Here is a 144179-nt window from a genome sequence, read left to right as displayed (position 1 = left end):
TCCATTTTGTGCACACCAGGTATCATTCCCCTTTCCCTATTTTTTCTTTTTCATCAGTCTTTATTGTTTATGTTCTTTCTTGGTCTCATGTTTTTCTTTTTCCTCTCTTTATTCACTCCTTCCTATCCCATTCTGTCTCCTTATTTCCACGTTTGTTACTACATCACTCCTTTTTTTCTCACACTTACACATCAACACACATCACTATGATCTGTTTCATCTAGGTTTCCCACATGGATGTCCCCATCCTACACTCATTGCACCCACCAGCAATGGTTTTGCCTATGGCCGTTGTTCTCATTCCCGCAGATCATCCTGGCATCCGGCGGCTTTGCTTTGCAGCTCTCTGCAATTCTGGATGCTGTTTCACTGGATCGCTGATGCAGACGTGAGTTTGGACGCACAACCTTTAATTCATTCTGTACAACTAAAATTGTGTATACAAAACCTTTTTTCATTTCCTGCTTATTTACTGAAAATATTTTTTTTTTGTTATATTAAAAAATATTTTTTAGAATCATTCCATGACGTATGCTCCTGCTGAGCGGCTGCTATACTGCGAAATGTGTAGAGCTTTGATTATTACCAATCTTCCCATATCATGGAATACCAAGATTTCAATGATTCCACTTACCTCCATAAGAATATGTCATGGCATTAAATCTCTTTTATCATTTTTATTTTTTGTTAGAGAAAATTGAGTATTTTTTGTCGTAATTTTCATGGATCTTTTTGGGTCTAATCGCAGTAACAAATGTACACATGCATATTGATTGTTATCTTTGCTCTCTCTGTGACAATGGATCATGACTTACTGTGTAATTTACGTGTATTTTATGTATAATCAATCCATGGTTTATTATATAGCATTTTAGAGGTTGGATGCCCAAAATGTTTTTTTTTTATACCATGGATTATACCTAATAAATGAATTTTGGTCACTTGACCTTCGTTTGTGCTGCTGTGTGCTTCATTTAAAGTCCCACTTCTCTCTTTCTTTTTAACCAATGACCGGGATGGAGGCAAGCATCTTTTTGGTGCTAGCCTCATTTAAAGTCCCAAATTTACTTTTTCTTTTTTGAAGACAATTCATTAATAGCCGGTGTCTTGCTGAGAAAGTTCCCCCGGTGGATAAGGACCCTCTTGTACTACGCATGCGATGCGCTTGCGCAGTACAAACGACTACGGAGCTGCCGAAAGTCTCCAAAGTTGAACAGCTGATCGTCAGCTCTACACGGCGCCTGCGCACTACATTCTGCCCTGAGTCCAGGTTCAAGCCCCACCATCCAAGTAGACATAGAGTTAGAATAAAAATATGCCGAACGAAGCAGGCTGTGCCCGAAGTGTGGCGAGCCCACAATGGGCCCTGTTACAGACGCTGTGTACAGCTGACTCACAGGTGTTCAGCTTTGGCTATTTTCGGCGGCTCGTACTGCGCAAGCGCTGCGCCTGCACAGTACAGGGGAGTCCTTATCTGCCAGGGGGAACTTTCTCGGCAGAAAACCGGCACTTGCGCTAGCACTTTTAAATGACTTTTTTCTTCCTTTAGAAATGTCATTTTGCTGTCAGACTGTTCTAAACACGGGAAACACGCGCCACTTTACAGGCATACTATGGACACCCCCCAGGTATGAAATTTAAAGGACTATTACACTTTTATTGTTTCACTTTAAGCATGATTAAAATCACTGCTCCCGAAAAAATGGCCGTTTTTAAAACTTTTTTTGCATTGATACATGTCCCCTGGGGTAGGACCCAGGTCCCCAAACTTTTTATGACAATAACTTGCATATTAACCTTTAAAATTAGCACTTTTGATTAATCATGTTCGTGTCCCATAGACTTTAACGGTGTTCGCGTGTTCGACTTAATTTTTTGTCTGTTCGCATGTTCTGCTGCGAACCGAACCGGGGCGTGTTCAGCCCATCCCTAGTTATCATTGAGAATCATGGAGTACAACCAGTGGCGTAACTAGAACCTTCAGGGCCCCGATGTAAGAAACCATGAAGGGCCCCCCTGACCCCCGGACAGGGCTCTTTTCTCCGAGTCCGATGGCGGAACACCAGGGCCCGGTCACAAGTGGGTGGCTGTATATAAAGGAACCGATTTCTCCATTTCCCCCTGCTTCTCCTCCTCTCCCTCCCACAGACATTCAGTGGCTGCAGGAGGAAAATGGAGAGATGGGTTCCTCTAGGTGTTTCTCAATCATTTTCCAGTCAGGGTACCCTTGAAGTACACCCCTAGGTGAATGGGGCTGCACTGCAACCACCCTGCAACTGTGTGCATTGCATGCAGTTGCGGGATAGTGATGATACATTTGAGGGGTTAAAACAGGCGGTCAGTGGGCAACATATTGCCTTTTTACCGGCTGTCAAATGCCTCTGAAAAGCGAACTGAGCGTGGATCGGAGGAACAGCATTTTTTTGCTGGTACTATGAACAAGCAAAAAAAATTTAAAAATCGGATCTGATTGTACACATATAGGGGGTCAGGATTAAAAGCATGCATACATACATGTAAACACACACACATATAAAAAAACACACACACACACACACACACACATTATATATATATATATATATATATATATATATATATATATAAATGCACGCACATATAAACCAGTGGCGGCTGGTGCCCAAAATTTTTAGGGAGGCGCAAGCAAACTGAGAAATTTAGAAAAAGAAACATCAATTGCAGCCACTGTGCCATCAAATGCCACCACTGTGCCATCAAACACCGCCACTGTGCCCCTCAAATGTTGCCACTGTGCCCATCAAATGCTGCCACTGTGCCTATCAAACTCTGCCGCTGTGCCATCAAATGCTGCCAGTGTGCCCATCAAATGCCACCACTGTGCCCATCAAATGCCGCCACTGTGCCCATCAAATGCCGCCACTGTGCCCATCAAATGTTGCAACTGTGCCATTGAATGCTGCCACTGTGCCCATTAAATACTGCCAGGGTGCCATCAAATGCTGCAACTGTGCCATTGAATGCTGCCACTGTGAACCCCCCCGCCCGCTCGCCATCTGACCTGCACTTAGCCTATCTCAGTGGGGCAGCAGGTGACGGCCACGAGCGGGGTCCTCCATGCGTCTCCTGCCGTCCTCATCTCCCGTCCTCTCCTACTGATAGGCATCCAATAGCCGCACCTATCGTTTCAGCCAATCAGGTGACAGGTAACAGACCCGCACACCTGATTGGAGGAAAGACAGTTCAGTGTTAGGAAAGTGAATATTAATTCGCTTTTCTAACACACCTGGGTGGACTGTGAGCGCCAAGCATGGCACTCACAGTTCACCTACTTTGAAGCCTATTAGAGCCGATGGCTCTAATCAGGCACTTAAAAAATATCCCCCGTCGCTGTAATTCAGGCGCCTCATGCCCGAAAAGGGGCCGGACACCTAAATATGGGGTTGGCAGCGGTGGTCATGGATAGATTAATGCTATGCATGAATCTATCTATTGGTCATAGAGGGAGGGGGTGGCTGGAGAAAGGGGGCGGTGCCTGTGCACCCTTATGGATGCACCGCCACTGATAAACACATACACACTCACATACATACATACATACATACATGCACACTCACATACATACACACACATACATATAAACACACATACAGTAGATAGATAGTCTTATAAAAAAACCATCAGACCTTTACCTTAGCTCTTCCTGCCGGGTACTGCACTGTAGGGGGAGACAAAGAGCACAGCACACACTGTGCTTTCACTTTGATGTGCTCCCTGCTCAGTCAGTGTCGATTACAGTTCGGCTGATGAGCTTGTCTCAGCCTCCCCTGCCGTTCCTCCTATCGAAGAGTACGGGGGGCCCTCAATGGCCCCTTGCAGCAAGGGGCCCAGTCGCCATGGCGATCTCAGCGACCCCTATAATTCTGCCACTGGGTACAACTTGTCAAGCAACTCGGAGGTTCAAAGTCGCCCAACTGTGAAACAAGTCATATATATTTTAATAGAAAGGAGCTCTCATTTATACTTGCATTTACATCAGCAGAACAAATGCAGGAAGTGATGTGTGCACATGGGCCAGAAGCAAATGTGTGGGGATGCCAAACAAATCAATGAACCCCACCCACACCAAATCTAACTACCACATCCACCCCACTTTGATTAAGCACAAGTACATATCATACCCTTATCCGGAAAATGAGCTGCACCTCCTCTTTGCTAAAGAGGGACCTCGCCATGTCCACCTAGATGGAGATCCTGACCAGCACAGGAACTTCCGGGTGATTACAATGACTTATTTCTGGGTCAGAAGGTGAAACCACACTCTTTTGATCGTTGCTGCGAATATTTGATCACAACCATGATTAGAATTTTATTATTTTTGTTTATTTGCAGATATGCAAATTTGTATTTCTACTTATGATATTTAAAGGTGTTCGATAAGAAATGGTGTCCCTGGGTTAGCAGCAGGTGAATGACAAAAACAAAAGGCCCAGTTTGAGCCCTGGTTCACACTGACAGAGGGAGGAAATCGTTCAGCTGAAATTACACAATTTCATTCCCACATGTCAGTCCTGACTGCAGGGGGAATTTCAGAGACATTGTGATATCAATACAAATTGCACCCCAAAGTTGCAACCAATTAAAACGGTGCAATTGCCACCACTTTGACGTGTCAAATCGCACCAATGTGAACTAAAGCTGACACATACAACACTGCCTATCCACCAGCTGAATTCATTACCTGCAATTCTCCACAGCTGTTATATATAAAGATTCCACCTTTATCATTTACTTGCAGGTGTGCAGAAGCCTAGGTTTACATTGGAGCGATTAGACTACTGGCAGCAATGGCACTGTTCCAATCGATGCAACACCGATTTTGTGGCGCCGCACCAATTTGCTAAAGTAGTTCCTGTACTACTTTTGCCGATTTCAGGTGCGACTTCAATAGACATCTGTGTATGAAGCCACACGGATGTCTATCAAGTAGCACCTGAAATCACGCTGACCTTGCTGCTTTGAAATCGTGCTACTTCAAGTGCAGTAGCGCGATTTCAAAGTAGCATCAATGTGAACCAGGGCAAAGAGATTAGCTTTTTGGTGCACAAATACATATTGAAATAAGATATAAGAGATATTGCACTTTCCCAAAACCACCACCCACAAACACTAAAGAGAAAAAAAAGTAGAAGAAAGAACAAAACACCACAACAAAGCTCAATAATGTACTTTTATTTTACCAGCAGAAAAAAAAATTATATATATACACATTCATTTACTAGCTTCAAAAAAAATTTGGACAGGATATATGGTGCTACATTTAGCAATGGGATTTTAAGGGCCCTGCTCATAGGAGCTTACAATCTAAAAATTTGACAAAACCTTAGCGTGGACACAGCTTTAATTTCAGTGTATAACGGGCAACACATCACATTTTTATCTGCAAGATTATAGAAACATACTTAATCATTCTTAAAAAGCATTCCAACATATTATTAAAAAAGACTTATTCAAAACACCCACCACCAGCCCACAATCCACACATACATACACTGGTGACCATGTTCTGCTGGAAGCTGCATTTCAGTGTACACGATTAAACAACGAGATCAAAAAGGGTAGAAGGTCAGCAGATGCTTCCAAACGATGTTTTCATGTTTAGACAGGAACAATACACACACAACATTGACAGCATGGCCACATAAACCCACTTTTGATTGAAAAAATGCACAAGAATTTCAGCAAATATCCCTAATTGTGCATTTGCCAATATGCACAATATCATTTTTTTTTTTTTTTTTAATTCAGTAAATGGACAACACACATATACTGTCAGTACTTAATGACTGTGTCCTTCACATCATATGACAAAACAAATTAATAATACAGAGCACATCTTAATAATCATGCAAATATATCAAAAGACATTCCACTTATCCCTCTTCCAATATCTCCCAGCTTCTTCCTCCCCCATCCCTTTCACATCAAAAAGATAAACAATATACATCCTAGCCAAAAATATCCTCACCGCATCTTCTACAGAAATTAACCTCTTCCTTCCTACCCATATATTCCGAACATCCCACATTACTTCCTTATAGACAGCAGAAAAGCACCATGCCTTCCTGGCTGCATTTTTCTCCAATCTCCACAAGCCCAGAACCACCATTTCCTCCCTTACAAAAACCACCCCCACCACCTCCCTCAGGAAGCTCTTAAACTTTCCCAGCACTTCTTTAGTGAAGACACAGTTCCAAAACAAGTGGAACATGTCCTCCACTCCCCCACAGCCCTCCCTTGGACACAACTCCGATCTTACCAAATCCCTACTTTTCAGAAAACTCATGGTCGTCAGACACCCGATAAAGGTCATCCAGGATATGTCCCTTTGGCGGTTAGTCACTCCTCTTGTGCTCATACTCTTCCAGATTTGCACACTTTGCTTCTCTCTTAAGTACTGTATCCCATTAGGAAAAATCTCCCCAGCAATCCAAGCTTTAAGTTTTTTTTATCACCAACCTCCCTCCCCAGACCCCCCCAACCTCCATCCTTCCCAGATCTTGGTTAGGACCAAAAAATACTGAGGAACGACCCATGCCTGTGGCTTTTCCAGGGCCCGCCTGTAGAGTCCCCATCTTGTAAACAATCTTCCTCCAAGGTACTGCATCATCTCCTTCCCGATTCCGTTACCTCTTAGGGTCCTTATCAACGTCACCCAGTAATGCAGCATCAAAAAGTCCCCGATCTTTGGAAGTCCGAAGCCACCTTTGGCCCTTGGTTTAGTAATCTTCTCCCTTGCACACTTCTCCATCCTCCCTCCCCAAAAGAACAAGAACAGTAACCTCGTCATCTTCCTCACCCACTCATCAGGAGGCGGGAATATAATAGAGACATACAACATAATCGGAAGGATCACTGACTTGATGATCAGAACTTTCCCGGTGCAGGACAATTCATGCATCCGCCACATAGACAACTTTTCCTCCACTCGCTCAGTCACCTTCTGAAAACTGCGACTTCCCCTCAACTCCCTGTCAAAACACACACCCAGCACCTGCATCCTCTCCACCTTCTGACTGTGTCCCTCATTCACCTCCACCTCACGGCCCACACTACACACTTGACACTTACTCCAATTCACACTCATCCCAGACACACTGCAGAACAGACTCACCTGCAATCTTCCATGCCGCACATCAGCCATTCCACCAGCCACCAACACAACATCGTCCATGTATGTTGGATAGCAACATGGTTTAATATCTAACTTCTGGTATTTCACTTCCTGTTTGACACAGCCAGGTAGGAATGAAACACATCAAAGCTTTGTGATCAGAAGAACAATGCCTTGGCTCAAGCCCACCTGCTGTGACATGTGTGAGTACAAGTTTCAAAGAGACCACTGCTGCAAAGATGTCTATTGAAGATCTGACACAGGGCTAATAGAGACGCTGGCCCTGGTGGACAATATAGCATGCTTCCTGGAGAATGGGCAGACATTTGGGAGGGATACCTCTCGGCAATGTATATTGGATAAAAGGCAAATGGGGGTGGCTACGAGTGGGCGTGTATGTTTGAATGAAAGGAACACACAGGCTTTTGTTCTTTCTCTTGGTTGCTGAGAAGCCTGCTGTAAGGGTGTCCCTCTGCTATCTTAAGACCTTGCTCTGACCGAGGGCTTGGGCCTATATTCAATGAGGCCCAGACCCCTTTTATCATCCAGAACCCGCAGAGGAAACCATGTGTGATAAGTATCTTTGATATCTCATTGTTGTTATATGTTGTAGAGATGTGCTGTTAGTAAAGTGTGTTCTGATTGTAAGCTATGTAACATTGTAATACCCTTTTAGAACTTTTATGATAGTTTCCTAACTCCTTGGGAAATAAAATAAGATATTGTTTTACTAGCAGCACCGTGTGTTTGGTTTCATAGCTAACCTGGTATTATTGTGATGTTAACAATAGCATGTGCTCAGAGTTTAATAGACCAACTAATTATAGGGACTAGATAAATTAATACACAGATATAATATTAATAATTATATCGGTTATTACAATTGGCACCCAGAGAGAGTGAATTTTATTTTTACACAGAATCCACAAAAACCTAATGTATTTTTGTCTTCAGTCCCTGTAAGCATTAATCCTAAACTACACCCAGAACTCAAAATCATCTCTAGTGTGAATAAGATTGGCGCTGGCTTGCGAATTCTGAAACCACGCTTGGATGGTCATGAAGATTCTGTGAAATATTTCATCAGGAAAACGTAGAACCTGGTGAGATCTTTCGCTGATATATGTATATATGTTAAACGTTTGTATCATTAATATGCTTTAGGCCTGTAACCAGCCAAAGGTGCTGGTGAGTAAAAGGGCTGATCACCCTTGGTTAGAGATTGACAGGAATTACCATACATCTTTGAGGAAAAAGTGGGAGAAATATAGATTGCTATTTTAAATTTTTAATTTTTTACATTTTTTTTTTTTACCCACGTGAGAGTGAAATAGCTTGGTTCCAATAGGAGATCAATGTGGCCTGCAACCTAACGGGAAAACATTGATTGAGAGTCTGCCTTGTGTCTTATAATGTGCCTTGCGTCTGGTAGGCTGTAGAACTACAAGTCACTGTTAGGTTTAAATGGCTTTGGATCAGTTTTTTTTTTTGTTTGTTTATCTTTGCATGGTAAGCAACTCTGGTAAAAGCAGGTCAGAGGAGCTTCAGTGGGGTTAGGCTAATTAGCATATCAATGGATATTCCCCAGTTAGCATGTGGTAATCCTAAAAGCCACATAGAACCTACAGGACAGAAGTGCTCATATACAAGGCAGCCGATAATGCCACAGTAAGTGTGGTGGGTCTTTTCTATGGATTTTCTATGCAAAAGTTTAATGGTTTTGAATGATATCAGGTAAAAGTGGTAATGAATGAAGAATATTGAATGCTAGAAGAGCAATTCAGTTTTTTTTTTTCCGTGAGTTGTAAGAGCTAACAATAATTAAGTTTGGTTTATTACTCAGTGCAATGTTGGAACATTAGTACAAATAGAAGTGTGGATTGTGTGGATTGTATGGTTGTGAAATGGAACTGGTGTATACATATGTTAAAAAGTACGCTTCTGCCAATTATCATTCATGTGCAGATGAACCTCTTAAAAGCCAGTGTAAGGTTCTATTGTCACAGTGTCAGCAACATAATAGCAGATTGGGTAAACAGCTAAAAAAGAAAGTTAAAAAAGAAAGGTTGGCAAATGAAATTGCAGTGTTGCTCAGAATTAAATTTATATCTGAGCAAATGGAGGGGAAGTGGGAAGCAGAGAGGAGACGTCTCGGGGAGGACATAGAGAAAATCAGTGAAAACCTTCTAAAGATTGCAACAGCCTCCAGTAGTGAGATGGATGAATTGCGGACAAAAGCAGGCAGTTTGTCAGGAAGAAACAGTGAGCTACAAGAACAGCTTCAGAGGTGCAGCATGGACTGTGATATGAAGAGCAAACTTTTATGCCGCGTACACACGGTCGGACTTTTCGTCTACAAAAGTCCAACGGACGCTGACGGACTAAAGCTGGCTGGTAATCCGATCGTGTGTGGGCTTCTCCGGACTTTCAACGGACTTTTTTAGCCTCAAATCCGACGGACTTTAGATTTGAAGCATGCTTCAAATCTTTACGTCGTAACTACGACGGACCCCGAAGTCCGCTCGTCTGTATGCTAGTCCGACGGACAAAAAAATGACGCATGCTCATAAGCAAAAACTAAACGGAAGCACTCGGTCTAGTAAAACTAGTGTTCGTATTGTAGGTAGCACATTCATCACGCTGCAAAATCTGTGATCGTTGAATGCAGCGCATTTTATTTCTTCTTTACGAAGGCTCTAAAGAACGAAGGTGTTTTGCTGTTCCTAATCAGAGTTCTCCCAAACTGATTTCTGGATTCTTTTTCTCTTTGATCTCATGAATGATATAGTATGCATTTTAAAAACAATGTTTCCATACTAATAATACTTTTTCCCCTTTTTTTTTTTTTAGGTTTGTAAAGTTAACACAAAGAACCCATTATTATTTTTTTTTTTATAGTGATTATTTTTTAGTTTTTAGATAAAGTTAACCCAAAGCACCGTTTTTGGTTACGTAAATTTTTGGATTTTCAAGACTTACCACTTGAACATTATTAACATTAGTAATGTATTTTTGGTGTGTTTTTTTTCAAACTCAATGAGATTGTTGTCCCTTGTTAATTTAACATTGTGTGTAAAATCAATGATTTCAAAGAAAAAACATAAAGTATTTTGCTAAACTCAAAAAATGATCCATTTATTCATGGTCAAAATAAAATAAAGAGGAAGTCAACGCTGGAAAAAGTCGGTGTACCAGAAAATTGGGATCTTGCGGAGTCCATATAAGAGGGAGCACAATCTGGTCCAAGAATCCCAGAGATCAACAGCACCAGCAGATGATCTAGATGTCCCCAGACTGTGGTCCTACAACAGCCTGCGTCTTCTGTCAGACCAGACTGAACCCAGGTCATCATTTTCTTCTCTTCCCTGCAGCCTTTCCTCCACGCTGCCCTGCAGCCTTCCCTGTAGCCTTCTTTTGAGGCTGTGGCTCTGGTGTTTCAGTTGTGGCAGGAGGAGGAGGAGGAGGAGGAGGAGGGGGGGCTGCCTCATGTAGTTGGGTGTTTTGTGTTAGCGTGCCCTGCAGCCCCTTATGGATTGTTTCCCCAAATAGGCGCTCACAAATGAGGCGCTGCTCCCTATTCATCTGAAGAAGCCTGCTGGCTAAGTAGCAGCCATAGGATTCTTCCGCTTCGGGGGGCTCCTTAAAAAACGGGTGGCCTCTTGCATGAGGCGCAGGGATGCGTCCTGTGTGACCATCCCCTTCCTGGCCCTTTTTTTGGGAAGGTGGAGGGGAGGCACTTGGGATTCGGTCAGGCTCCTACTGGGCCCAGCCACCTCACTTGGCCCAGCCACCTCACTTGGCCCAGCCACCTCACTGGGAGCAGCCACCTCACTGGGAGCAGCCACCTCCTGCCTGACACTGGGCCCAGCCTCCTCCAGGATGATGGTGAATCCGGCCTCCTCCAGGCTGTCCATGGGCCTGGTCTCCTCCTGCCTGCCACTTTCCCCACATTCCTCCTGGATGGACTCATCCTGTGTATAAAAAAAGGACAATAGTTTGAGTATATTTTTTGGGGTTCATCAATGACACACAGTTTGCTTCTCATGAATAGCAAATTCAATGTGAATACTTCTCTTTAATAAAAGAGTCTAATCAGACACCCTAATTATTTCAAGCAGGTGCCAAACATATTTAGCCACTACTGTCAATTGATATGTATACACAATTTGGAGTGCCAAATTATTTTCCACAATTATAACATCCAGTTAACATCATTAATATTAGTACAGTAAATATTTGTTAAAATAATTTACCTGACTCCAGATGGTCATATCTGGTTCATCCAGGATGGAAGACCCAGCTTGCTCCTCATCAGCCTCTGCTGGGGTGGAGGGAAGGGTGGAGGGAAGGGTTGAAAGTGATGGCCTGGCTTCATTCTGGTCATCCAGAAAACGTAGTTGATTATAGTACCACAGCCTGGGTACATAAACATCATCTGCTGATGCTCCTGATCTCCTTGATTCCTGGATCTTCTTATGCTCCCTCTTATACATGTTCCTCAAGCCCCCAATTTTCTTGAGCAATGTCTCCATTGTTGCTTCCGGGATGGTCGCCTGGACAAAGGCCAGAAGTCTCTCCAGCGTTGACCTCCTCACATGCTTAGCATAATACTGAGGGTGTTTCACCTCCCACAAATTCCTCATCTCTCGATATTTGGAAATAAAAGATGTAAGGAACTCTGGATCCTTAAATAGGGGATTCATTATATCTGGAAAAGATGAAGTCACAAGACAAAAAACACTTTTATTATAGGTTTCGGCTAACCCCTCATCATCTTCTCCCTATGTAGGCCTCATCAATCTATCAAGCCATATAGGCCGCTTGCTACAAAGTCATGACCATAAAACCCAAAAAAAAAATCTTTAAAATTACCTTCGTTTTGTAACGTCCTGGTCCACTATCACCTACGCACAGAACGTACGTACGACACGTGCGCAAGGGCCCTCTTCATACACTACGCATGTGTGAAACTCCGCCTGCGTCGCCCGCCCCTGACGTTCGAAATTAACTCATATTCTCCGCCCCCTAATTCGACGCACAGAACGTACGTACGACACGTGCGCAAGGGCCCTCTTTATACACTACGCATGTGTGAAACTCCGCCTGCGTCGCCCGCCCCTGACGTTCGAAATTAACTCATATTCTCCGCCCCCTAATTCGACGCACAGAACGTACGTACGACACGTGCGCAAGGCCCCTCTTTATACACTACGCATGTGTGAAACTCCGCCTGCGTCGCCCGCCCCTGACGTTCGAAATTAACTCATATTCTCCGCCCCCTAATTCGACGCACAGAACGTACGTACGACACGTGCGCAAGGCCCCTCTTTATACACTACGCATGTGTGAAACTCCGCCTGCGTCGCCCGCCCCTGACGTTCGATTTTAACTCATGTTCTCCGCCCATTTTTTGTTACGGCGCGTAGTGGAGTTAAAGAATGGCGGAGACACCTGAAATGTTGACGACCTCAGGTAGTGGAGACAGCCCGGAGGCTGGAACGTCAGCGAAATCTATGAGGCCTAGATTTAAGGCCTCTAATATGAGTTTTAAAGAGATGGTGGAGATGGTGGCCATTCTTCACAAAGACGACTATGATGGCAATTATGGGCCGTACGCACGGCCAAATTTGCGCAAGGCCAAAATAATGGCGAAGGTCGTGGACACTTTGCAGGCATCTTTTGGGGTCCAGCGCTCCAAAGATCAACTGCGAAAAAGATGGTCTGACCTGAAACTCAGGGAGCCGGATCAATACCGACGTATCCGGAAAGTTCTTAAAAAAAGTAAGTACTTGTCGTGTTTTTCTCTTGTGTTTATTACCTTGTATACTGATCCATGTGCTTTTCCTTCCTCTCCGATTTTTTTGTTCATCGTTTTAAACGATCTTTTAATAAACCTCGTTACATATCTATAGATATATCTATATCTATATCTATATCTATATCTATATACACACACACACACATATATATATATATATATATATATATATATATATACACACACACACATATATATATATATATATATATTTTATACATATATATATATACATATATACATATATATACATATATATATATATATATAACTATAGAGAGAGAGAGAGAGAGAGAGAGAGAGAGAGAGAGAGAGAGAGAGATATATATATATATATATATATATATATATATATATATATATATATATATATATATATATATATATATATATATATATATATATATATGATATAGAGATATAGAGAGAGATATAGAGAGAGAGAGAGAGAGAGAGAGAAATATATAGAGAGAGAGAAATATAGAGATAGGTAGATAGATAGATATAGAAATGTAAAACATTCTTTTGAAGATTTGAAGTTATCTTAATTTTTTGGCTTTACATTTAGTTAGATATTTAGAGATTTTGTTCCAGATATAGAGAGAGATCAAAAGATTATTAACTATATTTTGAGATATTGATATCTATCTATCCGATATGTCTTTCTAATTTTAAATATTGAGGTAAAATAGGAACTCTACACAAACCACTTCATTACAAATGTTGGAAAATTACTATGTACTAAAATATCTGTGTGCTAATTAGATTAATAATTTTTTGTTTCACATAGGGGAAAAATCACTCAGCCAACAACCAGAAGACAGTCCACCCCAAGCAAAACATGATTAGGAAATAAGCCCAAGTCCCATTGAGGATGTGGAGGAAGGAGAGGTGGGCGACATGGGCACCCCACCAGGTGAGTGTCTGACACACCAGCTTACGTTAATCTATGCATGGCTGCCTTTTGTTTAATGTAATTTGTCTACTCTATTTTAGGGGATCTGGTTGTGCTTCATTCAAGCAATAGTGCCACCCCCGAGGATGTGGAGGAATTAGGCTACATGGGCACCCCACCAGGTCAGTGTCTGAGACAACAGCTTGATTTATGGTAAGGTAAACTATGTATGTGTGCATATTTCTCAAGACATTTTTTGGTTTCATTCCACTTTAGGTACAAGAAGTGACTATTTCACCTCTGAAAGTGCCCAACGGCTAATTGGTCAAATAATGGCCTGGAATAAGGACATCGATGAAATGCGGAATCGGCTGGATCGTATGCAGCAGGAAATGAAGGACATGATTGATGTTTTGGGTCGAATCTAAATGCCCTTTTTTAAACCCCAAAACATCAATCATGTCCTTCATTTCCTGTTTTGCTGACCCCATTCTGGGCCTTCTCTTTTTTTTTTTTGGCAGAACATAAAGTTGTTTACAGTGGCAATGGAGCTTATTTAGACATTTAAAATTACAATACAGTTGGCACTACAACTGCTCTACCATAACCTAGGAGACAGCCCAAAAGAAAGGCAAGCAATAAATATAATGCAAGATTTCATCAATAATTTTTTTATTGTCAAAAATTATATATCCTGGCCCATTGCAATGGCCCCCCTACCCATAAAATAATTAACATATTGCTGTCTAACTTGACGGGCACTTTGGGGGGCCAAGCCAGTACGGACAGTATCCAGGCCTGTAAGGTTGGCTTCTATTTGTCCGGCCTCAGGCCCAACTGTGCCTATATAATTTGGAGAATGCTTATTTAAAAAAAGTTGTGCAGAATGCAGCACGATAAAATGATAAAATTAAGTTTGTATTCCGCCAAATTAATGGCTGTTTGAAACAGGCGGAACCGGCTGGCCAGAATTCCAAACGCATTCTCAACCACTCTTCTAGCTCTGGCCAGCCGGTAATTAAAAACCCTCCTCTCCGGGGTGAGGGTTCTTTGGGGGAATGGCCTCATGAGGTGCTTGCTGAGAGCAAAGGCTTCATCGGCAATGAAGACAAAGGGGAGTCCTTCCACGTTATCCTCATCAGGTGGCAATCCCAGGCCACCACTCTGGAGACGCTGGCAGAACTCCGTCTGGGCAAATACTCCTCCATCCGACATCCGGCCATTCTTCCCCACGTCCACATATAAAAAATCATAGTGTGCCGACACCACCGCCATTAAAACAATACTGTGGAACCCCTTATAATTAAAATAATATGACCCCGAATGGGGTGGTGGCACAATGTGGACATGTTTCCCATCTATAGCCCCTCCACAATTGGGAAAGTCCCAACGGCTGGCAAAATGGGATGCCACAGTCTGCCATTCCTGTGGCGTTGAAGGAAACTGGGAAATCAAACAAGAAAACCAAAATCAATTAATTTGGAAGCTAACATTGCAAGAAAATTAGACAATTAAAAACATTATTCCCCAGCATCAGTATAACATTCAATAATTTAATTGTTCTGGAATAACTAATATGGAAAGGCACACTTATCAGATTGCTCACCCCCTCTGATGGAACATTGATTACATTTTAGGGGGTTGTGAAATCCCTAAAAAAGATTACTTTTAGGACACGCAGGAATTTAGGGACTAAAAAGGCTACAAGACTGCAGTTGTCGCACTCTGCAGGTGCAGTTGCTAACCAGCTTACAGTAAATGAGGTAATGTAAAAAGGCATTCATGTTGCAAGGAGTACACAATCACAGGCAAGGGCAATTAATGAAAACACTTTGAGGCTTGCATATGATTTGATGATGGAAATCAGCAGAGCTTCTGCTCATTTACTAAAGCACTGGAACAAATGCACTTGTAGAGTGCACATGCATTTTGCAAAGTGCAACATATATTTGCTTTAGACAAATCAACACCACAGAACATTCCAGCAAATTTTAACGAGGGTGGGGGTGGGGGGGTTGTGAAATCTAGATAATTGCTCATTAGCAGCACACTATTTGGAGTGAGTTTAGGTGGGGGGGGGGGTGGGGGGGTTGTGAAATCTAGATAATTGCTCATTAGCAGCACACTATTTGGAGTGAGTTTAGGTGGGGGGGGTGGGGGGGTTGGGAAATCTAGATAATTGCTCATTAGCAGCACACTAAATACACTCAAACAAAATACATTCCAAATGAGTAGACTAGGTGGATATGTTCCCATCACTTCATGCTGGGAAGGTTATTGAAGGAAAATATACATGCATGACAAAAAATAACAGGAAAAAATTCCAGCATGTGTGAGGATAAAAAGGGGACATTCACACTATATTGCAATGATGGTAAGTAGTGTTTGAAGCAAGAAATACATCACATTATCAAAGATTACATAAAAGAACATGTGATGCTAATAAAAGAAAAATATCTTACCTTAATATAGTCCTTCTGCAGGACCTGTATGATGGCAGAACAGGTCTCTGGGATAATGATCCCCAGAGCCTGGGGGGAGATGCCTGTCGAGAACTTAAGGTCCTGCAGGCTTCTCCCTGTGGCCAAATACCGCAAGGTAGCGACCAGCCTCTGCTCCGGAGTGATGGCTTGCCTCATGCAGGTATCCTGCCTGCTGATATAGGGGGTCAGCAAAGCCAACAAACGGTCAAAAACGGGGTCCGTCATCCGGAGAAAGTTCCTGAAATCCTCAGGATTATTCTCACGGATCTCACGGAGCAAAGGCATGTGACAGAACTGGTCACGCTGAAGCAACCAATTCTTGGTCCATGAACTCCTCCTCGCCCTGTTCATGGACTGGACTTGGGCTGCAGAATAAACTACAGCACCAAGCACATACAATGCACGAGCTCTACGACGAGTACGTACAGGTAACATGGCTTCAAAACGGTCGGCTGGTCAGAACGCACTAAACAGAACGCACTGAAGAACAGCAAGGCCTGTGAAGAACGACCTGAAAATCAGGAACGAGCGGGCAATAAAACAAAGATTTCTCAATGCCAACTGACCAAACGCACTGAAAAGCAGATACAAACCTCACAAGCACAGACTGAACAACAGTTAAAACGAACTGAAAAATACGAGTCTCACAAGCGCGAATCGTCTCTCACCAAACTTCTACTAACACGAGATAAACACGAGATTAGCAGAAGGAGCCCAAAGGGTGTCGTACGGGCTATTGAACTTCCGTTTTATAGTCTCGTCGGACTTGGTGTACGTCACCGCGTACTAGGCTGTCGTACTTTTGTGTGGTCGTGTGTGTGTAAGTCCGTTCGTAAGAAAGTCTGCCGCAAGTCCGCTGAAGGTACGTCGGAAGTATGTCGGACAGGCTGTCGGACTTTTGTAGACGAAAAGTCCGACCGTGTGTACGCGGCATTAGAGTCATTGCGAATAAAGTTGTCAGAGATGGAAGAGTTGATTATGTCTTTAGAAAGAAAGTTAGCAAATGCACACTCCCAGCTTCTTACTAAAGAGCAATGTATAGTATTGCTCAGTGAGCACAAAGGAACATGCCAATTGGCCAATATCTGCACAGTCAATGAGGAGAAGGGCGAAGGGCTGTGATGAAACACAGTCTGCTATTGCACCCGTAGCTTCGAAGCAGGATAACAGTTTGATTACAGTCAAAGAGAGACTTACTTTGTGCCAGATTCTGGGTGAATTTAATGCCCTGGAATCACCAGTGAGTCTGTTCAATAAATTTGAGGCTCTAGTCCTTAAATTTCATTTTGACTAATGAGGATGCATGTTCTCTTCTGAGAGCATGGCTACCAGGACCTTTGGCAGGCCAGTTATTTGCACAGATTAATGATAACTTAGCAGATGCAGAGGTGCGGAGGAAAGAGTTGCAGCATATTGTGGACAGTCGTGATAATGGTATGAGTGATTTACAACGAATGAGATTTAGGAGAGGACATGACCCAATTTTGTTCTGCAGTGAGTATCTTGCATTGTATACGAAAGTGTTCAACTGTCCTGACTTATTGGAGGATGATACAAGTTTCATATACTCAATGGCAATAAGTGTTATGTAAGCTATCCCATTAGAATGGCTCTGAGGAATGCTAGATCCTACCAAAATTTTGTCAATATCCTGTCAAGAGTCCAGTGATAGGGAATATGGGTCAAAGGCAGGTGTATCCGTAATAAGCAGAGGTACAGGAAGGCAGAGAGAGTTCAGACATTCTAAACGGAATAGGCATGGACATAGATTTTGTAAAGCCCTTAACATTGCTAGCATGGAGCAGGAAACCCCAGAATTACAGGGTGCACAGGCAGCCATAATGGAGTTATCCTCCAAACATGCAAAAGCTGAATGTGCAATGGTGAAGGTACCCACCGCATATGCGCAGTGCTCAGCAAAAATAGAAGTGGAGCATGCAGAAAAAACAGACGCTCTTATTGCTGCAAGTGATGTTGCTATGACAGAAATCAATGGTGGAGATGTAAATAAAAGTGCGATAACTGTGCTTGAAAGTGATTCAGGAGTTGAAACTTCTGATGACTTCTCAAACGATGAAAGTGTAAAGTCTGCTTATTCCAAGCATAGTAATCGTAGTAATAATGTCCAGCAATGTGAGTTTCCACTGTCGTATGCTCAAGGAAGGGCCTATACAGAGAGACCAGCCCTCAAATGTTTTTTGTGTAAAAGGGGGGGTCACATCGCTACATATTGTTGGGCGGCGAATAATGGTATCAAAAGAAGATCGCAGTACCCCAAAACGACCCCAAGCATTATGAAGTGTATTCTGCCCAATGGGGTAGCAGCCCAAAGCATGGAGGCCATAGTAATCAAACCCATTTCCCTTTAAAGACCCAAATGCGGAGACTACAGACTGAGAATCGTCAGTATGGAGAACAGTTACGTAAAGTCAAAATGGAGGTAGCCGCATGGTTATTCAAATGTAGCACTGGGGAAAACAATGTTAGCAGCACTTAGTGAGCTGCATGGTTGCTAAGAATTTTATGGTCAATGTTTCCTTGCCATATTTTATTTAAATATGACGCTCATATCTAAACCGTATTCATAACAATTGTTCCCCTGGCATTGCAATTAATGGGAAAAGGCTTGGGGGACTCAAAAAGTCAATTGTCATGATAATTGTGTGTAATCACTGTCTTTGTGTTCCATTTTCAGAGACCTTGGAAGAAGATAAAACTGGTTTGGATACTAATGTCTGTGTTTGGTTGCAGGTTCTTCAAAGAGAGAACAACAGTGGGCACATTTAGCAAAACCGGGGTTAGGTTATGGTAAAGGCATAATCGATTATCAAATGGTACCATGAGCTCATTGATTAGTAATTGTTTGCAAACAATGAAAAAATAAGATAAAACAATGGTCAGGCATTAAGGGTTTCAAGTGTTACAAGTGAAGTTACAAATGTTGTGATAAAGGTACAGATATTTTGTTTTTCCCATTAACTAATTGTCTTTCAGCTGGAAATGAGCACTTACTCTTCTCAGGAGGAAAATCCATGGAAGTCTTTAGTTAAAAGTTGAGTGTTTGTCATTGTCTTATGGTGGTTGTCTTGTCATGTTGTTTTTGTGTAATAATTGTCAGAATTTTAATTTTTTTTGTTAAGTTTTTTAATTTTTTAAATATTTTTGGTATTTGTTTAGTCATCCATTTTATTTTTGTTTGTTCAAGTGGAGAAATTATTGTTTAGTCCACCTGAAAGGGGGGTAATTGGCCATTCCGTCAATTAGCAGCTGAATAGATGGTCATGGGATATGTCCTGCAGCTGAATACATTTTGTTGATTTAAGACAAGAGTTGTTGGTAGGAGGCCATAGCTTCTAGAGTTCGTTTTTTTTTCTCTTTGTTTTATGTTCATTCAGGTGGGAAAAGTTACAAGGTGTACGCTTTGTCCACCTGAAAGGGGGGTTGGTGCATAGGTCTGAAAGTATACAGATAATGCATTGTCTTTTTAATGCTTAAAATTTTTAATTTTTGAGAAGCAACGTTCAAGTTCATGTTTTTTAAATTTTTTATCATACCATGGGGATCCATTTTAGAGTGGGTTCAGCCTAAAGAGGTCATGGTTGTTTTGATAGGTTGGTCAGAGTTGCAGAAACCAGGAATACTAAGTTCCTGGGTTCCAAGGAAGGAACTATAAGTAAACGTAGTAAGCAAGCAGATATTATGGATAAGAATTTGATTCTGCTCTTGTTTTTTTCACTTCCAGAGTCCTGGTGGAGCGAGATTGAAGGGGTCTCTGGAACATGGATGACAGATGTTCATCTGGTTGGCAGTTTGTCTGTGCCATACTACACCGCAAATTTGTTCTTAAAGACATCAGGAGAGAAGGGACAGATGAAAAGATTCAGTTTAATACATGTTTTTGCTTATGGACAATTTAGGGCTAATACTAAATCTGAAGGACTGTGCCCATCAACAGGACTTGTGAAACATTTTTGCCGGAGTCTCTCCTGAAGAATGAAAACATGCTTTTAATACATGTGCAATGGGTTGGAGGTTGGGGAAGGAATATACACATCCAATCCGTCAGAACATGAAATGTGAAATATATGTTTTTTGTTGAAGGGAGGAATTGAAAGAAGAAAAGGTTTTTAATGTATGACATGTATTGACATAACGGAAGTAATATGGTGCAGGTGCCCAGGTGACTGGCGCTTATACATAAGGTGTTGGTTGGCCAGACTAGAGGTTGGCCAGGTGACACATCAATGGGGTGAAAATTTCCATGTATGGGGGGATACGCCTGGTTGATGTCTCACCGGAAAGGTTGAAACCCTGCACAGGTAATGCCAGTGAATACACACAGGAGCACGCTCCGTTAGATAAAGGGAACAAACGCTGGCTACCAGGGTACAATATGCCTTCACCACATGGCGCTGCAACATCTCACAGTGGTTGATAAAAACCTATTACCCTATATGTGCTGAGTATACACTGAATCAAGTGCAATCATTGTACCAGTGACTTGCTCCCAGAGATGTGTGGACACAGAATGAGGTTCATTCAGGGCGCGTATGTCTGAGGAGTAACCGGAAGAGGAGGGATGTATTCAGCCCTATATTGGGGGAATAGGAGCTGGGATGGATGTTGTTAATGGGGTGGACATTGGCCTCCTGAGGAACAAACTCGCAGCCATAGCTTCAGAACTTAAGCGGGGCTTTGGTACTCAGAGAGATTGGTGGCATCCATGATAGCATTCAACAAAGTCACATAAATACCCAGGTTAAAGTGGCTCAAGATTTTGTCAACCATGTTGAGAGGTTGGTAGAGAATGTGATGGTATAGGACAGGAATCTGTCATTGGCTCTTGCGTGCATGAAGTGGCAGGTGGAAGTGTCAACCAGCATTGAGCTGATTGTACAGTCTCCATATGAGGGACAGAGGCCTTATGAGTTAGCATCACCGCTCAGTAAGACTTTGCCAAACACGTCGCTTACACTGATTCAAAGTGGTGGTCGATTGCCTGGATGGGCTGTACCAGTTTGGATTGTGAAAGGTGTTATGCTGTATGATCTCAAATACAGAAGTGCAGACTCGGTCTGTATATTTGGTGGCATTAATGGGCTTACTGACTGGGGATTCTATCTTCTTGTGTTTGAGACTAATTGCCCACATATGATCAAAGAAGCTGGAAGATGGAGGCAGGTTGATACTTCCCTTGGTCAGAAGCATGACCATGATGTCCTTTGTATGCCAGGTCAATACATGGTGGTGAACAAAAAAATGTTGGGAAGATATTTCATTCTGTATTCGGGATGGAAGGATCATTGCTGGGAAGGAAGCACCTGGGTATTATTTGGGACATAGACGAGTTTGTTTCCTTGTCCTAAAGAATGCCGATGTTAATTCCGATGTTAATGCCGATGCTAATTCCGTTAGTCATGGAACTAGATGGTTCTTTGAACCTAACAATAGGTAGGGGTGCATGGTATACCCTGGGCATGGTCTCTTAAATCCAGGCACAGGGATGGAATCATGTGGGTTTTGTCATTGTTGCAGATTTATATGTGTTGTTGGACTTGATATTTATATAGAAGGGTCACCCAGTTATCTATGCAAGCTGGGGAACGAAGTGACGGTAGGGTCTCTGCGTACAAGTTAGAGACTTTGCTGCCAAGTCAGAGCCCTGCAATACCACTGACATGCCCGAAATCTGATGGGTCATAGGTATATATGTATATATTATGGTAATGGGTGATTTATGTCATGGTATAGTGTGATAAAGGTATATTTTAAGCTAGTAACATGGGCAAAAGGCCCTCCTCGAGACTCTATATCTGAAAGCTGGTTAAGATGCTGCTCTGGATGTGTGCTGGTGAATAATGAGTGTATGGACACCCCTTGCCTGTTTTATACCCCTTCATGAAGATGTTAGAAAGAAGAAGATACAGAATGGTGACATGGGAGCTGTCACGGAAGAATGATGTTGGTGTGTCACACAGTAGCCAAGCGGCACATGTTGGGAAACACAGCACGTTAGGACCGTTATGGACTGTTCCACAGGAGCTGGTTCTGAGGCCTATGTTGAGAGGCGCAACATGCGTTAAGACATTTATGGACTGTTCCATAGGGGCTGTTTCTGCACATGTCGAAAACACAACACGTTAAGACAGTTAAAGACTGTTCTATAGGTACTGGCTTGGAAACACATGTTGGGGAGGAAACAGTTATGGACTGTTCAATAGGAGCCGTGTCTGAAGAAGGGTGGTATGCGCCCTTTAGGCGCAAAGCGGAATATGTTGGATAGCAACATGGTTTAATATCTTACTTCTGGTATTTCACTTCCTGTTTGACACAGCCAGGTAGGAATGAAACACATCAAAGCTTTGTGATCAGAAGAACAATGCCTTGGCTCAAGCCCACCTGCTGTGACATGTGTGAGTACAAGTTTCAAAGAGACCACTGCTGCCAAGATGTCTATTGAAGATCTGACACAGGGCTAATAGAGACGCTGGCCCTGGTGGACAATATAGCATGCTTCCTGGAGAATGGGCAGACATTTGGGAGGGATACCTCTCGGCAATGTATATTGGATAAAAGGCAAATGGGGGTGGCTACGAGTGGGCGTGTATGTTTGAATGAAAGGAACACACAGGCTTTTGTTCTTTCTCTTGGTTGCTGAAAAGCCTGCTGTAAGGGTGTCCCTCTGCTATCTTGGGACCTTGCTCTGACCGAGGGCTTGGGCCTATATTCAATGAGGCCCAGACCCCTTTTATCATCCAGAACCCACAGAGGAAACCATGTGTGATAAGTATCTTTGATATTTCATTGTTGTTATATGTTGTAGAGATGTGCTGTTAGTAAAGTGTGTTCTGATTGTAAGCTATGTAACATTGTAATACCCTTTTAGTACTTTTATGATAGTTTCCTAACTCCTTGGGAAATAAAATAAGATATTGTTTTACTAGCAGCACCGTGTGTTTGGTTTCATAGCTAACCTGGTATTATTGTGATGTTAACAATAGCATGTGCTCAGAGTTTAATAGACCAACTAATTATAGGAACTAGATAAATTAATACACAGATATAATAGTAATAATTATATCGGTTATTACAATGTACCCCATCACTTTCACACTCCTTCCACCACTGCCAGGCACAAACACGCCCTTGAATGCCTTGTCCTTCTTCACTGCACTCAGTAATGGCTCCATCACGCAGATGAACATCAAAGGCGATAGGGGGCACCCCTGCCTAACACCAGACATCACAGGGATACTCCCCCTAGGGTACCGTTGACCAAAACCTGACTTGAGACACCTTTGTATAGTCCTCTGATAACCTTCATCAGCTGGTCCAGGAAACCCTAGGACCTCCAGAATCTGAAACAGAAACTGATGGGAGAATTTGTCATACGCCTTTTCAAGGTCAATCGACTCTAGAAGGCGCGGCAAGTTGTTAGATTGCGCGTAGTATACGACATCCCTCAGTAACGATAGATTGTCGGAAATTCGTCGACCAGGAACAGCACACACCTGCTGCTCCCCAATCACTTCACCAATCACAAGCTTGACTCGATCGGCAATCAATCTTGCCACAATCTTGTAGTCAACATTCAACAGTGTAATTGGCCGCCAATTCCGAATGTCTCTCTTGTCGCCCTTTATATAGATGAGGGTAATCACCCCCTCCCTTAAGGACTTTGGCATCTCCCCCACTTCAAACACCAGCCTTACCAACTCACACAGCTCATTCTTCATCACCTCCCACGCTTTACAAAAGAACTCAACAGTCAACCCATCCTTCCCAGGTGTCTTATTCCGGTTCATCACTTCTATCACTCGCCTCACTTCCTCCTCAGACACAACCACACACATACCAAACCTATCCTCCTCAGACAATCTTGCATCCACTTTCTCGCAATACTCTCGCATCTCCTCAGCACTTACTCCACGTCCGCCTGCAAACAAATCCGTACAAAACTCATCACCTTCTCACCATTCACTTCCTGTCCCTGCACCATCACCGATTTCATCACATTGCGTCCCCTCAAGAGTTTCTTGAAGAAGAACCGCGAAAATGTCTCCCCTTCCTCCATGTCCTTCACTTTAGCTTGGAAGATTAGCTTCTTCCCTCTCATCACCCAAGCTTTCTTTATCTCCTCCCGTAGTTTTCCAATCTCCTCTTCTAACTCCCAGCCTCCCTGCCTTAATTTAAGCAGGAGTCTCAACCTATGCTGGAGAGCCCTCCCTTCTTGTTTCTCTTTCCTTGCCTTCTTTACACCTGCTTGAAGAAAGAAGAGCTTGATTCGCTCCTTCTGCCAGTCCCACCACTCAAAAAAGGATTCAAAATCTCCCTTCCTTCCCAACCACACTTTATATTGCAGAGCAAACTTATCAAAAATCCCTTGGTCTTCCAATAACAGATTATTTAATTCCCAGATTCCTCTCCCAGTCTTGACATCTTGATTAAAAATAAACTTTCCCACCAAAACCTGGTGGTCGGAGAAAGACACCTCCCATTGCTTCCACTCTGCGACCTTCAGTGCCCTGGAACCTAAAATAAAGTCAATTCGGGATTTCACACTTCCCTTATCTGAAAAAAAGGTTGCTGGGGCTTTACCATTTCCATAGTAGCAAACCGCTCCATCCTGCAAACAAAAATCCTGCAAAATTGCATTAAAAGCTGTGCTTGTGACATCGGTCTGGCTTTCACCTTGGCCTACTCTATCTTCAGCAGTCCTAATAAGATTAAAGTCTCCAGCAACAATGGTCTTTCCTCTCCCCACAAGGTGGAGCCTCAAAATTTCCAACAAATCCATCCTGGCATTTTTTCGCACTGGTGCATATACACATACCAACTTAAAGGATTCTTCCAGGTAGGTAAACATTACACTCAGAACTCTTCCTATCACCACTTCCTCCCATGATTCAACTTTAATTTCTGGGTTTTTAAAGAGCACCCCCACCCCTTCACTTCTATTTTCCACAGCACAAGACCAAATCGCTGGTCCTGCAGACCAGTCCCCATGGCCTGGAGCATACCACAAACCACACTCTTGCAAACACAAGACATCACACTCAATCTTAGCCAACTCAGACAAAACAGCTGCACGACGATAGAGAGATCCAATCGAATGCACATTCACACTACATATAGACAAAGCCATGAGAAGGATCAAAAAAATCCTGCAGAACACACTAAACCCCTCCATCAGGAAGCTGTTTTCCACTTCTGTTCCCTGTACCTTTTACAAGAGGATCAACTGATTCACTCTCCAAATATTGCATGGCAGGAGAACCTACCAAGCCCAATGGTGATGTTGCTCCACTTGAACCATCTGACACTTGTGAAACCATACTTAAACTTGGCAGTACACACCCACCACCACCTGGGCTCGAACCCAGAGACAAGTTCCATTTAGGCTTCTTTCTCCGTGCCTCACTCTCCTGCTCCACCTCAGGCCCTGGTCTTTGAGTAGCCATTAAAAGGTCTTTTGATCCTGATCCCTCCTTCCTCCTCACCTCCAGCACCTCCATATCCTCAGCCCACTCACCAAGCTCCTCATCTACATATTGACTCTCCTGTTCTGCCTCCACCTGTTTTATCAAAGCGATCAGTTCTTCACACACTCCACTAACCCCCCCCCCCCCCCCATGCCTTCATCCGCCACAGCTTCTTCCGCCTCACCAACCTGCATCTCATTATCCCCCCTCTGTCAGATTAATATTCACCTCACTTTTACCCATACCCACTTGCAGTTCCTGTCCGACACCTTCCTTGGAGCTACTACCGGGGTTTTCAGCATCTGGGGGGGGTCGGCGCCTTTCCACCTTCCGTGCTGGCCACCTGCTCACCCCCATCATCCGCCCGCTCAGTCACCTGCTCCTCCAGTTCTCGGCTCACATTCTGCCCTGTAAACCGCCATCTCTGCATAGCCTCCGCATACGAGAACATCTTCCTCCCCACTATTTTCGGACAGTTTCTGACCATATGCTCCCCTGAACCACACAGATCACATTTCTTTTCCTTGCACTCCACTGCATTGTGTCCCGGCTTCAAGCACACTCTACAGCAAAGCTTAGAAGGGCAGTCTTCATGAATATGTCCATACTGAAAGCACCCCCCTGCAGTAACGGGATTGCCCAGAATAGAAAACAGTACACCGCTCCCCAGCAATGGTAACTGTCGGGGGAGGGTGACACACTCCACAAAAACCTGATGCATCCCTCTTCATGCATACTTTAAAACGCAGTTTACCTCTATACATGCCATACTGGTTATAAAGCTTCCATTGGTCCAGCTTGGACCAATGTAAATTGGCATGTGCCATACCTGTCCCTGTGGAAGCTGGACCAGTGTAACTATTCAAAAATTAGCTATACCTGTAATTCGGCTTTAAAAAGTGCTAAAGGACCTGTCACTGCATGTACCTTTAGGGCTTCTTAAGCAGGGTATACACGTTCTGCTTTTTTTTCTTGTGGAACCAGTGGGTTTAAAAAAAACAAAAAAAACTGACAGATCAATGCATAAACACAAACAATGTAAATGCTTTGATACTAAAAGGGGGATTCCTCCCTCCCCTACACCAGAATACACTGGTCATTGTCATTGGCTACAAGCACTGATCAAATGCTGTTTTTTCCAGCATTACCACTTGTCAGAAGCCAGTTAGATCGGCTTCTGTTGAACAGTCAGCGGTACACACGGACCGAAAGTCATCCACTTCCTAGTGATCTGGCTAATTTTTGGCCCATGTTTCCCGGGGTTTAGGTTGATGTAAGTAAATAATCTAACGTTTTCTATGAAAAGAAGAAATAGGAATTAGAATAAAAGTGTAAAAGATGCCCTGTGAAGGTGAACTGGGGTGAAAAATCCAGCATCGCCTCCCACCAGCACAACTAATAGGAAGTAGGGTATAGAATAAGACAAAAAATGCAATTATGGAAAAATGACACCAGTCCACACCTCCACCCCCCCCCCCCCCCCCCACACACACACACTTTCCAGGGGACCCAGACTCCCCCCAAGCTGTTAAAAAAAATTACAAAATATATTTAGTTCAGGGTTCCCAGAACTTGTTTGTCATTATCTGTGCCAACCAATTTTTCATGGATTAAGATAACTTCGTTTTCAAAAAACGTATGTTCTCGCCATTAGTTTTTAATGCCTTAGTGATTGGTGGTTACACAGCTAGAAACAAAAAATAATATATGAGTCTGAGAGGACTTTGGGATCTCCGAAAAAATTTATTCATTAAAGCCATCCAAGCAACTTTTTGGAGCCTTCCAGTTACCACATGCATAAGGGTATTAGTTTTGGTCCAAAATTGTTTCCCATTTGGACATTATCACCAAATCTGAAACATATACCCAGGGAAACCAAACCCCAAAAGCAATGGGACCCTCACTATTTCTAAAACTACAGCTGCTTTCATAATGAGCATTTAACATTACAGATCTGCTGAGCCTCAACAGAACTCCACTGGGAGAATTTTAATTTTACATTATGTAATAGCAAGCTATTAAATGCCACATAGCATCAACTATTTAATGCAGCATGTCCCCTGAAAGAAGCCTGTTCTCAAGTAATCACTGGATCTCTGGTCCCTTACCTGCTAGTGGAATCCAATCCAGATTCCATTTTAATGACATAAGGACTGGGCTCGGGCGTGTTTGGGATCCCACCTAGCCAATCCTGCCAGGAAGCCGACACTGCACACCGCAAATCCCAGGCAGTGAAACATTTTGCAGTCCGCAGCTGTACAGATCAGGAAATGTCTCACTGCCTGTGATTAGCGGTGTGCAATTTCAGCTTCCTGGTGGGATCGGGTAGGTGTATGGTTGCCACCTCATCCCTTTAAACCCGAACACATATTAATCACACAAGTTCTGTGGCTGATTAAGGTGGCAATTAAACTCACTTGGTGCCTTTCCTGCATTTAATTAGCCTCAGAACCTGTGTAATTCAAAGGTGTTCGGGTTTAAAGGGATGAGGTGGAAACTCTAGGTAGGTGGGATCCTGAACACACCCAAGTCCATCTCTAATAGAGAGTTTACGAGACTCCCAAGAATCCCAAATACACTGACAACATTGGCCTAATAAAGAGGTACCTTAATTTCTTGTTAGGACTGTGTTGTTACATCCATGTTATCAATACATTTAGCAATTAATTTGGCTGGAATAACAAATCTGACACTGGTAAAAAAAAGAAAGCATTTGTTACCCCAACACTTCATATTCCTGATATGTGCCTGCTGTAGGGTTGCCATCTTTGCTTCAAGCCAAACCCAAACACTATCACAGCGGTAATTGTGATAGTGTCGGGCAATGTGGCGCTAACAGACCCTCGCTGGAAGGTACACTAGCGGACTGACACTGACATCACTAGTGACACTAATACAGTGCAAACACTGTACACTGCGTAAAGCGTCTGCATCTACTTTCTCACTCTAATTCAAGTAGTTCCACTTCAATAACCTCTAGCACACCTTTGGCGATATTGCTGAGATCACAATTTGGATACCTGACTGCCAGGTTGTATACTGATGGTATGGACTTCGGGCTAATGTGGACGAATCAAAGTGTTCCTTGTCAACTACTGATCAGCTCCTAGTTTGACATAGAGCCTGCTTATCACCGTGAGTCGGTAAGCACAATCTACAGCCACGGTGGTGGGGTTTTTTTTCACTTCCCTCCCCTTTTTTTTTTGGTTGTTCCTGTGTGCTCACCAGGGTGTTTGGTATGTTTGTTTGTCCATGCTAAGCATCTGATATACTACACTATGGCCAGTTTTTTTCTGTTTGTTTCTTCTCCTGCATCCATTGAGGGGACTTTAATCTGAAAACGGAAGGTGCTGACTGGTTTATTATCCCTAAGGCCCTGGCAGGGTTTTATGCCATCCGCTCATTATCACTGAAGTTCTGGTAAGGGCAATCATAGCTTATTTTGGACTGTTACCTACAATTAAGCTGAACATCCTACTATCTTTGAAGATTTGGACTTTTTCTGTGTTTATTATTGCTTCTCATAATTCTATCAATATTTGCTGGTGGTAGGCAACACTTCCACCTTACCTAATATTTTTTGTTTAGCGCAGTTATAATTTTTCTTTATTCTGATTGGTGTTGTCGCACTGTTTACTGCTGCTCATTTATATGTGTTTCTAGCGCGGAATTTTTTTTATATATACTGTACACTGTCACTGTACTAATGACACTGGCTGGGAAGGGGTTAACATTTAGGGGCAATCAAGAGGTTAAATGTGTGCCTAACAACTGTAATTTTTGTAACAAGTGCTGCTTTTACTAATGGATCTGGCTGTTTTTTCTTTGTGGAGAGAAGAAAAATCCAGATCGCTGACCTGTGTACAGAGTCCTGTGTATTTGTAAACACACAGGATTTTGTGCTGTGATTGGCCACAGCCGATCAGCAGGTCTCAGCCATAAATCATTGGCCGGGACTTGCTGTCAGTGCTGAGTAGCAGGGAGGGCGCACATGCACACCCCTAAACCCGGAACAGGGTGGATGATGTACATGCAATAGCGGCTGGCACTACCACCACTACCACACTCCCTCCCCAGCAGCGTGCCTCTACCACCCCCCAGCCCCTTTGTCCACCATGCGGTCCGGCACTTACCCCATCAAGGCGACGGGTGACAGGCAGCGGCTCCTCTGCTCCCGCTCTGTCCTCTCCTCCATCTTCCGTGCGTCTCCTCCTCTTAGGTGATAGGCGTCCAATAGGATCGCCTGTCCTTTCAGCCAATCAGGTGACAGCTCTAAGACCCGCTTCCTGATTGTTCAGAAGGAGGATCAGTGTTAGAATAATGAATATTCATTCACTATTCTAACAAACCTGGGTGGGCTGAGAGCGCACTCTTTGTGCCCTGAGCCCACCCAATTTTAAAGTCTATTAGAGCGAGGGTTCTGGGTGTAGTACATACAGAGTGCAGGGTTCAGGGTGCAGTACATACAGAGAGCAGAATTCAGGGTGCAGTACATACAGAATGCAGGGTTCAGGGTGCAGTATATACAGAGAGCAGGGTTCAGGGTGTAGTACATACAGAGAGCAGGGTTCAGGGTGCAGTACATACAGAATGCAGGGTTCAAGGTGCAGAACATACAGAGTGCAGGGTTCAGGGCACAGTAAATACAGAGTGCAGGGTTCAGGGCACAGTATACACAGAGTTCAGGGTTCAGGGCACCATATATACAGAGTGTAGGGTTTAGAGTACAGTATATACAAAGTGCAGGGTTTAGGGCACGGTACATACAGAGTGCAGGGTTTAGGGCACATTATATACAGGGTGTAGGGTACAGTATATACAGAGTGCAGGGTTCAGGGCACAGTTTATACAGAGTGCAGGGTTTAGGGCACCGTACATACAGAGTGCAGGGTTCAGGGTGCAGTATACACAGAGTGCAGTATACACAGAGTGCAGGATTCACGGCGCAGAATTTTCAGAGTGCAGGGTTCAGGGCACACTACATACAGAGCGCAGGGTTGAGGGCACACTACATACAGAGCGCAGGGTTCAGGGCACAGTATATACAGAGTGCAGGGTTTAGGGAGCAGTACATACAGAGTACAGGGTTCAGGGCACAGTATATACAGAGTACAGGGTTCAGGCCACAGTATATACAGAGTGCAGGATTCAGGGCACAGTATATAGAGTGCAGGGTTCAGGGCACAGTGTATGCAGAGTGCAGGGTTCAGGGCACAGTGTATGCAGGGTGCAGAGTTCAGGGCACAGTGTATGCAGGGTGCAGGGCACAGTGTATACAGAGTGCAGGGTTCAGGGCACAGTGTATACAGAGTGCAAGGCACAGTATATACAGAGTGCAGAGTTCAGGGCACATTATATAAAGGGTGCAGAGTTTAGGGCACAATATATACAGATTGCAGTGTTTAGGGCACAGTACATACAGAGTGCAGGGTTCAGTATACACAGAGTGCAGGGTTCAGGGCGCAGTACACACAGTTATACAGTTAGTAAGGTTTAATAAAGACACCAGTCCATCCAGTTCATCCTGAGTGAGTGTGCGTGTCTACAATTATCCCTATCCCTGTACATTGCATCTCACTAAGATGCTCACCAATTTTATTATTATTTTATTTAAGGTACCCATGTAGTGCCGTCAATTTACACATACATCGCACACTCACATCGGTCCCTACCCTCAAGGAGCCCACAATCCAAAGTCCCCAACTCGCATTCATATACTAGGGCCATTTTTGGACAGAAGCCAATTAACCTACCAGCATGTCTTTGGAGTGCGGGAGGAAACCGGAGTACTCGGAGGAAACCCACGCAGGCACAGGGAGAACATGCAAACTCCAGGCAGGTAGTGTTGTGGCTGGGATACGAACCAGTGACCCTTTTTACTGCTAGGTGAGAGTGCTACCCACTACACCACTGTGCCGCAGTATACACAGAGTGCAGGGTTCAGGGCGCAGTACATACAGTACAGGGTTCAGGGCACAGTATATACAGAGTTCAGGGCACAGTAAATGCAGAGTGCAGGGTTCAGGGCACAGTATCAGGGGAGGATTAATGCACAGGCTGGTCTAGGCTGCAGCCTAGGACCCCACGTGTGCAAGAGCCCCCGATTGGCCATGATATTTTTATTAATTTATATATATTTATATATATGTAGAATAAAAACCATGCCTGCATGTTATACGAATACACTGAGATCAGGGTGCACTATATACAGAGTGCAGGGTTCAGGGCACATTATATACAGAGTCCAGAGTTTAGGGCACAGTATATACAGAGTGCAGGGCTCAGGGCGCAGTTTACAGAGAGTGCAGGGTTCAGGGCGCAGTACATACAGTACAGGGTTCAAGGCACAGTATATACAGAGTGCAGGGTTCAGGGTGCAGTACATACAGAGTGCAGGGTTTAGGGCACATTATATACAGAGTGCAGGGTTCAGGGCACATTATATACAGGGTGCAGGGTTTAGGGCACAGTATATATAGAGTGCAGGTTTTAGGGCACAATATATACAGAGTGCAGGATTCCCGGCGCAGTACATTCGGAGTGCAGGGTTCAGGGTGCACTACATACAGAGCGCAGGATTTAAGGCATACTACATACAGAGTGCAGGGTTTAGGGTGCAGTATATACAGAGTGCAGGATTCAGGGCACATTATATACAGGGTGCAGGGTTTAGGGCACAGTATTTATAGAGTGCAGGGTTTAGGGTACAGAATATACAGATTGCAGTGTTTAGGGCACAGTACATACAGAGTCCAGGATTCCCGGATCAGTATATTCAGAGTGCAGGGTTCAGGGTACAGTATATACAGAGTGCAGGGTTCAGGGCACACTACATACATAGCGCAGGGTTTAGGGCACAGTACATACAGAGTGCAGGGTTTAGGGCCAGTATATACAGAGTGCAGGGTTTAGGGCACAGTATATACAGAGTGCAGGGTTTAGGGCGCAGTATATACAGAGTGCCGGGTTTGGGGCACAGTACCTACAGAGTGCAGGGTTCAGGGTGCAGTATACACAGAGTGCAAGGTTCAGGGCGCAGTATATACAGATTGCAGGATTCATGGCACAGTATATTCAGAGTGCAGGGTTCAGGGTGCAGTATATACAGAGTGCAGGGTTCAGGGCGCATTACATACATAGCGCAGGTTTTAGGGCACAGTACATACAGAGTGCAGGGTTTAGGGCACAATACATACAGATTGTAGTGTTTAGGGCACCGTACATACAGAGTGCAGGGTTCAGGGCACAGTATACACAGAGTGCAGGATTCACGGCACAGTATTTTCAGAGAGCAGAGTTCAGGGCACACTACGTACAGAGTGCAGGGTTTAGGGGGCAGTACATACAGAGTGCAGGGTTCAGGGTGCAGTATACACAGAGTGTAGGGTTCAGGGCACAGTATATAGAGAGTGCAGGGTTCATGGCCTAGTTTATACGGAGTGCAGGGTTCAGGGCACAGTGTTTACAGAGTGCAGAGTTCAGGGCACATTATATACAGGGTGCAGGGTTTAGGACACAATATATACAGGGTGCAGGGTTTAGGACACAATATATACAGAGGGAAGGGTTTAGGGCACAGTATGTACAGGGTTCAGGGCACAGTATATTCAGAGTGCAGGGTGCAGTATATACAGGGTTCAGGGCGCACTACATACAGATTGCAAGGTTCAGGGTACATTATATACAGGGTGCAGAGTTTAGGGCACAGTTTATACAGAGTGCAGGGTTTAGGGCACAATATATACAGATCGCAGTGTTTAGGGCACAGTACATACAGAGTGCATGGCTCAGGGCACAGTACATACAGAGTGCAGGGTTCAGGGCACAGTATATACAGAGTGCAGGGTTCAGGGCGCAGTATACACAGAGTGCAGGGTTCAGGGTGCAGTACATACAGTACAGGGTTCAGGGCGCAGTATACAGAGTGCAGGGTTCAGGGCGCAGTACATACAGTACAGGATTCAGGGCACAGTATATACAGAATGCAGGGATCAGGGTGCACTATATACAGAGTGCAGGGTTCAGGGCACATTATATACAGGGTCCAGGGTTTAGGGCACAGTATATACAGAGTGCAGGGTTCAGGGCACAGTATATACAGAGAGTGCAGGGTTCAGGGCGCAGTTTACAGAGAGTGCAGGGTTCAGGGCGCAGTACATACAGTACAGGGTTCAGGGCACAGTATTTACAGAGTTCAGGGTGCAATATTTACAGAGTGCAGGGTTTAGGGCACATTATATACAGGGTGCAGGTTTTAGGGCACAATATATACAGATTGCAGTGTTTAGGGCGCAGTATATACAGAGTGTAGGATTCCCGGAGCAGTACATTCAGAGTGCAGGGTTCAGGGTGCACTACATACAGAGCACAGGGTTTAGGGCACACCACATACAGAGTGCAGGGTTTAGGGTGCAGTATATACAGAGTGCAGGATTCAGGGCACATTATATACAGGGTGCAGGGTTTAGGGCACAGTATTTATAGAGTGCAGGGTTTAGGGCACAGAATATACAGATTGAAGTGTTTAGGGCACAGTACATACAGAGTCCAGGATTCCCGGAGCAGTATATTCAGAGTGCAGGGTTCAGGGTACAGAATATACAGAGTGCAGGGTTTAGGGCACAATATATACAGATTGTAGTGTTTAGGGCATCGTACATACAGAGTGCAGGGTTCAGGGCGCAGTATACACAGAGTGCAGGATTCACGGCGCAGTATTTTCAGAGAGCAGAATTCAGGGCACACTACTTAAAGAGTGCAGGGTTTAGGGCGCAGTACAGAGTGCAGGGTTTAGGGGGCAGTACATACAGAGTGCAGGGTTCAGGGCACATTATATATAGATTGCAGTGTTTAGGGCACAGTACATACAGAGTGCAGGGTCCAGGGTGCAGTATTTTCAGAGTGCAGAGTTCAGGGCGCACTACATACAGAGTGCAGGGTTCAAGGAGCACTACATACAGAGCGCAGGGTTTAGGGTGCAGTACATACAGAGTGCAGGGTTCAGGGCACAGTATACACAGAGTGCAGGGTTCAGGGCGCAGTATATACCGATTGCAGGATTCATGGCACAGTATATTCAGAGTGCAGGGTTCAGGGCGCAGTATATACAGAGTGCAGGGTTCAGGGTGCAGGGTTCAGGGTGCAGTATATACAGAGCGCAGGGTTCAGGGCGCACTACATACAGAGCGCAGGGTTTAGGGCGCACTACATACAGAGCGCAGGGTTTAGGGCGCAATACATACAGAGCGCAGGGTTTAGGGCACAGTATGTATAGAGTGCAGGGTTCAGGGCACAGTATATACAGAGTGCAGGGTTCAGGGCACAGTATATGCAGAGTTCAGGGTTTAGGACACAATATATACAGAGGGCAGGATTCAGGGCGCAGTATACACAGAGTTCAGGGTTCAGGGCGCAGTACATACAGTACAGGGTTCAGGGCACAGTATATACAGAGTACAGGGTTCAGGGTGCAGTATATACAGAGTGCAGGGTTCAGGGTGCAGTACATACAGTACAGGGTTCAGGGCACAGTATATACAGAGTGCAGGGTTCAGGACGCACTACATACAGAGTGCAGGGTTCAGGGCACATAATATACAGGGTGCAGGGTTTAGGACACAGTATATACAGAGTGCAGGGTTTAGGGCACGATATATACAGATTGCAGTGTTTAGGGCACAGTATATACAGGGTGCAGGGTTTAGGGCACAGTATATACAGAATGCAGGGTTCAGGGCAAATTACATACAGGGTGCAGGGTTTAGGGCACACTATATACAGATTGCAGTGTTTAGGACACAGTACATACAGAGTGCAGGGTTCAGGGCTCAGTATACACAGAATGCAGGGTTCAGGGCGCAGTATATACAGAGTGCAGGATTCCTGGTGCAGTATATTCAGAGTGCATGGTTCAGGTTGCAGTACATACAGAGTGCATGGTTTAGGGCACTGTATATACAGAGTGCAGGGTTCAGTATATACAGAGTGCAGGGTTCAGGGCGCACTAAATACAAAGCACAGGGTTTAGGACGTAGTACATACAGAGTGCAGGGTTTAGCGCGCAGTACATACAGAGTGCAGGGTACAGTATATACAGAGTGCAGAGTTCAGGGCGCAGTACATACATTACACGGTTCAGGGCACAGTATATACAGAGTGCAGGGTTCAGGGCACCATGTAAACAGAGTGCAGGGTTTAGAGTACAGTATATACAAAATACAGGCTTCAGGGCACAGTAAATACAGAGTGCAGAGTGCAGGGTTCAGGGCACAGTAAATGCAGAGTGCAGGGTTCAGGGCACAGTATCAGGGGAGGAATAATGCACAGGCTGGTCTAGGCTGCAGCCTAGGACCCCACGTGTGCAAGAGCCCCCGATTGGCCATGATATTTTTATTAATTTATATATATTTATGTATATGTAGAATAAAAACCATGCCTGCATGTTATACGAATACACTGATAAATGTTTTTTTACCAACAGGGGGCGGGGATCAGGCGGTCCTCCCCGGCAGCCACCCATTGGGGGGGTGTCAGGCCAGCTGTACCGCCTCTCCTGGCCCTGGGACAGCACTGCCAGCATACTTTAAAGTTGAGAAAACATTACTGCCAGCCCTTTCTCAAGCACAGCTCCTCGTGTGTCACTCTCAATGTAAATTGAAGTCTCTTAATACCTCAATTAAAGCCACTCTGTCTGGCCGCTCTCCTCCTCCACTTCCTTCCCGAGTTTAGTCTTTGATTGCAGGAGGAGAGTGGTCATGTGACCGTCAATGAAACAGCAGAGGAAAGCAGTCACATGACCGGGTCACGAAGAACGCCGTTAATTGAGGTATTTAGAAGCTTTGATTTACAATAAGTGACACAGGAGGAGCGGTGTATGAGAAAGGGCTGGCAGTGATGTTTTCTCAACTTTAGAGTATTCTTTCCCAGGAGTGCAGAGGGGCTTTATAATGAAAGAGGCCTGTGTGATATGCAGGCAAAGGGGTCTGTGTACTATGCAGATGTGAGATGTCTGTGTACTGTGCAGGGAAAGGGGGCTGTGTTATGTGCAGGGGGTCTGTGTACTGTGCAGAGGGTTGTGTATTGTGCAGGGAAAGGGGTCTGTGTACTGTGCCTGTAACCAATGCCAGCGGGGAGAGCTCTTTTTCAAAACTGGGACTAGTTACAAGATGGACTGAGATCTACTAAGGGCCAAAACAGATTGAATCACCTATCTTTGATGTCAATTGAAATTGACATTCTGCGCAAATTGGATTTTACCGGCCTCATTAACCACTTGCCAACCGCCCCATAGCCAAATGACGGCTGCAGGGCGGCTGGATAACTCTGGGATCACGTCATATGACGTGATTCCAGAAAACTGCCCCCACGCGCCCCCTGGGGCGCGCACACGGGAACATTCGTGACATGTCATGACGCCAGTTCCTCCCTCCCCTCTCTGTACCGATCGGTACAGAGGGGGAGAGATCGGATGGGAGCCGCGCTGTGGGCTGGATGTGTAGTGCCCACAGCGCAGCTCAGTGACATGTACAGTCACATCCATCCATCCATGCTCAGCCATCCCCCCCATGCTCTGCAATGACCCTGTGCAATACTCTGCAATGACCCTGTGCAACCCTGTACAATACTCTGCAACCCTGTGCAATACTCTGCAATGATCCTGTGCAACCCTGTGCAATACTCTGCAATGATCCTGTGCAACCCTGTGCAATACTCTGCAACCCTGCGTAATACTCTGCAATGATCCTGTGCAATACTCTGCAATGATCCTGTGCAATACTCTGCAATGATCCTGTGCAACCCTGTGCAATACTCTGCAACCCTGTGCAATACTCTGTAATGATCCTGTGCAACCCTGTGCAATACTCTGCAACCCTGTGCAATACTCTGCAATGATCCTGTGCAACCCTGTGCAATACTCTGCAATGATCCTGTGCAACCCTGTGCAATACTCCGCCATACTCTGCCATGCTCCGCCATGCCCTGCCATACTCTGCCATACCCCGCCATACTCCGCCATGCCCCGCCATACTCCTCCATACTCCTCCATACTCCTCCATACTCCGCCATGCCCCGCAATACCCCGCCATACTCCGCTATACCCCGCCATACTCCGCCATGCCCCGCCATACTCCGCCATGCCCCGCCATACTCCGCCATGCCCGGCCATACTCCGCCATACCCCGCCATACTCCGCCATACCCCGCCATACCCTGCGATACCCAGCCATACTTTGCCATGCTCAGCCATACTCAGCCATGCTCGGCTGTACTCGGCCTCTGTATGTGGCCAGGCTGTGGAAGTCTCACACATGTGGTATCGCCGTACTCAGGAGGAGCAGGAGAATCTATTTTGGGGTGTCATTTTTGGTATGTACATGCTATGTGTTAGAAATATTGTATAAATGGACAAATTTGTGTTAAAAAAAATGTGTTTTAACCACTTCCTGCCCGCCGGTCGTCATACGACGTACTTGACTTTGTGGGGGGATATCTGAATGATGGGTGCAGCTACAGGCATCATTCAGATATCATCTTTTTCAGCCGGCGATTCCCTACACCATAAGAATGATTATAGTGGCTGTTCCACTGCTTGATCATTCTTACGGGAGGCGAGAGGGGACGCCCCCCCTCTCGCCGCCCTCAGGTGCTTCTACCGACTCACCGCTATGATCGAAGCCAGGATCTTTTTTTTTTTTTTTTTTTATTTCAGGCTTCCCAGCCTAGAGGTGAGATGTGAGGTCTTATTGACCCCATATCTCACTGTAAAGAGGACCTGTCATGCCATATTCCTATTAAAGGGGATGTTTACATTCCTTGTAATAGAAATAAAAGTGATCAAAAAATTTATTTTTTGGAAAAAAGCCTCAAACTAAAATAAATAAAGTAAAATTAACAATAAAAAAAAAAAAAAATGTCCCCGTGTGCTCGCAGTCAGAAGCGAACGCATACGTAAGTTGCGCCCACATATGAAAATGGTGTTCAAACCACACATGTGAGGTATCGCTGCGATCGGTAGAGCAAGAGCAATAATTTTGGCCCTAGACCTCCTCTGTAACTCACAACATGTAACCAGTAAAATTTTTGTAATGCGTCTCCTATGAGGGATTTTTAAGTAGCGAAGTTTGGCGCCATTCCACGAGCGTGTGCAGTTTTGAAGGGTGACATGTTAGGTATCTATTTACTCGGCATAACTTCATTATTCACATTATGTAAAAACATTGGGCTAACTTTACTGTTTTGTTTTTTTTGAAAGCACAAAACTGTTTTTTTTTTCAAACAAAACGTGTTCGAAAAATTGCTGCGCAAATACCGTGCGAGATAAAAAGTTGCAACGACCGCCATTGTATTCTCTAGGGTCTTTGCTAAAAAATATATATATATAATGTTTTGGGGTTCTATGTAATTTTCTAGCAAATAAATTATGATTTTTACATGTAGGAGAGAAATGTCAGAATTGGCCTGGGCACTCCAGAACGCCTGAAGGTGTTCTGTGCATGTTGGGCCTCTGTATGTGGCCACGCTGTGTAAAAGTCTCACACATGTGGTATCGCCATACTCGGGAGTAATAGCAGAATGTGTTTTGGGGTGTAATTTGTGGTATGCATATGCTGTGTGTGAGAAATAACCTGCTAATATGACAATTTTGTGGAAAAAAAAAAAAAAAGAAAAAAAAAATCTTGATTTTGCAAAGAATTGTGGGAAAAAATGACAACTTCAAAAAACTCATCATGCATCTTTCTAAATACCTTGGAATGTCTTCTTTCCAAAAAGGGGTCATTTGGGGCGTATTTGTACTTTTCTGGCATGTTAGGGCCTCAAGAAATGAGATAGGCCGTCAGTACTTCAGGTGTGATCAATTTTCAGAGATTGGCACCATAGCTTGTGGACTCTATAACTTTCACAAAGACCAAATAATATACACTGATTTGGGTTATTTTTACCAAAGATATGTAGCGGTATACATTTTGGCCAAAATATATGAAGAAAAAATTACTAATTTGCAAAATCTTATAACAGAAACAAAGAAAAATGCATTTTTTTACAGAATTTTCGGTCTTTTTTCTTTTATAGCGCAAAAAATAAAGAACCCAGCGGTGATTAAATACCACCAAAAGAAAGCTCTATTTGTGTGAAAAAAAGGACAAAAAATTCATTTGGGTACAGTGTTGCATGACTGAGTAATTGTCATTCAAAGTGTGAGAGCACCGAAAGCTGAAAATTGGTCTGGTTATTAAGGGGGTTTAAGTGCCCAGTGGTCAAGTGGTTAAGGACTTCTCTGTTAGAAAAACAAGGAAGAAAAACTTCTACAGGTAGGAATATGTATGATTGTTCTGCTGTTGATTATTGCTTGCTTTTATGTGCTGCTGCTACTGTTTATGGTATTTGTATGGCTTTTATTTTATTGGAATATTACACAACGTTTCGATTGGTCTCTGTCAGGATGTTGTGATTTTGCCTCAGTTAATACGTTTTTGGCCTAACTGTTGGTTTAGAAAGGTAAAATCTGTTACCAGCTTGCAGGTGTATTTTGAATGCTTTTTTTCTATGGCATTGCTGTTTATTGTAGGCTCATGTCTGAATGTGTTTGGGCTGTAGACCTGAGAGTTGCACTTGAGGCGTGTAATATAGGTCTACCCTTTTACACATGGCACTAAATAATTTATTTTCTGGTAAAGGATGCTTAGGAGGGGGCCACACAAAAAGGTGCCTAGGGGCCCATGACCACCTTAATCCTCCACTGCACAGGGTTCAGGGCGCACTACATACAGTGCAGGGTTTAGGGCACAGTATATATAAATGTAGGGTTCAGTTCTCTCCCACTACTCCTTTCCATTGCATTCTCATCCACATGTTCCCCCATCCACCCCTTTTCAGCTCTGGGCCATGTTTACACACCCCCTCTACTGCCTTCATCTTCTCCCCCCTCCCTTAAAAGCTTCACCATCCTTCACATGCCCTACCATTGCTGTACTAATGTGAAGTTCCTGGTTGGCACATTCCCCACACTGCCTCTCTACAGCCAGATCATCCGGGGGCATCAGCATCCAGGCACCAGGATCAGAGAAGGTGCAGCCTACCTCACCAATCAACAATAGCCTGCTGTACCATGTACTTGTATAAGAAAGTATCCTGTTCTCTTTCTATTGTTTCCATCGTATGAAATCCCTGGTGTTCCTGCCAGTCCCCTTGCTTTCCTATTAAAACCTGACCACATTAAGCAGGAGAGCACACCGTGGTCAGTTCACTAGCTATGCTGGGAACTCAGGCTGCTCTCCTCCAATGATCAGACTTTTCCTGACATGCCCCCACTGTACAGCCATTCACTGGGAAGCTCAGCGTGCTGCTGCTGCTGCTTCTCCTCCCCCAGCTCCTCTGCAGCTTAGAACAGAGGGAATGTGATCACTTATAAAAAAGGGGGAAAAAAGGTATTTATCCTTTTTTTTTTTTTTTTCAGGACAAGTCTGATCATTGGAGGAGAGCAGGCTGTGCTCCTAGCATAGCTAGAGAACTGACCATGGTGTGCCCTCCTGCTTAGTGTGGTCAGTTTTTAAAGCAGGAACATCAGGGATTTCACAAAAAGGAAGCAATACAAAGATAACAGGAAACTTTTTCATACCAGTACATGGTACAGCAGGCACATATCAGGAATTTGAAATGTTGGGGTAACAAACACTTTAAGAATACTATGAACTTATAGACCTTTTTACATGCATATACAAAGTAAATTTTACAAAATAGACATCTTGTAACCTGTACATATTCCCTGCTGTACACAGTTTACATTATCTCAACAAATAAATTAGAACGCTTTCTCTCTGTCACTATTTACAACATTGTATACAAATTAATATTCCATATACTATGTTTTTCTTATATTGGCTATGTTATTGATTCAGTCCTAGGATAAAATAAAATCAAAGGCTTGAATTGAGCAAATCTGGGCCACAAGTTATGACACACGCTGACCTGTTAATGCATTCTAAGAAATGTGAATCTGCTAAAGTCAGAACATCCACTTTGTTTACCTTAATGCTGAACTCCAGTTACCCCCTTCCTTGTATTCTTCCCCTAACTTCCCTTTGGAGCACACCCTAAAAACATTTGAATACATAGTTTTTTTCCCCTGTGTCTCTAACCAGTTGCATAAGGTTATTGGTCCTTTTCCTCCAGCAGTAGGCAGTTTTTTGAATGCTGTAGAGTACAGCAGCACATAATGTGTTCTGCAGTGTTCTCCTGTGAGCCAAGGGTACCTGATGATGTTCCCCCAGAGATTGTGTTCTTGATGCCCTAGGCTTACCTGAAATTGATTCAATGACACTATTCAGGATCGCAGAGCAGTGAGTCTGTTGGGGACCCTATCGGAGGAAAGGGGAATATTGTAGCAAGAGCTGCTTTTATTATTTTATCTAGAGTTGAGAAATAATCTTTTACATTCCCTAATGAAGATGAGGTTGGGTTGTAGTTTCAGTTCTATAGCATTTCCTAAAACCAAAGCAGCAAACTTCAGGGTAGTGGAATCGTTCTCCTGATCAGTCCTTATGGGTGTGTAATGCTGTGGATTATTAATTTCCTTAAAAATAATCCGGGGGAGGTTTGGAACAAAAAAAAAATGGGAAAGAATGGTTGTACTTATTTATCTTATGTATAGAATGTGTTTTATTCTATTTATGATCTGCAGAACTAAAAGCCCAATTAAATATATACACTGTATACTTTTTTAACAGGAAATTATTGCATATGAATACTTCTGAGCCTCATTTCCACCCAGCAGGTGGAACTCTATGCTCATTATATTACTAAGTTTATTGCGCTCCTAAAAAATCTTCTTGTTTATACAGCCTAAAAGTTCCAGTTGAAATGAATACACATGGCTTAATGACTCAGAGGAGTGATTTATCCCACCCTCCACGTGCTTGCTTTTTTTTATAGTGATTCAGTTATATTGGAATAGTCTGCAAACAGTTTCTGCTCCACATGTTCAGTATCTTGGTTGAACCCAGTATTCATTTACTTTTAAAATAAAGATTTAATATAATTTTTTTTTTAAAAGATATCATAGATTGACAAGATGCCTGTAACCTAAAAAAGTGACCAAAAAATAAAAAAGTTCCCCTTTAAATGTATGCCTTGTGTATTTTTTTTTTTTCCAGAACAATACAAGAAATAAATATTATTTACAAAGATAAATATCTCATGGCATTACAGTTTGTATACAGTATCAGCAAGGGTGATCTGAAATTTTAAATTCTATTGGGAAATGTAAAATGTAATGTAAAATTACCACCTAATCATGAAATCATCTCCACCACTTTAGCTGCAGATGTCCAGATTTTTTTTTTCACTTGTTAGCAATGTAACATATACATCCATGTATTTTTTGGCTATCAAGGTTCAAGTTTCTTTGTCCTCCTAAACAAGGTTTCCATTTCTCTGTCCTCCTAAACAAAGTTTCAGTTTCTTTGTCTTGTTAAACAACCGTGGTGCACTTCCTTGTATCTCCCATGTCCACCATATTTATCGAGGAGAACTTCACATACTTTAATTGTATGTGTCTTTATTTTCACCTGTTAAAACCTTATATAGTGGTTAGCACTTCAGGTTCTTGATTCCTGGTAATGTCGCCTTCCCATACCTGTGAATGGTGTTCATATCTCCCTGGTTAAGCTTCATCACTAAATTCTTCTCGTACATTAGAGGATGGTATCCCCCAACTGTGCAAGCACGGTCATAGTATCTTTCATAATAGTAGCACAGGTCACTTTGCCGAGTGGATGGGAGAAACTCATAAACATTGACTTCATCGCAGAGGTTCATCATCAGCAATATTCCTGAGAAAAGGGACATAGTAACAGCGCTTATAGCTCACCAAATAACACAAATGTGCTGTAATATTCCTTATCTTCCTATAGCATTTGTCAGCTAAGCAACATAAAATGAACAGGAAACTTTTCATTTGTTTATATTGGTAAGAAACAAGTGTCTGAAACCAAATGGTTTGCCTGTACAAAGCAAAAATATTCTCTTCTTTTGCAGGGAATACTCATCATTAGGGATAAGCCGAACACCCTCCTGTTTGGTTCGCAGCAGAACATGCGAACAGGCAAAAAATTTGGCAGAACACACAATTTTAAAGTCTATGGGAGACAAAAATAAATAATCAAAAGTGCTCATTTTAAAGGCTTATATGCAAGTTATTGTCATAAAAAGTGTTTGGGAACCTGGGTCCTGCCCCAGGGGACATGTATCAATGCAAACATTTTTTTTTTAAACGGATGTTTTTTCGGGAGCAGTGATTTTTTTTTTTAATGCTTAAAGTGAAACAATAAAAATTAAATATTCCTTTAAATATTGTGCCTAAATATCGTTCCTTTAGAAATGATATTTCTAAAGGAAAAATTGTCATTTAAAACAGATCGCGGCTGTAATGAATTGTCGCGTCTCTGCAATATGGATAAAACTCATTGAAAAAAAGAGCATGGGATCCGCCCCAGTCCATTACCTTAATTTCCATATCAGACCCAAAGGGCCTGGTATGGATTTTAGGGGGACAACAAGGCAATTTTTTTTTTTAAATTTTGGTTTGGGGTTCCCCTTAATATTCATACCAGACCCAAAGGGCCTGGTAATGGACTGGGGGGGAGGATCCCATGCTCTTTTTTTCAATAAGTTTTATCTGTATTGCTGAGACCAGACAATTCATTACAGCTGCGATCAGTTTTAAATGAGTTTTCCCTCCCTGCACCATTATCTTGGGTTATTTCAATTACTTGACATTGGCACACCCCCCCCCCCCCCCTTTGATATCACAGGATGGTGATATTTATAATCGACTAATCAAATATTTATTTATCAGAGGCTGTCTGTCATCCCCTGTGTCCGCCACAGGGGGATTTATATGGGGTCCTGCATGCCCACAGAAATCTCCTGAATGGGTGAGCTTGTCCTTATTTTTTATGTTCTGTATGGAGTGTTCTGATATTTTGTTAACAATTCTGCTGCAATAATCCTATATGCACGTATCCATATGTTTGTATATGTTAAAACTATTTTATGTCATATTGTAGATATGGTTCTCCTGAAGAAGCGGTGCTAACCGCGAAACCGGTCGAGAAATAAAGTTGCACACATATTTGCCATCTAAAATTATGCGGAATCCACTGGTTCAGACTATGTGGTATCTCCCTTTTTATGGTTATATGTAGTGTTGTTGTTTTTGTTGTTTATAATTGCAATTGGATGTGGTATTGCATTTTTATGAACGTTGTTTCTATTAAAAGTGAATTTTTATAAAAATATTTTATATTTCTTTCTATTCCATACCCTTTTTGTATACCTACACTGAGCACCGGAATAGTCCCCTTTTTCCCCCTATGGGGGGTGAAGACGCTGGCTGACAGTAGCAGCAACTGCGGCTACCGCCCTACCCTCCTTTTTTCCTTGATCTTGACATTTTGGGATGATGGTACTTGTACTTATTGAAATCTTTATGGTAATATAGGCCTCCTTTTGCAGTTTTAAATGACAATTTTTCCTTTAGAAATGTAATTTTGCTGTGGTAGTGTTCTAAACACGGGAAAAATGTGCCACTTTACATGCATACTATAGACACCCCCTAGGCACAATATTTAACTATTTAAAGGAATATTTCATTTTTTTTTGTTTCACTTTAAGCATTGAAAAAAAACAAAAAACAATTTTTTTTGCATTGGTACATGTCCGCTGGGGCAGGACCCAGGTCCCCAAACACTTTTTTTAACAATAACTTGCATATAAGCCTTTAAAATGAGCACTTTTGATTTCTCATGTTAGTGTCCCATAGACTTTAACGGTGTTCCGGCGGCTTTCGAATTTGCCCCGAACGCCGCATATTGTTCGGTGTTCGCAGAACATGCGAACAACCCAAGTTCGGCCCGAGCATAAGTTAACACTATCCCTACTCACCATTCCCTCACTGCATTGCTGCTTATTTAGTCTCCGGAATTAAGAAATAGAAGCCCTGTGTAAGCTCTGAGAAGCTCTACTCAAAGCTTACATATGGATGAATGAGAGCAAATCTCCCCAAAGTCAAGTCCCAAAATAATTTTTAGTTTTCCCCTTACTTCCTATTTAGCAACAGCTTCAGAATGGTACTATTCCCTTTATTTTAACTCCATCAAAATGTTTACCAGGAAAGAGCAAGAGTGAATCTTCCCAATGAGGTGACAGTCAGAGTTACAAAAGGTTTGGCTGAAGAATACCTTCATTTTTTGTTCTTGTTACATAAGGGTACATTTATTTAATTTCTGTGTGTTGCGTAAATTTTCAGCCATGAATTGATACTAGTAATCCATGGCTGAGAGCAAATTACAATGGGGAAAATAATTATTCGATCCCACTTACAAAATGAAGGGTCTATCATTTTTATCATAGGTGTATTTTAAATTATAGAGACAGAATATTAACTAAAAATCCAGAAAAAACACATGATACAAATGTTATAAATTGAGTTGCAGTTCAGTGAGTAAAAAAAGTATTTGATCCCCAAGCAAAACATGACTTAGTACTTAGAAACTCTTGTTGGCAAGCACAGAGGTAAGACGTTTCTTGTAGTTAGTGACCACCTTTGCACACATCTCAGGAGGGATTTTGGTCCACTCTTTTATACAGATCTTTTCTAAATCCTTAAGGTTTCTTGACTGTCGCTTGGCAACTCGAAGTTTCAGCTTCCTCCATAAATTTTCTAAAGGGTTAAGATCTGGAGACTGGCTAGGCCACTCCATGACCTTAATGAGCTTCTTCTTGAGCCACTTCTTTGTTGCTTTGGCGATATGTTTTGGGTCATTGTCATGCTGAAAGACCCATCCATGACCCATCTTCAGTGTTCTGGCTGAGGGAAGAAGGCTCTCATCCAAGATTTTACAATACATGGCCCTGTCCATTGGCCCTCAATGTGGCAAAGTTGTTCTGTACCTTTAGTAGAGAAACAGCCCCAAAGCATAATGTTTTCACCTCAGTGCTTGACTGTAGGGATGGTATTCTTAGGGTCACAGTCAGCATTTTTCTTCCTTCAAACACGGCGAGTCCCCCTCCTCAAGAAGGCACATGTACAGTCATGTGAAATAGTATATTAATTTGCAATAGTGCCAAAAAATTAATATAAGTGGCGCTGAAATAACACTTCAAACGTGATAAGGGAATGCCTGTTTGCACAGACCTACAGTACAACATAAACAAACTGAAATTATATCACATAGACCACCCTGTGCTAATAATGAAAAAATCTATATATTATAATGAAGGTGTGTAAATATTAAAGTCTATAAAACTTGATGAAAACATTGATTATGTGCAGAATTCCTCCAGAATTATCCACCATACCCGAGTGTCAGTGATTCCTCTCCCATCAGATAAAACATTCACCAACTAGATATGCCTCGCACTCTCGTGCTCGGCAAATAGATGTGATAAACCTCACAGAAAGATTATAACAAATACTCCACTTTCCATCCGTGTAAATACAAGATCATTCCACATGTAAATAAAAAAATGCACTAATAGTGTGATAACGTAAAAGCAAATTTAATAACCATTGTGTACACTTCAATCATTGCACTCACACGAATCTCTTTAAAAACGAGCAGTAAATATCACAGCAATATCACAGCAAATCTTCCAGTATGTGCCCAAAACCAGTGCAATATGGTCACGGCGGACCCGAGGTGTGTGGATGAAATCTCACCACCACTCACTACTCGAGCTTGGATCTCTGCTTCCCGAATCGGCTCAGCACGTCATACGTCACACGCTAGGTCAGATGGATGCCATACAGCCACACCCCACATGTACAGTCATGCCAATAGAAGATCTAAATGATTCAGAGAAGGTTTGGGAGAAAGTGCTGTGGTCAGATGAGACCAAAATTAAAGTGTTTGAAGGAAGAAACATGCTGACTATGACCCTAAGCACACCATCCCTACAGTCAAGCATGGAGGTAGAAACATGATGCTTTGGGGCTGTTTCTCTGCTGAAGGTACAGGCTGACTTTGCCACATTGAGGGGCCAATGGACAGGGCCATGTATTGTAAAATCTTGGATGAGAACCTTCTTCCCTCAGCCAGAACACTGAAGATGGGTCATGGATGGGTATTCCAGCATGACAATGACCCAAAACATACTGCAAAGGCAACAAAGGAGTGGCTCAAGAACAAGCACATTAAGGTCATGGAGTGGCCTAGTCAATTCAAGAAAATGAATGGAGGGAGCTGAAACTTCAAGTTGCCAAGTGACAGCCAAGAACCTTAAGGATTTGGTGATCTGTAAAGAAGAGTGGACCAAAATCCCTCCTGAGATGTGTGCAAACCTGGTCACCAAATACAAGAAACGTCATACCTGTGTGCTTGCCAACAAGGGTTTCTCCACCAAGTACTAAGTCATGTTTTGCTTGGGGATCAAATACTTATTTTTCTCACTGAACTGCAACTTAATTTATAACATTTGTTTTGTTTTATGTGTTTTTTCTGGATTTTTTGTTGATATTCTGTCTCTATCATTTAAAATACACCCATGAAACAATTATAGACACTTAATTTCTTAATAAGTGGGCAAACTTACAAAATCTGCAGGGGATCAAATAATTATTTGCCCCACTGTATGTAGCATCCAATTTGCATAGCAAGAGAATGTGCCTGGCTCTTTATGGAGCCTATTCACATATCTCTGGGGCGGCTGCAGAGTGCACTGCACAGAAACGCTGTGCGTCTTTGGCTCAGTTTTCAGGGCAGAATTCAGGCACAGATTCTGCCCTAAGTTGTCCCTGAAACGTAGAACGGGGATGCACAGGTGTGAACCGAGCCAGAGTCAGTGACAGTACCCTGATGCACAGCCTTTGCTGCTCCAGTTCCCTCTCTGTTGCTGCTAGTTTCCTGATCCCAGTAATGTCCATCCAGTCATTCTTCAGTTATTGTCTGCTTCACTCAGTAACTACTGTCCAGATTGCTACAAACCAATCAACCCAGGTACAGTCTGCTACAGTCCAGTCCGCTACAAACCAGTCCACCACAGTCCACTCTGCAACAGTCCAGTCTGCTACAATCCAGTCTGCCACAGTCCAGTCTGCTGCAAACCAGTCCACCACAGTCCAGTCAGCTACAAACCAGCCTGCCCGCCACAGTCCAGTCTGCCACAAACCAGTCCACCACAGTCCAGTCTGCTGCAAACCAGTTCACCATTTTCCAGTCTACTACAAGCCAGTCTGCCACAGTATAGTCTGCAATAGTTCAGTCTGCCACAGTCCAGTCTGCTGCAAACCAGTCCACCACAGTCCAGTCTGCTACAAACCAGTCCACCACAGTCCAGTCTGCTACAAACCAGTCCACCACAGTCCAGTCTGCTGCAAACCAGTCCACCATTGTCCAGTCTACTACAAGCCAGTCTTCCACAGTATAGTCTGCAATAGTTCAGTCTGCCACAGTCCAGTCTGCTGCAAACCAGTCCACCACAGTCCAGTCTGCTACAAACCAGTCCACCACAGTCCAGTCTTCTACAAACCAGTCCACCACAGTCCAGTCTGCTGCAAACCAGTCCACCATTGTCCAGTCTACTACAAGACAGTCTGCCACAGTATAGTCTGCAATAGTTCAGTCTGCCACAGTCCAGTCTGTTGCAAACCAGTCCACCACAGTCCACTCTGCTACAAACCAGTCCACCACAGTACAATCTGCAACAGTCCAGTCTGCTGCAAACAATTCCATCACTGTCCAGTCTGCCACAAACCAGTCCACTACAGTCCAGTCTGCTGAAAACCAGTCCACCACAGTCCAATTTGCATCAGTTCAGTCTGCCACAGTCCAGTCTGCTGCAAACCAGTCCACCACAGTCCAGTCTGCTGCAAACCAGTCCACCATTTTCCAGTCTACTACAAGCCAGTCTGCCACAGTATAGTCTGCAATAGTTCAGTCTGCCACGGTCCAGTCTGCTGCAAACCAGTCCACCACAGTCCAGTCTGCTGCAAACCAGTCCACCACAGTCCAGTCTGCTGCAAACCAGTCCACCACAGTCCAGTCTGCTACAAACCAGTCCACCACAGTCCAGTCTGCTGCAAACCAGTCCACCATTGTCCAGTCTACTACAAGCCAGTCTTCCACAGTATAGTCTGCAATAGTTCAGTCTGCCACAGTCCAGTCTGCTACAAACCAGTCCACCACAGTCCAGTCTGCTACAAACCAGTCCACCACAGTCCAGTCTGCTACAAACCAGTCCACCACAGTCCAGTCTGCTGCAAACCAGTCCACCATTGTCCAGTCTACTACAAGACAGTCTGCCACAGTATAGTCTGCTGCAAACCAGTCCACCATTGTCCAGTCTACTACAAGACAGTCTGCCACAGTATAGTCTGCAATAGTTCAGTCTGCCACAGTCCAGTCTGCTGCAAACCAGTCCACCACAGTCCAGTCTGCTGCAAACCAGTCCACCACAGTCCAGTCTGCTACAAACCAGTCCACCACAGTACAGTCTGCAACAGTCCAGTCTGCTGCAAACAAGTCCATCACTGTCCAGTCTGCCACAAACCAGTCCACTACAGTCCAGTCTGCTGCAAACCAGTCCACCACAGTCCAGTCTGCTGCAAACCAGTCCACCACAGTCCAGTCTGCTGCAAACCAGTCCACCATTGTCCAGTCTGCTACAAACCAGTCTGCCACAGTACAGTATGCAATAGTTCAGTCTGCCACAGCCCAGTCTGCTGCAAACTAGTGCACCACAGTCCAGTCTGCTACAAACCAATCCACCACAGTCAGGTCTGCTGCAAACCAGTCCACCGCTGTCCAGTCTACTACAAACCAGTCCACCACAGTACAGTCTGCAACAGTTCAGTTTGCAACAGTCCAGCCTGCTGCAAACTACTCCACCACTGTCCAGTCTGCCACAAACCAGTCCATCACAGTCCAGTCTGCTGCAAACCAGTCCACCACAGTCCAGTTTGCAACAGTTCAGTCTGCCACAGTCCAGTCTGCTGCAAACCAGTCCACCACAGTCCAGTCTGCTGCAAGCCAGTCCACCATAATCCATTCTGCTAAAAACCAGTCCGCCACAGTGCAGTCTGCCACAGTCTAGTTTGTTACAAACGAGTCCGCCACAGTCCATTCTGCTGCAAACCAGTCAACCACAGTCCAGTCTGTTACATATCAGTCTGCGACAGTCATAGGCGTGTGCCAGGTGTGCCTGGGCACACCCTAATCACCCTGTGTGGTGCATATATACAATGTTTAGACCCCTGATATTTTACAAATTTTTTTTTGCCTACAAAATTTAAAAAAAATAATTAAAATAATATTGTAACTGCCCTACTGACACCACCAATATCTGCCCTTATGACACGATTCACTGCTCTACTGACACCTTCCGTATATATACACATGCGCACACACACACACATATGTGTTAGAGCTTTTGGGGTGCACATCCTAATGCAATAGGCTGCGCACACCTATGGCCACAGTACAGTCTGCAACAGTCCAGTCTGCTGCAAACCAGTCCACCCCAGTCTAGTCTGTCACAAACCAGTCCACCACAGTCCAGTCTGCTATAAACCAGTCCGCCACAGTGCAGTCTGCTGCAAACCAGTCCACCACAGTCCAGTCTGCTATAAACCAGTCCGCCACAGTGCAGTCTGCTGCAAACCAGTCCACCACTGTCCAGTCTCCTACAAACAACTCCACCACAGTACAGTCTCCAACAGTTCAGTCTGCCACAGTCCAGTCTGCTGCAAACCAGTCCACCACAGTCCAGTCCACTGCAAACCAGTCCACCACAGTCCAGTCTGCTGCAAACCAGCCCACCACTGTATAGATTACAACATTCCAGTCCACCACAGTCCAGTCTGCTACATTTTTAGTCCACTAATCCACAGTCTGCTACAGTACAGCCCACTACAGTCCAGTCTGCTACAGTACAACCTGCAGCTGTCCGTTCTGCTATCAGTCCTGTGTCCAGTACAGTTCTGCTTGCAGTCCTACTCCTACTATCAGCACTATGAAGTCCCTGCTTGCTCTTCAGCTTTCCAGACAGTAATCCACCTACCTATGTGTCTGTAGGTATTATAACTGTGGTAAGGAATTTATGCTATAAGCTACTCTAGGGAGGGGGTGTGACCTAAATCATTGTATGTTCCCTGGAAAATGCAGTGGAGTTTATCAGTTTTATATAACTACAGTGGATATAAGAAGTCTACACACCCCTGTTAAAATGTCAGGTTTCTGTGATGTAAAAAAATGAGACAAAGATGAATCATTTCAGAACTTTTCCCACCTTTAATGTGACTTATAAACCATACAACTCAGGTGAACAACAAACTGAAATCTTTTAGCTTGAGGTAAGTAAAAATAAAAAAACTAAAATAATATGGTTGCAAAAATGTGCACTACCTTAAAGCGGAGTTCCACCCAAAAGTGGAACTTCCGCTCATCTGATTCCTCCCCCTTCCAGTGCCACAATTGGCACCTTTCGGGGGGGGGAGGGGGAACAGGATACCTGTCTTTGACGGGTATCCTTTCCCACTTCCGGGAGCCTCAGCCGCGGCTATTGACGTCACGGCTGGGGATACCTTCTCTGAGCCAGTAGGAGAGAGGAGTGGGCCTCGCGCATGCGCAGTAGGGTTCCTGGCATGAAGCCAAAAGGCTACACTGCCAGGTACCCTTACCCGGAATGGCGACAGCGGCACCCGACAGCTGATGGAAACATGAGCTGCGGTGCCGACATCGCTGGACTCCAGGACAGGTAAGTGTCCTATTAATAAAAGCTAGCAGCTGCAGTATGTTTTTTTTGGGGCAGACCTCCGCTTTAAATTAATACTTTGTTGAAGCACCTTTTGATTTTATTACAGCACTCAGTCTTTTTGGGTATGAGTCTATCAGTGTGGCACATCTTGACTTGGCAATATTGGCCCACTCTTCTTTGCAAAAACACTCCAAATCTGTCAGATTGCAAGGGCATCTCCTGTGCACAGCCCTCCTCAGATCACCCCACAGATTTTCAATCGGATTCAAGTCTGGGCTCTAGCTGGGCCATTCCAAACCTTTAATCTTCTTCTGGTGAAGCCGTTCCTTTGTTGATTTTGATGTATTCTTTGGGTCATTGTCATGCTGAAAGATGACGTTCCTCTTCATGTTCAGCTTTTTAGCAGAAGCCTTAAGGTTTTGTGCCAATATTGACTGGTATTTGGAACTGTCCATAATTCCCTCTACCTTGACTAAGGCCCCTGTTCCAACTGAAGAAAAACAGCCCCAAAGCATGATGCTACCACCACCATGCTTCACTGCGGGTATGGTGTTCTTTTGGGTTATGTGTAGTGTTGTTTTTGTGCCAAACATATCTTTTGGAATTATGGCCAAAAAGTTCAACCTTGGTTTCATCAGACCATAACACATTTTCACACATGCTTTTAGGAGACTTCAGATGTGTTTTTGCAAAATGTACCCAGGCTTGGATGTTTTTCTTTGTAAGAAAAGGCTTCTGTCATGCCACTCTATATCATAGCTCAGACAAATGAAGAATACAGGAGATTGTTGTCACATGTACCACACAGCCAGTACTTGCCAGATATCCCTGCAGCTCCTTTATTCTTGCTGTAGGCCTCTTGGTAGGCTACCTGACCAGTTTTCTTCTAATATTTTCATCAATTTTGGAGGGACGTTCTTAGTAATGTCACTGTTGTGCCATATTTTCTCCACTTGATGATGACTGTCTTTACTGTGTCCCATGGTATACCTAATGCCTTGGAAATTTTTTTGTACCCTTCTCCTGACTGATGTCTATTAACAATGAGATCCCTCTGATGCTTTGGAAGCTCTCTGCGGACCATGGCTTTTGCTGTAGGATGCGACTAAGAAAATGTCAGGAAAGACCTACTAGAACAGCTGAACTTCATTTGGGGTTAATCAGAGGCACTTTAAATGATGGTAGATGTGTACTGACTCCTATTTAACATGAGTTTGAATGTGATTGCTTAATTCTGAACACAGCTATATCCCCAGTTATAAGAGGGTGTGCACACTTATGCAACCACATTATTTTGTTTTTTTATTTTTATTTCCCACCCCTAAAAGATTTCAGTTAGTTTTTTAATTGAGTTGTACAGTTTATAGGTCACATTAAAGGTGGAACAAAGTTCTGAAATGATTTATCTTTGTCTCATTTTTTTACATCACAGAAACCTGACATTTTAACAGGGGTGTGTCGACTTTTTATATCCACTGTAAATACAATAATTATGTTATATATAGGGATGGGCCGAACACCCCCCCCCCCCCCGGTTCGGTTCGCACCAGAACATACCAAACAGGCAAAAAATTTGTCAGAACACATGAACACCGTTAAAGTCTATGGGACACAACCATGAATAATCAAAAGTGCTAATTTTAAAGGCTAATATGCAAGTTATTGTCATAAAAAGTGTTTGGGGACCCGGATCCTGCCCCAGGGGACATGTATCAATGCAAAAAAATTTTTTTAAAACGGTTGTTTTTTCGGGAGCAGTGATTTTTTTTTTTTTTTTAATGCCTAGAGTGAAACAATAAAAATGAAATATTCCTTTAAATATCGTACCTGGGGGGTGTCTATAGTATGCCTGTAAAGTGGCGCATTTTTCCCGTGTTTAGAACAGTATCACAGCAAAATTACATTTCTAAAGGAAAAATTGTCATTTAAAACTAATCGCGGTTGTAATGAATTGTCAGATCTCGGCAATATAGATAAAAATCATTGAAAAAAAGAGTATGGGATCCCCCCCAGTCCATTACCAGGCCCTTTGGGTCTGGTATGAATATTAAGGGGAACCCCGAACCAAAATTTAAAAGAAAATTGCGTGGGGGGTCCCCCTAAAGTCTATACCAGGCCCTTCGGATCTGATATGGAAATGAAGGGGAACCCTGCGCCAAATTTAAAAAAAAAATGGCGTAGGGGTCCCCCTTAAAATCCATACCAGACCTGTCTTCTTCTTTCCCCCCGCTTCTTCCTCCATCTTCTTCTGGTCTTCCTTCTGTTTTCTCCTTCTTCCTCCATCTTCTTCTTCCCCCGCTTCTTCCTCCATCTTCCTCTGCTTCTTCCTCCGGTCTTCTCCATCTTGCTCCGGCTTCTTCTTCCCTGCTTCGTCCTCCGCCTCAATTATGTAAATGGGTGACCCGCCCCCCTCTGACGCCACGAGAAAGCCATAGGGAAGTCCCTGTGTCGTTAGAGGGGGCGGGGTCACTGGGTGGCCCCGCCCTCAGTTATATAAGAACTGTCACAAGCACAGAAGCGTCACACAGCGGGAGCCTCCCACTGAGGTGAAGGACACTTTTTTTGTGAAATGGTAGGGGTACATCATACCCCATTACCAATTCACACAGGGGGAGAGGCCAGGATCTGGGGTTCCCCTTGTTAAAGGGGGCTTTCAGATTCCAATAAGCCCCCCGCCGCATACCCCCATAACCACTTTAACCACCAGGCAAGGGTTGTGGGGATGAGGCCCTTGTCCCCATCAACATGGGGACAAGGTGCTTTGGGGGGCTACCCCAAAGCACCGTCCCTATGTTGAGTGCATGTGGCCTGGTACAGTTCAGGAGGAGGGCGCTCTCTCTCATCCCCCCTCTTTTCCTGCGGCCTGCCAGGTTGTGTGCTCGAATAAGGGTCTGGTATGGATTTTAGGGGGACCCCCACGCAATTTTTTTTTTTTTTTAAATTTTAGTTCGGGGTTCCCCTTAATATTCATACCAGACCCAAAGGGCCTGGTAATGGACTGGGGAGAGGGATCCCATGCTCTTTTTTTCAATGATTTTTATCTATATTGCCGAGACCTGACAATTCATTACAGCCGCGATCAGTTTTAAATGACAATTTTTCCTTTATAAATGTCATTTTGCTGTGGTACTGTTATAAACATGGGAAAAATGCGGCACTTACTATAGACACCCCCCAGGCACGATATTTGAAGGAATATTTCACTTTTATTGTTTCACTTTAAGCATTAAAAAAATCACTGCTCCTGAAAAAACTGCCCTTTTAAAAAAAATGTTTTTCATTGATTCATGTCCCCTGGGGCAGGACCCGGGTCCCCGAACACTTTTTATGACAATAACTTGCATACAAGCCTTTAAAATGAACACTTTTGATTTCTCATGTTAATGTCCCATAGACTTTAACGGTGTTCTGGCGGCTTTCAAATTTGCCCCGGACACCGCATATTGTTCGATGTTCGCAGAAGATCCGAACAACCAACGTTCGGCCCAAACTTAAGCTTGGGCCGAACCGTTCGCCCATCCCTAGTTATATACAGTTGGGAAAGCCTTATTTTCAAAATGAACTCCAAACATAGCTATAAAGAAGGGTACATCACTTCTAATTAGCTATATAAATGAGCAATCATCTGTTAGGCTGTTCACTTTACAAGGCAAAGCTTAGCAAATGTGGTGAAAAAAAATCACTTTGCAAAAAAATATCCAGGTACTGGATATTCAGTACCTGGATAATCGGTATTTTTGGCTGCAAATGATCGAATGATTGAATGATAGAAGTTATCAGAGTTTTACCTCATTCACTAAGCTAAGGGAAAAATCCTTTGCAAAATGAATGGCCTATTTACCCTTAGTAAATCAACATCATTGAGTGCGGCTGCTAACAATTCTCATGTAAGATGTTTGTTTTTTCTGGACCTGGAGTTCAGTAAATTAAGTGTAACTATTTTTTTACAGAGTGCAATGGATCTGATCTGGATCCTTAATGTTTTCTCTATATTTGCTATAGGGTCGTATTTTTTTCACTAGGGTTTTTCCAAAATTTCCTAAGGGTTCTTTAAGCAGAGAGAAACCATAAATATTGATCTCCTACCTACACTGACCATCAGGAGGCAATCTCCAAGGGTCACATCTACAAGGACCAGCAAAGTAAGGAGGTACTTTGAGCTTCTTGTTCGAGTTGAACCCATGTTCAACTCGGACATCATATGTTTGCCTGTTCGTCGAATTACAACCAAATTCGAGTGGCGCGTCACGGCCCATAATTCACTGCGGCATCGCAGTGCATTGCTGGCTGATGATTGGCCAAGCATGCACTATGACCCGCATGCTTGGCCAATCACAGTGCCGTCTGTACATAGAGCCATAATTAGCCAAAGCTAATATATATATATATATATATATATATATATATATATATATATATATATATATATATATATATATATATATATGTATTTTGTATTCAGTTTAGCTAGATCCGTTCCTGTTATTCTCTTCTTACTGACAGGCAGGCAGGTGTTTTTACAGTATTTACAGCTACCTGAAGAAAATTGCTGGTGTTATTCTGATTCTATTAGTCCTATTAGCTACAGTATTTACAGTTAGTGTAGTGCGTCCTCTGCACAGTGTGCACCTAAAGCTACCTGAAAAAAATTGGTGGTGTTCTTCTGATGCTATTAGTACCGCAGGCAGCTGTAGTATTTAAAGTTAGTGTAGTGCGTCCTCTGCACAGTGTGCACCTAAAGCTACCTGAAGAACATTGGTGGTGTTCTTCTGATCCTATTAGTACCGCAGGCAGCTGTAGTATTTACAAGTTAGTGTAGTGCGTCCTCTGCACAGTGTGCACCTAAAGCTACCTGAAGAAAATTGGTGGTGTTCTTCTGATCCTATTAGTACAGTACCGCAGGCAGCTACAGTATTTACAGTTAGTGTACTGTGTCCTCTGCATAGTGTGCACCTAAATCTACCTGAATAAAATTGGTGGTGTTCTTCTGATCCTATTAATACCACAGGCAGGCAGCTACAGTATTTACAGTTAATGTAGTGCTTCCTCTGCACAGTGTGCACCTAAAGCTACCTGGAGACAATTGCTGTTGTTCTGCTCCTATTAATACCACAGGCAGCTACAGTATTTACAGTTAGTGTACTGTGTCCTCTGCAGAGTGTGCACCTAAAGCTACCTTAATAAAATTGGTGGTGTTCTGATGCTATATTAATATCACAGGCAGGCAGCTACAGTATTCATAGTCTGTGTACTGTGTCCTCTGCACAGTGTGCACCTAAAGCTAACTGAAGACAATTGCTGTTGTTCTGCTCCTATTAATACCACAGACAGGCAGCTACAGTATTTACAGTTAGTGTACTGTGTCCTCTGCACCTAAAGCTACCTGAAGAAAATTGGTGGTGTTCTGATCCTATATTAATACCACAGGCAGGCAGCTACAGTATTTACAGTTAGTGTACTGTGTCCTCTGCACAGTGTGCACCTAAAGCTACCTGAAGACAATTGCTGGTGTTCTCATACTAATAATACTACAGGCAGTTGATTCTGTTAGCTGCAGTATCAGTATATACATACATCCCAGCTTTGTGCAGCTTCATCTCACTGCAAGCCATTAGTATGTCTGGAAGGCCAACTTGGAGAGGTAGACAGTCACAAACCAATAAAAGAGGGCAATCAGGCTCTGTGTCTAGAGGCAATAGTACTGGCCGTGGAGACGGTGCACCCTCATCAGCACGTGGCAATGGGACACGCTTGTCCTTTTTTTTTTGGCAGCTGGCCGTGTTGAGCCGCAACATGCGGAAGACTTGGTAGAGTGGATGACCAAGCCGTCCTCATCCTCCTCATCCTCTCTCACCCAGGCTCAGGGTATTGTCTGGCAAAGCAGCTGCCAACGCTGCCTCTTCCCTCGGCTCAATGGCATCATTTACTCCTTCCCTAGCCCCACCATGTCCTCCTGAGGAGTCCCCCAAACTGTTTGACCACAGTGTTAGGTATATGCTCCAGGAGGATGCCCAGTATTTTGAATGCTCCGATGAAGGTACCCAGCTAGAGGAAGGCAGTAACGTGAGCCCAGAGAGAGGGGGTGCCCAAGAAGGACAGCAATCTGGCAGTCATTTTCCCCCAGCTGCAGCATACTGCCAGCTTTGCTCCAGTGATGAGGTCACTGACTCCACGTGGGTGCCTGATAGGAGAGAGGAGGAGGAGGCACATCACCAATGAGGCAGGATGCCCTCCAGGGGCCAGCTTAAGGGCAGCACACCGAATGCATCAAACCGCAGAGCTCCGCATGTGCAGGGCGCTGCTGTCTCTGCGCGTTATTCCAAAAGTTCTTTGGTGTGGGCTTTTTTGAGACAAGTGCATCAGATCCCACCGCTGCTATTTGTAACATATGTCTCAAGCGTATCTCGCATGGCCAAAACATCACCCGCTTGGGCACCACATGCTTGACCAGACATATGTTGACCTGCCATGCAGTTCGTTGGCAAGCGCACCTAAAAGACCCACACCAAAAAACAAAGAGGACCTCTCCTTGCTCCTCATCAGCTGGGATCTCCAACCCCACTATACCTTCAGTCCTCTCTGAGACCTGCACTGAGAGGAATGAAGGTGTAGAATTAGAATTAGGTGTGTCACAGCCAAGTACTTGGGGGCAATCTGCTATCGGTACACCAACGTCTGATTGAACCAGACAAATTTCCCTGCCCCAGCTGCTGCACCGCTGAAAGAAGTTCACTCCCAGCCATCCACATGCCCAGTGGTTGAATGCTAGCTTGGCTAAATTGCTAGCACTTCAACTGCTGCCTTTTCAGTTGGTAGACTCTGCCCCCTTTCCGTGAGTTTGTGGAATGGCAGGTTCCCAAATGCCACTTTTTCTCACGGAAGGCAATTCCGGCTCTCTACCGGCATGTGGAAGGCAATGTCTTGGCCTCGCTGGACAGGGCGGTCAGCGGTAAGGTGCATACAGTATTACTGCTGACTCATGGTCCAGCAGGCATGGACAGGGATGTTACTAGGGTTGTCCCGATACCACTTTTTTAGGACCGAGTACAAGTACCGATACTTTTTTTCAAGTACTCGCCGATACCGATTACCGATACTTTTTTTTTAATGTCACGTGACAGTTTTTTTGTTTTTTTTTTTTGTTTTTTTTTTGTTTTGTTTTTTTTTAACAGTGCTTGCTTTTTTTGGGGGGGGGGGGGGGGGGAGGGGGTGAACGTTGTATGTGTGTGTTATTTTTTTTTTTTTACAATTTTTTTTTTTTTTACAATAATATTTTTTTTATTCTTTATTGTTTTTTTTTAATTTTTTTAATCAGCCCTTTTGGGGGGCTTTGGTGAGATATCAGGGGTCTTAACAGACCTCTGATATCTCCCCCTTGAGACAGAGAAAGAGACAGAGGATAGAGATTCCCCAGTCCCTTTCTCTGCAGCGTCAGCTGCACTGAGAATGAATGGAGAGAAGACAGCGGCTCCTCTCCATTCATAAACTGACACATCGTAATCACAGGTGATTACAATGTTTCAGTTATGTGAATGGACAGAGTCAGCTGACTCTCTCCATAAACAAAGGAAGGAGGAGGAGGACGGAGGAACGGAGGGGGAGAACGGAGGGGACAGATAAGGAGAGAGGAACGGAGGGGACAGATAAGAAGAGCAGAACGGAGGGGACAGCTGAGAGGGACAGATAAGGAGAGAGGAATGCAGGGGACAGCGGAGAGGCACAGAGGAAAGGAGGGGGCACGGAGGAAGATGCAGTGACAGTCAGCTGTGAGCGATCACAGCTGTATGTCACTAAAGCAGCTGAAAGCCGCTGGGGGAGAATCTTTGTAACTCCCCCACGCGCCGATCACAGCTGACTTCCAGGTATCGGGGAAGCATCGGGAGCATTTGCCCGAGTACAAGTACTTGGGCAAATGCTCGGTATCGGTGCCGATACCGATACTAGTATCGGTATCGGGACATCCCTAGATGTTACCTATCTTTCACCGCGCACTGGGTGACTCTTCTGGCAGCTGCGAAGGATGCAGGACATGGTGCAGTAGTGTTGGAGGTTGTTCCGCCACCATGCCTCCAAAATACTACTAGTGGCGATTCTGCCACACCTCTCTCCTCCACCCCCTCCTCTTCTTCTTCCTCCATGGCCTCTTCCTGTGTCTGGGAAGGTTGCAGGACAGGGTGCAGTAGTGTTGGAGGTTGTTCCGCCACCACACCTCCAAAATACTACTAGTGGTGATTCTGCCACACCTCTCTCTCCTCCACCCCCTCCTCTTCTTCTTCCTCCATGGCTTCTTCCTGTGCTGATTTGTCTTCTTTGTCTTCTTCAGCTTAAGGCAGGTGTGGTGATTTATGACAATGGCACCAACCTCCTCTCTGCCCTCTGACAGGGACAACTGACCGGGACAACTGACCCATGTGCCCTGTTTGGCTCACGTCCTTAACTTGGTGGTGCAGCGATTCTTGGGCAGGTACCTGGGCTTACAGGATGTCCTGAGGCAGGCTAGGAAAGTCTGTGTGCATTTCCGCAGGTCATGTAATGCCAGTGCTCGGCTGGCTGACCTCCAAAAGGAATTTAACCTGCCCAAGAACCGCCTAATCTGTGACATGCCCACCAGGTGGAACTCAACGTCGGCCATGCTGCAGCAGCTGCACACGCAGCAGAGGGCCATCAATGAGTACCTGTGCGACTATGGCACCAGGACCGGGTCAGGGGAGCTTGTTTTTTTCCCCACGTCAGTGGGCCATGACCAGGGATGCATGCACTGTCCTGTCACCATTTGAGGAGGCCACAAGGATGGTGAGCAGTGACAGTGCATGCATCAGTGACACTGTTCCCCTTGTCCACCTGTTGGAGCACACGCTGCATAGAATAATGAACAGGGCATTTGAGGCAGAGCAGAGGCAGGAAGAGGAGGACTTCCTTAGCGCTCAAGGCCCCCTTTATCCAGACAGTGTTCCTGCGTGCCCACTGATCACATAGGAAGAGGACGAAGAGGAGGAGGAAGAGGAGGATTATGTCTGCATGGAGGTGGAGCCTGGCACTCAGCATCAGCAGCAGTCTTTAAGGGATCATTTACAGTCCCAAGAAACCCATGGACTTGTACGTGGCTGGGAGGAGGTGGCTGCGGATCATATCATCCTTAGTGACCCAGAGGACTCCGGACCGAATGCCTCAGTAAACCTACGCTGCATGGCCTCCCTGATCCTGCAAAGCCTGCGGAAGGATCCTCGTATTCGTGGTATCAAGGAGAGGGCTCAATACTTCCTGGCAACCCTCCTTGATCCACGTTACAAGGGTAAGGTTGCAGACCTTATCTTGCCGTTGCAGAGGGAGCAGAGGATGAAACATGTTTGGGAACGCATTGCACAGACCTTTCTGCAAGGCCTCCCGGAGACTGGGAGGTTACAAACTCCTTTTCCTGGACAACGTGCTGCTGAGGCTTCGGTCAGTTAAAGAAGGAGCGGTGGAGAAGGTGGCCATCTAACCGATGCGTTCAGACAATCTTTTAGTCCGCAACCCCAAGGTTCCAGCAACTATCGCCAGCGTCTGTTTTACATGGTGCAGGAATACCTAGGGGCAAGATCTGACTTGGACACCTTTCCCACTGAAAATCCTCTGGGTTACTGGGTCTTGAGGATGGATCACTGGCCAGAGCTTGCACAGTATGCAATTGAGCTACTGGCCTGTCCTGCATCCAGCATTCTTTCGGAACGCACATTCAGTGCTGCTGGAGGCTTTGTAACCGATCACAGGGTGCGCCTGTCCACCTTCATAAAAATGAATCAGTCTTGGATCACCACCAGCTACCAAGCACCTGATGCTGATGTAACTTCAAGACTGCCTATGCTAATGCTGAGTAAATATCCTGTTATGCTGAGTGACTATCCTCTTCCTCCTCAATGATCATGCTGATAGCTTGTAAGAATATTTTTGGTTCTGGGCGCCACCACCAGTGGCTAAGGCCCAATTTTTCTGCCCCTGTTCAACAGGTGCATGTAATTACAATTCTTGATCTAATATTTCACAGCAGGGCCCGTTCCAGCTCACACCAAGAGTAACTATGAGGACTTACAGTGTTGTAGCACCACCACCACCAAAGGCCCAATTTTTCTGACCCTGTACAACAGGGGCATGTAATTACAATTCTTGATCTAATATTTCACAGCAGAGCCTGTTCCTACGCCCACCAAGAGTAACTGTGAGGGCTTACAGTGTTGTGGCAACACCAACACCTAAGGCCCCAATTTCTGAAGAGTATATAGGGCAGGCCCCTACTTTCAAACATCCAACTTACAAACGACTCCTACTTGCAAACGGAAGGAGATAACAGGAAGTGAGATGAAATCTACCCCTAGGAAGGGAAATTCTCTCCTGTAGGAGTTAATATGGGAAAAACGTTTCTCCTCTCCACTGATGCTTTATCACCAATCCTTGTTTCACTAAAAACCCCAAATTTTCAAAATCATTTGTCATTGGGACAGAAAGTGAGGTGAAATCTTCTGAAGAGGTGCACAGACAGCAAAACAAATGTCACAGGGGTGATAACCCTTCCCTATGTTTTCCAAAAAGCTTTAAAATAGATTTTTTGGCTGGAGCTACACTTTAAAAATGTACCAGTTCAAAATTACAAACAGATTCTACTTAACAACAAACCTACAGTCCCTGTCTTGTTTGCACCACCTGTATACTGCTGTTCAGAGTTTATAGGGCCCGGGGGCCCCACGCCTTTACTTTTTTTAAATTTGGGTGCAGGGTTCCCCTTAATATCCATACAAGACCCAAAGGGCCTGGTAATGGACGGGGGGGGTACCCATGCCGTTTGCCTCACTGATTTGCATCCATATTGCCGGGACCTGACAGTACATTAAAGCCACAAGCCGTTTTAAATTACTTTTATTCCTTTAAAAATGTCATTTTGTGCAGGGACTGTTCTAAGTACGGGAAACATGCGCCACTTTACAGGCATACTATAGACACCCCCCAGGTACGATATTTAAAGGAATATTTCACTTTTTTTTCACTTTAAGCATCATTAAAATCACTGCTCCTGAAAAAACGGATGTTTTTAAAACTTTTTTTTTGCATTGATCCCCCCTGTGTCAGGACCCGGGTCCCCAAACCCTTTTTTGGACAATACCATGCAAATTAGCCTTTAAATTTAGCACTTTTGATTTCAAACGTTCGAGTTTCATAGACTTCAATGGGGTTCTAAAGTTCACGCAAATTTTCGGTCCGTTCGCAGGTTCTGGTGTGAACTGAACTGGGGGGTGTTCGGCTCATCCCTACTCCACTGTAATGCCCTATACACACGGTCGGACATTGCTCGGACATTCCGACAACAAAATCCATGGATTTTTTCCGACGGATTTTGGCGCAAACTTGTCTTGCACACACACAGTCACACAAAGTTGTCGGAAAATCCGATCGTTCTGAACGCGGTGACGTAAAACACGTACGTCAGGACTATAAATGGGGCAGTAGCCAATAGCGTTCATCTCTTAATTTATTCTGAGCATGTGTGGCACTTTGTGCGTCGGATTTGTGTACACGCGATCGGAATTTCCGACAACAGATTTTGTTGTTGGAAAATTTTATAGCAAGCTCTCAAACTTTGTGTGTCGGAAATTCCTATGGAAAATGTGTAATAGAGCCTACACACGGTTGGAATTTCCGACAACAAGGTCCTATCACACATTTTCCATCAGAAAATCCTATCGTGTGTACAAGGCATTATACTGAGAACTGACCTGGGTTGTAATGACACAGTGAATTGGTAGCTATCTCAGAGAGACTGGTAGCCCTGTGCTCATGCAGTGTACCTACCCAGTGACCCTGAAGAGGGTGGATCTGGTTGAATATTCTCCGGTGCATTCTCCTGTACTATATCCCACAGTTGCCAACTGGTTTTTGGATTTAGGATGTAAAATGACTGAGTAGGGTTCTGCTTGCAGTATTGACTGTAGCGGTCAAAGAATTGATATTCTGGTTTTGCATACCACTGAGTAAAGAAATTATTGAGACAAAAGTTTTAAATCAACAGAAAACAGAATATAACGTTACATTTACACCTGGTTTGATTCCACAATAGCAGAGTATTTCTGGTGGAAATGTACCTTTGTATTTTCATCCTCTGCACAGCTAGAATCAGGCAGAGTGGAAAATTATACATGCTGTACCAATAAAACTCAATTGCATTTTAATTGTAATGGGTGGCCACCTTTTCTATTCAAATATATATGATAATATTGGTTTTTGTGGTCCTATAATTCATTTTGTGGTAGCATTGCCTCTTGATACCTCCATTTTATGCTGCTCTGACCTTAACTATCCAATTTGTTTTCCCTACACTAAACTTAACACTTAACCTGATCCCTTATGCTAATAACCCATAAAAACCATACATCACTAGTCACCTCCACCTTTCAACTTCTGTTCAACTGCAGCGGCCATGCATGGATCGAAATGAGTCTGGTCCCCACTGAACCGGATGAATTTTGTTTCATGTATGGCCGGCTTTAGATTGTGTGTTACAAGGTACATCTTTGGAAGGTACATCTTTGCACAAGACCACATGGACATTTGATCATGTAGATCACATTCTCATTTCAAAAATAAAGTGACCTTTGATGAGAATGTTATAGCCCTAGCTGCACATGGTGCAAAGTGGAGCCTATGGGTATATTTGTTTTTTTTGTCTGATGTAATCAAGATAACATACATTTCTTTTTTTACAACATACAGAGAAGGTGAAGAGTAGCTTTTAAAAGAGGGAGGGTTATAATCCCTGTCAGGCTTTTTGCCATCTGTGTCCCAAAGACAAAATAGGAAATTAGAGGAAATCCCTCTCCAAAATGAGGGAACACCTGGTTGACATCAGGGTCACTTGAACTCTAATCCCCGTTGGAAGATTTCCCCTCTCTTCCTGTTCTTGTGACAGCAAAATTGGGGATTCTTTTACTATAACATTTGGTGAATAACTATAGGGAGGTTGAATCTCTCTCAGGGGCACAGACAGCAATGTATGCCTGGCAGGTGTTTATATCTCTCCAGAATTTATTGAAAGCTTAAAATAAAGTTTTGCCTTTAGATATACTTACATTCATCATTACGGGAGCCTTTACTAAATTTCAAATATACATACAAGACAGGTAAGTATTTGAGATGGAACTCCAAATTACATCTAATTGCTGGACACATATTATCGAGGGTACATACTCTTGGTTCCTCCTCGAAGAAGAAATCCCTAAATAGCAGTAGATAACTGTAACATATTCTCTACAGTATCTCACAAAAGTGAGTACACCCCTCACATTTTTGTAAATATTTCATTATATCTTTTCATGTGACAACACTGAGGAAATTACATTTTGCTACAATGTAAAGTAGTGAGTGTACAGCTTGTATAAAAGTGTAAATTTGCTCTCACCTCAAAATAACTCAGCACACAGCCATTAATGTCTAAACCACTGGCACCAAAAGTGAGTACACCCCTAAGCGAAAATGTCCAAATTGTGCCCAAAGTGTCATTATTTTGTGTGGCCACCATTATTTTCCAGCACTGCCTTAACCCCCTTGGGCATGGGGTTCAAAAGAGTTCCCAGGTTGCCACTGGAGTCCTCTTCCACTCCCTCATGACAACATCACGGAGCTGGTGGATGTTAGAGACTTTGCGCTCCTCCACTTCCATTTGAGGATTGGGATATGAAGTATGGGTGTAATGGCGCTACCTGTAGGTTTAAACTGGGATAGCCTAAAATGCAGCAGCCCCCTACTCGTGATTATAAATCTATAAGGTATTGAACATATGAGAAAAGTTCCCCCTTATATTATGAATGATACTTCAGCTGACAGATGTGTGCAGCTAAATTTATGCTGCGGATATATAACAAACACTCAAGTGTCGCACGAAATAAAATGGTCCTACAGCATCTGGTAGTAAAGCCAGAGGCTATATTCCATAGTGTGCATTTATTAGACTATATACCGTATGCTGTAAAGTAATTTCTGTATATAAATCTATGACCATATCAAGCACTGGAATACATCATGGAGATAGCATTAATACTTATATCAATACCATACTATGCATATAGATCATGCCACCCTAATCAAATACCATATGTGTAATCAAGTAAGGGCTAAAATTGCATGTATACAAGACGGGAAATGTTAGCACAGAAATTACAGCAATTAGATCTCAGGCATAGTATAACAGTCCTATATGTTGGCACTGTGTTAACTTAGTGAGATTCCCAATGGTGACTTTGGTGCTGCAACAATTGTCTGGTGACTCTCGTGCTCCCCCTCTTGGTTGCCTACTCACCAGCTCCCAGAACCCCAACAGGGGTATTGCGCCTGTGGTGTAATATGCTAGGTTATTTCACTTGTTGCTTCCTCTGGTAGATGCTTGTAATATGATCAGCTCCCCAAGCCCCACACCGGGGTAATGCGATTGTGCTGGAAAATGGATCGCTTTGCTGCTATATTTTGTATTGGATGTCTCCTGTGCTTCTTAATCCGTAAGATGTTGCTTCCCCTCATAAATTAAGAAAAAAGAGCTTCCATGGAGTAATAAAGTATGATACTTTATTTAAAAACTTATGTACCCACAAGCCAGGGATTTTAAACAGACAAAAATAAGTCCAGATAAACAAAAAATAATAAACAAAAATAAAGAAAAAATTAAAAGTCCGGGCACTATTGTATCAAGCTCTGTCCAGATGGAATAGGACAGCAATAGTTGCCAGACGGTATACAAGTTTAAAAAGTCCCTCCTAAAGAGCATAAAAAACGAGGTGGGGGGTGCTTGTTCCCCAGCCGCTGACAGCGTACTCCTCTCTCGTATGCCCTGGAGCTGACTAGCAGAGCGTGATGCCGTTGTGCGCGCTTCGTCACATGACGTCCTCAGCAACGGTATCACACTCCTCCATCTGTTAGATTTTATAGGGAGAGAGCGTTCATACTCAGCCCGCCCCTCAAATTACAGAGCTATGGATAACATGTATCTATTATAGGGCTGGATCTAAGGTATGTGTAGTGCAGATTGGTCTCCCACTTGTCACAAAATGAAATTTGTATATTCAATTTGTGTGTCCATGTTACTATATATAAGGATCATGAAAGCGCTCTCCATTAAGCCATAAGAGATGAGAGTGGTCTTGTTCCCTCCTCTCCAGTGGTCTTTTATGGAATCAATGCCATAGAAAATTAGCCCTGATGGATCTCTTTTATGCACTTGGTCAAAATGGCGTGACAAATTGTGTTTAGGAAAGCCGTTCCTTATATTCTTGATGTGCTCACGTATACGTACATATAAGGGCCGGGTAGTTCTGCCCACATACTGGAGGTGGCAAGGGCATTCAATGACATATGTCACATGAGTGCTATGGCACGTGATCAGGTTTCTGATTTTATATTCTCTCTGATCGACCTTAGATTTAAAGGTTTTCCTCCTCCGGGGTACCTTTTTACTAACCCTACAGGGTAAGCATCTCTGGCATTTATAAAAACCCTTTAAATTAGGAAAGATCTCTATCTTTCCTAATTTTGTCAGCTGAAGTATCATTCATAATATAAGGGGGAACTTTTCTCATATGTTCAATACCTTATAGATTTATAATCACAAGTAGGGGGCTGCTGCATTTTAGGCTATCAAAGTTTAAACCTACAGGTAGCGCCATTACACCCATACTTCATATCCCAATACGTTTTGCAAAGCACCCCAATAGGGACTTTGTGTGAGGTAGGCAGCAACCTGTGGTTTCTGACCCTATAGACGTGTCCTAAGCGCAGGTTCCTTTTTGATTATCTTCCATTTGAGGATGCCCCACAGATGCTCAATAGGGTTTAGGTCTGGAGACATGCTTGGCCAGTCCATCACCTTTACTTTCAGCTTCTTTAGCATGGCAGTGGTCATCTTGGAGGTGTATTTGGGGTAGTTATCATGTTGGAATACTGCCCTGCAGCCCAGTCTCCAAAGGGAAAGGATCATGCTCTGCTTCAGTATGTCACATTACATGTTGTCACTCATGGTTCCCTCAATGAACTGTAGCTCCCCCAGTGCCGGCAGCACTCATGCAGCCCCAGACCATGACACTCCCACCACCATGCTTGACTGTAGGCAAGACACACTTGTCTATGTACTCCTCACCTGCTTGCCGCCATGGGTTCCAGTAACCCATGTCCTTAATTTGCTTGTCTTCAGCAAACTGTTTGCAGGCTTTCTTGTGCCTCATCTTTAGAAGAGGCTTCCTTCTGGGATGGCAGTAATGCAGACCAATTTGATGCAGTTTGCAGCAAATGTTCTAAGCACTGATCCCCCACCCCTTCAACCTCTGCAGCAATGCTGCCAGCACTCATACGTCTATTTCCCAAAGACAACCTCTGGATATGATGCTAAGCATGTGCATTCAACCTCTTTGGTTGACCAAGGCAAGGCCTGTTCTGAGTGGAACCTGTCCTGTTTAACCCGCTGTATGGTCTTGGCCACCATGCTGCAGCTCAGTTTCAGGGTCTTGGCAATCTACTTATAGCCTAGGCCATCTTTATGTAGAGCAATGATTCTTTTTTTCAGATCCTCAGAGAGTTCTTTGCCATGAGGTTCCATGTTGAACTTTCATTGACCAGTATGAGAGAGTGAGAGCGATAACACCAAATTTAACACACCTGCTCCCCATTCACACTTTTTAGACAACAAAATCCTAATTAACAAGAATTCAACTACAGGTGAGTCTAAATATTCCTTAAACAGGTGTCCAGCAGATAGTTGATTATAAAAGGGCGTTACTTAACAAAGTAGCAAAGTAACATACTTAACAAAGTATGCCCTTTCCCCATTTTTTATGCTGTCGGCAATGGCACCACATGGAAGAAAAATGTCACAAGGCCTGAGACAGAAAATAATTTCTTTACACAAGAAAGGTAAATGATACAAGAAGATCAGCAAAGCTTTACTTATCAGTCAGAATACTGTAGCAAAAGTGATACATCTTCTGATAAGAAGGGTTGAAGAAAACCACCATGCATGTTCACTGCAGTTAGCTAAAAATGTAGAAAGACAAACTAGGGTGATTGTTTTCCCGTGACACAATACGCTGTAAGCTGCAGAGAATGGCATGCATGGGTGTTGTCCATGAAGAAAGCCTCTCTTAAAGCCCATGCACAAAAAAGCCCACCTAGAATTTGCCATGGCCCATGCTGAAAAAGAAGAAGACTACTGGAACTCTGTACTCTGGAATGATAAGGCCAAGATAAATGTTTTTGGAACTGATGGCTTCAAAAGTGTATGGCGTTACAAAGGTGAGGAGTAAAAAGAAAATGCACGGTGCCTACAGTGAAACATGGTGGTGGCAGTGTTCTTCTGTGGGGCTGCATGAGTGCTGCTGGTGTCGAGGAGCTGCATTTCATTGATGGTATCATGAATTCACAGATGTACTGCTCTATATTGAAAGAGAAGATGCTACCATCACTCTGTGCTTTTGGTCGTTGTGCACTTTTCCAACATGATAATGATCCAAAACACACATCTAAGGCCACTGTTGCATTTCTGAAGAAGAACAAGGTGAAAGTGATTTAGCTGCCAAGAGCGTCTCCAGATGTGAACCCAATTGAACACCTATGGGGAACTCTGAAGAGACAAGTTGAGCATCACTCTTCATCCAGCATCCAGGCTCTAAAAGAGGTCGTTCTTGAGGAATGGAAAAAATTGATGTTGCAATATGTCTAGAAGACTGCCTAGAAGACTTGGTGCTGTCCTTACAAATCATGGTGGTCATACAAAAAGATTTTGTAATCTAAGTTATATTATTAACCCTACTTTCATGTAATGAGCTAAACAAATGTTCTCTAAAACTCCAGTTTTGTAAAAATTTTGCAAATTGATCTTGTGTTCATTGAGATATTGATTAAAAACTTACTTTTTCTTTTCTGAATGTAAATCTGTGTGTAAACACTGAATGATCTCACGCCAACATTTTCTCACCTGATGTACATCTGCTTCATATGGTGCTGGATCCCACATAACCAATATTCCTTTATTATAAAGGGGATTATTCAGGAAATTATAACTGGAAAGAGCGATAACCTGCAAAAAGGATGATGAGTTAGCAAAGTGGAATTATCTACAGCATATTTATCAGTTGTTTTTATGGTTGTGCTTAGTTCTATCCAACAAGATTATCTTTAGTGCTTTTACTCAGAATAGCATGTGTGAGTTTAATATAATCATAGTTCCCAACTGTCCCTAATTTCGAGAGCTGTCCCTGATTTCCAACAAAGTCCCTATGTCCCTCTTTCCTTCTCATTTGTCCCTCTTTAAGGTCTGATCTATATAGTTCTATGTAAAATTCACTCTTTATCTTTCAAAAAGTGTTTCCCAGTGCTAAACCTTTCATCCAATTTCTAAATCGCATTTGTCAATTTCAAAAGTCAGTATAAAGGAAAGGTAGTGGTAAAAAAAAAAAAAAAACATTTGTGGTTTTAACTAATCATTTTTCTGTGTGCAATTCTCCTTTAAGGGTGCGTGGCAGGGGCGTGTGTCCCATGTCTACATACTTTTGCTAATAGGTACCTGTCTCTCGTTTCTATCTCAAAAAGTTGTGAGGCATGTATAATTAGCACGTAAAGATATTAAAACCTTCACTTCTCATTTATTTTTTGTAACCACAGTCTTCTAGACCAAGAGGCCTGGACAGACGATGAAGCAGCTGGTGGGAAAAGTGGTCAAAGCTAAATACATGCCATTGCATGCTTTTCAAGCAGCGGGTTAAAAAGCAAGGCTTGGAGTCCACAATTGTTAAAAGCATTCTTACCCACTTTGAAAGATTACATTTTTATCTTGCAATAAATCATTACAGTTTACTACATACATTATTTAAAGAATAACTTCACTAAGCATTAATAGTACTAAAATTACCCCTTGGTCCCATTATAATTTGAAATCAGTGATATTAAATTGTTACTAAACCCAGGACCCTGCATTTACTGTATCTGGTCTCCCACACTACACAGAACATGGAAATGCAATTATTTTAGTAAATATAAACTGATAAATACCTTTTCTCATCAGCAGTTAGAGCAGCCCTGTGACATCTTCCAGTGTCCAGCTAAGCACTAGCTAAAGCTTATAGGAGGAGTTTTCATACTGCACTGAGTTGTGCTATCAGGATTCAGGACCCCTGGCCCTCTGACCCTCTGTCCGGACAGTGCTGATTGGCACTGTGCCAATCACATACCCCCTCCCAAGAAAAAAAAAACCTCTCTAGCGATATACACCAAACTGAGCATGTGCAGCCTGACTCCAAAGGCTCTGTGTTATCAGGACATTAATGGGGAACAGTGGAAGAAGAGGAGGATCTTTGCATACAAGATGAAACAGCCTTTTTACATGATGCGGATTTAGTGCTACCCGCTTTGAGGGTTGCTTGGGTCACTCTTGAGGCCCCAACTGAGTTTTACCCTTCTTTTGCTGACACCACCAAACATGCACACACAGCTACTGGCTCTGAACAGACAATGTGATTTTGTGAACCAAGCAAAATCTTTATACAGACAGCAAGGTTTTTGTTTTTATGTTTTTGTATTGTTTTTGTTTTTATGTTAATATTTTTATTAGTAGTTTGCAAAATTACATAAAAAAGCCATAATCTGGAACATTAAAATCCCATATATCAAAACTATATTAAAGCTTAAAAAAACACTATTCTTTCCAACATTTTGGAAGTCAATATCAATATCTTACCACCCATTCATAAGAAGCATCTATACTTAAATTACCATTGCTTAATTTAGGTAAGAATCTGTTCAAATGTTCATAACAAAAGAAATACAAACAAACATTAAAAAAAAGGAGGAACAGGATAAAAAAAAGGACATTTTCACACCCGTCCATCCATCTCTCTTACAGTCCGCCTGGGGAGCCGCCATAACAGACCACAGCCGCATCACAAAGTAAAGACTGTTTATAAGAAAGTTCCCAACGTGCCAGAGCCCAAGAAGTCCATCCAAGGAGACCATACAGCCATTTGCTTAGAATGGCATTCATGTATGCTTGCCGTTAATTCCTCCATTCTCTTTAAATGGTTCAGCTCAACTACCCATTCTTTAATTGTAGGAGTAGCGTCAGTATACCAGTATCAAGGTATAAGTAATGCGCTGCAGGAAGGAGAAGGTGAAGCAACCCCTTTTTAGTCTCTCCCTTAGAGCCAGGGTATATAGACAATAAAGCCATCTCAGGAGATTTCTGATGTGGCGTGCCAATAACTAAAGAGCAAATTTGGAAGACATTCTCACAAAATGTTTTAATCCAGGGGCAGGTCCACCATATGTGAATCATTGTGCCTTTATACCCCGCACAGCGCCATCACTTTTCAAGATAGTTTGAGGATATTCTGTGGAGCCTTGTAGGGCATCTATAACACCCGGTTAATCATTTGTTATTCTTTTCTTGTATATATGTCGAGAGACTAGATTTAAAAGTTAGAAAGAATTACTTTTTTCAATCTTCTGTGGTGATACTGTGGCCCAATTCCCTCTCCCACTCTCTGGTATAATATGGCTGGTTAGGGAATGCATGGGACAACAATATATCATATATTTTTGAAATAGTGTTAGAACACTATGGAAGTCCATTGCATAGAGATTCAAATGGAGTTAAATCCATATGGGCTAAGCTCTTTTCCAGCAATTTTGTATAAAAGTGCTGAAGTTGGAAATAGTGTAACCAATGACCTGGATAGTTACACTCTGCAGTTGCTATTATATTAAACGATTGGAGTCCCTTAGTTGTAAGCACTGGTTTAATTGGTGAAGGGGCCAAAGTTGTCCATCATAAAAGCCTAGTCGAGGATAAACCCGGCGGAAATTCTGTGTTACCCATGGTTGAAGAGATGCCGAATTTTTGAATGGTGGAATCCCAAATTTTTAATAAAGATAACGTCAGAAGTGAAAATGTTTGTCTAGAAGGGCGAAATTCAGGCTTAATCCATGAAAGAGAGATCAAGGGAACAGATGTTATTTTCTGCTCAATAGTTACCCACTGTTTTGATTTACCGTGATAAATCCAGGCCACTATTCTAGTCAATATGGATGCTATATAGTATAATTTCAAGCTCTTTTGTTGGTGCACTTTAATGTCCTTAATGTTTTGCTCTTCTGTGGAACTATAAGCAAGTGAGAAGATATAAACTGAAAAGTTGCATAAACTTTGGATTTCCCCTTTGATAATCTCCTGGTCAGCAAAGCAGCTAGTGGTATTAAAGGTATGAATTTAATGTGAAGAAAAGAGTAATTGTTCCTATTTGGGAAATCCCCAGTTGCAGCTGCTTATATGTAGGGCAGGTAAGGCACTTGCAGAATGTTTCCCACTTTAAGTACAGCAGCTATTTTGTAATCCAAACCGAGTGCAGAATCTGGTAACATGGGACCAACAGTTCTTTAGCAATGAGACAAGCACTAGTGATGATAATCCAGCTCCTATTCATTAGTAGTACTGGAGTCTCTGAATTATTGTATCCCAAATGGTAATTATCTTGCTTATAGTTGGGGTGTGTACTGAGTTCCTCTCTCTCTACATTCACCACATCTTTTGTGTCCCACAGTATAGACCACTATTAGGAACAAGTCTGCATAAGAGGGGATACTTCCCTGGACTCAGAATTATGTATAGTGTGGGTGAACAAACAGACAGTTCAGCAAAAGATATGGTTCGTTCTCACCCACTTCTGTTGATCAGCAGTCTGGTAGCAACCTCCAGTACAATGACTCTGTGTGTCTTGTGCAGGCTCCGGCCTGGCATCTGTCTCCTCCACTGTGCACACGAAAAGCTGTAGCTAGCGGCCATGTTGTTTGAGAAGCTTACAGCAGCCATGACAGTCTTGGCTAACAGTTACACATTGCAGTACAAATCTGAACCCCCTCCCTCCTCCCTTATTTCCAGAAATTCATAGGCATAACTCAGAACACTTCAAAAGAGCTGTTATCTCAACATAGAGAAGCAAAACCAGGCTAATGCCGCGTACACACGGTCGGACTTTCTATCCTACTTGGTCCGGCACACTTTCCGACGGACTTTGTCCGCCAGGTGCGCCGGACTTTAAAACGGACGGACTTGTCCACACACGCCCGGACTTTCCGGCGGGCTAAGTCCGCCCGTCTTTCCGACGGACTTTCGCCGGAGTTCCGGCGGACTTTCAGAATGAACGGACTTGCCCACACACGGACAAGTCCGTTCATTTTGAACGTGACTCAGGTGCGACGGGACTAGAAAAGGATGTCAATCTTGCCGCTTTTATCGGCGAGATTGACACCTTGCGAGCCCCGTCGCGGGGCATACCAGGCCCTTAGGTCTGGTATGGATTATAAAGGGAACCCCCTACGCCGAAAAAACGGCGTGGGGTCCCCCGTAAAATCCATACCAGACCCCCGATCCGAGCACGCAGCCTGGCCGGTCAGGAAAGGGGGTGGGGACGAGCGAGCGCCCCCCCCCTCCTGAACCGTACCAGGCCACATGCCCTCAACATGGGGGGTGGGTGCTTTGGGGGAGGGGGACCGCCCTGCGGGCCCCCCCCAACCCCAAAGCACCTTGTCCCCATGTTGATGAGGACAAGGGCCTCTTCCCGACAACCCTGGCCGTTGGTTGTCGGGATCTGCGGGCGGGGGCTTATCGGAATCTGGGAGCCCCCTTTAATAAGGGGGCCCCCAGATCCCGGCCCCCCACCCTATGTGAATGAGTATGGGGTACATGGTACCCCTACCCATTCACCTAGGGAAAAAGTGTAAGTAATAAAACACACTACACAGGTTTTTAAAATATTTTATTAAACAGCTCCGGGGGGGGATCTTCCTCCGGCTTCGGGGGTCTTCTTCCGGCTTCGGGGGTCCCTCCGCTTCATCTTCTCCCGGCGTCCGGTTGGTTCTTCTCCGCTCTCTTCTCTCCAGTTCTTCGGCCGGCTCCTCTGCTGTCTTCAGGTAGCTCTCTTGCCAGCAGAGGTCCGGACTTCTTGTCTTCTTCTCTTCTCCAGATGTTGACACGACGCTCTCTCCGGCTGGACTGCTCTCCGAGGGCTGCGTTGTGACTTATATAGGCGGAGACCCCGCTCCCTTTTGATGTCACAGTCCCTGGGCATGCTGGGACTGTGACGTTTTAGGGGGCGTGGTCACTGGGTGATGTTGACCACGCCCCCTAAAACGTCACAGTCCCAGCATGCCCAGGGACTGTGACATCAAAAGGGGGCGGGGTCTCCGCCTATATAAGTCACAACGCAGCCCTCGGAGAGCAGTCCAGCCGGAGAGAGCGTCGTGTCAACATCTGGAGAAGAGAAGAAGACAAGAAGTCCGGACCTCTGCTGGCAAGAGAGCTACCTGAAGACAGCAGAGGAGCCGGCCGAAGAACTGGAGAGAAGAGAGCGGAGAAGAACCAACCGGACGCCGGGAGAAGATGAAGCGGAGGGACCCCCGAAGCCGGAAGAAGACCCCCGAAGCCGGAGGAAGATCCCCCCCCGGAGCTGTTTAATAAAATATTTTAAAAACCTGTGTAGTGTGTTTTATTACTTACACTTTTTCCCTAGGTGAATGGGTAGGGGTACCATGTACCCCATACTCATTCACATAGGGTGGGGGGCCGGGATCTGGGGGCCCCCTTATTAAAGGGGGCTCCCAGATTCCGATAAGCCCCCGCCCGCAGACCCCGACAACCAACGGCCAGGGTTGTCGGGAAGAGGCCCTTGTCCTCATCAACATGGGGACAAGGTGCTTCGGGGTGGGGGGGGCCCGCAGGGCGGCCCCCCTCCCCCAAAGCACCCACCCCCATGTTGAGGGCATGTGGCCTGGTACGGTTCAGGAGGGGGGGGCGCTCGCTCGTCCCCACCCCCTTTCCTGACCGGCCAGGCTGCGTGCTCGGATCGGGGTCTGGTATGGATTTTAGGGGGGACCCCACGCCGTTTTTTCGGCGTAGGGGGGTTCCCTTTATAATCAATACCAGACCTAAGGGCCTGGTATGCCCCGCGCTCGCCGCAATAGGAAAATTTGTTTTTCCTATTGCAGCGAGCGCGAGATGCAATACCCTGCCCTCGTGTCGTATCTGGTCCGTCGGACCAGCATACACACGAGCGGGCTTTCCGTCGGACCAGCACACACACGAGCGGACTTTCCGCCCGAAACTGAGTCTGGCGGAAAGATTTAAAACTTTCTTCAAATCTAGGTCCGGCGGGCTTTTGGGAAAAAGTCCGCCGGAAAAGTCCGCCGGCGCCCACACACGGGCGGATTGTCCGGCACACTCTGGTCCGCCGGACCAAGTATGCCGGAAAGTCCGACCGTGTGTACGCGGCATTAGGCCTGTGAAAACAGCTAATGTTGGCCTGGCAGGATGTCCAGGCCTATTGTAAAACTGTCACCCTCTCAATTCAGAGAACCAACAGATACCGGTCATAAATAGCTCAATCCACATAAAGCTCAAACAGTTTAGTATAGTTCTGAAACTTCAGCATGTTTCATAACTTCCAAATTAATTATAGCACAGCCATAATATGGACATATTTAGTTTCCTCAGATAACTTGTAACGTTTCACGTCCAGACACCCCTATGTCAGATCATATGGGAAACCACTGGTACCCCTTATTTCTTCTAGGTAAATTAGACATTGGAAAGCTGCCATGTTTATATTTGTATTGAAGCAAGTGTCACGCTGAACAATAATATGGATATTAGCAGTCTGTAAACAGTATAGATGCAGAGATATGAATGTGTATCACAAAGTATACCTGGGACATGGACATGAATGTAGAGACCTCCCAGCAACCAACCCCTAAACAAGATGACCAGACGATTGGTCATTGGTAGCTGTCAACACCCCTTTGATCCCACAGAAAAGAGGAGATGCCAAGACAGTGGACAGTTCTCCTTTTACCATCCAAGCAGGAACATGTGCCAAGTTTAAAAATCGATTACCCAGCTCATCAATCGAACTCTGATCAACCCTCAGACATTAATTGCAAGTATTCTTCCTCCTCAATTCTACCTTATTTCTTTGTGGCTGTATATTGTCTTTATCTCTTTGAAACATATTTTTCTGTAAATATTTTATTTGCACCAATTTGACCTTTTCATTATTAAACCCTTATTTTGAAAAGTGTTAACCTTGTCTCTAAAGCTCTTAATGAAAGCTATAAATGAACCTGCCTCTTGAAAAGCGCTACTGTTTTAGAGTAAGGCCTCTGAGCAGACCTATCTCTGGTGGCAGTGTGTGTTACAGACGATTATTCTAAAATCCCAATTGGTATTGCTAAAATTACGAGTCTCCCCCTGCTTGGCCTAAAGAGGGGGTGGTGGCAGTTAAAGGGTTAATTGCATAATTGACACTCGCTCTCAGGATGCTGGCACCTAGATTGTGGTCCCGCAAGCTGGGAAATCTTTGTGCCGGGCGCAGCTGAGAGTGGTATTGTTACGTAAGTGACAACGTGGTGTGAGGTTGGCTGGTGCCTCGTCACGAGTTATAAAGGAGGGCAGGAATCTGACACCCGCGTTCGTGACAGCCCCTCCTTTTATCAAAGTAATTGGGTGATGTAGTCCAGCTTCACCAAAAGTACTTGGAGATTTCCTTCAACAGCATACAAATCCCAGAACATCCTGGGAGAACTTTCTGTGTTCTGAAAATGACTCAGTTCCAACACATGCTATCTTGTGGCCATTTTTGAATATAGCACCTGTAACAGTCCACGTTACACGGATGATTAACCCCTTAGGTTCCACAGTGAGTGTACCAAGCATGCTTTACTGCATATACAGACTAATTTTACTGTTGTGATTTTAGTAACACTTTAGTGTTATAAGCAAACTGAAATTTAAGAAAAACTGCTCACTCAATTATGTTTTCAATAAAACATAGTTAATGTTATTTTAAAAGGCAGCTAGTGTAATAACTACATTTGTCTCTATATTAGCTTCTTCTATTCTAGACGTGCACTGCCGAAAAATTAGTTTGTTTTTTTTTCCGTTTTTCGGGTCATTTGTAACTTCAGAAATATTCAAATTCATTATGTTCCATCCATTTAGATGCGGTATTCGTTATTTCGATAATTCGGAAAAATGTGAAAATCAAAAATTAAAAATTTGGAAATTCGAAAATAAGAACGAAAATTTGAAAATTATAAATAATAACTAACTAACTAACTAATAATAACTAACTATTAAATTATAGGTATTGTAATTTCCTTTCAAATTTGGCTGTTGAACGTAACGTATACAAATGTATCCAAAGTTACGAATTATCCAAACTAATTAAAGTCACATCTACGTGAAATCTTCACTAATACCAGCAATCTGGCGGACAAGATGGGAGAACTAGAGATGCTATTGTACAAGGAGGATTTCGATTTTGTAGGAATTTCAGAGACCTCGTTCAACAGCTCTCATGATTGGCTGGCAACTATTCAGGGGTATTCCCTATATCGCAGGGATAGAGAGGGTAAAAAAGGGGAGGGGTATGCCTGTATATCAAAAAAGATGTACAAGTGAATGTGAGAGACAACATCACTTATGGAGCAAGAGAGGAGGTGGAATCCCTATGGGTAGAGCTACAAAGGGAGGAAACAAAGGAGAAAGTAATACTGGGAGTATGCTATGCTCTGGACTGATGAGTCAAAATGTGAAATATTTTGCTGTAGCAGGAGACGGTTTGTTCACCAAAGGGCTGGAGAGTGGTACAATAATGAGTGTCTGCAGGCAACAGTGAAGCATGGTGAAGGTTCTTTGCAAGTTTGGGGCTGCATTTCTGCAAATGGAGTTGGAGATTAGGTCAGAATCAATGGTGTCCTCAATGCTAAGAAATACACGCAGATACTTATCCATCATACCATACCATCAAGGAGGCATATGATTGGCTGTAAATTTATTCTGAAACAGGACAACAACGCCGAACATACAGCCAACGTCATTAAGAATTATCTTCAGCGTAAAGAAGAACAAACAGTCCTGGAAGTGATGGTTTGGCCCCCACAGAACCCTGATCTCAACATCTTTGTCAGAGTCTGTCTAGGATTACGTGAAGAGACAGGAGGGTTTGAGGCAGCCTACATCCACAGAAGATCTGTGGTTTGTTCTCCAAGATGTTTGATACAACCTACCTGTTGAGTTCCTTCAAACACTGTGTGCAAGTGTACCTAGAAGAATTGATGCTGCTTTGAAGGCAAAGGGTGGTCAAGGGTGGATTTCTCTTCTGTTCATTTACTTTCCATTTTGTTCATTGATAAAAAAATAAACTATTAACATTTATTTTTCTGAAAGCATTCTTAATGTACAGCATTTTTTTGCTACTGCCTAAAACGTTTTCACAGTAGTGTATGTATACAGTGTATATATATATATATATATATATATATATATATATATATATATATATATATATATATATATATGTATGTATGTGTGTGTGTGTGTGTGTGTGTGTGTATGTATATGTATATATATATATACAGTATGTATCACATAATCCATCTCTATTGATAGGAAGGTACCTGCCTTGACAGATAAAAATGTTCAAATGTTAGTAAAGATTTGCTCTTCTATCTACCTGGGAATTTATAAGACGAATTGTAGTTTTTGATCCAACATCAATCTCAAATCCATTCGTGGGAGCTTTATTGAATCTTAGAACAGCATCATGGGAATCTACACACACCACAAAAAACAAGATTAGTACATCTATGTAACAACTCTATATTAGACATTTAAATAGCAACCAGAAAAAAATTAATTCTCTGTTCTTGGCGGAAAGAGATAAGGTACCATACTCATCTTCACTGCTGTTCTGGATCATAGTGCATCTTTATTAGGAAGAACGCATATTACAAAGAAATTACTAGGGGGTGAAAGGCACAGAAATATTATATCATGCAACCTATACTGGATTCCCTATAGGTACATATGAAGACCTCTCTCACTGGTGACACAAGTACTTTCATTAGTGGTATTAGAATATTATTGTACTAGTAAGGTTCCAAACAACAGCAAAGACTAGATGAGGGAACTTTGCTCTACCTGAACCAAAGTGGATTTTGCCTTATTCAGCTATCTCACTGAAGGTGCTAGAATGTCACAAGAAGACCTTCAAATTATAATTAATGCAGTAGACCCTGACAACACACAGACGGAGGGAGAAAATGCAGTAAAAATCACACCATTTAATGAAATGGTAAAAATGGTACAACTGGTAAACATAGTCAAAACATAGCCAGGGTTTGGTAGCCAAATCGTGTAGTCAGAACAAGCCAGGAAATCAGAAAGCCAGAGATCAAGTTAGTCAGAGGCAGCAGACAGGATCAGGAACCAGAAGGGATGTCAGCCAGGCAAGTCTTTAACTGGAACACAGCAGAGAGTCTCTAGATATGTTGACCAAGGCGAAGGCAATTGATGAAATGAACCAGGCAGTTTAAATAGTCAGAAGGGGCTGGCTGTGGGCTTGACTGACGAGCAGGAGATGATCAACAGGTGAGCCACTGTGGAACGATGAGTACTGGCAATTAACCGACAGCTGAGCAACCTGAGCACAGAGAAGGAACGGCTGAGAGCTCAGCCCTGACAGTTTGGTCCTAGGATTGACCCTTTCTGATTGCGTAAGCTTTATACATCCCTGGTTGTCTTGAAAAATGGGAATTGGTTTTGACATGTCTACGCCAATGTCCACAAAAAGTTGATGAATCCAAATCACTTCTTGACAAACGTATGCTACTGCAATATACTCTGCTTCAGTTGAAGATAGAATGACAGTTGCTTGTTTTCGACTAGACCAACTTATGGTTCCTTCCCCATACTGGAAGTACTGGAAGTAAATCCACTTGTGGATTTGCGGTCTGTGCAGTCCCTGGCCCAATCAGCATCCACATATCTGACCAGTTTTGGATCTGAAGTTGCTGGTAACCGTAACTTCATCTGAATTGTTCCTTTGAGGTATTGTATCCCTCTCTTCATTGTGTTCCTGTCACGCTCACAGGGAGCAGAGACTTTTCTGCATAGTATGCCCACTGCTGCGGCTATGTCTGGTCTTGTCACAGTGGCAACATATAGCAGCTTACCAATTGCTGTGCAATACATGTCATTGTTGGGTAGCAAGTTTTATGCTTCGCTGCTCTTTAGATAGCCTGGTTCCATAGGAGTTTTCACTTTGCATCTTGCATTCGGAATTGTTCCAAGATTTCTGAGATTTTCTGAGATTGGTTGAGAAGATAACTTCCGGGGGGGCAGGAGGCGGAGCCTAGCGGAGCAGACATGCATTGTTAGAGCTCCACACCGCTGAGGAGAGAAGAGAAGGACAAAGCGGAGCCTGCAGACTCAAAAGGTATCCATTTGAACCTTTTTGCCCCTGGGAACAAACTGTGAAAGTTTGGGCAGGAAATATGGTACTGGGAGGAAACCGTGGCAGAAATAAAAATCACCTCACAAAGAGCTCACAGGCACTCACTGCAGCTGAAGCAGCTCCAGTCACCTCACAAGATACAGCATCAGGGCGCTCTCACAGACAGAAAATGTCACAGCAAGACTCTCCATTTGAGTCAGATACAGAACAAATCCTCTCACAAACTTCTCCACAAGCCTCCTCAGTATCCCCAGTAATATTATTACAATTTGAAAAGATGCTTCATAAGGCTTTAAAACAAACCTCAGACCAAATAACAAAAAGCCTAACCAAAGAAATAAGAGAGCTGGGAAACCGCACCGCAGCCTTAGAAATAAAAATGGATGAAATTGAAATTACAACCCAAGAAAATATAACAGAATTGGAACAATTAAAAAAAGAGAATTTAATACTTCAAACTAAGCTCGAAGATTACGAAAATAGAGCCAGACGTTCAAACTTGCGCATAAGGGGAATACCTGAAACTGTGACAGACCTGCAATCTACTATTGCTGCTCTATTGCAGGAACTAAAGCCAGATATCCCTATTGAACGTTTAGAACTGGACAGAGTACACAGAGCCCTCACAGCCAAAAAGAAAGATGGACCCCCACGTGATATAATCACAAAATTTCATTATTACAGAACGAAAGAACAAATACTAATTGCTGCAAGAGAAAAAAAGGAACTTAATTTTCATGGACACAATTATCAAATTTTTGCTGACCTATCCCAACTTACTATTACTAAAAGACGATCCATGAAACCCCAACTAATGGAACTGCAACGCCACAACATTATGTATCAATGGGGCTTCCCCTTTTCAGTCAGATTTAACTACCAAGGTACAATTTACAGAAGCAGATCAGCAGATGAACTACAACAAACCCTTTTAAAATTAAATCTGACAGAACCCACAAGCAGCAACACTTCCACACGCAGAAAAATGGCATCATCTTCACCTTCAGGCAGCACCCAGAAAATTTCAGAACAAAATGGGAATCATCATTCTCACAAAAGAGGCCGTTATGCCACATCATCCATGGACCAAGAAGATTCAATGGACTGACATCCTAATTCCTGATATCTCTTCATTTATTATACTAAGAGATGGTTCTCTATAAAAAACCTGTATTTATAACTGAATGTAACTGCATTCTGATAGTCACACACTGTGTGGGATCATGTTACATTCCAGTTATATTTCTTATTACTTCTGATTCATATAGCCTTAGAATATATAAGTGAAATAAGGAAATTCTTGTTCAGTTATATATTATCAGGTAATAATAATAGATCTATTACTTTTTAGGACAAATATGTTCAATAATCCAGAAGTAATGGAAGCTTTTTCTTTCTTTTCTTAAAACAAATATATTATTACCTAACTAGTTCCTAGAATTATGTTTTTGTTTATTCTAATCTGAAGCAATACAACCTCAATTTTATGAGTTAACATATCTAAACAGTTACATATGAATAAAATATGTAATTGTTTACTCTAAAAGGGTTAAAATCCCAAAATAATTCAAACTATCTTCATCAATACCAAAGTTATTAACAGTACCTTTCTAACTGAATTATTTAGCCTAGGGCAAGACTAACCATATACAACCACCCTGGAATAAATAATTTCAACAAAAACTATATTCTGCACTCCAATTAATGAAACATCATTTTGATGTCTTTTGACATAGCACTTCTCTCCTGTAAGCGGAAGATCCGTGTACCCCCATTAGCCCTCCTCATTCTCCCAACCATATTATGTGGGAGTGTGACGAAGGCACTTATTCCCCTGAGAGAGATATTTATTCTCTTTCACGGGTAAATTGTGATTACTTGCAAAAAATAATTTATACAATGTATCATCTAATCTCATATGTTTTTTGTTTACTCTTTACTCCAGAATTCACTGGTTTCTTTTCTATCTATTCATCTCTTCAGTCCACACAGGTTGATCTGCGCAGTCAGCTCTGCATAACAAAAAGTAAGTCAAAACTATTTGATCTATTGCCATGGCACCACTGAATATACTTTCCCTGAATGTTCAGGGAATAAATGTCCCTCAAAAAAGGACCAAAGCCTTCCGTACTTTCCATAACAAGAAGGCTCACATAGTATGCCTCCAAGAAACACACTTCACCAAAGATTCTACTCCAAAATATATTTCTCCTTTTTATCAACAAATTTACACGGCTTCTGCCTGTACCAAGCAAAGGGGAACTCTAATTGCATTTCACCGATCCACACCATTCACCTTATCATCAGAAATTAAAGACCCAGAAGGTAGATACCTGATACTCATGGGTTATATAATGGATACAGCAATCACGGTGATTTCCTACTACGCTCCTAACAAACAACCTACACCATTCCTCTCACATATATTACAAGTGATTAATACACACAAAATAGGAACAGTGATAATGTGTGGGGATTCGAACCAGGTCCTCCTCCCATTTCTAGATAAATCACCTTTTAGACCATCCAAAATAACCTCTAGATTACCTTTTTCTCAACTTCTTTCCAAATACAATCTGGTAGATTCATGGAGAGAAAGTAACCCAATGAAAAAGAAATTCACTTATTTCTCGCACCCTCATCAAACCTTCACCAGAATAGATCATATTTTTCTAACAATAGGAATGATACCAGAAATTATTGCATCAGATATAATTCCGATTCCGTGGTCTGACCATAATGCAGTATACACTACTATAGCCTCAGCCATACCAAAAGCGCATGACCCAACGTGGTACTTACCAGACATAATGCTCAAACACCCACTACATCAGATGGCCATTGAACAAGCTTTAAAGGAATACATATCAATTAATAATACAACAGACATCTCCCCAATAACACTGTGGGAAGCTCATAAGCCTGTCTTGCGTGGTACAATACAAAGACAAATGGCACTATTTAAACGGGAACGCAAAAATCTAGCAAAAAAACTAGAACTCAATTTTAATGCAGCCTACATATCATTTCAAGATAATCCATCTCAGAGTACAAAATCTCATCTGGAAAAATCTAGATTGGAATACGATCTATTTCTCACTGAGTCAGTTGATAAATCCCTCAAACGCTCCAAACACAATTTCTACATGAATACAAACAAACCAGGTACATATTTGGCTCGGGCATTAAATTCAACTAACAAATCTTTCAAACCAATACGTTTGAAATTATCAAAAAATGTTTACACTTGTAATCCAGTTAAAATAGTCCATAAATTTCACTCACATCTCGCAACTTTATACAAGACAAACAATGAATTTAATCCTACAGAGGCTGAATCCTTCTTCTCAAAAATAACCTTACCTGAGTTATCTCAGAATCAAAAAAGCAGTTTGGATGAGCCTATAACTATAGATGAAGTTGCTAACGCCATAAAAGACCTAAAACTTAACAAAAGACCAGGCCCAGACGGCTACTCGGCTTTATACTATAAAACATTCTCAGAAATACTCTCTCCCATTCTCACTAAAACTTTTAACAAACTTCTAGATGGACATTCTTTTCGGCAAGAAACACTAATGGCAATTGTTTGTATGATCCCAAAACCCCTTTCTGATGATACTTCCTGTGTGAATTATCGGCCTATCTCTCTGTTAAACCTCGATATTAAATTATTAGCAAAAATAATAGCAAAACGCCTCAATAGCATTATAGGAAAGTTAATACATAGAGATCAAGTAGGCTTCATGCCAAATAGACAGGCAGGCGATAATATACGCAGGGCAGTGTTATTGGCACATATTGCTAAAAAACTGAAAATCCCTTTATGTTTTCTATCTCTCGATATTAAGAGGGCATTTGACACAGTATCCTGGCAATATATGCAATATTCATTACAAAAATGGGGTTTTGGACCCCACTTTTTAACATGGATCAAAGCATTATATAATAAACCCAAAGCCTATATAAAATATGCTGGATACAAATCTGAAGCCTTTAATATCGAAAGAGGTACCCGACAGGGTTGCCCATTATCTCCCTTATTATTTGCCCTTATACTCGAACCCATGGCCCAATACATCAGAACAAACCAAACTATAACTGGCATTGAAGTAGGAGGTATTACACTCAAATTATGTATATTTGCAGACGATATATTACTTTTTCTATCATCACCACAGGTCTCTGGTCCTAACTTAATACCAGCTCTTGATGGATTTGCAGCCCTATCCGGCCTTATGATTAATCCTAAGAAATGCCTAGTGCTTAATATTTCACTCACAAACATGGAATTGATCCCGGCTAGGGCTGCACTCCCATTCACATGGGCAGAAAAATCAATCCCATATCTTGGAATTCATTTAACAGCATCTCATTCTGACTTATTCTCAACCAATTATCCTCCTGTATTAAGACAGATCACAAATCTAATAAAACAATGGTCGCAACTTCCTTTATCCTGGATGGTGAAGATTAATGCAATCAAAATGACTATTCTACCCAAATTGCTTTATCTATTCAGAGTCCTCCCTATTCCAATTCCTTCCTATTTTTTGAGAATAGTACAAAAAAGAGCAACTTCGTTTATATGGGGCTCTTCTAAACCACGTATACCTATACACACACTACATCTTCCCAAAAATAAAGGAGGCCTGGGATGCCCTAATTTTACTAACTACTACAGAGCAGCACATTTGGCCAATCTGTCCAAATACCATGCAAAACAGGAAATCCCATTATGGGTATTTATAGAGGCTTCAGAAAATGACCCTCTATTAATATCAAATTTATTATGGCTTGATCCTAAAGACCGCTTTAAAATTCATAATCCCATAACTAAACACTTCTTATCTCTCTGGGATAAACTAAAAACCAAATATCAGTTACAATCTCCACACAATCCTCTCCTTTCTTTTATCAGAAATCCGGCCTTTTATCCGGCATGGATCTACCCAAATTCTTTTAAAGCTTGGACAACATCAGGCATTCAGACACTAAATGACTTCATAGCATCTAAATCATTCCTTTCATTCCCATCGCTTAGAGAAAAATATGATCTACCAAACTCTGAGATATTTAGATATCTCCAAATCAAAAATTTCTATACACCATTCCTAAAGGGGGATACACCATTATCCCAATTATCCATTTTTGAATCAATCTGTACAAAAGATCCATTTGCTAAAGGTACAATTTCATCACTTTATAATCAATTATATGGAGTAGCAAATTTTAATAGACCCTCTTACGTTCAGAGGTGGGAGGAGGACCTGGGACGAACTTTAGAAGACACGGACTGGTCTAACATATGGCTCACATCTAAGTCATCTTCACCCAACATCTTAGCACTGGAGACAAATTATAAAGTCCTAACTCGCTGGTACCTTGTACCCGCTAGAGTGGCAAAATATTCACCTAATACCTCAGCTCTTTGTTTTCGAGGATGCCCAGAAATAGGCACATATTTACACATATGGTGGACGTGCCCAGTAATCCAAACCTTCTGGAAGGAAGTCTTCGTGATTGCATCTAAAATATTTAAAAAAATAATACAACCAGATCCATATTTAACTTTACTTAATCTAAAACCGGAATGGTTAACACTCTCTCAATTCAAACTAATGATCCAACTAATAACGGCTGCAAAACAAACAGTGGCCAAGGCATGGAAATCTCCTACAATGGTACTAGCAGAAACAATTCACAGAATGAATAATACAATGTCCCATGCTAAGATGGTAGCCATCGATCAAAATCAAATTCCAAAATTTGAAAAACTTTGGCATCCTTGGATAAAACAACAGTTCCAGTCAAACTTCAATGACTCTGTCCTGTTGCCATGGTAACAGATTAAATGACTTACAGAGACACCCATTCTAAGGCTTCAAAGAGAACTAAAAAGAATAATAAACTGACGAGCGGGACAACCTTGTGGACCATACCTCTACCTTTCAACCCTTTTTCTTCTTTCTCTTTCCTTTTCTCCACCTTACGATTAAAGCTCATTATCAGAATTTATTTGACCTATATACACTCTACTTGTAAACAATATGTATAGTAGGTATAAATCATTTAAATACCTACAAAAGTAACTAAGGAAATTATATATATCTTTAATTTAGGTTTACTTGAACCCAATGTTTAATATTTGAAATTTCATGATATTTACCTATATAAACCCTACTGTAAAACAATGAGCTTACTTTATAGATCCTTGTAAACTTACTTTATGTATCTTTATAACATTGTATACTCAATAAACTTCTTTTGACAAGGAGAAGATAACTTCCATCTTCTTCTCTCTGTATTTGGATTCCCAGATAGTAGCTAATGTTCCCTAAGCTCTTTGAATTCAAAATTTTCTTTCTGCTTGTGAAATATCTGATTGTAATCTCCTTCTTGTTAAAACCAAGTTATAATGTCATTGACAGATAAGGATGTATATCCATCGATCTCCTTGATTCTTGGAGTAGAGACAGGGGTCTGCTTTACTTCTTGAGAATCCCTCTCTAGTAAGCACTTCATTCACTTTCTCTTTCCACATACTTGCAGACTGTTTAAGACCTTCTTCTGATGCTTTTCTGAAGTTTACATACAAGGTTGTCTCCTTGTTCAAACCCTGGTGGTTGCTCCATGTAGAGATCTTCCTTAATGTCTCCATATAGGAAAGCAGTTTTATCATCTAATGCCGCGTACACTGCGTCCGACTTTACTTTGAAAGTCCACTTACTTCCTATAGTTTTGCCATTAGAAGAGAGCTCTGTGAGTGTCCAGGTTTTATTTTCTTGAAGAGACTTTCATTCTTCTTCTGCTGCCTTTCTCCATTTATTGTCTTCACAATTTGGTAGTTTCTCTATGTCTTCCCAGGACATTAGTTCAAGTATTCTGTGTGCTTTGACAGAGTATGACAGCTTGCGGGGTGGTATCCCCTTTGTAGTCCGAGTGGATCTTCTGACTTCAGGCAGTTCAGCAGGATCTGGTGGGGAACTTGATTTAGGCATTGTGAGTTCCACCTCTTGTTCTGACTCCTTGTCAGTCACTTTGTCAGTCTTTGAGTGTAGGCTTCTGTAACCCTTAGTTTGCTCGCTGTAGCCTACTAGAATGCCCTCTATGGCTCTGTTCTCCAGCTTGGATCTCTTCTCACTTGGAATATTGGAATATATGCTTTACATCCAAACACTCTAATGTGCCCTAAGCTAGGCTTTAAACCATGCCACAATTCAAATGCAGTACTGTTAATGGCTTTTGAGGGTAGTCTGTTCTGTATGTAGGTTTGTAGGTTGGCATCCATCAACATGCATCTGGCCATTTCTATAAGAGTACGATTTTTCCTTTCTGCTACACTGTTTTGTTCAGGAGTGTATGGTGTAGTTGTCTGGTGTATTATTCCTTGTATCTTCAGGAATGAGGCCATTTCTTTGCTTATGCATTCTCCTCCATTGTCGGTGTGTATTATTCATGTTTTGCATTGGAATTTGTTGCTAGACAAAAAACTCTTGAAGTTTCTCTGATGTTTCATTCTTGTGTTTCATCAGATAAGCAGTAGGGATGGGCTAACAATTTGGGGTGTTCGTGGCAAATTCAAAAAGCCGCGGAACATCCTTTAAAATTCTGTGGGAGAAATCTAAAGTGCTAATTTTAAAGGTTAATATGCAAGTTATTGTCAAAAAAAGTGTTTGGGGACCTGGATCCTGCCCCAGGGGACATGTATCAATGCAAAAAAAAGTTTTAAAAACTGAAGTTTTTTCGAGAGCAGTGATTTTAATAATGCTTAAAGTGAAACAATAAAAGTGTAATATTCCTTTAAATTTCGTACCTGGGGGGTGTCTATAGTATGCCTGTAAAGTAGCACATGTTTCACGTGTTTATAACAGTCCAAGAGCAAAATGACATTTCTAAAGGAAAAAAAAGTTGTTTTAAAAGTGCTAGCACTAGTGCTGGCTATTAATGAATTGTCGGTCCCGACAATACACATAAAAGTCATTGAAAGTCATTAAAAAAAAAAAAAAAAAAAATGCGTGGGGGTCCCCCAAAATTCCATTACCAGGCCCTTCAGGTCTGGTATGGATATTAAGGGGAACTCCATGCCAAAATTTTAAAAAATGGCGTGGGGTCCCCACAAAAAAATCCATACCAGACCTGAAGGGTCTGGTATGGATTTTAAGGGGAACTCCATGCCAAAATTAAAAAAAAAATGGCGTGAGGTTCCCCCAAAAATCCAAAACAGACCCTTATTCGAGCATGCAACCTGGCAGGCCGCAGGAAAAGAGGGGGGGACGAGAGAGCACCCCCCCATCCTGAACCATACCAGACCCATGTTGATGGGGACAAGGGCCTCATCCCCACAACCCTTGCCCGGTGGTTGTGGGGGTCTGCGGGTGGGGGGCTTATCGGAATCTGGAAGCCCCCTTTAACAAAGGGGACACCCAGATCCTGGCCCCCCTATGTGAATTGGTAAGGGGTACATTGTACCCCTACCATTTCACAAAAAGAAAGTGTCAAAATGTTAAAAAAGCACAGGAGACAGCTTGGGACAAGTCCTTTATTAAAAATAAAAAAATAAAAAAGAGATTCCAGCAATGTAATCTAATAAATCCATGCTCCTACTCCAGCGATGTAATCCAATTCTCGATCTCCAGCGATGGATGATCTCCAGCGATGGATGATCTCCAGCGCCTCCAGCGAGGAACACGCACAGGATCCGGAGGCACTCAGCCAAGGATGCTGTGCTAGCTTGACAGCTCTTATGTAGCTGAGGGCAGGGTCACCCGTCACGTGACCCCACCCCCCTCTGACAAGGGGAAACGCCAGGGTTTCCCAGTGACGTGTACGGGTGACCCCCCCTCTGATGCATTGGGAATCCTGCGTTGCATCAGATGGGGGCAGGGTCACCTGTACACGTCGCTGGGAAACCCCGGCGTTTCCCCTTGTCAGAGGGGGGCGGGGACACATGACGGGTGGCCACGCCATCAGCTACATAAGAGTTGTCAAGCTAGGATCCTGTGCGTGTTCCTAGCTGGAGTCACTGGAGATCATCCATTGCTGGAGATCGAGAATTGGATTTCCATCACTAGAGTAGGAGCATGGATTTATTGGATTACATCGCTGGAATCTTTTTAATTTTTTATTTTTTTATTTTTAATAAAGGACTTGTCCCAAGCAGTCTCCTGTGGTTTTTTAACATTTTGACACTTTCTTTTTGTGAAATGGTAGGCCTTACCAATTCACATGGGGGGTGGGATCTGGGTGTCCCCTTTGTTAAAGGGGGCTTCCAGATTCCGATAAGCCCCCCGCCCACAGACCCCCACAACCACTGGGCAAGGGTTGTGGGGATGAGGCCCTTGTCCCCACAACATGGGGACATCCTCCCCATGTTGAGGGCATGTGGCCTGGTACGGTTCAGGAGGGCGGGTGCTCTCTTGCCCCCCCCCCTCTTTTCCTGTGGCCTGCCAGGTTCAGGCTCAGATAAGGGTCTGGTGTGGATTTCTGGGTGAACCTCACGTCATTTTTTTTTTAATTTTGGCACGGAGTTCCCCTTAATATCCGTACCAGACCTGAAGGGCCTGGTAATGGATTTTTGGGGGACCCCCACGCATTTTTTTTTTTCAATGACTTTCAATGACTTTTATGTGTATTGTCGGGACCGACAATTCATTAATAGCCGGCACTAGTGCTAGCACTTTTAAATGACTTTTTTTTTCTTTAGAAATGTAATTTTGCTCTCGGACTGTTATAAACACGAGAAACATATGCTACTTTAATCAATTATATGGAGTAGCAAATTTTAATAGACCCTCTTACGTTCAGAGGTGGGAGGAGGACCTGGGACGAACTTTAGAAGACACGGACTGGTCTAACATATGGCTCACATCTAAGTCATCTTCACCCAACATCTTAGCACTGGAGACAAATTATAAAGTCCTAACTCGCTGGTACCTTGTACCCGCTAGAGTGGCAAAATATTCACCTAATACCTCAGCTCTTTGTTTTCGAGGATGCCCAGAAATAGGCACATATTTACACATATGGTGGACGTGCCCAGTAATCCAAACCTTCTGGAAGGAAGTCTTCGTGATTGCATCTAAAATATTTAAAAAAATAATACAACCAGATCCATATTTAACTTTACTTAATCTAAAACCGGAATGGTTAACACTCTCTCAATTCAAACTAATGATCCAACTAATAACGGCTGCAAAACAAACAGTGGCCAAGGCATGGAAATCTCCTACATTGGTACTAGCAGAAACAATTCACAGAATGAATAATACAATGTCCCATGCTAAGATGGTAGCCATCGATCAAAATCAAATTCCAAAATTTGAAAAACTTTGGCATCCTTGGATAAAACAACAGTTCCAGTCAAACTTCAATGACTCTGTCCTGTTGCCATGGTAACAGATTAAATGACTTACAGAGACACCCATTCTAAGGCTTCAAAGAGAACTAAAAAGAATAATAAACTGACGAGCGGGACAACCTTGTGGACCATACCTCTACCTTTCAACCCTTTTTCTTCTTTCTCTTTCCTTTTCTCCACCTTACGATTAAAGCTCATTATCAGAATTTATTTGACCTATATACACTCTACTTGTAAACAATATGTATAGTAGGTATAAATCATTTAAATACCTACAAAAGTAACTAAGGAAATTATATATATCTTTAATTTAGGTTTACTTGAACCCAATGTTTAATATTTGAAATTTCATGATATTTACCTATATAAACCCTACTGTAAAACAATGAGTGTAGGCTTCTGTAACCCTTAGTTTGCTCGCTGTAGCCTACTAGAATGCCCTCTATGGCTCTGTTCTCCAGCTTGGATCTCTTCTCACTTGGAATATTGGAATATATGCTTTACATCCAAACACTCTAATGTGCCCTAAGCTAGGCTTTAAACCATGCCACAATTCAAATGCAGTACTGTTAATGGCTTTTGAGGGTAGTCTGTTCTGTATGTAGGTTTGTAGGTTGGCATCCATCAACATGCATCTGGCCATTTCTATAAGAGTACGATTTTTCCTTTCTGCTACACTGTTTTGTTCAGGAGTGTATGGTGTAGTTGTCTGGTGTATTATTCCTTGTATCTTCAGGAATGAGGCCATTTCTTTGCTTATGCATTCTCCTCCATTGTCGGTGTGTATTATTCATGTTTTGCATTGGAATTTGTTGCTAGACAAAAAACTCTTGAAGTTTCTCTGATGTTTCATTCTTGTGTTTCATCAGATAAGCAGTAGGGATGGGCTAACAATTTGGGGTGTTCGTGGCAAATTCAAAAAGCCGCGGAACATCCTTTAAAATTCTGTGGGAGAAATCTAAAGTGCTAATTTTAAAGGTTAATATGCAAGTTATTGTCAAAAAAAGTGTTTGGGGACCTGGATCCTGCCCCAGGGGACATGTATCAATGCAAAAAAAAGTTTTAAAAACTGAAGTTTTTTCGAGAGCAGTGATTTTAATAATGCTTAAAGTGAAACAATAAAAGTGTAATATTCCTTTAAATTTCGTACCTGGGGGGTGTCTATAGTATGCCTGTAAAGTAGCACATGTTTCACGTGTTTATAACAGTCCAAGAGCAAAATGACATTTCTAAAGGAAAAAAAAGTTGTTTTAAAAGTGCTAGCACTAGTGCTGGCTATTAATGAATTGTCGGTCCCGACAATACACATAAAAGTCATTGAAAGTCATTAAAAAAAAAAAAAAAAAAAATGCGTGGGGGTCCCCCAAAATTCCATTACCAGGCCCTTCAGGTCTGGTATGGATATTAAGGGGAACTCCATGCCAAAATTTTAAAAAATGGCGTGGGGTCCCCACAAAAAAATCCATACCAGACCTGAAGGGTCTGGTATGGATTTTAAGGGGAACTCCATGCCAAAATTAAAAAAAAAATGGCGTGAGGTTCCCCCAAAAATCCACAACAGACCCTTATTCGAGCATGCAACCTGGCAGGCCGCAGGAAAAGAGGGGGGGACGAGAGAGCACCCCCCCATCCTGAACCATACCAGACCCATGTTGATGGGGACAAGGGCCTCATCCCCACAACCCTTGCCCGGTGGTTGTGGGGGTCTGCGGGTGGGGGGCTTATCGGAATCTGGAAGCCCCCTTTAACAAAGGGGACACCCAGATCCTGGCCCCCCTATGTGAATTGGTAAGGGGTACATTGTACCCCTACCATTTCACAAAAAGAAAGTGTCAAAATGTTAAAAAAGCACAGGAGACAGCTTGGGACAAGTCCTTTATTAAAAATAAAAAAATAAAAAAGAGATTCCAGCAATGTAATCTAATAAATCCATGCTCCTACTCCAGCGATGTAATCCAATTCTCGATCTCCAGCGATGGATGATCTCCAGCGATGGATGATCTCCAGCGCCTCCAGCGAGGAACACGCACAGGATCCGGAGGCACTCAGCCAAGGATGCTGTGCTAGCTTGACAGCTCTTATGTAGCTGAGGGCAGGGTCACCCGTCATGTGACCCCACCCCCCTCTGACAAGGGGAAACGCCAGGGTTTCCCAGTGACGTGTACGGGTGACCCCCCCTCTGATGCATTGGGAATCCTGCGTTGCATCAGATGGGGGCAGGGTCACCTGTACACGTCGCTGGGAAACCCCGGCGTTTCCCCTTGTCAGAGGGGGGCGGGGACACATGACGGGTGGCCACGCCATCAGCTACATAAGAGTTGTCAAGCTAGGATCCTGTGCGTGTTCCTAGCTGGAGTCACTGGAGATCATCCATTGCTGGAGATCGAGAATTGGATTTCCATCACTAGAGTAGGAGCATGGATTTATTGGATTACATCGCTGGAATCTTTTTAATTTTTAATTTTTTTATTTTTAATAAAGGACTTGTCCCAAGCAGTCTCCTGTGGTTTTTTAACATTTTGACACTTTCTTTTTGTGAAATGGTAGGCCTTACCAATTCACATGGGGGGTGGGATCTGGGTGTCCCCTTTGTTAAAGGGGGCTTCCAGATTCCGATAAGCCCCCCGCCCACAGACCCCCACAACCACTGGGCAAGGGTTGTGGGGATGAGGCCCTTGTCCCCACAACATGGGGACATCCTCCCCATGTTGAGGGCATGTGGCCTGGTACGGTTCAGGAGGGCGGGTGCTCTCTTGCCCCCCCCCTCTTTTCCTGTGGCCTGCCAGGTTCAGGCTCAGATAAGGGTCTGGTGTGGATTTCTGGGTGAACCTCACGTCATTTTTTTTTTAATTTTGGCACGGAGTTCCCCTTAATATCCGTACCAGACCTGAAGGGCCTGGTAATGGATTTTTGGGGGACCCCCACGCATTTTTTTTTTTCAATGACTTTCAATGACTTTTATGTGTATTGTCGGGACCGACAATTCATTAATAGCCGGCACTAGTGCTAGCACTTTTAAATGACTTTTTTTTTCTTTAGAAATGTAATTTTGCTCTCGGACTGTTATAAACACGAGAAACATATGCTACTTTACAGGAATACTATAGACACCACCCAGGTACGAAATTTAAAGGAATATTTCACTTTTATTGTTTCACTTTAAGAATTATTAAAATCGCTGCTCCCAAAAAAACGGCCATTTTTAAAACTTTTTTTGTATTGATACATGTCCCCTGGGGCAGGACCCAGGTCCCCAAACACTTTTTATGACAATAACTTGAATATTAACCTTTAAAATGAGCAGTTTTGATTTTTCATGTTCGTGTCCCATAGACTTTAATGGTGTTCACGTGTTCGAACAAATTTTTTGCCTGTTCGCATGTTCTGGATGCGAACCGAACAGGGAGGTGTTCGGCCCATCCCTAATAAGCAGTTGTGTACCTTGAATAATCATCATTGAAAGTCAGTAGATATCTGTTCCCACCTGATGTGGACGTTTTCATTGGACCGCATACGTCACTGTGTATGAGCTGCAGAGGGTGGCTGGTTTTTCTTTGAGACGCCTGTGGAAGGGGAGCACGTGTGGCTTTTGCGTCACTACAGCACTTGCATTTCATGAGTATTTTGTAAGGCATTATTGTTAAATCTTCTCATAAGCCTCTCTTAATGATGTCCTGTATAGCTTCTGGACTACTGTGAACCAGCCGCCTGTGCCATAAGTGAATACATTTGCTGTGTAGGTCATTAGAGACTATATTGGCTTGCTGGTCCGTGGTGATGAGCCTGTATAGGTCATCATCTAGTTTTCCTTTTGCAAGGAATCGGTTACTATTGTGAATTGTGCATTCATCACCCTGAAAGTTACCTGTGAGACCGTTGTTTGCAAGACTTTTCACTGATAGAAGGCTGCCTTCTAGTTCTGGACCATGCAGCACTTTCTTTACAATGATACTCTGGTGACCTCCTTGTGGTGTAATGCAGTTCAGGAAGCCCTGGCCTTTACCTTGTGCAGTGATGCTTTTCCCGTTTGCTAGGAAAACTTTGTCTTTTGCATTGTAATTAATGTTTGTAAAGAAGGTTTTTTCGCTAGTCATGTGGCTTATCGCACTGGAGTCCATATTCCAGCCGCATGGCTTGCAGATCTGTGTCACTTTAAAGGTGCCATTCCATGATGTGTCTGCAGTTTCCTTTGTGGCTGCTTTGACTCTTTCTTTTGTGGATAGCTGTAGCTTTCACTGCTTGGCTTTTTAGATAGAATAGTCCATTTTTAGGTGACGAGTCCTTTTACAGCAAAAACAGGCTCTGATTTCTTTGTTGTGCTTTGTGCCTTTGTACATCTTAAGAGCTTTGTCATCATGGTGCATATTTTCTTTTCTTCTGTCATATTAATCAATGAATTTGCCTTTGGCATATTCCAGCATTAGTTCCTGCTTGGGTCTGGTTTCTAAAGCATTAATAAGAGCAGTATATGTCTCTGGAAGGTTGCTGAGGAGCAGGGCAACAATATGGTTATCTTTGATGTCTTCTCCGATGGCGCACAGCTGCTCTATGATCTCTAGCATAGCTTTCACGTGATCACATATTTCATGCCTCCTTCTAGTCTCATCTTATAAAGCTTTCTTAGTAGAAATAGCTTGCTGTTTAGACTTAAATGCAGTTTTTGTAATGAAGTCATTTTCTTTTAAATTTTGGCACGGAGTTCCCCTTAATATCCGTACCAGACCTGAAGGGCCTGGTAATGGATTTTTGGGGGACCCCCACGCATTTTTTTTTTTCAATGACTTTCAATGACTTTTATGTGTATTGTCGGGACCGACAATTCATTAATAGCCGGCACTAGTGCTAGCACTTTTAAATGACTTTTTTTTTCTTTAGAAATGTAATTTTTTTTCTCGGACTGTTATAAACACGAGAAACATATGCTACTTTACAGGAATACTATAGACACCACCCAGGTACGAAATTTAAAGGAATATTTCACTTTTATTGTTTCACTTTAAGAATTATTAAAATCGCTGCTCCCAAAAAAACGGCCATTTTTAAAACTTTTTTTGTATTGATACATGTCCCCTGGGGCAGGACCCAGGTCCCCAAACACTTTTTATGACAATAACTTGAATATTAACCTTTAAAATGAGCACTTTTGATTTTTCATGTTCGTGTCCCATAGACTTTAATGGTGTTCACGTGTTCGAACAAATTTTTTGCCTGTTCGCATGTTCTGGATGCGAACCGAACAGGGAGGTGTTCGGCCCATCCCTAATAAGCAGTTGTGTACCTTGAATAATCATCATTGAAAGTCAGTAGATATCTGTTCCCACCTGATGTGGACGTTTTCATTGGACCGCATACGTCACTGTGTATGAGCTGCAGAGGGTGGCTGGTTTTTCTTTGAGACGCCTGTGGAAGGGGAGCACGTGTGGCTTTTGCGTCACTACAGCACTTGCATTTCATGAGTATTTTGTAAGGCATTATTGTTAAATCTTCTCATAAGCCTCTCTTAATGATGTCCTGTATAGCTTCTGGACTACTGTGAACCAGCCGCCTGTGCCATAAGTGAATACATTTGCTGTGTAGGTCATTAGAGACTATATTGGCTTGCTGGTCCGTGGTGATGAGCCTGTATAGGTCATCATCTAGTTTTCCTTTTGCAAGGAATCGGTTACTATTGTGAATTGTGCATTCATCACCCTGAAAGTTACCTGTGAGACCGTTGTTTGCAAGACTTTTCACTGATAGAAGGCTGCCTTCTAGTTCTGGACCATGCAGCACTTTCTTTACAATGATACTCTGGTGACCTCCTTGTGGTGTAATGCAGTTCAGGAAGCCCTGGCCTTTACCTTGTGCAGTGATGCTTTTCCCGTTTGCTAGGAAAACTTTGTCTTTTGCATTGTAATTAATGTTTGTAAAGAAGGTTTTTTCGCTAGTCATGTGGCTTATCGCACTGGAGTCCATATTCCAGCCGCATGGCTTGCAGATCTGTGTCACTTTAAAGGTGCCATTCCATGATGTGTCTGCAGTTTCCTTTGTGGCTGCTTTGACTCTTTCTTTTGTGGATAGCTGTAGCTTTCACTGCTTGGCTTTTTAGATAGAATAGTCCATTTTTAGGTGACGAGTCCTTTTACAGCAAAAACAGGCTCTGATTTCTTTGTTGTGCTTTGTGCCTTTGTACATCTTAAGAGCTTTGTCATCATGGTGCATATTTTCTTTTCTTCTGTCATATTAATCAATGAATTTGCCTTTGGCATATTCCAGCATTAGTTCCTGCTTGGGTCTGGTTTCTAAAGCATTAATAAGAGCAGTATATGTCTCTGGAAGGTTGCTGAGGAGCAGGGCAACAATATGGTTATCTTTGATGTCTTCTCCGATGGCGCACAGCTGCTCTATGATCTCTAGCATAGCTTTCACGTGATCACATATTTCATGCCTCCTTCTAGTCTCATCTTATAAAGCTTTCTTAGTAGAAATAGCTTGCTGTTTAGACTTAAATGCAGTTTTTGTAATGAAGTCCACATACCTTTGGCCGTTTTCTCTGTTCTTACGTGGAATCGCTGGTCATCTTCTACTAATAGGCTTATAATTGCTTTTGCTGCCTGTCTTTTCTATCCCATTCCTCCGTCTCTCCATTTGTGGGTCTGTCTGTATTCAGCACTTCCCACAAGTCATCGTTGCTGAGAAGCATTTGTAGCTTAAATTTCCACAGCTGGTAATTGGCATTGTTCAGCTTTGCAATTGCAATCTTCACATCTGAACTGCTTGCCAACTTTCAGTAGCTTGTATACAGTACTCACAGACTTGCAGAATCCTCTCCAGTGCCTGGGTGGGTGCCTGGGTGCCCTGGGCGCATAAACTGTTAGCAGAGTATTGATATAATGCGCTGGAAGCTTCGTATACAGCAATACACTTTACTTTCATGGAGAAATAAAAGAACATGTCTTCTTTACATCATGAAGACAGGAAACAGGAACTAACTGAGAGAAGCCCTTCCTTTCATATACAATGGACATTACAATAGAGTTACACTACACTATAATACTACAGTGCCACCAGTCAGTTTATATGCAACCATGCTGTTGTCCTTTCAACAGTTTCTTCTGTGAACGGCTGAATGAACAGGTGTTTGGCCAAGAGAACCTCCAGCTGCAGTGTAAAGTAAAACATTTATCAGTGGTACTACTATCACTGCCCAATGTGACAGCAAAGTTCAGGGCTCCTGGATGGTAGGGAGCCGGCATGAGCTAACATCTTAATAACCATTGATTCATCCCTACCTAGCAAATTCAGCTGTCAGCTGGGAATTCCCAGCTGACAGGTGAATGTAAAAACGCAGTGTGAATAGTATATATAAAAGCAATGCACCCCCCTTCCCAAAATTCTACTAAAAAAAAAAAACACAAAAAAAAATCTACTAAAAAAAAAGAAAAGGCATGATTTTCCCCTCAAATTCCATACTAGACCTTTATCTGAGCATGTGGGCAAGGATTTTTTTTGCTTTCACTGATGTCAATTACAGATCAATTGACACCCCTTTGATCAGTACATGAAAGAACAAGGATAATTATTAATAATTAACAGGATTATTAATGATGCCCGCAAACACTGTTAGCAGACATCATTAACACAAGATCTGCTGCAGCCACTCCTATGGTACAGAGCAGGTCTTGCCCAGTATAGCAGCAGAATGGCCACAATGGCTTAGAATGCCCTAAGAGTAGAGTACAGGGTTTCTATGCCCTAGACGCATATATAATCTTTTTTAGGGCAGATGCCATATACCCAAAGTCTTTAAAGAGTAACTCCACTTTTGTTAAGAAAAAAACAATCCCCCTCTGTATATTGCATGGAGTTTAACAAACTTTGTGGCAGATTCCTACCTGTCTCTGCTCTGAAGAAAAAAAATGTTTTTTGTACACAGAGTGAATCAGAATGGGAGTGACGTTTTCATTAATAATCTGCTGGTGCACCTACAGTGTTCTAATGAGGAACGTTGCATTCCTTTAGAAGTGATCTCAACAAAACTGAAATTTTTGTTGCAGAGGATACCTAAAATCTGTATCTTAATGCAGAATTCTGGGAAATCAGTAAGCCAATCACACAAGCAGGAAATTATATTTGTGTGTGTTGGGGGGGGGGGGGCTGTGTTCTGTACACCAAATGTAAACAGAACACCTCCAGGCTGCAGCATTGCATTGAATTTTATAGAAAATTACAGTGCAGATTGAAGGTCCATGCACACTGGGCTTAAAAAAACGCTGCTACTATAGGAGTTTTGTGTTTTGCCTGTAGAAGCAGCTCAATGTTATCCTATGTGTCCATGCACATTAGGACTTTTATATTTTAAACTCAATTTTTAGAGGGAAAAAAAACCTTCTGGATCTTATTTTTGAGAGGAGTTTTCTGGCAGAAAAAAAGCGCTAAATGATTCTAAACGCCTGTACAAAAACGCTCTATATGAGTCTTTTTTTTTTTTTCCTGCCAAAAGAACTGGTGTTTTTTTAAGCCCAGTGTGCATGGACCCTGGAAAAAAATGGTAATTTTTCTTAACATTAAACTACAATATGGCTTTATGTAGAAATTGTTTATGCTATATTATTGTTTTATTTGCAATTTTTTTTCAACAAAGGTGGAGTTATTTAACTATTTAAACATCTCTAAGATTACTATATTTTTCAAAGCTAGGTAATCTTTGTCCTTCATGTTATGGTCCAAACCTTTTTATGCTTCATTTATTAACAACTGCAGTTTATTACTGTATCTGTATACAGCTGTATTACTAAATGTAATAGTTAGCTATCAAATGCTCTTAATGTTTTGTTATAATCTTTCCCGTAAGGGCCTATTCACACTGCCTTTGTGTTATGCATCAATGTGTATAGAGCTAAGGCAGGCTATTGATTCTGAAAGGGCTGACAACCCAAGAGAATTGACTAAATAAAGGACAGGCAGCATTTTTTTTCCCATAGTGCAGACCACAACACATATGTGTCAAAGCTGTGTGGCATTAGTGTATTGGGATGCCATATAAATGTATGGAACAAAAACATGTTAAAGTGGATCTTCAGCCTCAAACATAACTTGCCCCCTCTACATCCCTCCTCCCTCTCCTCTTCATACAAAGCACACTTTTTTCTTGTTTACTTTTTTGAGGGGGGGGACTTTGGACCCGCCCCCCAATGTACATCATTTGCCTAGGCAATTGACTTGCATTATGCCCACTGTGCCTCCTAAGATATGCATGTCACTTATCCAGGGAGGCATAGTCCTTCATTAAGAAAGAAGAAGGGGGGCGGGCCTAGCACCACGCCATCGTGAGGCCTGGCAGCTTAACCCGAAAACGCCAGCGGGCCTCTCCATGATGTCACTTAAGAAAATGGCAGCGCTGGACTGTGGGGGGGCAGAAGAGGATTCTGCAGGACACCACTGGATCTGCTAAGCAAAAAACTTTACACTGGGCTAAATAAAAAAATGATGTTGGACAGGCCGGAGGCCCACTTTAATACAAGTAAAAAGTGTTTCGGACCTAAATGTTTGTGTTGGTTATTCTTAAACAGTAAGAGGTAACAATGTTCTACTCAACAACCTAATAAATGTTTGTTTTCATTTTCTAAATTTGGAAACATGCTATGGCAATACAGCTATATTATTTGAACACACTAGTACTATTAAATTTAGGTTTATTTGATAGTATCATTTTTTTGCTTTTTTGAGTGTTCTGATTGTTCATATATGCTCAAAAATATTTAAAGATCAAAGTATTTATGGCATGCCTGCTTTGCTGTTTTTTTAAAGCCAGAATACTTTCTTGTTTCAGAAAGCTGAAAAATACTGCGCCTTGGCATAGCTCACCAATCTCCTGCCCGAGTCTTGAGAATTTCATAGATCCTGCTGATATTACGACAGCACAACGCCCAAGCTTTCCAACTTCTTCTTGAAGACTCTTCTTGGGCAAGTATTGGCTCCAGGTAGTGGCAGAAGGAGGGAAATCAGAGGCCATAAGTGGTGACGTGTTTACTCTGTTCTTAAGATGACATAGTATTTCTGCTGCACTGTTTTTCTGAGCGATCTGTCCTTTGAATTTTACTTTGTACTTGTTCATATTTTGGTAATTCTTCTTCACACTTTGCAATCTAAATGTAAGGTCCTTGAATGTCATCTCTTTAGGCCACAACTTGGACCTATATCTGCTTTCCATAAACCTCTCAAATCTATTTTTAACAATGTCAAAGGCGGGTGGTACCCAAGGAGTATTCTTCACAGTTGTCAATTTCTCTGTAATATTTGTATGGGGTAAATCTGTAGTCCTCTCAGTTGTAATCCTTGCTGTGCGGACCGTACATTGCCTTGGTTTAAAAACCTGATAACCACTTTGTAATTTGGTGTCAACATTAGTGGTATCCCAATGTAGATCCAGAAAGAGGAACCAAAAACCACAAAGCAGCAATGAGCAAACAAAACCTACTTTATAGATGAACCGAGCCATGAGTACTGATCTAGAAACAAAAAAGACACACAACAATATAAGTAATGTAGAACCCCAATTCCAAAAAAGTTGGTACACTGTGTAAAATCTATATAAAAACAGAATGCAGCGATTCGCAAATCCCATAAACCCATATTTTATTCACAAAGTAAAATAGAAAAATTATTAAATGTTTAAAATGAGAAAATGTACCATTTAAAAAAAAAAATAAGGTAATTTTGAAATTGATGCCAGCAACACGTCTCAAAAAAGTTAGGACAGGGCCATGTTTAGCACGGTGTAGCATCCCCTCTTCTTTTCACAACACTCTGTAAACTGTCTGGGAACTGAGGAGACCAGTTGCTGAAGTATTGGGAGAGGACTGTTGTCCCACTCTTGCCTGTTATAAGATTCTAACTGCTCAACAGTCTTGGTTCTTCTTTGTCATATTTTTCAATTAGTGAAATGTCTGGACTGCAGGCAGGCCAGTTAAGTACCCGGACTCTTCTATTACAAAGCTACACTGTTGTCATAGATGCAGTATGCGGTTTAGCATTATCCTGCTAAAATATGCAAGGCCTTCCCTGAAAAAGCCATCATCTGGATGGGGGCATATGCTGCTCTATCTTTCAGCATTGATGTGCAAAAACAAAAAGGGGAGAAAAGTGCCTCTACCTAAGTGTAGCATTTATTAAAACATATATTTGAAATTAAAAACAATAAATATGCACTTACATTTACAAGATATTAAAAAGGGTATCAATAAGTCTCCAGCAGGTGGCAACTTTCCAGGTGGTCAATGGCGAGCAAGCCCCTCTGGGTGGAAAGGATGTGAGGTGCTTGGAACCAAGAAGTAAACCAGGGAAACATCAAAAAAAGACAACAGAAGCAGCAGACCGTCTGTATATATCACATGGATTAGAACCACTGTTGACAAAGGACTATGCCCCGAAATGTGTAACCACACCCATATACATCACATGACATCATCATGGCCATCCTGTGGACCTGCAACTTTTCCTTACTGTCCACAGTGGTTCTCGTGCATGATGTCACAGCACATAAACTTGCAGTGAGAACTTAAACCCAGAGCAGACATATTGTACACAGCCAGACCAGAAATAGACACAATCAGAGCAGACACACATCCAGATTACACACATGCAGTCAGGAGAGACATGCACAGTAATATAAAACGCACATCCATTTAAAGCCTAAACACATTCAGCAGACACACATGTCAGTGAGAACAGACAGACATGTACTGAAAGTGGACAAGCATGCAGTGTGAGCAGATACAATCAGGATGAGCAGACACACACACAGTAAGAGCAGACACACAGGCAATAGAAGCAGACATATGGGTAGTGTGAACAAGCACATGCAGTGAGAGCAGACATCCAAACACAGCAAGACTGCACACACAGTAATAGCAGACACGCATGCAATTAGAGCATTCAGAAATGCAAACACAGCAGAAAAAAGGCAACCTGAGCACAAAAACACGCATTCAGGACATAAACGCATAACTAAACAGGTACACACACAAACACACACTGAAGGCACACACACAGGAAGCACGTGTTTAAGCACACATACAGTCGGAAAACATGTAAAAAAGCACATCAGGTTAGGTCACACACAGACATAGCACTCAGTCACAGCAATTGAACAAATCACACATAGAGGATAGATGCAGTATCCAGAGCACACACACAAAATGCAGAAATAGCAGATACAGCTGGGCAGGGCTGCTGTTAGAAACCAAGGGGCCCCATACAGACAACCTGACACAGGGCCCCATACAGACAAACTGACATGGGACCCCATTAAGTAAATGCTTTAGTTATGAATGAACACAGTGGGAAGATGGAGTGATGCGGATGTGAGGAGCGTGCACGTCCGGGGGGAGGGGCCTGACGCGGCATCTGTGTGAGCCCATGGAGGAGCGCCCTGTGACCAGCCGAGATCGAATCGGGGTGAGAGTTTGAGGAGCCCCGGCGGAGGAAGGCTGGAGAAGGTGTTCGTGGCAGCAACAGCCTCCGGTAGCTCAGCGGCACAGTATCTAACACGGAGGAAGGAGGATCGGAGGTTGCTGGACTGGACGGGCAGGCTGGCGGGTGGAGCTCAAGGCGCAGGCTGGAAATGGGAAGCAGCATTCGAACAAGGTCCAGGTAACAACGGCTGGAAAAATGTGTTAAGAAGAAAGAAAACATCTCCCAGGTAGTAGACATCCGAACTGCATGGTTCCCACTGGTGCGATGCAACCTAGAAAACGTATGGCATACTTTCTATTTTGATTAGGGCTACAAATTAGTAGGAGGCAACAGTTTATATTGTAAACCTGTAATCGGTAAACTCTAACTAGTATATACCGGGGTATTGGACTATATCTCAGCGGGAGGGAAGTAAGCGAGCCTGCTTATTTTTGTCTGATTAGCCAAATATACAGGTACACGGGGACAGGTGCAGACGGCCCGCTGTTCCATGTGTATTCTGTATTGGAGATAGAACTAAATAACTCGCTATATAAGGGACTGTCTTTTGGTCTGAAGGAGGTTTCCTTTATAACATAGTGCCTGCGGCAATGATACGATAGTCCCTTGTTAAAAGCTCCCCTAGGAAAATTTTACCTAAGGGAAGCGAAGCAAGAAGAATGAGAGGGAGGACACAGAGAACAACCGAGCCTAAGACCCCCAGAGATAGTTTAAATACAAGCTCAATTCAGAAGTACTTAAAAGAGAAAAGCCCCCAAAGTCCAGGAGAGGAGAAGAAACAGGAGACCATAAAAGGGAAAAAAAAGAGGGGGCTAAATCTAAGGGAGCCCAGGAGGACAAATCCAGGGAAGGTATTGGAACTGGAATGGCACTTAACCCAACCACTTCTCAAGATAGTGGCAGTATGGCCCAAATGCCAACTAAATTAGAAATAATGGAAATGTTCTCTAGATTGGAGAGCTCTATCAAAAGCGAGATCACTAACGTAAGAGGGGATATGGGCCATTTGTTGAAGAGAGTGGAAGAGGCCGAGGAAAAAACAGGACAGCAAGCCCAGGAGATTGGGGAGTTAAAGGCACAAGCAAAGAAATTACAACTGGCCCAGAGAGAACTCCTCTATAGGCTAGAGGACCAAGAGAATCACAATAGACATCAAAACCTCAGGATACGAGCTTTACCACAACAGAAGGGAAAGACTTGGTCATAATAATGAGAAAAATATTTAATCCAATAGTGGGTAGAAGTGAAGAACACGAATTAAAGATAGGCCGAGTTCATAGAGTAAGGAAACCCCGGGTTTTAAAGAAGAGACACCCCGAGATGTCATAATAAAATTCCATAGATACGAACATAAAGCTAAAATTTGGAGCAACCTGAGAAGAGCGCCCCCACTACAGCGTGATGGAATAAATCTTCAGGTGTTCACTGACCTGTCAGCAGGAACTCTAGCGCGGAGGCGACAGCTTAAACCCCTACTAGAACAGCTGATGGTTGCTATCATTAGGTATAACTGGGGGTTTCCAGCCTCTCTAGTAGTCCAGAAAGAGGGAATGACAGTAGACTAAAATTCATTGAAGAGCTCAATGACTTTTGTAAAAGACTCGAGATTCCAATACCAAACATCCCGGGTGGACAGGAATGGGCAGAAGTGGCAGGGAAGGGCGGTCAATGGCAGAGAGCTTGAAAGTGTGTATAAGTTTACATAGGCTGGGTGGGGGGGAGGGGTCACTTTTGGGATGGGGAAGGGGGGACCCCAAAGACAGCTTGGGAGTCCAGGAAGTATAAGGGTCACCAGGGTGCTAGGTGTCTTTTCCCCTGTGGGCTCGGTCCTGTCCCCGTTCCCATTCAGAGGGGAGGAGGGGAGGTGGGACATGGACAACAGGGGCCGCGATCAAAACTTCACCCTAGCATTTGATGGTCACCAGAAGAGATCTGAAGGTGAAACCAAGGCCGGTCTGGGCCCTGGGAGGGGAAAGAGGGGAGGAGGGGGCGGGGAGGGGGGGAAGGGAGGTGGGGGGGTGGGATAGGGGAGAGGGGGGTGAGGGGTGTTTTGGGAGGGAGGGTGGCAAGGGGGAGATCCTCTGGTATTTCGCTTAGAAGTATGACTATCCCTTTACCCAAGTAGGGGGCTCCTAACTAAAACTAAAATAGAAGAAGAGACAACACTAACCTTCATGACCTACAACGTAAGGGGTCTAAATACCTATACTAAGAGATATAAGATCTTAGAAGAACTTAGAAGACATGTGGCAGGGGTGGTCTTTCTACAAGAGACTCATCTGTCCCATGAGTCCAACGTGAAATTGCACTCGGTCCATTTTCCAACATGGTATTATGGAGACACCATCACAAAGAGAGCTAGGGGAGTAGCGATAGGGTTTTCGAAAGAGGTCAGATTTGAACTAGAAGATAGGTTGACAGACCCAGAGGTAAGCTAGGTAGAATGGAGTGTACTTTGGCAAATATATACGCCCCGAACAAGAACCCGATTACATTTCTAATGGATATTTTGGGAAAGCTGATGGATTTCAAGAGTGGGTACGTGATCTCGATGGGTAACATGAACTTCTGTGTGGACCCAAGCCTGGATAGTACATGCCATGTGCAGGAGACAAGTAATGTACAATTGAAAAGGGTAAAACATAAACTGCATGTGTGTCAACTAGTAAACATATAGAGGATTTTTAATCCTAAAAAACAAGATTTTTCGTTTTTCTCTCCTGTACATGGGACGTACTCAAGGATAGATTATATCTTCATCGAACATAGATTGATTGAGTGGGTGAAACACGCTGACATAGAAATATCAACACTATCAGACCACGCCCCGGTAAAAATGAAAATGGTGGTTCCGGGTACTTTTAGACAGTTACATGCTTGGCGCCTAAATGAACTTATTCAAGATGAGGAGATTTCAGATGTTGTAAAAAAGGAATTAGAACAATATTTTGAAAGCAATGATACAGGAGAGGTTGCGGGGTCCTCCCTGTGGGAGGCCCACAAGGCCTATATGTTGGATTCTGATAAAAATAGGATCAAAGAAAAAAAAAAGAGAGATCGGAGAAAATTTAAAAAAATTACCGGAAGAGATTTTCAGAATAGAACAGGAGCATAAGAAATATCAGGGTAACCATACAGAAATACACCTAAAGTTAGTTAAGAAAAGGGATGAATTGAAAGATCTCATAAATCAGGAAACAACAAGAGTTTTTAATAGAATATGTAAAGAAAGGTACCAGTGGGGAAATAAGGCCAGTAGAAATCTAGCCCGGATATTGTAAAAGAAAAAAATCCTTAAATTTTATAGACAAAATCCTAACAAAGGGAGGGTAAATGACTTATACCACTAAGAGAATAGCGGAAACATTTAAAAATTACTATCAGGACCTGTACGCGGTAGTACATGATAGGGGTCAGACAGGAGACAACAAAATAAATAAATAAACAAATAAATAAATAAATAAATAAATAAATAATTTCCTAGAAAAAGCCGAACTACCCAAAATCCCAGAGAATATGAGAAAAGTTCTAAAGTCCCCGATAACAGAGGAGGAAATCAGTAGGGCTCTTGCAGACTCGGCCAAAGGGAAAAGTCCTGGCCCAGACGGGTTTACAACATTCTATTAAAAAAATTTTAAGGATATTCTTATTCCTAGGCTATGTCAATACATCAATGGCCCAGGGGTAGACTACGAAATGGGGGGAGAAGCATTGTCTGCAATCATCACTGTCATTCCGAAGGAGGAGAAGGATGAGATGAGGTGCTCCAGCTATAGGCCCATTTCGCTGCTGAACGCAGATACAAAACTGTACGCCAAAGTTCTAGCAGGGTGGATTAAAGGAGTGATGACCTTCCTGGTCCATCTGGACCAGGTGGGCTTTACCCCTGGAAGAGAGAGTAGAGATAATGGGGTAAGAACGCTCCTTCTCCTCCAGAGGATAAAAGAAAGGGGGCCCCCGCGTCTACTCCTATCAATAGACGCCGAAAAGGCCTTTGACAGGGTAGACTGGGGGCTCATGATACAGATGCTGGAAGTAATAGGAATAGGTCCAAGAATAATCCAGTGGATCAAAACCTTATATCATCATCCAACAGCAACCATAAGAATAAACGGTGTATTATCTTCTCCCATAGAGAAGAAAAACGGGACAAGGCAGGGATGTCCTCTATCCCCGCTCCAATTTGTCCTATCCCTGGAACCCCTATTGGCCACGGTGTGAAAGAACCCCGATATAAGCGGATTTAAGATTGGGGAAGAGAAGCATAAACTTGCAGCATATGCGGATGACGTATTGTTTTACGTTACCAATCCACGGATTTCCTTAACTAACTTATTGAATACCCTGATACGATACGGTGAGATATCCAATTTCAGATTAAATCTTGCAAAGTCATAAATTCTTAACATAAACATATGTAAGACAGAAGAATTAACACTGAAAATGGAATTTAAATTTGCCTGGAGGAGAGAATTGAATTATTTGGGGATTAAACTAGCAAATACCATGAACAGAATCTACAGAGAAATTTTGTAGTATTACTGGATAAAATTAGAACCGAGTGCAAAAGAATAGTTGGGAGGCCCTTATGATGGATTGGCCGGATAAATATCATAAAGATGGTTTTAGTACCAAAGATTTCTTATAAGTTCCAGATGTTACCAATAGCTCTGCCTTTATATTATTTAAAAAAAAACTAAAAACAATAATCATGAACACAATATGGAAGCATAGAAAACCGAGAGTCCTAAGACAGGCAAAGGAAAGGGGAGGCATAGCGGTACCAGACATCTATAGTTACTATAAAGCTATCGCCTTGACGAGAGCAGTGGAATGGGCCAAGGAAAAGAACGAAAAAAGATGGGTCAAGATAGAAAAAACACTTAGTAGGGCACAACTAGGAAAAATAATATGGAATCCACCACACTATAGAACAATTGACGTAAACACATCCTCACTTACACGGAATGTTTTAAAAATATGGGACCAAACGTACAAACAACTAAATGGGGGTTACAACTCTCCACTAATAGGGTTAAAAGATAACGAGTTTTTTGCACCAGGGGTAAAGGTTATAGGGGGAAACTGGATAAAAAAAGATACGACACAGTTAAGAGATATATTAAAAAAAAAGGGAAAATTCTCCCCCCTTTGGAGTTAAAACACAGTAATAATTTTTTGTGGATAGATGAGTGACGGTATCTCCAGCTGTATCACTTCACACAGAGTCTTCCTCATCCTATTAGGTCCGGAGATGAGCTGACCCCTTTGGAAAGGATGTGTTGTACGAAAAATGTTAAAAAGACGATCTCCAAGCTTTACAACCTGGTGTTGAAGGTGAATGAGGTGGAGATACCGCCATATATAAAGAAGTGGGAACAGGAGCTGGGGTCACAGAGGGATAACACGAGTGTTGGAAAAATGCTGACCTTGACACATGGCTCAGCGGTTGATTCTAAAACCACAGAAATTAACTATAAATGCCTAGCGAGATGGTATGCTACCCCCGATAGAATTAGTAAATATCAAAAGGACAGACCAGCAGAATGTTGGCGAGGTTGTGGCGATTGAGGGACAATGGTACATATTTGGTGGTTCTGTCCGAAAATCAGAAAATCTTGGAGAAAGATAATTCAGTATATAAAAGAAATCACTAAAAAAGAAATCAGGGAGGACCCATGGGTGGTGCTGTTTCATGGAGTAGAGGGAGATGTGAGGCAATATAGGGATACTCTGATACCACATCTGTTAAACGCGGCCAAAAAACTCATCCCTAAGAATTGGAAAGAGGAGGAAAGCCCCCCAATATGGGAATGGATTAACGCGGTTGAGGAAACTTTTAGACTAGAGAATTTAAGAACAAATTTCGAAGATAATAGTGAAGGGTTTAGAGCAAAATGGGCCTGTTGGAGGGCGTTTAAAAGATCGTGGAGCTACGCCGAGGAGCTGAGATAAGAGTTTTTTGGGGTTTTTTTAGATTTAGGGAAGTCGGTGAAATAAAGTTTTCTTATAGGGCGAAATAACGGAGGCAGGGGGGTGGAGGGGGGGTGGTAGGGGGTTGAGGGGTGGGCAGGTGGGGACCTGGGATGGGGATTTAAAGATAGAGATATTTGTGAATTATTGGTTATCTACACTTCTATTACAGCATATGTCAAGCCATGATGAGACAAGAGTAGGGAAAGTAATGAGCTTAAAGATGATCTTAAGCTCCCCTAAAAGAGTCTGCTGAAGTGGCAAAAAAAAAATAAAAAATGAATGAACACAGTGAGTGATTGGTGCTGATCACTCATTGTGTTCATTCAGGAAAAGAAGGGGCTAATAAATATGACGTATTTACTGGACCCTTTCCACAACCCTCAATCTTGAAAATTCATACTGTGTGCTTGCAGCTTCCGGCGGGAAGGAGAGGCGGAAAGCTGTCTGCACTGTGGGGTGGGGGGGCACACAGGGGAGCCTGGGCGGCAGGGGGAAACATAGAGTGCACAGAAAGGGTGATCGTTGTGGCGGGGGGACAATTACAGGAAACGATCCTTTGTATGGCGCTCTCAGAAGTAGCTGAAAACCAATGAAAGGGAGAGGAGAAGAAGCCAGCTTTCAGCTACTGCAGAGAGAGCTAAACAGGGGATTGGTTCCAGTAATTGCCCCCCTGCCACCCCGATCACCCTCCCTGCCCACATCCAATTCACCCAATGCCCGGGCCCCCTACAGAAGGACTGGCGAAACCCCCTTATTCACGGCCCTGCAGCTGGGCATACTAAATCACAAATATGATACCATTTTCAAGATGTAAAGTGATGACTGGGGTCTAGCTAGATATGATGGTTTGTGCACAATGTTGTCAGCAAATTATAGGAGACCAATATAAGCGGTCTTCAAAAAGGATATATATATATATATATATATATATATATATATATATATATATATATATATATATATATTTTTTTTTTTTTTACTCTTTCTTTCCCTTAATTTTTTAGTAGATTTTGTCTCCGGACCCCCATTGATGGGGTCAGGAGAAAGGTTTCTCATCTTAAAGTAGTTAAGTTAAGGTATAAGTAATATAGGTTAACAATTGCAGTAATTGATGCATATCGACATATTTTGGAGGTTACTATTTGATTTGAAGTGAATTTGCACTAGGGTGACGTATTAATTTATATTCTGCATTAATCTCCTATCTTTAGTTTATAAAATTTAATAAGTGTCAATGTTGGCCTATTAGATGTATATGCTTAGCGAAGTTGGTTTTGTAATAGGTTTATTTCTTTGTTTGTCTTTTTTTCTACATAATGGTTATATTTGGATTTTTAATAAAGAATTATACGTAAAAAAAAAAAGAAAAAGTTAGGGTTGTATATATAGACAGGCAAGGGTAGTATATGGACAGGCTAGAGTAGGTAGTATATGGACAAGTTAGGGTAGTATATAGATAGGCTAGTGTAGTATATGGACAGGCTAGGGTAGTATACAGACAGGCTAGGGTTGTATACGAACACGCTAGGGTAGTATATGGACAGACTAGTGTAGAATATAGACAGGCTAGGGTAGTGTATGGACAGGTTAGGGTAGTATACGGACAGGTTAGGGTAGTATACGGACAGGCTAGGGTAGTATACAGACAGGCTAGGGTAGTATATGGATAGGCTAGGTCAGTATACAGACAGGCGAGGGTAGTATGCAGACAGGCTAGGGTAGTATATGGACAGGTTAGGGTAGTATATGGACAGGCTAGGACAGTATGCAGAGAGGCTAGGGTAATATATACAACTCACTTTATCTGCAGGCAGCGGACCATGCCCTGCAGAGACACCTGTGCTGACATCAGGCCAATGGGGTCTCCTCCAGCCCCTCCCCCTTCACAAGTGGCCGACATCTAGTTCCTTTCCCAATGTAGGACACAAGGACAGGGGAGATTGCGGGCTCATGATGCTCACACGGTGCTCATTGTTACCCATCTCTCCAGCAGGGTTAGTTGAGCTTGTTTTCCCATGGTGAGAATGCCTGCAGTTTGGTTCCCTGAACCTTGGAGCATGAAGCCATGTGTGTAGCGTGGTGAGAGCTGCTCTTTCTTTTCCCCAAGGTTTCAATACCAGCAGCATGGTTGGCTGATTCACGCTGCCGCAAGAGGTCATGCAATGGACAGGAGCAGGTCTTCTGCCTATAGCAGTCTGGTGTACTGTCGGACGTCAATGCTAGTGAGCAAAGAAGAGCCAGGATCGGCGGACATCCGGGAGAGTGGTGTTGGCCAAGGAGCAGCCAAGAAATACATGCGGCCTGGCAAAACCCCCCAACTGATGTGCGCTCTAGGCCGCCACCTACCTTGCCAATAGATTGCCCCGGCCCTGGTACCCCTACCCATTCACCAATAAAGTGTCAAAAAGTCATAAAAACACAGACAGATTTTGACCAACCCTTTATTAAAAATAAAAGTGTCCCCCATCGTCAATCACGCTTCCCACTGCACACGAAAAAAACAAAACAAAAACATGCTGCGTACTGCAGGCTCTGCTGTTTGACAGTTCTTATATAGGTAATGGTGGGGCCACCTGGCTATGACACCACCCCTTGTGACGTCACCGACCCAGCATGCACCGGTCTGTAGCGTCACAAGGGGGGCAGTGCCTCCAGGCCTGCAGATGATTTGACTAAAAAAGAGTGCTACTTTGAAGTTTGGATAGAGGTTCATATCAACTCAGCGTTACGCAAAGTCCACATAATTATTCACATTAATGTCTGCCTTTGTAAGAGCTCATAATCTAATTTCCCTACCACACATACATACATTAAAGCCAGTTTTTGAAGCACAGGTTAATCAACCATTGAATTTTTTTTTTTTAATGTTACAATGTTCCATTCTGAATGTTATCTTGTGAAGAGAAATGTGCATTGTGTTGTAAAATAAAAAGTCAACTCTTTCCCAATCTCTATAAATATGTACCATAGTTTATACAAACAGTGAGTGCACAGCAGGTTTCGCTTCTCTTTTATCTTTTATTTTATATACAACTTTCTTGCACCTGGCTTTAGTAATGTACTAAAGGGATGAGATGTCGCACAATAGGTAGGAATGTTTGCCTATTTTCTAAACAGCGACGTGTTTTTAAGCTCAGTTTCTGTGCCTTTATGTAAAGATCCGTGTACTCTTGGTGGAGTCCGAGAGATCAAGGGGTGAGCATTCTGCTCTCAGTAAACAGACACACTCACTTCATAGTTTAAAATGAATAAAGGATGTTTGAACTTGCAGTAGATGAATTACAATGGGAAAGATTTTCAGACTTTTCTGCTAGTTGTTTTTTAAACAGCTGAAATTAATAATATATAATTATAACTGAATTTTAGCATTTTTGTTGACAAAAAAAAGGGGTGTTGACTTACAGTATACTGTATACATGTAAGCAGCCATTGTGTATAGCTAAGCAAGTTGGGCTGATTTTGTGCAGGCAAGTCTCTGAGAGCCTATATAATACTGACCAAATAAACACCATTGTATGTTCTGCTCTGAGCACTAATGGCACAAATGTACAGCTGTTATACTGGCTATACATACAGAATTTCCCACGCAATTTTAATCACAATTATATTGGTTTTGATTGCAAAAGCTAATTAGCAGATGGCAGGCAACAAGGATTTAAATTAAATTGTTGGTGGTAGGTTGCCTAGGGTTGCATTCACATGGGCATTCCTTGTGTCTGGGATTGACAGCTATGTGCACATATCTGCAGTCGCCTAGCCTGTACAGTGCAATGACAGTTTGTCTGCAGCTATTCATGACTCTGTGTGTGTGTTCAGCCTCAGTCATCGCATGGAATGGCTGGCAAACAGTCACGAATAGCTGCGTCTATGCGCACATTGCCCATGCAAATGCAGGCTTAGGGTCCATTTATACTTCTGTGCTTAAAGTGGAGTTCCAGCCTGTACAGGGTGAAAAAAAATAATGATTTAAGAAAAAAATAACAGTTTTTTTTTATTTAAATCAGATTTTTTGGATTTTTATAAAATGTATTTTGATAAAATGCTTTTGGAGTAAAAATCTATCTAAAGATAGTTTTCTATTTAAGATACATTAATTATTTAGTTTATTCAGCGTGAAACGGAGTTTAGTTATGTAGCATGAGGCTGTATATTCTGCAATATTTACATTTTTGGTAAATTCATTCAATGAATCCAAGCTCTGCAAGCTGAGATAACATGCACTGCACTGATGCATTTACACAATTTCACAGTACCTATGAGATAAAACAAAGTTCAGGAATATTCCTTTATCCCATTGTTTTGCAAATCTATGTACACTACAAACTGTATGATTGGATTGGTTCTGATATTGCTGTTTTACTAACCTGACAGCTTATCCCCTTCCCACCGACCGTACTCACATATGCGGCCTCGGCTTTAAGGGGTTATACCGGGATGATGCATGCATCATCCCGGTACTGTTTTTTAGAGCGGGCGGTCGGCTCTTCAGGGATAACAACCGATGTGGCTAAAAGCCGCTCGGCTGTTATCCTGGAGGAGCGAGAGGGGACGTCCCTCCTCCCGCCGCCTTCCGACACTCTTCCCGGGCCTCCCGTCCCACTTGGAGACCTCAGACACATTCCGGCACTTCTGCTGGCTAGAGAGAGACTGGAACGAAGCTAGAAACTGCTTCGTTCCTGTCTTCTTTCTGTAAACACGGAAGCGACGTCACAACGTCACTTCCAGATTACTCGGCTGACAATGGCGCCGTTTAAAAAAAAAAATGACAGTATTCAGAATCGCCGTTTTTGGCGATCTGAATACATTGAAGTGCAAAGGAGGGATCCCTCCATAAAGAGTACCTGTCACCACCTATTACTGTCACAAGGGATGTTTACATTTCTTGTGACAGCAATAACAATGATCAACTTTTTTTTTTAAGTGACAATGCAAAAATAAATAAATAAAAAATTTTTTAAAGTGCCCCCGTCTCTGTGAGCTTGCGCAGCAAAGAAAACGCACACGTAAGTCGCACACGCATATGTAAACGGTGTTCAAATCACACATGTGAGGTATCACAGCGATCGTCAGAGTGACAGCAATAATTCTAGCACTAAACCTCCTCTGTAACTGTAACCTGGTAACCTTTATTGTTTTTTAAAGCGCCACCTATGGAGATTTTTAGGTACCGTGGTTTGTCTCCATTCCACGAGTGTGCGCAATTTCAAAGCATGACATGTTGGGTATATATTTACTTGGCATAACATCATCTTTCACATTATACAAATAAATTGGGCTAACTTTACTGTTTCTTTTTTTTAATTAATGTAAGTGTCTTTTTTCCCTAAAAAAATTGCATTTGGAAGACCGCTGCACAAATACAGTGTGACATAAAATATTGCAACAATCACCATTTTATTCTATAGACTCTCTGCTAAAAATATACATATATATATATATATATATATATATATATATATATAATGTTTGGGGGTTCTAAGTAATTTTCTAGCAAAAAATATAGATTTTAACTTGCAAGCAACAAATGTCAAAATTTTGTTTGCAAATACTGTATTTATTGGCGTATAACACTGACTTTTTCACCCTATAACTCGGGTGCAAATAGCACGTGCGTGTTATACGCCAATGCTTCAATTTTAGCTGCCTCGGAGGGGACAAGGAGGGTGCGGGACAAGCGCTGTCAGATTACATGCAGTGAGAATCTCCTGTTAACTTGGCAGCCTCTGTAATAGGAACTCCCGTCTCCTTGGCCGCCATTGGACCACTGTTCTGTCTATAATAGGAGATTCTCACTGTATATAATCTGTCTGCGCTCATCCCGCCCCCCTCCCTGTCCCCCCTAGGCTGCAGATGGGCATGATCAGGCTGCAATGATGGCAATGGTGAGGCTGCTGCATTGATGGCAATGGTGAGGCTGCTGCATTGATGTGGAATTATGAGGTTGCATTGATGGCACTTGTGAGGCTGCAGATGGGCATTGATCAGGCTGTATTGATGGCAATGGTGAGACTGCAGATGGGCACTGACCCTTATTTTGTTTCAAAGTTCCTTATTTAAAATTTAAGTTTTTTCCTGAAACTTCCCTCTTAAAATGAATGTGCGTGTTATACACCTGTGCGTGTTATACGCCGATAAATAAGGTATTAAAGATTCTAACTACCAGCAAGAATAAGTCCTTACATTTAAAGAGCACCTGTCATTTCAGATCCATAATGGCAGCACCTGTTAGCAGGCATCCACTCACCTGCTGCCGCCACCTCCCTCGCCTTGTTGTGTCAATGCTGCATCACCAGCCATCCCATTACAGTGAATAGGACTGTTGGTGAGTCAATAGCGGGTCAGAGGAGGAGCCGCTGTGGGACAGAGATGACATTTGCTCTTTAAAAATTATGAATTCAATAGAGTTGATTTAAATCAAGCCTTTTTACTAGTGATTTAAATCGACTTGATTTAAATCAAATCCACCCTGCTCTTGCCCCTAGATATTCCTGCACCATATAATGTAGACGCTGGCGATGGTTGCTTGTATCTATCAGAACTTGGCACTGAGGACTGAAAAATTGTTTAAAGGCATTGGTCAGCTGGCCACCTTCTCCACCGTTCATCTTCTGACCCGAATGAAGCCTCAGAAACACGTTGTCCAGCATCAGGAAATGGTAACCTCCCAGGGTCTGGAAAGGCGTTACACAAACTTATCTTCAGGGCCTCCTGAAGATGTTTCATCTTCTGTTCCCTCTGTGAAGGCAGGATGAGTTCTGCAACTTAACCCTTGTAACTTGGATCAAGAAGGGTTGCCCTTGTAACGTGGATCAAGAAGGGTTGCCAGCCAGTAATGATCCCTCTCTTTGATAACACGTATCATAGGTTCCTTTTGCAGGCTTTGCAGAATCAGGGAGGCCATGCAGCGTAAGTTTGCAGAGGCATTACATTCTGAGTCCTGTGGGTCACTAAGGATCACATTATATAGAACTACCTCCTCCCAGCCACGTACAACTCCTAGGGATTCTGGGGACTGAAAACCATCCCTTGAAGACTGCTGCGTTTTATACTCTACATCCATGCTGACACAATCCTCCTCCTCTTCTTGTATTTGGTGGCCCGCAGGAATGCTATCTGCATAAAGGGGGCCTTGAGAGGAAAGGAAGTCCTCCTCTTCCTCCCACTGTTCTGCCTTAAGTGCCCTGTCCATGATTCCATGAAGCGTGTGCTCCAGCAGGAAAACTAGAGGGACAGTGTCACTGATGCATGCATTGTCGCTGCTCACCATCCTTGTGGCCTCCTCAAATGGTGACAGGACAGTGCATGCATCCTTGATCAGTAGCCACTGGTGTGGCAAAAAGAAGCCAATGTTGAGTTCCACCTGGTGGGCATGTCACAAATTAGGTGGTTGGTGGGCAGGTTGCATTTCTGTTTAATGTCAGCTAGCCGAGCACTGGCATTGTATGACCAGTGGAAATGACCATAGACTTTTCTGGCATGCCTCAGGAGATCTTGTAAGCCTGGGTACCTGGTCAAGAAATGCTGCACCACCAAATTCAGGATATGTGCTGAACATGGGTCAATTGTCCCTGTCAGAGGGTGGAGAGAAGGTTGGTGCCATTGTCACATACGACCATTCTTGGCTCAAGCTGCTGTGGTGTCAACCACGTCTGAGCCTGCCCCTGCAGAGCTGACAGAATCTTTGCCCCAGTGTGGCTCCTGTCCCGTAGGTAGACCAACTGAAGCACCGCATGGCATCTTTTAGCCTGACTGCTTGAGTAGCCCCTTGAACGCTTACGGAGCACTGCTGGTTCAGAGGACAATTCTGCAGAAGAGGCCATAGAGGAAGAAGAAGAGAAGGGGGTGGCGCAGAGAGCTGTGGCAGAATCACCACCAGCTTTTTGTAGGCATGGTGGCAAAACAAGCTCCAACAACACTGAAACCTGTCCTGAATCTATCCCAGCTGCCAGCAGAGTTACCCAGTGCGCCGTGAAAAAAACGTAACATCCCTGCCCATGCCTGCTGGACCATGAGTCAGCGGTAATAGGAACCTTGCTGCCGATCGTTCTGTCCAATGAGGCCAAAACATTGCCTTCCACATAACGGTAGAGAGCCGGAATGGCCTTATGTGAAAAGAAATGCCGTTTTGGAACCTGCCATTGTGGTACAGCACATTCCAAAAATTTCCCGAAAGGGGAAGAGCCTACCAGCTGAAAAGGCAGCAGTTTCAGTGCTAGCAATTTGGCCAAGCTAGCATTTAGATGCTGAGCATGTGGATGGCTGGGACTGAATTTCTTTTTACGATTCAGCAACTGGGGTAGGGAAGTTTGCCTGCTGAAATCAACTGGTGGTGGACTGCTAGCAGATTGTCTGCAAGTACTTGTGGCACCTATTCCTATACCTTCATTCCTCTCAGTGCAGGTTTTTGAGAGGACTGGAGGTATAGTAGGGTTTAAAATCCCAGATGAGGAGAAGGTGAAGTCAGCCTTTTTCTATTATGTGGGTCTTTCAGGTGCTGTTGCCAACGGACTGCATGGCAGGGTGTCATATGTCTGGTCAAGCATGTGGTGCCCAAGCGGCTGCTGTTCTGGCCACGCTTGATCCGCTTCAGACATAGGCTGCAAACAGCATCAGTGCGATCTGCTGCACATGTGTCGAAAAAAGCCAACACCAAGGAACTTTGCAAGTCAGCGGGGAGTCAGCAGTGCCCTGCACCTGTGGAGCTCTGAGGTGTGATGCAATAGGGTGGCTGCCTTTAAGCTGCCCCCTGCAGGACACCCAGCCTCATTGGAGTTGTGCCTCCTCCTCCTCCTCACTTTCCTCCTCTCTTCTCTCAGGCACCCAAGTACAATCAGTGAACTCATCATCCCCTCCCTCCTCATTACTGAAGCAAACTTAGCATTATGCTGCAGCTGGGGGAACATGACTGCCAGTTTCTTGTCCTTCTGTGGCACCTCCCCTCTCTCTCTCTCTAGGCCCACATTACTCCCTTCCTCAACCTGGAAACCAACATCGGAGCCTTCAAATTGCTGCATATCTTCCAGCAGCATGTCTACAGTCAACCAACACTATGGTCGAATAATTCTGGTGACTCATTCGTGCATGATGGTGGGGCTACAGAAGAAGTGACTGTAAACAATGAGCCAGTGGAATATGCTGCTTTGGCAGCTGCGTGGAAGGCAAACTACTATGAGCCTGGGTGACAGAGGATGAGGGGGATGAAGACAGCTTAATTATCCACTCCACCAACTATTCTGCATGTTGTGGCTCAATAACGTGGCCAGCAGCAGAAAAAAAGGACAATCGTACCCCGCGGCCACCTGCAGAAGATGCACCATGTCCACGACCACCACTGTTGACTGTAGGCACATAGGCTGCTTTCCCTCTTTTAGTGGCCTGTGAGCGTCTGCCTCTCCTTGGTGGCCTTCCGGACATGATGGGGATTTTTTTTCACAGCACACTACACTGTATTATATACTGTGTACACCACCTGAAGTGTATTAGAAACTGCACACACTGTATTATATACTGTGTACACCGCCTGCACTGTATTAGAAACTTCACACCGGATGCACTGTATTATATACTGTGTACACCACCTGAAGTGTATTAGAAACTGCACTCACTGTATTATATACTGTGTACACCGCCTGAAGTGTATTAGAAACTGTACACACTGTATTATATACTGTACACTGGTTGCACTGTATTATATACTGTGTACACCACCTGAAGTGTATTAGAAACTGTACACACTGTATTATATACTGTGTACACCACCTGAAGTGTATTAGGATTGTATACCACTGAATGCAGTATATATAGGCTACACTGAATGCAGAGTGTGTGTGTGTGTGTGTATATATATATATATATATATATATATATATATATATATATACAGTATCTCACAAAAGTGAGTACACCCCTCACATTTTTGTAAATATTTTATTATATTTTTTCATGTGACAACACTGAAGAAATGACACTTTGCTACAATGTAAAGTAGTGAGTGTACAGCTTGTATAACAGTGTAAATTTGCTGTCCCCTCAAAATAACACAACACACAGCCATTAATGTCTAAACTGCTGGCAACAAAAGTGAGTACACTCCTAAGTAAAATGTCCAAATTGGGCCCAATTAGCCATTTATCCTCCCCGGTGTCATGTGACTCGTTAGTGTTACAAGGTCTCAGGTGTGAATGGGGAGCAGGTGTGTTAAATTTGGTGTTATCGCTCTCACTCTAAATTTGCTGTCCCTTCAAAATAACTAAACACACAGCCATTAATGAATAAAATGCTGGCAACAAAAGTGAGTACATCCAAATTGGGGCCAATTAGCCATTTTCCCTCCCCGGTGTCATGTGAATGGGGAGCAGGTGTGTTAAATTTGGTGTTATCGCTCTCACTCTCTCATACTGGTCACTGGAAGTTCAACATGGCAAAGAACTCTCTGAGGATCTGAAAAAAAGAATTGTTGCTCTACATAAAGATGTACAAATCGTAGTAAAAACGCAATGGGCGGGGTCCTGATGACCAGTATCGTTGGTCAATTCAGGTAACAGGTTACCGGCTCACGTAATAGGGTGGTGTTTCTTGTCAGAACAGGAGAAGTAGTCAAAATAAAAGGGGAGTGGGAATAGGACCCAAGGTGTCCTTACCTTCAGTGAAGGAAAAGGAACAAACTGTGGTTTAATTTGAAACAACTTTATTAGAACAATTAGTAGAAAAACATTTTAATCATTGAAAGGAAAGCATAAACAATAGGAGATTGCATAAGGTAAAAACTGACAACGTTGTCACTTAAAAACGCATGCCCATGAGCTCAGCCATATCCCAGTCATCCACACGTGTCAATCATCTCAAGTCATTAAGTGTGACTTAATATATAATGCTTACATATGTTTAGGCGAGGTGAGTTCTGGGAAACCTTGGTAGCACAAGTCAGTACCCGTATTGTGCTTAACCATGGACCTCCAGACTCCCTATATGCCTATAGAGCTGCTGCATTAAGTCTTTACAATGTTAAAGAAAGCATTGGTTATCTCAGACAAATAAATGCAATTCTGGCTAAAATGTATTCCTGATAGTTAGTGAATAGGACAGGTTTGATTTCTGGTCCTATTCCCACTCTACATAAAGATGGCCTAGGCTATAAGAAGATTGCAAGACCCTGAAACTGAGCTGCAGCATGGTGGCCAAGACCATACTGCGGTTTAACAGAACAGGTTCCACTCAGAACAGGCCTCGCCATGGTCGACCAAAGAAATTGTGTGCACATGCTCATCTTCATATCCAGAGGGTGTCTTTGGGAAATAGATGTATGAGTGCTGCCAGCATTGCTGCAGAGGTTGAAGGTGTCAGTCTGTCAGTGCTCAGACCATACACAGCACGCTGCATCAAATTGATCTTCATGGCTGTCATCCCAAAATTAAGCCTCTTCTAAAGATTATGCACAAGAAAGCCCACAAACAATTTGCTGAAGACAAGCAGACTAAGGACATGGATTACTGGAACCATGTCCTGTGGTCTGATGAGACTAAGATAAACTTATTTGGATTAGATGGTGTCCAGCGTGTGTGGCGTCAACCAGGTGAGGAGTATAAAGAAAAGTGTGTCTTGCCTACAGTCAAGCATGGTGGTGGAAGTGTCTTGGTCTGGGGATGCATGAGTGCTGCCAGCACTGGGGAGCTACAGTTCATTGAGGGAACCATGAATGCCAACATGTACTATGACTTACTGAAGCAGGGCATGATCCCCTCCCTTTGGAGACTGGGCCGCAGGGCAGTATTCTAACATGATAATGACCCCAAACATACCTCCAAGACGACCACTGCCTTCCTAAAGAAGCTGAGGGTAAAGGTGATGGACTGGCTAAGCATGTCTCCATACTTAAACCATATTGAGCATCTGTGGGGCGTCCTCAAATGGAAGGTGGAGGATCAGAAGGTCCCTAACATCCACCAGCTCTGTAATGTTGTCATGGAGGAGTGGAAGAGGACTCCAGTGGCAACCTGTGAAGCTCTGGTGAACTCCATGCCTAATGCCACGTACACACGATCGGAAATTCGGCCAGCAAAAGACCGATGAGAGCTTTTGGTCAGAAAATGTGACCGCGTGTAGGCTCCATCAGACTTTTGCTGGCCGAATTTCCGGACGGAAAAGGTCGGAAATTACGTTCGTGTGTATGCAATTCTGATGCGCAAAAAAACACGCATGCTCAGAATCAAGTACGAGATGGAGCCGATCAGTCTGGTAAAACGACCAGATGGCACACACGGCACAGAGATGGCACATTTGTCACACTGCAAATTTTTAAATCTTTCAATGCAGCGCATTCTCTTCTTCTTTATAGTGCTAGAAGAATGAAGTTGTTTTGCTGCTTATATTCATACAGACTTCTCACAAACTGATTTCTTTATTATTTCTCGTGATCTCCTGAATAATCTTTCCTGTCGCATCATGGCAGCATACACTTTGGGTTGTGACTCCGCAACCTGATAGGACCACATAGCTATAAATTGATGAGAAGGCACCCGCCCCAGTATTCTCTTATTTTTCCTCACCTGTCAGGACTGCACGGATCAGCACCCCCTTACCGCTTCGCCCCAGCCAGGTTCTAGCCTCTCCTGGGTGGAAGTCCTTTCCTGTACAGCCTCTAAATGAGCTAGATGGAAGGAGCCCCACTCTGGTGATCTCAGGGGCACTTTTTTTGTTGTCTCTGCTGGCCATAATATAAGCCTTAAACAGGCTTGATGTGTCAGCAACCCATATAAGCCTTAAACAGGCTTGCCGGTGGAATGGCCTAAGAAGTTTCACTCTAGCCTTATAGATATAAGCCTTAAATAGGCTTAGTTGTGCGCAGCGGTCTCCCCCCCCCCACTTTCTTCCACCTACTTGGTGTTCCTGGGCTCTCTTGTTCCCCTGTAGGCTTCCCTGTGTGCGCCGAGCGTTCTTGGCGCTCTCGCGCATGTGCAGTGCACGGTAACAGGGCATTCTCTGCCTATGCCAGGTTCCAAGATGGCGCCGGGTGCCGCACGGCGCTACTGCGCATGCGCGAGCGCTCGGCGTTCATGGTGGCAGTTTTAAAAAGCCCCAATGTCAGTTTTCACTGCCTTTGCTATGTTACTGACTTGAGACTGCTTTATAGCCATTTAAAACGCTCTGCAAAGGTAGGTACCTATGCTATCTGACTACCTATCTTCTGCCTAATTTCTTTTTGCATGTCTTAATCTTGCTGTTTCTGCAGGCTTCACCACTCCTTCACTATGGAGACCACTGCCCCAGCAGATCACCGCCAGCCTAATAGGTAAGGGGGGGGAAGACGCGGTAAGTAGTGAAGATTGAAAAAGAGAGCACTACTAATGCTACCTAAATTGGTCAGCCCTATCAGGTCCTCAGGAATGTCTGCTTTAAGACATAGAGAGACCTCTCACAGAAGAAGTCGCTCCAGACACAGACGGAGCCGCTCATACCGCAGGAGAAGCCGCTCGGGCCACAGAGGGAGTCGCAGAAGGAGCCGGTCTAGATCATACTCAAGACACAGTCGCTCCCACCATAGAAGATCCCCTTCGCGCAGACCCCGGTCTCCAGCGCGCCACTCCCTTCCCTCTGGGAACGCCTGCTGGGTATGCTGTGCAGTTGCCCTCCCGGATAACCTGGCCTGTCAAAAGTGCCTTGAAGAGGCCACCAAAGAAAGAGTCCCGGATACCGGAGAATCCGCTGGAATTTCAGCTCCACAGGCCTTGATTCCGGAAACAGAGTTTTCTATCCACAGTGCCTCCCCCGCTCTGGCCAGTACATCAAGAGAGCAAGACTCTCTGTCTGATAATGAGGGACTGGAGGTATCGGCTGGCTTCAACTTTTCTCTAATAGAGCCTTTTGTCAAATCGGTTAAGGAGGCAATAAACTGGGAGGAACCCCAGGAGGTCCAACAAAAACAAAGGAAGTATTTCCCTCACCTTAAGAAGGATCCAGAAGCTTTCCCATTTATTGAGGAGCTGGACGACCTAATCAAGGAGGAATGGCAAAGACCCGAAAAAAAAATCCAGTCTAAATAATAGACTTCTCAAACTGTATCCGCTCAAGGAGCCTAAAGTAACCCCTCTGGTTTCTCCTCCTGTGGTGCACGCATCTTTGATGCATCTAGCCAGGCATGTTACACTCCCTATAGAGGACACATTAACATTCAGGGACGTGCTCGATAGGAAAATCGACACGGACCTTAAGAGGGCCTACCTGTCCGGAGGGGGCGCCTGCAGGCCAGCGGTAGCGCTCTGGAAAAATCCTCAGTCATCCTTCATGAAATTTCAAAAGCCCAAGACTCCCGCTTCCAGTGACCAGAAGTCCTTTTGAAGGTGCGTCCGTCCAGCCAGCAGTAGTGGGAGCCAGACTCTCCAGATTCAGGCTGGTCTGGGCGGAAATTATAAAGGATCCCTGGACGCTGGCCACCATCAGATTCGGCCACAGGTGGTCCTTCAAAAGTCGACCCCCAAAGGATCAATTTTGCCTTACCCATCTTCCTCCATCTCAGGAAAAAAGGATGTCACTGATGAATTATGTTCAGGACCTTCTCCAGAAACGGGCGATAATAGAAGTTCCGCCAGCACAGAGAGGCAAGGGATTTTATTCCCCGCTGTTCCTCGTCAAAAAGAAATCGGGGGATCTGCGTCCGGTTCTAGATCTAAAGAATCTCAACAGGTCCATCCGGGTGGAGTCGTTCAAGATGGAAAGCTTATAGTCTATCCTTCAGGCCATAAATCTACGAGACTGGATGCTTTCCATAGACCTCCAGGACGCCTACCTGCATATCCCGATTCATGCTACATTCCAAAGATTCCTGCGATTCTCAGTGGATCACGGGCACTCAGGAGATGCAAACAGATAGTCACCCCCCATCAGGAAGTAGTGATTTTGGATGCCAGCCTGGAAGGTTGGGGGGCGCACTATCTACATTACGCGGCGCAGGGCCGCTGGCATTTCAGAACCCAGGACTTGGTCTCGAACGTACTGGAGATGAAGGCAGCCTTTCAGGCCCTCTTGGCCTTCAGCACCTTTCTGAGAGGGAAACAAGTTCTCCTAAAGATGGACAACAAAGTGGCAGTAGCCTACATCAACAGGCAGGGGGGCACCAGGAGCATCTCTATGATGCAGGAGGTACGCCCGGTGATGCAATGGGCTCAATTGAACCTTCTGGATCTGAGGGCGGCTTACATTCCAGGCGTTCAGAATCTCCTAGCGGATTCACTCAGCAGAACCTTTATTTCCAACAACGAGTGGTCTCTGAGCCCCCAAACATGCACCCTCATATCACAGACCTGGGGTCCTCCGGACATAGACCTTGCAGCAACTCCAGCAAACACGAAGTGCCAGAGGTTTTTGTCCAGGATTCCCTTTCCTTCAGCGGAGGGAACGGATTGTCTCCAACACCTCTGGAACTTCCGCCTAGGCTACATTTTTCCACCAACTCCTCTCATAGCCAAGTTCCTTCTGAGGCTCAAGCAGTCTGCAGCTCTAGTGGTGGCTGTGATTCCCTTTTTGCCGCGGAGGCCTTGGTTCACTACCCTCCTACAGTTGAACACAGCAGACCCACTCCCCCTTCCGGTATCGGCAGACTTACTGGCTCAGGGCCAGCTGCTTCACCCGAACCCGGAGAAGTTACATCTAACGGCCTGGAGGCTGAGAGGTCTAGATTCCTAGACCAAGGCTGCTCTCAGAAAGTAGTGGATACTCTACTCCAGGCTAGGAAGTCTACCACAAATAACACCTACAGAAGGATCTGGGAAAAGTTTGTTTCCTTTGCCCATGAGCAAGGTTGGGACTCTTCTTTTCCTTCAGTGTCGCAAGTTCTCAAGTTCCTCCAGTCAGGCCTGGAGAAGGGCCTTGGGTCCAGCACCCTGAAGGTGCAAGTATCAGCCATCTCTGCCTTGACAGGAGTCAAGTGGGCCCTTAATCCACTTGTTGTTCAATTCCAAAGGGCCTGTCTAAACCTAAGGCCCCCTAGGAAACCTTCATTTCCGGCCTGGGATCTCTCAACTGGCTTGGAAGTCTTATCAAAGAGCCTTTTTTCCCACTCGAAAACATCTCCCTTTGGGATCTGACGCTAAAGGTCTCATTCCTAATTGCTACAACATCAGCAAAGAGAGTCTCAGAGATGCAAGCCCTGCTAGCCAAAGAGCCGTACCTGATCATCTACCCAGACAGGCTAGTCTTGAAGCCTTCAGATCGTTTTATCCCGAAAGTCTCTCTTCATTCCACTTTAACCAGGAGATCAATCTTCCGGCCCTTGTCACGGATCCTCATCCACTGGATGTCAAGGGCAATATCTTGCAATATCTGTCAGCAACCAAGCCGTTCAGAAAATCGGAAAACCTCCTAATCATCCCACACGGGTTTAACCGCTTGCCATCCGGAGGACGTCATATGACGTCCTCGACTTTCGGGGCTTATATCTGAATGATGTCTGAGGCTACAGACATCATTCAGATACCGGCATTTTCAGCCGGCGATTCCGTACACCATAAGAACGATCATAGCGGCTGTTCCGCCGCTTGATCGTTCTTACGGGCGGCGGGTGGGGACGCCCCCCCCTCCCGCCGCCCTCCGGTGCTTCTACCGACTCACCTCAGCGATCGGTGAGTCGGACAGCGGATCTGCCGGCGCCGGATGTTCACCATAGAGATTTCGGGCGGACCAGATGGTCGCCGGAGTCTCTATGATCATTCGGAGGCCGGGCGCGATGTTATGACGTCACGCCCGGCCTCTGCATTCAAAAAGACGGCGCCGCTTCGGCTGTGAAGCGGCGATCGTTTTATTTATTTTTTTTATTTTAGGCTTCCCAGCCTAGAGGTGAGATGTGGGGTCTTATTGACCCCATATCTCACTGTAAAGAGGACTGATCGTGTCATATTCCTATTACAAGGGATGTTTACATTCCTTGTAATAGGAATAAAAGTGATCAAAAAAAAAAAAAAATTTTTTAAAGTGTAAAAATAAAAATTTTTAAGTAAAATTAACAATAAAAAAAAAAACATATGAAAACGGTGTTCAAACCACACATGTGAGGTATCGCCGCGAACGTTAGAGCGAGAGCAATAATTTTGGCCCTAGACCTCCTCTGTAACTCAAAACATGTAACCAGTAAAAAATTTTAAAACGTCGCCTATGGGGATTTTTAAGTACCAAAGTTTGGCGCCATTCCACGAGCGTATGCAATTTTGAAGCGTGACATGTTAGGTATCTGTTTACTCAGCGTAACTTCATCTTTCACACAATGCAAAAAAATTTGGCTAACTTTGCTGTTTTGTTTTTTTTTAAAGCATGAAACTGTTTTTTTTTTAAAAAAAACGCGTTTGAAAAATTGCTGCGCAAATACCGTGCAAGATAAAAAGTTGCAATGACTGCCATTGTATTCTCTAGGGTCTCTGCTAAAAAACATATATAATGTTTGGGGGTTCTATGTAATTTTATAGCAAAGAAATTATGATTTTTGACATGTAGGAGCGAAGTGTCAGAAATGGCCTGGATGCGAAGTGGTAAGGCCAAGCGGCATCTACCCGTACCATCGCCTCATGGTTGGTAAAGACTATCAAGAAGGCCTACTCCCCTGAGCACCTTACAGATTCCGGAGGGCTTAAGGGCGCACTCTACCAGGGCAGTGGCTACTTAGTGGGCAGCCTACTGTAGAGTATCAGCGGAAACCATTTGTAGAGCGGCCACCTGGTCTTCCAGAAACACCTTTATATCCCATTATAAAGTGGATGCTGCACGCCTATCAGCAGTAGATTTCGGCAAGGCCGTCATACAGGCCAACTCTTCTATTCCTTGTCAATAAACCTACTTTGCATTCCCACCCAGTCTGGCGAGTTACTCCCCAAAGTGTATGCTTCCATGATACGACAGGAAAACGGAAAATTGTATACTCACCTTTCCGTAATTTTCCTTCCCCGTCGCATCTTCATGGCAGCATACAATTGCCCACCCTTCTGAGGTGATATATATATATACAGAGAATACTGGGGCGGGTGCCTTCTCATCAATTTATAGCTATGTGGTCCTATCAGGTTGTGGGGGAGGAGTCACAACCCAAAGTGTATGCTGCCATGAAGATGCGACAGGAAAGGAAAATTACAGAAAGGTGTGTTTAGAAGTTTAGAATTAATTTTTATAGTCATTATTTTTTTTTTCTTTTAATCACGATCTCCTGTTGTTTTTTTTTCTTGTTTTTTTATTATTTTATAGTGATCTCCATTTTAATTTTTTTTGTATGTCACGTTTCCACAACACCATTATTATCTTGTATTTGTAAATCTCAAGGAGGTTAATGTCCCTTGCTAATTTGATTGTATTTCTTAAATGTACCTGCCTACTCACAAACTGTCCTTTTTGAAGTAAAACACATAGGCAAGTATTTCTGAAAACAAAATATCCATTTATTCTGGGTCATAACAAAATAAAGAGGAAGACAACGCTGGAGAAACTGGTGAAACTGGTGAAATTTGCCAAGCCTTTGTACCCCAGGGCAGACATCAATAATTTTACAGTCAAAATTGGTGGCCTGAGGAGTCCTTATAATAGTTAGCACAATCCGGTCCAGGACTACAAGAGATCAGGAACAGCAGCAGATGACATATCTGTGCCCAGGCTGTGGTCATACAACAGCCTGCATCTTTTACCAGACCAGACTGAACCCAGGCCATCACTGTCTGGTCTTCCTTAGATGCTTCCTTCCAGGCTGTGGCTGTGGTGTTGGAGGTGTGGCAGGAGGTGGAGGAGGAGGAGGAGGACCTGGAGGAGGACCATGGTTCAACTCACAAATGTGGCTTTGACTTTTAAGTTGGCCCCTCAACCCCTTATTTAGGGCTTGTAACATTACTTCCTCACATAAGAGGCATTGGCCCTCCTCCATTTCCAGCATTTTGCAGGCTGTAATGAACACAAAGTCCTCTTGAACACTGTGGGGGGGTTCTGAGGGCCGCAGTAGCCTTCAGAAATAGGCCAATTGCTGCTTCCTTTATGTTACTCCTCTTCCTGGCACTTTTTGGTGGAAGGCGGAGGGGAGGGACCTGCGATTCTGGCAGGCTACTTGGCCCGGCCGCCTCCTGGAGGCCACTTTCCACGGCCTGACTGAGGCCTTCCTGTGTATCAAAAAGGGACATCCATTTTAGTTTTTGGTTCATCAATCACACACAATTTTCATTTCATGTCTGTTGCAAATTGAATGTTAATAAATAGAAAAGACTATCATTCTGACCCCAGCATGTTTCATTCTTGTTCCAATCATTTGTGGCCACTACTGTCTATTGATATGTAAAACACTTTGTGAAATCAGAAATTAGTTATCAAAACTAACATATATGTAACATCATTAATTTGACAACCAGAAATATTTTGAAAAATGCTATACCTGGCTCAAGCTGGGCTCCTCCACATGTTGCTGCCTGGAAGGCCCAGGTTGGAAGTCAGAAGCCTCAGCTGGGGGGGAAGGAAGTGTGGAAGGAAGACTGGAGAGTGCTGGCCTGGGTTCATTCTGGCCTGCCAGAAAATGCAGTCTGTCATAGTACCACAGCCTGAGTACATAAATGTCATCTGCTGCAGCACCTGATCTCAGGGAATCCTGAACCTTCTTGAGCTCCCTATTATAAGAGCTCCTCATGCCACCAATTAGGGCCTTCAAATAGGGGATGTCTGTTGTGGGGATCACCGGCTTCACAAATTCCACCAATTGATCCAGCACTCCCTTCCTCTTTGGTTTATTGTTATAAAAGGGTTGGTTTACCTGCCACAGACATGGCAGCTCCCTGTAAATATCAATGAATATGGGGATATAGTCCTCATTGTTGAATAGATCCATTTTCTCTGCAAGACACAACACAAGACAAACCCTAATGTCAGGCTAAACGCTCCTAATCTTGACCCAATATAGGCCTCAATCTATAAGCAGTATATGCCACTGATGCACCAACTTAAAATTGTACTTTCGCTATAACGATAGGCGCTTCCACTACACCTTCCTCCGCTCACAGATCGTATGTACGACGCACGCGTGTTATGCTTTATATACACTGCGCATGCATGAAACTCTGCCGGCATCACCCGACCCTGATGTTTTTTCTAGAATCTTCCCCGCCCCGTCTCTTTCGTCGCAGTGGGAGAGGAACATGGCGGAGAGACAGCAGGTGCTTAATAGCAGTAACGAGGAGGAAAGCCCGGAGCAAATAACATCCTGATCCAGGAGGAGGAGATTTAAGGCCTCAAATATGTCCTTTGAAGAGATGGTGGAGATGGTGGACATATTGAAGAGGGCCGACTATGATGGAAAGCATCTACCGTACCTAAACCCAAATGTAAGAAAGGCCAAGATCATGACTAAAGTTGTGAAGAGTCTGTGCCGGAATTTTGGGGTACGACGATCCAAGGAGCAATTCAGGAAACGCTGGTCAGACCTCAAATTAAGGGAGCAGGATCAGTATAGAAGGATCAAGAAAGTGCTTCTAAAAAGTAAGTACCGTAGTTGTCATGTGTTCCTATTCTTATTATTACTTGCATGCTGCACCATGTGCTTTTCTTTACTGTTGTACAGTTTAAAATGGCTACTTTCATGTTCATGGGCACAGTAATCGGTCGTAGTAAACGCCGTTCGTTTGCCAACTAAATACAATGTTTTTTCCAGATACAGGGTTAACTACTGTAGCGGTCATAATATATGTACAATATGATGTTGCATATATGTTATCATTTGGCTCCACCTAGTGGCCAAAATATAAAAGGGCTGCATCTTTATTTTCTATTACTGTTCAGAAGTTGACATGGAAGTACTTTGTTTGTCTACCTCTGGACATTAACTTGACCTACCCAGAATGCTGATTAACCCCCATGAATCTTAAGTGAACAGACTGCATTGTGGGAAGCCTATAAAAGGGCTGGGAGCGGCCATCTTAGGTCTCTTGGACACGCATGGCCAGCCTGGGAGGATCTGTGTGAAGTCTCCAGCACAGCGCGGCCTACCTCCACGGAGCAGCGATCCGAGCAACGGCACTGTGTTACACCAGAGAGCTGGACTGATGGTGGGGCAAGACTGGAAAGGAGTCTGAGGAGCCTGTTGGAGTCATCAGGGAGTTCCGGCAGAGGCGGCTCTCTAATTAGGCGAAACAGGCGGTGGCCTCAGGCCTCGCAGTCATAGGGGCCTCGCACAGCTGGCTAGTTTACCTAATTAGAGAGCCGCCTCTTTCAGCAGCAGAGATCTCCGTCCCGAGTCCCCTCGCCCTGCTACAGGGAGAGATAACAGGCTGCGAGTGAGATGTGTGATCGGAACTCACAGACATCTCCGGATCACAGGGAGGGAGGGAGAGCCGCTCAGTGTACAGCCTGCTCTGACAGATCTCCCCCCTCCCCCTGCTGCCCGCACAGCCAGACAGAAGAGGAGAGAGAGATTCTGCTCCTCCTCCTCCCGCCCTCTCCTCCTGTGTCTGCCCCGCCCACTCTACTCGGCAGTGTTCTCTGTTCTGCCTCACAGAAGGGGATGTGTGGGCGGGAAGATTCAATCTGAAGCCCAGCAAAGAGAAAAGGACAAGGGGAGTCTGATCCATCCATCCATCCAGTCCCTCCTGCGTCCCAGTGAGTACACTGATGTAGGGGATGCTCTTCCTTCCCTTCTTCCTCCATCCCTCTCTCTTTCTTTCCATTCTTTTTGTCTCTTTCTTTCTCTTTCCTTCATTCTTTCCCCATCCCCCTCTCTTTCTTTCTTTCTTTCTTTCTTTCTTTCTTTCTTTCTTTCTTTCTTTCTTTCTTTCTTTCTTTCTTTCTTTCTTTCTTTCTTTCTTTCCCCATCCCCCTCTCTTTCTTTCTTTCTTTCTTCCTTTATTTCCATTCTTTTTGTCATTCTTTCTTTTTCTCTTTCCTTCCTTCTTCCTCCATCCCCCTCTCTTTCTTTCTCTTTCTTTCTTTCTTTCTTTCTCTTTCTTTCTTTCTTTCTTTCTTTCTTTCTTTCTTTCTCTTTCTTTCTTTCTTTCTTTTTTTCTCTTTCCTTCCATCTTTCTTTTTTTCTCTTTCTTTCTTTCTTTCTTTCCTTCTTTCTTTCCTTCCATCTGTCTTTCTTTGTCTTTCTTTCCTGTCCATCTTTCTTTCTTTCTTTCTTTCTTTCTTTCTTTCTTTCTTTCTTTCTTTCTTTCTTTCTTTCTTTCTTTCTTTCTTTCTTTCTTTCTTTCTTTCTTTCTTTCTTTTTTTCTCTTTCTTTCCTTCCATCTGTCTTTCTTTCTCTTTCTTTCCTGTCCATCTTTCTTTCTTTCCTTCCATCTTTCTTTCTTTCTTTCTTTTTTTCTCTTTCTTTCCTTCCATCTGTCTTTCTTTCTCTTTCCTGTCCATCTGTCTTTCTTTCTCTTTCTTTCCTGTCCATCTTTCTTTTTTTTTTCTTTCTCTTTCTTTCCTGTCCATCTCTTTCCTTCCTTCTTCCTCCATCCCCCTCTCTTTCTTTCTCTTTCTTTTTTCTCTTTCTTTCTTTCTTTCTTTCTTTCTTTCTTTCTTTCCTTCCATCTGTCTTTCTTTCTTTCTTTCCTTCCATCTGTCTTTCTTTCTCTTTCTCTCTTTCTTTCTCTTTCTTTCTTTCTTTCTTTCTTTCTTTCTTTCTTTCTTTCTTTCTTTCTTTCTTTCTTTCTTTCTTTCTTTCTTTCTTTCTTTCTTTCTCTTTCTTTCTTTCTTTCTTTCTTTTTTTCTCTTTCCTTCCATCTTTCTTTTTTTCTCTTTCTTTCTTTCTTTCCTTCTTTCTTTCCTTCCATCTGTCTTTCTTTCCTGTCCATCTTTCTTTCTTTCTTTCTTTCTTTCTTTCTTTCTTTCTTTCTTTCTTTCTTTCTTTCTTTCTTTCTTTCTTTCTTTCTTTCTTTCTTTCTTTCTTTCTTTCTTTTTTTCTCTTTCTTTCCTTCCATCTGTCTTTCTTTCTCTTTCCTGTCCATCTGTCTTTCTTTCTCTTTCTTTCCTGTCCATCTTTCTTTTTTTTTCTTTCTCTTTCTTTCCTGTCCATCTCTTTCCTTCCTTCTTCCTCCATCCCCCTCTCTTTCTTTCTCTTTCTTTCTTTCTTTCTTTCTTTCTTTCTTTCTTTCTTTCCTTCCATCTGTCTTTCTTTCTTTCTTTCCTTCTTTCTTTCCTTCCATCTGTCTTTCTTTCTCTTTCTTTCCTGTCCATCTTTCTTTCTTTCTCTTTCTTTCTTTCTTTCTTTCTTTCTTTCTTTCTTTCTTTCTTTCTTTCTTTCTTTCTTTCTTTCTTTCTTTCTTTTTTTCTCTTTCTTTCCTTCCATCTGTCTTTCTTTCTCTTTCTTTCTTTCTTTCCTTCTTTCTTTCCTTCCATCTGTCTTTCTTTCTTTCCTTCTTTCTTTCCTTCCATCTGTCTTTCTTTCCTTCCATCTGTCTTTCTTTCCTTCTTTCTTTCCTTCTTTCTTTCTTTCTTTCTTTCTTTCTTTCTTTCTTTCTTTCTTGTCCATCTTTCTTTCTTGTCTTTCTTTCTTTCTTTCTTTCTTTCTTTCTTTCTTTCTTTCTTTCTTTCTTGTCTTTCTTTCTTTCTTTCTTTCTTTCTTTCTTTCTTTCTTTCTTTCTTTCTTTCTTTCTTTCTTTCTTTCTTTCTCTTTCTTTCCTGTCCATCTTTCTTTCTTTCTTTCTTTCTTTCTCTTTCTTTCCTGTCCATCTTTCTTTCTTTCTTTCTCTTTCTTTCCTGTCCATCTTTCTTTCTTTCTCTTTCTTTCCTGTCCATCTTTCTTTCTTTCTTTCTTTCTTTCTTTCTTTCTTTCTTTCTTTCTTTCTTTCTTTCTTTCTTTCTTTCTTTCTTTCTTTCTTTCTCTTTCTTTCCTGTCCATCTCTTTCTTTCTTTCTTTCTTTCTTTCTTTCTTTCTTTCTTTCTTTCTTTCTTTCTTTCTTTCTTTCTTTCTTTCTTTCTTTCTTTCTTTCTTTCTTTCTTTCTCCACCCATCCCCCTTTATTTCTCTCTCTGTGACAGCCTACCAGAATAGGTAGGATCTGTGAGAGCAGTTTCCCTGTGCAGCTCTGCTTGAGGAAAATATATCTTTATTATGCCCACTTACCTACCCCCTGTACTGTCCACTCCCCTATACTGTACCCTCCTAATACAGTTCATAATACAGTGGGGCCTCATGTCTAAGTTTTGCCTAAGGCCTCACAAAGTCTAGAGCCGCCTCTGAGTTCCGGAGTGTTTTATAGTGTGAAGCGGAGCAGCGCAGCAGTGCCGGTCGGCCGGAGACAGAACCCTGAACATCTGAACGGAGTCCTCTGACACAGTGGCGTTGCAAGGTGGGGGCGGGGGGTGCGGACCGCACCGGGTGACACCCGCCAGAGGGGTGACACCCATGTATAGCAGAACCGCAGCCGCTGACACCGCCCCCTGCCCTGTGCCTCTCGTCTCGCTCTGTGTCCCCCGTGGAGCGGACTGAAGCTGCCTCCTCCTCTGTTTACATCCAGTGAGGAGGAGGAGCTCCGAGTGACACACACCCCTGTGTGTTTTTTCTTCCGCGGCCACGCTGTACTGAGGTACTGTACTGACAACTCTAAGTAGATTAATAGATAGACATGTGCAGGGGGGGGCGCTATGGGAGGGGAGAGGGGTGCTTATACTGATGGGGACTCTGCACTAGGGGGATTCTATACTGATGGGGACTCTGCACTAGGGGGATTCTATACTGATGGGGACTCTGCACTAGGGGGATTCTATACTGATGGGGACTCTGCACTAGGGGGATTCTATACTGATGGGCTCTGCACTAGGGGGGATTCTATACTGATGGGGACTCTGCACTAGGGGGGATTCTATACTGATGGGGACTCTGCACTAGGGGGATTCTATACTGATGGTCTCTGCACTAGGGGGGATTCTATACTGATGGGGACTCTGCACTAGGGGGGATTCTATACTGATGGGGACTCTGCACTAGGGGGATTCTATACTGATGGGGACTCTGCACTAGGGGGATTCTATACTGATGGGCTCTGCACTAGGGGGGATTCTATACTGATGGGGACTCTGCACTAGGGGGATTCTATACTGATGGGGACTCTGCACTAGGGGGGTCTGCACTAAAGGGGGGGTGTCTAAACTGTGTGGGTCTGCACTAAGGGGGGATTCTATACTGATGGGGGTCTGCACTGAGTTTGGAGGTCTATACTGATGGGGGGGGTGTCTGTACTGATGGGGGGGGTCTGCACTGAGGGTGAAGGTCTGTTGTTAGTGAGGGTGATCTATACTGAGGGAGGGGGATCTATGCTGCAGGATCTGTACTTAGCGGAGAGGGGTCTGTACTGAGGGGGGACTATATTTGGTGGAGGGTGGGGGGGAGGGGGGTTTCAGCACCGGGTGACACCAACCCTAGTGACGCCACTGCTCTGACAACACTGTCCTGGTTGGGTGAGAGGGCTGTTGCCCACAAGTTCCTTGATGCACTTTTATACACACGTGCACACAAGACAGAGTTGCTGGGACCCTTAGTTCCACAAGCAGATTCAAGAGGAATTAGTACTGAGTCTCTGGCATCAAAGTTAGTTAAAGTGCCATAACACCAGAGCCTGGTTTTCATCTTCTCAGTATACTTTGATGAGGAGTCATTAACCCTTGGATTACAAAATTATCTTGTTTGCTAGCAGAAGAAAAGAAGATAAAGAAAGACTGTTCAGTAACACAAGGCCTTGTGTCCCCTTACCATATTGGGGTAGTGTGATATTAATAGAGGGAGCTCCCAAATTGTTGTACTATACTTAATCAAGTTATCATTTGGTTTAGTATAGCCAATAAGCGCGTAAGAAATAGGACAGTGCTCAGAGTGAGATAGATTCACTCTGACGGTTATCCTATTTACTTTGCTATATCATTCATATGTTACTTCAGACATTTTATAGCTGTATTATATCCTTGTAATATAAAGTTAAGTTGACCGTCAGACTATGTTGGTCTGATGGTACAACTATTGTAGTACACCCCTTTAAAGTAATTACAGTAAACAAAGATTTACTTAAGTATAACTGTGTGGGTGTTATTTTATTTGTATCCTAAAGCAAGTGGAGATCAAGTTAAAGACAAACAGGTATACTATATTGTGCACTGTGAATTTGTTTTAAGGTTTTGTGGTGATCGCACACTATTACACATGATGGAACCCGAAGTGTCAGAGGTAAGGGTAGCTCCAAGAGTCTGGGATGGCCAGTGGGAAAATGAACAAATTAGCAGCTCCTACGGGGGTAGTGCGCTTCACTACATTTGGTCATGATAATTTGTATAAAAAGAAATTTAGCACACTGTTGTCTAGATGTATTTGAAACTAGAATGAATTGCAAACTTGATTCAGTGGAATGTAAGGAGAGGACACTCAGCAGCTGTTTACACATCTGAACTCTGGAGCACTAGTGTGGGACACCAGAGCACATTTTTTAGGGTGACCCACGCAGGTGCTCCAGTGGATAGTTGGGGTGTCTCCATGTGTGAAAATTGTCCAAAAAAGGTAAGTATTCCAGCATGGTTAAGGGAATTAATCATGTCTTCAACTTGGAACTCTGCCCAAACAGACAATTGTACACCACTTCCAAGCAATGCTTCACATTCATATTTCTGTCCACCAATATCTGTGTGCTAAGTATACCTTTTGTTTCATTCTCATAGGGGAGAAAAGACTCACTCCATCAGAGGACACCAGCAACACCACACCTCATGAAGAAGGGGAGCATTGTGGTACCTCTGGATGTGGAGGAAGGAGAGGTGGAAGAAGTGCTTGAATTTGGCAACACAATAGGTCAGTGTTGGACACCACAGATTCACATAGATGTATGCCTGCATACTTTTAATACATGGTGTGTATTTTTATTTTAGGTGATGTTCAGGTTGTGGTACCAAAATCAAGTCATTTCACTAGTGACAGTGCACAACGGCTTATCCAGGAAATCATGTTTTGTAGTACTTGGACCTTATCAAGGAAAAAAACCAAGGAGATTGAACAAAGACTGAAGAACATGATTGATGTACTAGGGAGAATCTAAATCCTAAAAAGATTCCTGGATTTTTTTTTTCTAAAAATTTTAACTAAAGTTTCAATTCAGTTTAAAAGCCAGATTTGGAAGATGCACACTATTGGGTTGATTTACTAAAGTTGGAGAGTGTAACTTCAGGCTCACTTCTGCAGAGAAACCAATCAGCTTCCAGGTTTTATTGCCAAAGTTTAATTGAACAAGCTGAGGTTAGAAGGTGATTGGCTACCTTGCACAGCTGCACCAGATTCTGAGTGCTCCAGCATTAGTAAATCTACCCCAGTGTGTCAACATGTGCTATCTGCCATCAGGGGATTGCAATGTACACTTTTTGTGGGTGCAACCCCTTCCTCCCAACTCTAGTAGGTGAGAGGAAGTGGTTGCACCCCCAAAATACGTCCATTGATCCCCCATGATGGGAAATAGCACATGTTGCCATTAGGTATGGGATCAGAAAGGAAATCCCCATTTTGACTCACAATTTGTGTGCATCTTCTAAATTTGGCTTTTACAGGGGTGACTTCACCCCATCTGAAGAAGGCAAGATCAAGACCTTTATCACACTATAAAATGTCTGATATTGCCTTCTTTTTTGCAATGTTGAACTTTGTAAGTTCCAGAGTTGTGTATCTTATGTTTGGAAACATGCCTGTTTCCGTATTTTTGAAAAAATTTCAAGGTAAAACTTTGAAAAAAAATGTGTTTTTTTCCTGCCAAATGTTTTACAAAACACACATGTGAATGTGCACGGAGTAAAAGGCTTTCTACTCAACAATGTGTGGCTTCTTTCAATGCTCAATAACACTTTTTGTATTAAGCTGGTGTTTACAGTGACAATGGGTGTTATTTAAATAATGTGAAAACCACTTGGCACTACAAGTGCACTAGGAGAACCTAGGAGTCAGATAAAACAAACACAAGCAGTAAATCCAAATCAAGATTTTATCATATCAATTTTTTGTTTTTTAAAAAAATATTTACAAATTAGCTGGCATAGCAATGGCCCCCCCTACCTGTAAAATATTCCACATATTTTTCATGCACTTCACGGGCGCTTTGGGGGGGGGCAAGCCAGCACAGACAGCTTCCAGGGACGTCAGTGTTGGTTCCCGAAATCCGGCCCCAGGCCCAACTGAGGCTATATAATTTGGAGCATTTTTTTTTTAAAGTTGTGCAGGATGCAGTAGCATAAAACAATGTGGTTCAGTTTGTACTCCACCAGGTTGACAAACATTCTTGGCCAATATCAGTATAACATTGATTTTAATGCGTATTTAAAGACAAAAAAATAAGGTCCACTTATCACATTCCTCACCCCCTCTGATGGCCCATTGTCAAAATTTTAGGGGGGGAGGGTTCTAAATGAGTTTGTGAGCCCAAAAAAAGCCTCTGACACTCTTCATGAATTTAAGGACAACAATAACATTTGTACACATTATAGGGGGTGTTTAGGGTAACGCAGTACGATGGAGCTGACAAAATACATTGTTTAAGTGTCTAGGCTAGGTGTGTATGGGCCCAGGATAGCATGCTGGGGAGGTTAGCAAAAGCAAATATGCATGTAGGCCAAAAAAGGAGCATTAAAAGATTCAAGCATGCATTGGGACAAAGGGGACATTCACAGCATATTACAATCATGGTAATTATGGAATGATGAAAGAAGTACAAAACATTAGCATACATTAAATACAATAAAATGTGATGTTCAAGGATAAAAATCTTACCCTAATATAGTCTTTCTGCAGGACCTGAATAATGGCAGAACAGGTTTCTGGACTAATGATCCCCAGAGCCTGGGGGGAGATGCCTGTAGAGAACTTGATGTCCTGCAGACTTCTCCCTGTCGCCAAGTACCGCAAGGTGGCAACTAGCCTCTGCTCCGGAGTGATGGCTTGCCACATGCAGGTATCCTGCCTGCTAATATAAGGGGTGAGCAAAGCCAACAAACGGTGAAAAACGGGGTCCGTCATCCTGAGAAAATTCCTGAAATCTTCAGGGTTATTCTCCGGTATCTCACGCAGCAGAGGCATATGAGAGAATTGGTCACACTGGAGTAAACAATTCTTGGTCCATGAACTTCTCCCCACCCTGTTCATGAACTGGGCTTGGGTCAAAGTAAGAACCCCAACACCAAGCCCCCGCACAGCACGAATTCTACGATGAGTACGTAACCGCAACATGGCTTCAAAATGGTCAGCTGGTCAGAACGAACTAACCGAACACACTGAAGAACAGCAAGGCCTATGAAGAGCGAGCTGAAAATCAGAAACAAGTGGACAAGAACGCACTGAAAAACAAATACGAACTGACTACATGCACTGACTGACTACAAACCCACAAGCACAAACTGAACAGCAGTAAAATGATCTGAAAAAGCAGGAGTCTGAAAAGCGCGAATCGTCTCTCACCAAACTTCTACAAACACGAGATAAACACGAGATTAGCAGAAGGAGCCCAAAGGGTGGCGCACTGCCTTTTGAACTTACCTTTTCTAGTCCCATCGTATGTGTTGTACATCACCGCGTTCTTGACGGTCGGAATTTGGTGTGACCGTGTGTATGCAAGACAGCTTGAGCGACATCCTGTCAGAATTCCGTCGAAAAAACCATCAGAGCTTTTTCCGACCAAAATTCCGATTGTGTGTACACGGCATAAGGGGGTTAAGGCAGTGTTGGAAAATAATGGTGGCCACATAAAATATTGATACTTTGGGCCCAATTTTACTTAGGGGTGCACCCCCTTTGTTGCCAGCGGTTTAGACATTAATGGCTGTGTGTTGAATTTTTTTGAGGAGACAGAAAATTTACACTGTTATACAAGCTGTACACTCACTACTTTACATTGATGAACAATGTGTGGACTGCGCCAACTTCTAAATAAATCTATATTTCAACACCCAGAGGCATGATGGGACTTGTAGTTTTGCAACAGCTGGAGGTGCGCTAATTGCATATCCCTGACTTAGAGAATCCACAAGTAGCTCTGAGTTAATGTGTCCGAAGAGCAAGATCCTCGATTAACTACTTTTTCCTTTACCATGATGTATATGTAATGTCTGATAAATCATTTGACACTTTATATTATTTTCCTTTAAAATATGTTATGATTACCCCATTGAGATTATACCCCCTATGTTTTTACATGTGAATATGTATGCCATTCCTTTTCTTTTGAAAATATTCAATAAATAAACAATTTTTTTTAAAAAAAGCTCATATCACCATTGTGGATCTATATTTAATCTCATTTTACGTTTTTTCCTTGTCAAAAGTTTTTACTAATTGTATGTTCAATGACAAGAATAATAACAGTAAATAGTAGAGTAGAGAATATTAACAACATAAGAAAGCTGAATAATATATAAACTGTGAATATAAAGATATGTATGTAATAATTATACAAACATTTGAATATTCTAAATAAGTCTGGGGGTTTAGTATGGGTTTAAATACCAAAGAAAAAAATGCATACTGTAATATTGAGTAAAACCCATTATATACCGTATTTATCGGCGTATAACACGCACTTTTTCCCCCTTAAAATCAGGGGGAAATCGTGGGTATGTGTTATACGCCGATCCCCCGCTGATTGTGAGAGCATCCGAGAGCTGCCGAGAGCCGTCGAGATACACAGGACATTCGGCTCTGTATCTCAGCTGAGCCATTTTTAAACTGGAAGGCTGCAAATGACACTGGAGCAATGCTGCAATGACAAGGCTACACTGACAAGGCTGCAAACCACACTGACAAGGCTACACTGACAAGGCTGCAGATGGACACTGATAAGGCTGCATTGATGGGCATTTAAATGTAAGTTTTTTTCCTTAAACTTCCTTCCTAAATGTTTTTTTCCTTAAAATTCCCTCCTAAACCTGGGGTGCTTGTTATATGCCGTCGCGTGTTATACGCCGATAAATACGGTACGGTATATTATAGTTTAATAGGAAATAATATTTATATTTGATAGAACAATGAGTTTTAACCGGTTCAATACAGGTCATTTTCACCTCCTTCCTTCCCAGACCAATTTTTAGTTTTCAGCACTGTCGCACTTTAAACGACAATTGCGCGGTCGTGCGACGCTGTACCCAAACAAAATTTATGTCCTTTTTTTTCCCCACAAATAGAGCTTTCTTTTGGTGGTATTTGATCACCTCTGCGGTTTTTATTTTTTGCGCTGTAAACAAAAGAAGAGCGACAATTTTGAAAAAAAACACAATATTTTATACTTTTTGCTATAATAAATATCCCAATTAAAAAAAAAAAAAAAAAACACATTTTTTCCTCAGTTTCGGCCGATACGTATTCTTCTACATATGTTTGGTAAAAAAAATCCCAATAAGAGTATATTGATTGGTTTGCGCAAAAGTTATAGCGTCTACAAAATACGGGATAGATTTATGGCATTTTTAAAAAAAAATTATTTATTTACTTATTTTACTAGTAATGGCGGCTATCTGCGATTTTTTTCGTGACTGCGACATTATGGCGGACACATCGGACACTTTTGACACATTTTTGGGACCATTCACATTTATACAGTGATCAATGCTAAAAAATTGCATTGATTACTGTATAAATGTGACAGGCAGGGAAGGAGTTAACCACTAGGGGGACACGAAGGGTTAAATGTGTTTCCTAGGGGAGTGATTCTAACTGTAGGGGCAGGGACTCACAAGAGGAGGAGACTGATCGGTGTTCCTCTGTACTGGGAACACAGATCGGTCTCCTCTCACCTGACAGGACGTGGATCTGTGTGTTTATACACACAGATCCAGGGTCCTGCTCGGTCAACGGGCAATCGCGGGTGCCCGGCGGACATCGCGGCCGCCGGGCACGCGCCCCCGCCCCCTAGACGGCCGGGAAGCCCAGGACGTCATATGACAGCCACCCAGGATGGGAGGTCTCATCTGCGGCCATCATTTGACTATACGCGGGTATTGAAGTGGTTAAAAGAAAGGTAAAGTACTAAAAGTGAAGAAAGAAAGAGGAGAAAAAAGGTGAAGAAGTCCACAGGGTCGACCCAAAAACCAGCTCATGTTACATTCAACTGTATGGATATTCAAGTATCCATGAATTCAAATATATTGTCTCCTAAGCAATTAGACACTCAAATAACTAAGTATACGAGTATCTAATACGTAAATTGGCTACCATGGCAGAAGAACGGATTCATTAAATGTTCGAAGGCTAGGGGTGTGGCTAGGAAATCCTCAGCAGATACAGCACCTCATCCCAATTTAGTAAAAATAGTAAATAGAGATAGGAGGGGATTATAATGGTGCCAATAGATGAAAGTAAACAATAAGTACTAAAAATAACAATTTACTTTATTGACATATATATAGAAAAAAGACAAACACATATGGTGATACATATAAAAGATATAGCAGATGCAGTACATATGGTGAAAAAATTAGGACTAATACAGGCCTAGGAGTTATAGGCCAATTATACAGGTAATCAATTCCTACATGTTTTGCCAAAGCATTGGCTTCCTCAGGGAAATTATATAAGCCTGTGCCAAAATTTGAGTGGTTCTAGGTAAAGAACAAATAAAGAATATGAGATGACAGTACAACTTATTTTTCCAATTGGATACAATAATGATCAAATAAACCAGTGGTTCTCAACTCCGGTCCTCAGGACCCACTAACAGGCCAGGTTTACAAGATAACTAAAATAGATCACAGGTGATATCATTTGCTGCTCAGTGATTGCAGTATTCTAGTCTGCATCTCCCCAAGGTAATACTTAAAATCTGGCCTGTTGGTGGGTCCTGAGGACTGGAGTTGAGAACCACTGAAATAAACATTTACTATTGAATGCAAGCCATGATAACCCCTCCACCCACATGAAGGATCCACCCCGGGAACCCACATACATACCTCTCCACTCCCGATGGGAGCTGAGCAGGAGAAAGCACCCCAAAAGGGGCCACCAAGAGTGCACCGCGTCTATGGCTATAGGGGGCAGACAGAGACCTAGCAATCAGAGGTAAGGATTACGTGAAAGTTTGTTATGACACAAAACAATGTTGGGATAGACATTATCCCAAAGCAAAAAGATAGGGCTAACATAGCCTCAATAAACTTACAATTATGTAGTAAAATCCTTATAAACACACACAGGGGTGCCTATGGCAGGTGTTTTACAAAATGGGCTGTAGCTGATCAGTTCAAACGAAGATCATTTGGGTATATGTAAACTATGAAAAAAAGAGAGTGGGCAATTACTGAATATAAAACTTAAATAAGTGATTGCCTATGATGCTAAACATGGTGGAGACAAAGAACGACCGATAAGAACTTACCTAAGTGATATATGAAACAGCAAACGCCGCCAATATGTCCAAAAAGGGTATTTAAATCACAGAAAAGGGGGAAAAGATAGTAACAATCAGTGGCAAAAGTCCAAAGCCTGTGTTTTAAAAAGGATGTACAGCCAGAATAAACATCAAAGTATAAAAATAATATACATAC

At 43.1% G+C, this 144179-nt stretch overlaps 1 protein-coding gene across 1 annotated transcript; it reads right to left on the bottom strand.

Moving 5' to 3' along the window:
• Positions 1-43004: 43004 nt before the first annotated feature.
• On the bottom strand, positions 43005-102763 carry LOC141139575 (beta-galactoside alpha-2,6-sialyltransferase 1-like). The gene is made up of 5 exons (XM_073625844.1): positions 102130-102763; positions 80142-80239; positions 70559-70660; positions 64402-64576; positions 43005-43658 (listed from the first exon to the last, which is right to left on the bottom strand). Exons 1-5 carry the CDS (start codon positions 102761-102763, stop codon positions 43417-43419), a joined length of 1251 nt encoding a protein of 416 aa, XP_073481945.1. The 3' UTR covers positions 43005-43416.
• Between the last annotated feature and the right edge of the window lie 41416 nt (positions 102764-144179).

The sequence above is a fragment of the Aquarana catesbeiana genome, linkage group LG04, assembly GCF_042186555.1.
Source record: "Aquarana catesbeiana isolate 2022-GZ linkage group LG04, ASM4218655v1, whole genome shotgun sequence".
In the NCBI taxonomy this organism is placed as follows: Eukaryota; Metazoa; Chordata; class Amphibia; order Anura; family Ranidae; genus Aquarana; species Aquarana catesbeiana.
The sequence above is the reverse complement of the archived record's forward strand: the minus strand, read 5'-3'. Positions and strand labels throughout refer to the sequence as shown.

Excerpts from the sequence above, each read along its gene's own strand:
- LOC141139575 (XM_073625844.1), bottom strand. The coding sequence starts at position 102,763 with ATGGCTCGGTTCATCTATAAAGTAGGTTTTGTTTGCTCATTGCTGCTT. Across the intron at positions 70,661-80,141 it reads TTCGTCTTATAAATTCCCAG|GTTATCGCTCTTTCCAGTTA; the intron begins GTAGATAGAAGA and ends TCCTTTTTGCAG. Across the intron at positions 64,577-70,558 it reads ATGAAGCAGATGTACATCAG|TGGTATGCAAAACCAGAATA; the intron begins GTGAGAAAATGT and ends TTCTTTACTCAG.